Source organism: Caloenas nicobarica, chromosome 8, assembly GCF_036013445.1.
Source record: "Caloenas nicobarica isolate bCalNic1 chromosome 8, bCalNic1.hap1, whole genome shotgun sequence".
Lineage (NCBI taxonomy): Eukaryota > Metazoa > Chordata > Aves > Columbiformes > Columbidae > Caloenas > Caloenas nicobarica.
In genome coordinates this window covers 28,637,250-28,780,446 of record NC_088252.1, presented here as the reverse complement: position 1 = coordinate 28,780,446, position 143,197 = coordinate 28,637,250, and the positions used below count along the sequence as shown (strand labels likewise).

General features: G+C 44.6%; 3 protein-coding genes and 1 long non-coding RNA gene across 8 annotated transcripts; 1 reads left to right on the top strand and 3 right to left on the bottom strand.

Annotated features, from left to right (window-relative positions):
- Window positions 1-23,264: 23,264 nt before the first annotated feature.
- On the top strand, window positions 23,265-71,850 carry ARHGEF26 (Rho guanine nucleotide exchange factor 26). 2 transcript variants are annotated; one of them, XM_065639813.1, is made up of 14 exons: window positions 23,265-24,680; window positions 26,146-26,185; window positions 28,087-28,232; window positions 33,095-33,151; window positions 37,422-37,582; window positions 53,159-53,311; window positions 53,760-53,889; window positions 54,451-54,525; window positions 55,878-55,967; window positions 57,589-57,743; window positions 65,594-65,830; window positions 69,111-69,178; window positions 69,522-69,626; window positions 70,493-71,850. In XM_065639813.1, exons 1-14 carry the CDS (start codon window positions 23,604-23,606, stop codon window positions 70,633-70,635), a joined length of 2,637 nt encoding a protein of 878 aa, XP_065495885.1. In that variant the 5' UTR covers window positions 23,265-23,603; the 3' UTR covers window positions 70,636-71,850. The 2 variants fall into 2 exon arrangements, with proteins under 2 accessions (XP_065495885.1, XP_065495886.1); XM_065639814.1 differs by lacking the exon at window positions 33,095-33,151.
- A 4,828-nt stretch (window positions 71,851-76,678) lies between these two features.
- On the bottom strand, window positions 76,679-96,413 carry DHX36 (DEAH-box helicase 36). Of its 2 annotated transcripts, none has more exons than XM_065640196.1 (25): window positions 96,332-96,413; window positions 95,329-95,450; window positions 94,312-94,513; window positions 93,551-93,589; window positions 92,151-92,321; window positions 91,107-91,186; window positions 90,057-90,131; window positions 89,759-89,925; window positions 89,120-89,201; window positions 88,506-88,646; window positions 87,123-87,225; window positions 85,443-85,530; window positions 84,549-84,604; window positions 84,369-84,433; window positions 83,728-83,871; window positions 82,999-83,116; window positions 82,255-82,353; window positions 81,115-81,288; window positions 80,726-80,812; window positions 79,995-80,078; window positions 79,794-79,893; window positions 79,617-79,707; window positions 78,620-78,740; window positions 77,903-78,055; window positions 76,679-76,908 (listed from the first exon to the last, which is right to left on the bottom strand). In XM_065640196.1, the coding sequence occupies exons 2-25, from the start codon at window positions 95,433-95,435 to the stop codon at window positions 76,723-76,725; spliced, it is 2,733 nt and encodes a 910-aa protein (XP_065496268.1). In that variant the 5' UTR covers window positions 95,436-95,450; window positions 96,332-96,413; the 3' UTR covers window positions 76,679-76,722. The 2 variants fall into 2 exon arrangements, with proteins under 2 accessions (XP_065496268.1, XP_065496266.1); XM_065640194.1 differs by lacking the exon at window positions 96,332-96,413 and adding an exon at window positions 95,919-96,164.
- A 1,670-nt stretch (window positions 96,414-98,083) lies between these two features.
- Window positions 98,084-119,195, bottom strand: GPR149 (G protein-coupled receptor 149). Of its 3 annotated transcripts, XM_065640397.1 has the most exons (6): window positions 117,894-119,195; window positions 116,704-116,896; window positions 113,477-113,853; window positions 100,873-100,971; window positions 100,616-100,736; window positions 98,084-100,523 (listed from the first exon to the last, which is right to left on the bottom strand). In XM_065640397.1, exons 1-6 carry the CDS (start codon window positions 118,860-118,862, stop codon window positions 100,399-100,401), a joined length of 1,884 nt encoding a protein of 627 aa, XP_065496469.1. In that variant the 5' UTR covers window positions 118,863-119,195; the 3' UTR covers window positions 98,084-100,398. The 3 variants fall into 3 exon arrangements, with proteins under 3 accessions (XP_065496469.1, XP_065496466.1, XP_065496468.1); XM_065640396.1 differs by having other exon boundaries at window positions 100,402-100,523; window positions 100,616-100,971; XM_065640394.1 differs by having other exon boundaries at window positions 98,084-100,971.
- Window positions 119,196-122,532: 3,337 nt separating this feature from the next.
- LOC135991632 (uncharacterized) lies at window positions 122,533-138,661 on the bottom strand. The gene is made up of 3 exons (XR_010606532.1): window positions 138,585-138,661; window positions 125,199-125,371; window positions 122,533-122,588 (listed from the first exon to the last, which is right to left on the bottom strand). It is a non-coding gene; the product is annotated as an uncharacterized LOC135991632 (long non-coding RNA).
- Window positions 138,662-143,197: the final 4,536 nt, after the last annotated feature.

Below are 143,197 nucleotides of genomic sequence, written 5' to 3'. Positions count from 1 at the left end.
TGTGTGTTCCCTACCTGCAATTAAAACTTTCCTGTTTTTCAAAGGTACCGTTGTTTGCGCCTTTCCAGAATTCTGGCAAAATGTATTTGGCAGTAAATGGTCGGGGACTTGTCACAGCGCTTTTAGAGTTCCAGATGTTTCACTTATTTTCAGGTCCAACACACACTGTAGTTTAACCAAGGAAAAAACAGGGGTTTTTTTCATCTGTCATCTCTTTATCACTATCTCTTGGTGGATGACTAGAGAATTTATGAGACACAGATGCAGCTGCCGGCTCCAGTGACGAGATTATATTTAGTGTAGTGCAAAACCAACACCCTGGCTGCAAATGCCATGCAGTTGTTACAGACATGTGCCATTTTTCTGAAGGAGCCTATAACACAAACCCCTCTTGGATTTCTAGCACATCATTGGGCCTATAAATATTTCTGAGGTTAAAAATAAGATGAACAGCTCTGTCTAGTGGCAATTTCAATAACTGCATCAGAAGGTCATTATTTCTAACAGAATTCAGCCCATATGTGTTGAATCAAGTGAGTTTAAAAATAGCCGCTTGGTTTGCTTTTCACCACGGCAAACGTCCCGGTGCTGCTGGGGAAACGTGAGGCCACATTCTGCCACCAGCTTTCTGCTCGTTCTTTTAGATTCGCTGCCTTTGTTTAATGTTCCCCAGAAGCAATAAACCCCTGACCCGTGTCCATCCCCCGAGCTGTGGCTGTGATTGTGAGGCCTGGATGTTCAAACCCGTCTCACGCTCACACGCGCCTCGTGTGCACCAGATGTCAGCTCGGTTTGGGTTTTGTGCAAGTCCCATGATACTTCCCTACGTATTTCTCAACAAAACCACTTAAATGGGTGAATTATTCTGGACCCTGCCAGAAACTGGGGGCGGGGGATCCCCGACCCGAACAGCGTTAAGCTTTGGAGGGACCCGTTTCAGCCCAGTGCTGGAGAAAAATACCCAGTTTCAAACTGGACATGAATATGACCGGCTCTGCAGAGAGATATTAGCTGAGACATGTGCAGAGGTTGCGGCCAAAGGGTAAATTATCTCTGGGCTGTTTGTTTTATACAGTAATGCCCATATCTAATGATATTGTGTATTCTTCATGATAGCCCTTTGGATAGCTTGCTACCATCTGAAGGAAAGTCTAAAATGCTGTAAAAATTCTAGATCACATCTCCAAAATGTCACAAAAAGATGTTTTTTTCCTCTGAAATATCAAAATTATTTATAAAAAATGTTCTTAAAAGTATTTCATTTAACCTCATGATTTTTGGTACCATAAAATACGTTAAATGAGGTATGAAATGGGAACAAACCCATACAAATCAGCTGGTGGCTCTTCAGTTAACAATTTTGGTTTTTCTGCCTCCAAGGATGTTTCTGTGAATTCATACCAGGCTAATGAGACACATCCGTGGATACTGCTGCTTGTCATCTGTGCTAAGCCCCTGTTCTGTGTCAGAACACAGGAGTGCAAGCTGGTTCAGGTGAACCTTTGCAGAGACATTTGAAGCTGTCAGAGAACTAAGATCTTGCCTGTGGCAACTTCAAATGGCAAGAAAAGCAGAAATTCTTTATTCTGCAGCATGCTCACAGGGTATTCTCGGGTTTTCTGTAGCGTGCAAAGCCACCTTTCCTACAGTGCTGGGTTAGATTGTGCCTGTGTCCCAATTTTCGTAGATTTAGACTGTCTCATTTTTCACATTGGTATGTTGTAACAGAAGACTTTGAGAGCCTGCAAGCTTTAGATCAAAGATATTTTCATTAATAGATTCTTACACACAAGTTAGGGAAACAATGATCTTGTATAATAAGATCAGTCTTTGAACAAACTGTCTCTGTTCCAGCATAACTAGTTCAATGTGATAGGTGATTTTTTTTTTCTGGTGATCCATCCATTCCTTCACATGGATGATACTGTACTGGTATAAATGGCCGTAGGCAAACACAACTTACTTGTCAGTTGAAAGTGATTCTACAGATAGAAGCACTTTCACACCATTAGGTTGCAGAAATTTTCCCTGAGCTTTATAGTGCATGAAATATTCCAGCAGAGTCGAAGCAGAGAAACCTTTGGTGTGTGCAGAGCCAAGAACTGCACCTGAGGGGCAGCTGCTCCTCGGTGCCCCTGCCTTGCTGTGTGCAGGGTTTACCGGAGGTGTTACTGTGTCTGGTGTCCTGCTAATCACTGGGCTAATTCCGGCACAGTCAGGTAATTTAATCCATGGGTGCTGGGGACAGCCCGCTCCTTCGGTTCAGTGTGCACCTCGGGTTTGTGCGGGCTGGCACAAAGGCAGGTGGTGGCTGCTGTCCCACCTGCTGGAAGATGAAAGGGGACAGCAGACACTTGATTTGCCGATGACCTGGATATCCCAAGTTTTTGGATGCAAACAGTGTTGGCTCCGTGTCTTGATGTTCAGTTACTGAAGTGTGATGGGCCCGGCCGTCAGTTAAACCCATCTCTGCTGCAGCAGAGGTGATGGGGGCTGCGGGTTCCGCGGTGCAGGAACCACCTCTGAGCATTGCGCAGATACTCTTTGTGCTGGGGCCAGGTTCTGCAGTGCAGGAACCACCTCTGAGCATTGCGCAGATACTCTTTGTGCTGGGGCCGGGTTCCGCGGTGCAGGAACCACCTCTGAGCATTGCGCAGATACTCTTTGTGCTGGGGCCGGGTTCTGCAGTGCAGGAACCACCTCTGAGCATTGCGCAGATACTCTTTGTGCTGGGGCTGGATTCCGCGGTGCAGGAACCACCTCTGAGCGTTGCGCAGATACTCTTTGCGCTGGGGCCGGGTTCCGCGGTGCAGGAACCACCTCTGAGCATTGCGCAGATACTCTTTGTGCTGGGGCCAGGTTCTGCAGTGCAGGAACCACCTCTGAGCATTGCGCAGATACTCTTTGTGCTGGGGCTGGATTCCGCGGTGCAGGAACCACCTCTGAGCATTGCGCAGATACTCTTTGTGCTGGGGCCGGGTTCCGCGGTGCAGGAACCACCTCTGAGCATTGCGCAGATACTCTTTGTGCTGGGGCCGGGTTCCGCGGTGCAGGAACCACCTCTGAGCATTACGCAGATACTCTTTGTGCTGGGGCCGGGTTCCACAGTGCAGGAACCACCTCTGAGCATTGCGCAGATACTCCTTGCACTGGGACCGGCTTCTGCGGTGCAGGAGCCACCTCTAAGCATTGCACAGATGCTCTTTGCACTTGGGCTGTGGCAGTTCCCAGGTGCTCAGGCGTTATCTCTGCTCTGTGAAGTTCGGGCAGCCTGACACCCCCCTCCTCCGTCCTGCTTTTCCTGCTCTGTCCCATGGAGTTGCGTGCTCATCAAAGGAGAGGTTTTGAAAGCCAGAACCAGTCCCCCTCCCTCCCCCACACCCACCCCTCCTCATCTGCTTTAATTGCTTCCTAGAGACCGATTCAAAGCAGACCTGTGTGAAGGTGTTGATGGTACAGAAGTACCTTCCTATCAAAGGGGAAAATGGGTGGGAAAGGGGAGGTTAGTGAAGCTGTTGGAATTATAATGGAGCTGTAGATTCATGTTATGTGCATATGTGCATATGCATCTGTGCATAGTGCTGCCTACATCTGAGACAGCAGCTGCCTGTGTTCATTGTGGTGAATCAAAATAAGTAAGCACAAATAATAAAGAGATTTCATACAGCATTTCAGGGTCAAGGTTGAGCATGCTATTATATCCTCGTCTAATGACTTCAGTTTACAAGAGGACCAAAGGTCAGAGCCCAGAAGGTGGCAGATGAGCTCATTACAAGTTGCTCAAGGTTTCAGCTGAGCTCTACCCAGGAGCGGAGCAGGCGCGTCCGTGCTGCAGGAGGTTAGAGCTACAGACCAGATGCTGCAGAGATTGCAAAACAAGTGCCACAATCCTTCTATATTTAAAACTCTCTTGAAACAAGGACTCTCTTTTTCCAGGCAGGCAAGGCTTTAGCTCTTAATCATGGAGATCAGGTTAAGACAGAAATAAAGCCATGACTGGCTGAAAGAGTCATATGCAGCAGAACTTTAATGCAAAGTCTAAACTTGCACATTTGTCTGAAATCTCCAGGAAAACCAACAGAATTTTGTAAAAAGGAATGCATTCTTGTTAAATCTGTCTGCTCCCTTGCAAGGCCTCCACTCAGCGACACAGCCTGCAGCCCTGCCTGGCTTTCTGCATGAGCCAAGCCTAGAGATAAGGAGAGAGAAGATCACAGAAACCTGCAGTTTGCAAATTGCCCTGCCCAGAAGGCACCTGGACTCTGATTCAACGGCTTTCTCTGGACCGCCGCTTGATCCCAGGTCTCTGCAAGTCCTGGATCGTGTCTCCTTTTTCTCATTCTTCCCGTGTGCCGTGTTTTCTTTCTTCTATCTCCTTTGATAAGTTCTGCCTCATTTCTCCCTTTGTGTGCTGGTTGGCACCTCCCGCGCTGTCTGCCCGCCAGGTCGCTGCCGTCCCCGCTCGCCTGCTGCTCGCACGGTGGCTCTTGACTGCCTGCCAGTTCGCAGACTTTAAACTCCAGTGTTTCTAGGATCTGCTCTCCTGAGACTTTTTTCCTTTTTTATTTCCTCTCTTTTTTAATATTTCTAATCACTTGTCCTTTGGTCCTGTGTTGAACTCTCTCTAGGCACAAGGAAAATAAGAATTTTTTTTGCAACCTGACTTGGAGCATATTGGGTTCAGAAGAGTAGTACAGAGATTTGTTCAAATATGCTCCTGGAGGCTTTATTCAAATTGCAAGGGTCTCTCAGCTGCCTCTTCAAAGAGCGAGGTCTATAAATAACCCAAAATTCAAAGTTCTAATATGCTCCAATGATAGATACATGCTAAACACTTCCATTTGTTGTCAAGTTTCAGGAAGGCAAGAGATGACAGGCAGCGTTATTCTGGCAGTTTTCTCTTGTTCTTTCTGTTCGCTCTAAGGGCGTTTCCCACACACACTGTGTCCCACCGAGAGGAGCCAGCTCATTTACGGGGGAAGAAAGTCTGGGAGTTTTTCCATGCCAACACTTAGAGAAGTGTTGCAAATTTGAAACAGGTATTTCAGTTAAAATGTTCACATCTGTACCTCCCTACTAATGGCTCTTTTATTCTCTTTACAAACACATTTCTAAGCCTTCGTTTAAGTTTACTGCTGTTCCAGTGGTTCCAGTTTGTGTCAAATGGCTGTTTCACCTGCTTTTTTATATATAACAAAGAAATGACGTGTCAATAACATTGAAAACAAACTTGCAGGCACAGAAAGCCATTAAGACTGTGGGTCTAGAAATCCATCTGTGCTTGCAGAAGAGCTTGCAGGTCTGTCCGTGAACTGCTCCAGTCTGCGTGAGGCGTCTGGATCAGGCTTAGGAGCCAGACTAACATTTCTTGCAGGCTTGGTTTTTAACCTGTCATATTAAGGCAGTAACTTCTCAGGTCATATTTGCCAATTATAACTAACATCATAATCACATACTGACATGTACAAATAGAGGGAAAGACTCATCTCATTCTTAGGCTGGAATATTGTGTTATTCATTAATCTATTTATACATTTGTATAAATAGGCCATATGGACATGTGTTAATGAATGTTCTTTGCCAATTTAACCCCTGTTTCTCCATGTACTAAGTCAGTCTTGACTTCTGCAAAGTATTTGCACTATTGGAAGAAACTTATGTGCTGGACTAGAAAATTAAGTCAAGGAGAAGCCATTAGTCTTTCCACTGAGCTGAACTAGGTTGTGTTCATATACAGCATAGATTCATTTATAATCAAGTCTTTCTGTCCATGGACTTTCTGCATAATTTTGATCATATTGATCACTAATGATAAACGACTGATCATGGAAGTCAGACATTACTTTTTATTTTTTACTTGATTAGATATTGATAACTTCTTTTGTAGTAAAGTTACCCTCATCAAACTGCCTGGGTAAGGATGTCTGTGTATATATATATACACACACGCAAATATATGTGTGTGTATTTTTGAAAACACAGATTCCATTCTACGTACATGGTTTCTGTGTAGGCAGAAAAATACCATTCACAGATCATTGATCTTTGCCTTAGGGCTCACATAAACTAGCAGTCTAGCGATAAACTGTGCAGATTTCTCTGTTACAGACCCTTGAGTACTCTCTCTGATTTAGTGTTTTTATAAATAACTGTTTTCTGTTTACTTCCCCGAGTTCCAGTTGACAGCAGCGGGACTCTTGGTACAGCCTGTAATGTTTCTTATTAAAACCAGATGTGTTCATCACAGTGAAAATACTGCAGTGAATACCAAAGGAATTCTGCCTTAAGTGGAGTCTGAAATGCGAATCTCAGCGCACTGTTCTCCAGAGGTTCATGTAAACTGTCTTTCATTTGTTTGCTCCTTAAATTCTGGTATTAAAGACACCCTAATCTGTGAGTAGAACGGTCACTTAACAAGGCCGACGTTGAAAGCGCTCTGCTAAGGATCGCCGCTCGTTGCAGCCGCTGTCGTGAACAGGGCACAAAGGTCCTAGAACCAAACGCTGGGTTTTGCTGGGGGGGGAAATCCGAAGGCGCCGTAGATTTTGTCTGAGGGTTTGCAAGCGGAGTCAGTAACGGCACCAGAACCATAGAGACTGGGTGATCATTGCTGCGGTGTGCACGGTGACAGTCGGCAAAGAGACGGTTCCCCCGTGTCTGCTCCGCGGTCGCACTGACCAGAGGGTCGGCAGCAACGCGAGAGGGAGCCCAGAGCAGATACGGGAGGGGGGCAAGCGCGGGAGTCAGAGGCAGTGAGAGCAAAACCAGCGTCTGGCGCTTGGGGTCGGCTGATATGTTTCAAACAATACATGTGTTGCTCGTTGGATCTGCTTAAAGTAGTTTATCTCTTACAAGCCAATTTTTTGCAAGTGATTTAATTGCTGGTTGGATGAATGCTTGTAACTGCACATCGATCACTGTTTAAAGAGTTGTTTGCATTTTTCTCCCTCAAATATCTAGCATTAATTCTGGACCAGTATGATTGGCAAGCTAACATATATATTATTCTGATCTGTAAATGAAAATAGCTATTAATTAATGTCCAATAGTGATCATCACAGCTCTGTTTTATGTGGGCAGAATTTAAATGGGATTGGGTCAGCAGTAATTTAGCCCGATGAAGAATGTGGTTTTTGGACTCTCTGATGGGAGTCTCATTGCTGACCTGTATGCAGATTTGAAAAGAACATAGGGAACTTGTGTGATGTGGATGAGAACAAAACTTAATCCATAACTGGTTTCTTTAAGCATCTGCTGCTTCTTGCATACGTGCCAGGGAAAGGGACAGATAGGAAAACAAATACATGATTGCGTGATTTGTGAATTAATTGCATTGATAGACCTATAACCTTACCCTGTGGAGAGAAGCGAACAGAAATGTCTACTGGAGACGTTGCCACGTGGACAAATTTCGTAATACTGTGTGTTAATTGTTTTAGGAGAGGATTTTCTCAAAAACTTAGATTACTGGCTGAGCTCAGTTCTCAGGCAAGGATACAAATCTTGCCACTCACCTAATGAGAACAAAATTAAGCTAATGATGACAATTTTAGAAGGTTCTGGACCTAATACATATTTTGCACAACAGGAAAGAACAGAAGTTGTGTTCCTTTCACAATTGCGTGGGTCATTTTGTGTACAGCAGAATGCACTGTATCCCGGCACGTCACCTGCGTTGCCAAATGCCATCGGCTGCAGGTTTGCCTGGACGCTCCCTCGAGGTTTTTCCCCATTTAATGCCGGTCCCGGCCCTTCAGCACGTCGTGCCGAACCCAAGCCGCCCGCGGCGGCACGGACACCCCGGCCTGGGGAGCCCCCGCGCGGGTTCGCCCCAGGCAGTGGCACCGGGAGCCGGGATAACATGGGGATTACGTTCTCGAACAAACTGGCAAAGAAAAGCAGTAGATTTCAAGTTTCCCTGTACCTATGATCTTTTACTTGATCATCCGTCTCCAGGTGAGATCAGTCAGTTGTGGAAAAACCTCCATGAATTCAATTTAGGCAGTTTTTGGAAGCAGATGAAAAATGCTGTTAGGAGTGAGTCTGAAGTTTCGAGGGAGGCTTGGGGAGAAAGGTTCATCCATTTATAATGCACTAGTTTAATCAGGGTAACTTTTTAAAAATTTTTCCTGAATTTTATCTCCTCAAGGACAGGGAAATCCAGCTGCTGCTTCATTTGCTTTTCACATTTCTGCTGCTGCTAGGCTCTTTTTTTGGCCTAAAGGTGAACAAAGAGTGAATCTAGTTCTTCCATTGCTGCTGGCTGAAGCAGTAAGGAGGATCACACACTTCCATGCCTTTCCCACCTTCAGAGTTCAGTCATCCTCCATTTGCAGCTGGAGGCTTGCAAAGGTTGCTTGGGACCAAGCATCTCAGTCTGGGAATGGAACTTCTTTAGCTCTTTATCTAACATGAGAATTTGACTGCAGAAGAAACAAAGGATTAATAGGCCTCGGATTTTATGTCACAGAGGCTATAATGGTTTCTAGTGGTTCCTGGAGAAAGGTCTGGTGTTCCAGCTCAGGTCCTGGCTGGGACTCAGGAGACTCAATCGAAACTTGACTTGGATTTGCCTGGTGCACGAGCAGCACCCCTGGGGCTGGGGACGATGCTGCGGGGCTGGGGACGATGCTGCGGGGCTGGGGACGACGCCGCGGGGCTGGGGACGACGCTGCGGGGCTGGGGATGATGCTGCGGGGCTGGGGACGACGCTGCGGGGCTGGGGATGATGCTGCGGGGCTGGGGACGACGCTGCGGGGCTGGGGATGATGCTGCGGGGCTGGGGACGACGCTGCGGGGCTGGGGACGACGCTGCGGGGCTGGGGATGACGCTGCGGGGCTGGGGACGATGCTGCGGGGCTGGGGATGACGCTGCGGGGCTGGGGATGACGCTGCGGGGCTGGGGACGATGCTGCGGGGCTGGGGACGACGCTGCGGGGCTGGGGACGACGCTGCGGGGCTGGGGACGATGCTGCCGGGCTGGGGACGACGCTGCGGGGCTGGGGACGATGCTGTGGGGCTGGGGACGACGCTGCGGGGCTGGGGACGATGCTACGGGGCTGGGGACGATGCTGCGGGGCTGGGGATGATGCTGCGGGGCTGGGGACGATGCTGCGGGGCTGGGGATGACACTGTGGGGCTGGGGATGACGCTGCGGGGCTAGGGACCACACTGTGGGGCTGGGGACGACGCTGCAGGGCTGGGGACGACGACGCTGCAGGGCTGGGGACGGCGCTGCGGGGCTGGGGATGATGCTGCGGGGCTGGGGATGACGCTGCGGGGCTGGGGACGATGCTGCGGGGCTGGGGATGACCCTGCAGGGCTGGGGATGACGCTGCGGGGCTGGGGACGATGCTGCGGGGTTGGGGACGATGCTGCGGGGCTGGGGACGATGCTGCGGGGCTGGGGATGATGCTGCGGGGCTGGGGACGACGCTGCGGGGCTGGGGACGACGCTGCGGGGTTGGGGACGATGCTGCGGGGTTGGGGACGATGCTGCGGGGTTGGGGACGATGCTGCAGGGCTGGGGACGATGCTGCGGGGTTGGGGACGATGCTGCGGGGCTGAGGATGATGCTGCGGGGCTGGGGACGACGCTGCAGGGCTGGGGACCACGGCGAGCGGGCCGCGTGCAGCAGAGTGTGGCTGTGCGGGAGTTGACGGGCCACAAGGGTCCCTGTCACCGCTGCTGGAGCCGGTGGCCGCTGCCCTGCCCCGTCCTGCCCTGCACAGCATCCAGAGCGCACAGGAACCCTGCAGATCCAAACAGAGGCCTCATTTATTAAAATGATTAAGTCATGTATTCATGTTCACTGACTGGGTTGTTGGCCTGTGAATACAGAATTTGGAACGGCCTGTTCTTCACTTGTTTTTCCATGTCTTGGACATTCTCACTCCGGTCGTGTTTGTTCCGTCTACGTCCTTTTCCCTGTAAGAACACGGTGTCTGCCGAGCAGCGGCTTCAGAAATTAACCTCTAAGGTGGGACACTTGTGCTTTTTGTCTTCCCTTTAGTAGGTGTTGAAACGTACGAAATAATCCCTGAATTTTTTAAGAATCATAGCATCTATCCCTACTTTACATGTTATTATTTTTTAAAAGCACTCTTTTACTCATTTTACTCTTTATTAAGAGAACACTCTTTAATAGTCTTTATCACAAATGCACATTTAAATCTATTCTGTGCCATTCTGGGGTTTCAGGACAGTATTTTCACTTCTCCAAAGAAAACAAGAATGGACAAAATGTGAAGCATGTGTAAGTGAAATGATGGTGTATGGCCCGGTGGAGAAAGTGGATCTTTTTTTTTAAAAAAAAGAACTAGTCTTGAACTCTGTCTCTTAATGGATTCCGAGTTGCCTGCTTCCTTGCTTGTTAATGTGGGTCTATTATAGCTGCTGGCTCAGCCGCCTCTCTTTAGCTTTGAGAAGAGCTTTTCATACTGTATTTTTTAAATACAGAACTCAAAGCATGCTGAGCTTTTCTTCTGCCCTGACAAGAGCTTTTCTGTGTGCCGTGGCTGCCTTCCATTCGCTATGTTGTTCTTCCGCCCTGGGCACAGCTCGGTGCGGTGCAGACACAGCGCGGCCGCGCTGGCAGCGCCTCCTGCAAGAGCAGCCCAGCTTGGGGTCGGTACTGGCCTGTCCCTGTGCACAAATCAGAGCAATGTCTGTTCCCTTCGGGAGGGACAGGGACAGTGGAAAATAGTCCCGGCTGATAAGGAGACCTCCGAGTGTTTGTCAGCGAGGAGTCTGCTGGGAACATTGTGTACTGCCCGTGGCGGGGTGAGGGAAATAACCTGTGACGGGGATTTCTAAGGTACCTGTCTTGTTGAGAAAGGAATACATGAATATAGCAATACATACAGGGACAAGACTGACAAAATGAACACGCTAAAGGAGGAAAAGAACTTGCTTTAACCTTAACTTGCTCAGCAGCGTGGTTGGCAGCATTTTGTTATCACACGAATGAGATTCCCAGGAAAAGGATGGAGCTAAAGGCTCACGATTTATTAATAAAAGCCATTTAAAAAAAGAATTAAAAGAATAAAAATTGGATTTAATGTTTTTAATGGATTAAGGCCATACTTTTATTGTGCTTTCCTCCAAGGAAAAACAGGACTGGAATTGTACTATGTGAAAACACAGTGAATGAGAAGATTGGAGGTGGTTCAGGCTGATGTTTTTAAACAGACATCACCTAGTGCAAGGAGCAGAGTTGCTGCGATCTGTTGCTCCCCTTATCTGAAGACTGTGCAATTAACTGAAACGTGGCGGAAAAATATTCTTTGTATGGGCTTTACAAAAGCACAGTCTTGCGGGATCGAGATGCATGAAACTAGAAAGAAGGATTTTCCTTATTGTTACCTTCTCCCTTTCCATATCAATTTCCTACTTGTAGAGAACTTCACATAAGAAATGCAAATTTTTAAACTGAAGAGTTTATTTCCCCGCTATGTTTGAACTGTGTATATAGTGACGTAAAATAGAAGAAAACTGAGAAACCCTAGGTTTTAATTATTTTTTTCCCCACAAACTGTTTGGTTCAGAACACAAATAGTGTATATAATGCCAAATATGTGTATACTTAAAATCCCTCCAGGTGCAATAATGCAAGAAATTCATTAAAACGGGTATGGACTGTTGTTAAAATAGAGTTTTCGTTCTGAAATCCTAACCACGATTTAAATCAGTTGGGTAATTAACAATCAGAATTTGACTGTGCAAAGGGCAAAGAAAAGTTTCTAATTCTATTGTAATTTCAATAAATCTTTCACCGTAGGACTCTGTGAGAAAGGCTATTTTTAGACTTAAATTTTAGAGCAGACGTCTTTTGTTGTAATACAACGTACTACTGATAAAACTCCTGCGTTTCAAAGATGAGCTTTCAAAACCTCTTGTCACAGAATCTTGCTCTTTATATGTTTTTTCCCCTGTTGGAAGTCTCTCCGTGTTTGTAGCTTTAGTTGTGGATGGCCGGCTACAGTGAAGTAGTTTAGTCCAAGAATATCAGTGTGGTTTTTATCATTGTGACTGGACTGTTCTGCTAATGGTTTACTTAAAACGAAGATACGTATTTGCTGTGGAGTTTGCTGGCCAGTCATAACTATCTGGAGTATTTCAAGTATTTCTAAGTTTTCCCTGACAGGGATAAGAGCATCTGCAGCTGGCGGCCCTTCCTAGTGCCTCTTACTTCTGGCTCCAATATTTCTCTTGCAGTTCTCAGGGGATTTGGGAATGGCTTTTTGAACTCTAAATTAGTGATTAGCTGTGGCTCGGCACCTCGCAGGCTGTTCTGACTCATATTGTGCAGAACCGCCCCGCCGCAAAGCCCGGTAACGCGAGGGAAGGGGCTTCGGGTGCCTGGGCTGAACTCGGCCGCGCGACCGCCTCCGCTCACAGGTGGCAGAAAATAATTCATTTCCAGCTCCTCACAGAAGATTTTGCTTGTCATTACCAACGTGGCCACGTTAGAAAGGGGCCTCCGGGCTTTTTCCCTGTGCATTGTCGTGGATTACCGTGCAGGGATCGTGAACACGGCTGCCGTTTGCAAAGGGCTTTTGGGAGCGCGCCGGATCCTGCCCTCGGGTGTACGATTTGGGGCATTTACAGTTTGGGGCATTTACGATTTGAGGCATTTACGATTTGGGGCATTTACGATTTGGGGCAGCGCTTAATAACCTACAGGGCAGGGAGTAGTGTCGTGTGCCTGAGTGTTTCCAGCCCTGGTGCCTTGGTGGTGCTGAGGGTTATGGTGCTGCAGACGGCTGTTCAGAATGGGGTTCCGTGTGCTCTGAGGTACCACCGTGAATGTTTTCGTTAACAGAAATAGAGTTAAACATCAACGGCAGAACAAAGGGAATCAGGGAGCAAGGGGAAGGATCATGTGTCTGTTTCATTAAGGCACACGCATGTCTTCGTGTTCTGCAGAAAGCTTTCGTACATTTATGGTGGTTTAATTTTTCTTCAGATTGTTAGATCCTCTGAGAAGGTGTTTATTTTTATCCCACTAAAAATGAAATCTAAAAAAAAAGCTGTCATAGTGGCTGATAATTGATTTGCACTTTGCTGTTTCTCTAGATGGGTTAAATTCAGTGTTGACGCTACTGTGGGACTCCCCTCCACATCCCGGTTGTACACGGTGAACTGTAATTTTTATTGTATCCCCATGGGATGCACTTAAATCTGTATAAACCTGGCATGTATAAATTGAGCTTAAAAATTAATTCTAAATCAGTAAACTCATTTAGAGTGTTTACAAAGGAGTTAGGACAGGCTTAGCTGAACGAATCGTAACAAATTGTGAGTTACACAACGGCAGAGGTGTGGATCGTGCCGCGGCTCAGCTGGAACGTGAGAGCAAATTCCTTTGCTGTGAGCTTTGCTGTGCGGTTGTTGCCAAGTCCCAGGAGTCCATAAAGGCAGCGAAACCAGTGTACAGCACAGTCCCTGGAAGGTACTGCAAGGAGAAACATCTTGCTTGACAAAAATGAACATTTTGTGCCATTCAGCACATGAGAGTTCACCACTTGCAAGCATTTGTATCTGATATTTAACATCCCTGAGCTAGGTCTTAAAAACAATAGCTCTTACCAAAGAGCCTGTATAACTCAAAGTGAGATGAATAAGATAATTTCTTTTGGTTACTTTGCTACCTGAAGAATTAATTACGATACAGAACAAGGAGGAGTCAAGGCAGGTAAATGGGCTTGTAACATGTTCTTCTCTTTTCTCTTAGTGAGAAAAACATGTTCTCCATTTCCTTCTGGTTTCTGGCTTTTATCGTGGAAAGAAGCCAGAACATCAACTGCGTTGTAACTGCACCTGGGAGCATTGCCAGTGCTGCAGTGACCTCCCGTGAGGAGCAAACACCGACACGGACATGGACACACTGACATGGACACTGACACGGTCACTGACACGGACATGGACACGGACACACTGACATGGACACTGACACAGACACACTGACACGGACATGGACACACTGACATGGACACTGACACAGACACACGGACATGGACACGGACACACTGACATGGACACTGACACAGACACACGGACACGGACACGGACACACTGACATGGACACTGACACGGACACACTGACACGGACACGGACACACTGACATGGACACTGACACGGACACACTGACACGGACATGGACACGGACACACTGACATGGACACCGTGGCGGGTCGGTCGGAATGCCGGCCTGACCAGCGCCAGCTCAACCCAGCACTGTAGGACAGAAGACACCAGCAATTTAGTACCTCTTGTCTAATTTTCCAGTTTTTAAGGGAGAAAGGACATGCAGAAACAAGAACAGGAAGCACTTTACAGTATCACAGACAAACTGCTGCTTGCAGTTCTCTTTTTAGGTTTTCCAAGTAATCACACAAAGGCTAAAATTCTTTTATCTCGCTTTCAGGCTGCTTTTTGAAATATTTTCAGCCACTTTATTTGTCTTTCACCTCCTTAGAAGCTTTGAATAAACCTGTAAATAAGACTTTGACACCACACATGAATCCAGATGTGGATTTAGCAGCACAAAGCTTGCTAGGAAGGAGCCAGGCAGAACTTCCTGAGAGTTCTGCAGTGACATCCTTGCTCTGTGTGTGTACCTTAGTCTGCTCTTACCTTCTTTTTCTTCTATACTCCAGAAGAGCATAGTTCAGCGTTTGAAAAAATCCGTACAAAATACATAATATCAGCCTGTAAAACTAAAACCCCAACGCACACTAGGTAAGCCCATGCACAGATATCAGCAGCATTGTAACAGGAACCACAACCCACAGGCTCCTTCGGTTCACTCAGAAGCCCACAGGGCGTTGTCACTTCTGCTGGAAAACCATTGAGGAGCCTCAAATGACATTTTCCAGCTCCCTCAATCCGGCTGAAAACCAGCACTGCTCTAGCTGCTGCTCAGCTTACTGGGTCACGAACGTGTCCCAGGTGGAGTCCCAGCGCATTTGGGGCAGCTCGTGTTTTGTCTCCACAGCCATCAAGTGAGTGCAGGGTTCCTCTCCAGCTTCAGGTGCTTGTAAGGCCTTTACAAACTCCATAGAACTCAGCCGAGTAAGTCCTTGTCCTTTGAGAAGGGCTCTCACTTACTAAGGCTCTTCCCAACTAGGTAAAGTATGCGGACTTGGAGCTGCCTGGGCAGTCTGCTCTTTGTTAGGCCAGGCTTAGGCACGCTGGCCAGCTGATCTGCTGCAGTAAGTTTGTGTGACTTTCATGCTGCATTTTTTCAAAATAACTTGAAAAGTATTTAAACTCTTTATTAACGTTTGTAAAACAGCTTATTCTCCACGGCAGCCACGCTGGGCAAGGTTTCTGCTTATTTTGGGTCCAGCACTGCCTCTCTGGAAGAATGCCTTTTTCAAGGTCTTGATCACCTTCAGCTTGATTTATGGGATAAAATTAGTCTGTGACTAATTTTGAAACCAGCTGAAAAGCAATAAAAATGTTTTGTCTGTGGGGACTTGTTTCACAGATAAAATTAATAATCTCAGCCAGACTCACTGTTGGGCAGAGCGCACTGTTCTCCGTCAGAGCCCGGCCTTTGGCAAACGGCACCGTGTCTGTCCGTCCACTGCTTTTCGTCCTTCCCTTTGAATCCCGAGTTCTCTTTGGGATTCTGCTCTGTTCTTGGCTCAGTAAGTGTCTCTACCCCCATCTTCTCTCTCTCTCTTTAGTCTTGTTCAAATGTTGTACAAATTCTCAGACTTGTCACGCTGCTGCTGACTTGCTGTTGTTTCAGCTGATGGTCTGGCTTTTCTTTCCTGCAGTATTCGGTGTCACATATCCCCTCTCCTTTTGGTCTTCCTCATGACTGCACTTACCAGTTCTAGAATTTCAGTTGCCAGAACCACCATTTACAAACCGTGCAATAAATGTGCTTCGTAAATTATTCTTCTGTAGCTCTTTGTGGTGCTGAGACCTGTGCAAGCACATTATTGTCTGCGCTTTGCTGCTGCAGGACGTGCCTGTTACAACGGGAGACGCAGTGCTGGTGAAGTGGTGTTTGAAAATCACCCCAGATTCTCTGCTATTGCATTTGCTGATCTGCACTGAGCACAGGCCGCGGGAGGGCAGGTCTGGAGGGATCTGGAGATCTCCTGTGAACAGGAGACAGCAAGCTCTCGGCAGCTCTGGTGTTGCCAGTTGTGTGTTTCTGAGCGCAGCAGCGACGTGGCTGCACGGGGGCTGACGTGTACGACTCCCTGAGCAGTCCCGCTCCACACCGTGACTCCTGGCGGGTCAAGGAAATGTCACTTCTGTGTCCCTGACCTGGCAGCAGGCGTGGGGAATGGTCCAGTGACAGCGCTCGAGCTGACCAGGTACTGCCACAAGGAGTTTTAAGAGATACTTGAGTTGCTTAGTTAATGCTTGTGCTGTCAACATAGAAATGCTACATCTGAGTGCTGAGATGTGCTTTGGGGTTTTGTGTACTTGTTTTATATATACACATGGAGAGATATATATACACACACAAAGCATGTATAATTTAAGAAGAATTCTTTTGGTAGATCTATACAGGTTCTTGTGCATCGCGTATCTGCATTCACTATTATTAGTCTACTATCTTAATTAACATAAAGCTGAGAGAAATGAATTATGCAAATTATTTCAGAAGGGCTGAAGAAGAAAGATAATCAGTTCTGAAACGGATGGTGTAGGGGACAAGAAAATGAAAGGTTCACTCTAGGATGTGCCTTTTCATTATTCTGAGAAGCAGAGATATAAATTAACTTCAAAGTTCTCTGTGGCAGGTTAGGAAATAAGTCACAGTCAAGGTGAAGGATGAAAAAAGGACTGAGATAATACAACAGAAGGTGTTCCCAAATGAAAACACTTAAGTGACTGCTAGAAAATACGAGCATGAATCTGCCTGGAAAGGAGACAACTTTAGAAAACTTGAGCTTAGAGAAACCACATAGCTGAATTTTGGCACACACACCAGGCTAAATTCCACTAATTTAAAATGTATTTTATGTAATTAGTGGGTTCAGCGTTGAATTAGGAACACTTCTAATAGCTTGAAGAGGAAAGATAATAAAAGAAGTGCCAATTTTTCCAAATGTTTAGGAAAGGAACAATCTTACATATACTGCTATTGACCAAAAAACCTTATTACAGAAGGACTCCTTGCACATGGTCTGGCACTGTGGTGCATAGGACACGGCCATGTAGAAGGGCTGGGAAACGTGAGAGCGGCCTCTCACTAAGCAGATCGGGGAATTCTGTCAAACTCAGGGGTATTCAGGTCCAGTTAGTTCTGTTGCAGCCAAAATCACAGTCTTGTTGAAGTCAGCAATAAAACTCGCGCAGCCTTTCGCAGAGCCGGGATCTCACCCATCCTGCGTGCGCTGAGGCAGAGTTTCCACTGAAGGAGCTGCAGCCAAGCGAAGCGTGGAATCCCAGTGTGGAGAGGACAAAACTTGGATTTAAGGAGGAACAGCACACTGCGGAGCTTCAGCTCGCCAGACACAGACGCAAGCGCCCGTGCCTCACACTCCGGATTTCCTCATCTGCTGATTCTGTTGCTATGGCATTTGTAGAATTCCAGCATTTTAATGCAGCAACAGGGAAATCTGGTGCATAACTGTGGGTTAATCAGTTGTCCGGTTGTTTGAAACTAAACCAGGTTCAGTGTTTCACAAAGTCAGCCCAGCTTAGGTGAGCCATTAGGAACAGGTGACTGTCCTGCTCTGGCTGCCCAGAATGACAGCAGTGAGCCTAACCTGTCAATTATCAGCTGTCATTAAGGAAGCACATCAAAACCAGAGTGGTTCTCCAGATTTCTTTTCAATTTCTGCATGAGCAGAATGTTCATTCCTTAAAAAAACCAAAATAAATCCCTAGACTTAAAGAGTAAGAAGCAGCTCTTTGGAGGCATACCCACAGTGTCACTGGTTGAGGCATTTTCTGTGCCACATGCAGACAAAGAATAAAGAGCGAGCAGACGTGGAAAGTAGCATCCTTCAGCTGCTAAGACGTGGTTTTGCAGGCGCTCAAGCTTGCTTTAGTTTCCAGTAGCAACCACAAAATGTCTTCAGCTATGGCAAGCAATGCTTCAGTCCTTTGTTAGGAAATGTTTGAAGAACCTTATCTTCCTGCTAAACTGTTTGAATAGCAGCATTTTATGAACTATAGTAATCAGTCGAAAGAGTTTATACCTACATTTTTCAGAGACTTTTCCTTACCTGTTCTCCTATAGAAAGGATGTTCTTCAAATTATGGAGATGGAATTCAGTGTCAGAATTTTGAACGTGTAAGTGGAATCCTAAGACTGGACAAGCAATGTACATAAATAAACTGGAGATGAAGGGAGTCCATTTTCAGTTTCACAAGTCTCTTTTAAAATTCAAATTCATTACATATTTGCCAAACAAAAATTAGAAATAGATGTTACTTTTGGAAAGTTTTATAAACTTTTACAGAAATTACCTTCTTTAACAAAAGACAGGCCTAATCCTACTGGGCCTAATTATCTACATTGAAGCCCATGGGAGCTTTATTAGTGAAAGTATTGTAGGTATAAACTTTTTTGCAAAATAGAATGTAACAGCAAAGAAGGACGTATGATTCAAGCAAGACAGGCAATGATTTTCACGTCGAAATTTAAAATCCCACATACACACACAGTTTGGTTACAATGTCCGATCTCAGATCCCTCCTGTTGGGCAGCTGCCCAGCAGCTGTGCCGAGGCGGGGGCTGCGGGTTTCCCTGCCCAGAGCGGGCGTCTGGAGCCACTTGTGATGTGCGCGAATTGCCGCTCAGGAGGGGCTGCTGTCCAGGAACCGGGGTGCGCAGGAGTATCGGCTGCAGGGCCAGTGAACATAGGGTTACCTCTGTGATCTGTAGACGAGACATCCCTAACTTCCATCACAAGAATCAAGAGGCAGCGCTACCTCAGGTCTTGTTTCTCAGGGTGCTCTTCCCTCGGTTTGCAGTGACCTCTGTCACTCCCGTTGTTGGGGTTGGGTTTTTGTGAGACACTCAGAGTCTTATTCCTTTGGGCACACTAATTATGAGATTGAGACTTGCACTAATCTTCTGAGAACAGCTGGCTCTTTTTCAGCTGCCTGTAAACAGACCAGCCCAAGTCCTGACAAGAAAAGAGTTTAAAAAGAATGTTATTTATATTACTATTTCAGAGCTGCCAGTTAATACAGCTGGGATACACAGTCGATTTCTTTGCAGATTAAACAGCAGTGAGACACTTCCCTGAGAGCCTTCACCCCCTTCTCTGCCCATGGGGACTGATGGGGACAGATGTTACAGCAAACTGCAGGGGTTTCCTGAACATCTCAAGGTATTTAGCTATAGCCCAGCACACAGCATAGACACAGCCCGGAGCTTGATGATAGATTTAAACATTTTTGAAATGGAACATACGAAGTGTCCAAGTACTTTTGTTCCTCTTCTGTTGTTTGCCAGAAGGAACAGTCTCAACTCGTGAATTTTTAGACATCTCCCATAAATTACTGCATAAATGTTTTCATTTGATTTTTACATTAGGATCTTACAAAAAGCTGTCTATTAAAACCTGTAACGTTTCCAAGCTGTGTTCAGCCTCACTGACTGTCACTTGTTGGCTTGTTACCTTGAGACAGTCTCTCATTTGTATCTAAGTGAGAAGATGCAATTCTGCTGTACTGAGTTGCAGAGAAGAAAATGGTGTATTTAATATACCTAAAATATGTAGAGTACGATAGTGATTACACTGCCATCTATTAGAAGTTCTCCCACAGGACACATACAGTGGGCACGGCATTTGGGGCTGTGAAGAACAGGCATTTAGTTCACAAATAAAGCCACAATCTCACTAATGTGTTTTCTCTTTGATTTCACAAAGAGGAAATGTATGCTTTAGATTTGGATGTGTGGAAAAGGTGAATAATCTGCCATTTTCCTTGTTAGATTTTCAAGGAATAACCGCATTCCCTGCTGAAGATATCTGTGCGTGTCTTTTAATCTTTGTCTCCTGCTGGTTATGATAAACATAGTCTAGATATGAAGGAATGGTCAGCGGCAGGCAGGGACAGAGATGCTTTCTGCTTTGGTGCAAATTCATAACACTGGCTTTTAGATCCTTTGTACTAGATAGGAAATGGTGGATTGACTTAAACCTTTCACTAGTAAATGCTCAAGGTCACTAACTGGATTGGCCTGAGTGCAGTGGAGGCTCGGCTGAGAGCGTCACACATCTAGAAAATACCTCAGGGGCTTTATACTGAGACCTCGCTCTGTAGGAGGTATTAGTAACTACATTTAATTGTATTTCTTCTCTTAAAATATGTAGTTGGTTTTACTTTTCTTATGATGGCAATTTTATTGTAGTTATTTTTTAGTGTGTATGAAATCGAACACTGAGGTGGCTGTTCAGAAACAAAAATTGTTCTTATAATTGCATCATACTTAATAAGTATGTGGAAGGGAATAATCTTGTAAAAGCTGATTAGCTCAGTTATTAATAATTAGGATTTACGAGTTAATATGCTGCAACTATATCCAATTCCTTGGCAATTTCATGTGGAAAGCTGAGAGATAATTTGAGAAATAATCCTGTGTGTGACTTTTCTTTATGATTAATGCATAGGCTGTGAAATCCTAAGTGACAACTGAACTTGCATTTTAGGTTACGTCTGTGGCTTCTCCTTGTGTGCTTCGCCTGTTTGAGGCTGGTGTGGCAATTTGAAGTTTTGTCTCATTTGTGAGACATACTAATTTGTCAATTTTAATTTCATTGTACTTTGCTTAATTTTATTCTTAGTAAGACTTGTTTTGCCTGGATTCTTCCGGCAGAAGAATTAATGCATCTGAAGTTTATGTGTGCATACCCATGGTTGGCTGGGCCTTACATTTTTTTCTGTATTTTTTCTGATTGCTTACTACCTACTAAACAGGCTTAGTATAAATAAAGATTTTAGTATCTTTAAAAAGATAATAGAGCACTTTTAACCTACTCTGTTTTTTTATGATTCACTGATATATGAACTATTGCAAGTTTGGAGAGAACAATTAAAAATCTAACTATGTTTTTTCTGCCCCTTCTCCCTTTGAGTTTAGCCAGGAGCTTGAGTGGGTGCTCAGCCTCAAATAAGCAAGTTCTTTTGTTGAACGTGAGATGGACAATTTGCACTCTAGAAGTCGGGCTTGTGTTGATGCACCACAGTGAATTCTTGTCCATGAGGCTCACACGTCTGTTCGGGGGGATCGGTTCCACAGCCCTTGCAATAGTTGCCATCAAGTTTGATGACAGCCCTTGTCTTGGTTATAGTTCTCTCCTCTTTTCTGATTAAATTCCTTTCTTGCAACAAATACAATCGTCACCTCAGCTTTCAAACTTCCTAGTTATGACTTCAGGATTCGGCATCTGCCAAGTAGAAACCCAGTGGGGTTTTTGGTCGAACAATGAACTATCCCCCTCGCTCCTGCCAACCGTAGGGACTTGAGCAGTGTTACAAACCTCTGTGCTTTCCTGTCCAGAGGACAGAGCTCGTCGCCTGTTGAGGAGCCGCCTGTGTCAGAGCTGCTCAGTGCAGGGCTGGCTCTGCACCCCAAAATCTCCTGCAGCCCCCCAGCCGGTCTCCAGCGCTGGGTAAGGCCTGGGGGGCTGCCAGGGGGCACCTGCCCTGTGCTGTGGTGCTGGCGGTGCCCCAGGCCCATTCTCCACATCAAAGCTGTGTGTGTTCCTTCCTTTCAGTTAAAATCTGTGGTGAAATCAAGCTGGCATCTTGCAGGTAATGAAAGCAAAGTGCCCTCTCAGCCAGGGGGAGGAAGCAGCTCAGCCTGACAAAGCCGCGCTGCCCCAGCTGCTTCACCGCTGCCGGAAGCTCCGTTAGATGTAAATGACCTGGATGTTTCACCACTAATTTGGGCGGCACAAAACCGGAGAGCAAAGGCAGAGATTAACAGGAATAGGGCTGTCCTTTGGTGCTTTACTGTGCCGTCTCCAGGCCTCTGGATTGTATAGTGTCCCAGGCCACGAAGGCAGGGCCTGCACTGGAGCATCCTCAGGTATTCAAGGTATTTCTGTTGTGCCCATCAGATGCATTACACAGGAACAGAAATCACGCCTAGAGTTGATCTTTTATGCATTTGAGGGAAGCCTGACAAATAATTCAGTTTTGTGGTTCAGTACTAGGAAAGCATTCTAAATGATTTTTGATGTATCCAACGTGACAGAGCTGAATAATTACTCATGCTAAATTGTCCACAGAGTGCGACAAGATGGCTTTGAAAGCATAGGGATAATTATGTTTTTCCAACAGAGGTAGAGACAAATTTAACTGCAGAGAAGCAGATAGTGAAGTAAGCGCACGTTGTAATCATTACTAAATGTAATAGAACACAAGAAGTGTCTGTACGGCTGAATTCAGGGACTCTGCGGGTGCAGGGACCCGCGGTGTGGGCAGCGGTGGCCTTGGCCGGGCGGCAGGACGGGGCCTTGGCAGAAACGCCAAGCATGGCTTCTGTTTTGCTTTTTGAAACCTACTCTGTTCTCCTTTTATCTGTGTTTATATAATGTACACAAGTCACAGTTAAGTTTCAACATTTTTAGGGGCACAGGTTTTCAGGGTGATGTTATTAGTCAGAATTGCCAGCAGATTCAGGGTTTATGCCCTGTTTTCTTACCAAAAGCTGCTCCTTTTCCCAGCTGTGCCCCAGCGCTTCATTAGCAAACCATAAACAGCCCTAGCTGGCCAAGTCCAGCACCTCGTTAGACTAACGAGCAGGTGTGCGGGCGGCACACGGGATGGCACCGCTGGACACCGCTCCTGTTCACGGGCACGTGGCAGGTGTAAAAGCGAACCTTGTCCTTGCTCCTGCAGCGAAAAGCCCGGGGGGGTCATGATTCGGGATTGCAGGGGTCGGAAAAAGGCCTGGAGGCCGCTCTGCTTCCCTGCGCACCAGCACGGCTCCAGAGGTGGGTCCTGCCCACGGCAGCCCACGAGTGGACGTTGGCACCGAGGTGAGTTAGTTGAGCTCTTGCCGAGCTGACTCCAGCCGCCGCGCTTTGCCCGGGCTGCGTTTGGCGGGGGCCGGCGGGCCCAGCGCCGCCCCTGCCCGCCGGGCTGCGCCCGCGGCTCCTCCCGCCGCCCGCTACCTGCGCGCCCGGCGCTGCCCGCGCTCTGCGGGCGGCGGGGGCGGAGGGCCGGGGAGGGGCCGGCGGCGGGGCCGGGCCGCGCCGGGGCAGCACGGCGGTGGCCGCGGCCGCAGGGGCCGGTAGGGGCTGCGAGAGGGCTCGGCGCCGCAGGGGGCGCGGGGAGGCGGCCGTGCCCCCCACGCCGGGGAGCGCTGCCATGAGGTGAGGCCCTGGGCGCTGCGGGCGGGCCCGAGACCGGGAACGGGCCCTCCCCTCCCCGCCGCCGGGCGGCCCAGCGCGGGCTCCCGGCAGGTGGGAGCGGCGCCCGGCGGCAGCGGGAAGCGCGGGCCGGGGCTGTTGCTGCCTCTGCCCGGCCCGCCGCGGCCCTGCCGGGCGCTGCCGTTCGCTTCCCCCTCGCCCAACCGCAGGGAGCGGGCGGCGGAGAGCGGCGCCGGGCGGGAGCTGCTGCCGCCGCCCCGAGGTCGCGGCGGCCCCGAGCAGCGGGCGATGGATGCGGGCGGCGAGGCGGACCTCTCCCGGGACAGCGCGGCGCCGCGGTGGCAGCGGAGATCGACCCCGCGGCCGCAGCCCCGCGCCTGGAGCAAACCGCGGCCCCGCTCCTACCAGAGCCCCAGCGGAGTGCTCGTCACCGACTTCCCCGTGGAGGACAGGTGCGGCTTCCCCGTGCCTCGGCCCGCCGGCACCGCCAGCGCCTGCCCGGGCAGCGGAGCGCTCCGGAGCCGCCCCGCGTTTTTTGCTCCCAGCATGCGATCGGTGTCCAACGGGAACGTACGGCCGCCCGCCTGCAAAGCCGCGTCCCCAGAGCTGTCTCCTGAGCGGCCCTCCCAGGTGCTGGCTCTGGTTTCCAACAGTTCCGTGGGTTTTACTGCCAACGGCACCATTCCCTCAGCGGGCGGCCAGCCGGGCCATCCCCCGAGGATCTCCAGTCAGGCAGCGCTCGCACCGCAGCAGGAGCGGGTTGTTTGCACAGCCGGCCCGCAGCCCTCGCCCGCTGCCAGCGCACGTTCCCCCAGAAATAACGCCGCACCAGCGCTGCCCCTGCAACGCGACCGGGTTTCCAAAATACCAGAAAAAGTGTCGCTGGGACCCTCCACGGTTTCCCCGGCGATGTCCCCGGAGCAAGGCCTGGCTCCCCAGCGGCCGGTGTCCCCCCCGGAGCAGCCCGCCGAGCAGCCCGTGGTCCTGAGCACCCACAGCCCCGCTGCGCTCAAGGTGGGCACGCAGCAGATCATCCCCAAGAGTTTGGCTTCTGAAACAAAGGTGACGAGCAAAACCAACGGGCAGAATGCGTCGGCGAGCAAGAGGGTGCTGAAGGTGCGCAGCATGGTGGAGAGCCTGAGCCCCCCCTTGGTGGGCGAGGGCGAGGACGAGGCGGAGGGCGACACGGACGGCCCGGGGACCCTGAGGCGAGGCCTGAGGTCCACGTCCTACCGCAGAGCCGTGGTCAGCGGCGTGGACTTCGACGGCTCTTCGGATTTTAAGAAGAAAAACAGAATGTCCCAGCCTGTACTTAAAGTGGTTGTTGAAGATAAAGAGAAATTTTCGAGTCTGGGGAGGATAAAGGTGAGTTGTGCCGGTTGGTGACGTGCTGGTTTGAATGGTGTAGGCTACACAGGAGCATGATTTTTTCAGGTTTTTTTTCAATGTTTTCAGTTTGCTTTTTACTGCCGCAAAACTTCTTGTAGGTATTGATGGGTTGCACACATCACTTCCGAGTGTGGTTTTGGAAGTGAAGCGGCCGAGGCTTCAAAGGTGGGATTCTGCTGAAATCGGGGCAAGTCAAAAATGTGTTGATGGCAGCCTCGTGTTTGCATTTCCTGCTGGATTCCCCAGCACATGGAGGTTTTTCTTTCACAATCAAATTGACGTTTTAAAACTTGTTTCCCAGAAAGTCGTAAACAGGAAAAAAAAGAGGCGTTGGCTTAATGAATTCTGCCTGATAGAGTAAATAGGCCGACAAAACGATGAACTTCCTCCCTCATTCCTCTGTCTGAGACTTTACTATAGAAATATTTTCCAAAATCAGAGAGCGATTTTTAAATTATAGAGGCCACTGCAGATATCTTTTTGTAGCTTAATTTTAATGCCTGCAAGTGAAAGCAGAATGCCTGTTTTTATTCTTGATTGCAGTCCCTTAGGAGCAGTAGGTTTATACTGTTAACATATTAAAATTAAATTATAAAGACTTACTGAAAATATTCTTTTATCTGAACATATTGTAATCTTGTATTTCCGTTTTTTAAAATATAATTTGTTACTTTTGAAAAAGTATATTAGTAGATACTGCAGAGTATTTGGAATTGCGTAATAAAGTACTCCAGGCTGAGGGCTAATGCCATAGCTGTTAAAATAATGATCAGCTTTATTACCATTTTCTGCCAAACTAAAAATGATGGTTATGGAAGCTTTTGTGAAAATGCTCCAGGTGGTGAAATAGCAATAGCTGCGATGGTGAACTGCTGAGCAGGGAGGTGGTTTGTTTGGGTTTGTAGTAGACTTTAACAGTAAGCTATGTTTAAAATAGGAGGACATGACATTGTCCTGTCTTTACACACAAGGCTCTCTTTGCTACTAGCATTTTTTTCTAAATAGACTTCTTAGCTACTTGTTACACTAAACCAGCTGGTTTATTTCAGAGGTTTGTTTTGGTCTCAAAAGGGTGGTTTACAGAATCCTCAGTGCGGTTGTTCTGTGCAGAGGGCAGGGGAGAGGCAGCCGCTCGGTCCTGCGAATGGATTACGGCTTCCCGGGGCTCCGGGAAAGCTGGTGTGCTGTGCCCTTGGAACATAGGAAACGTGAGACACTTGGGACAAATGCACATGAACAATGCACGAGAGAAGACTAGAGTAACTTTTCACCTTCTGTGATGGAGCAATTGTTTTCGTGAATACTTGTCCAATATCAGAAGTTTATAGGTTAGGGACTGTTATTTGCTTCATAAATATCAAATAAATAGAAGTTCTTGTTACTGTTGGTTATTTTGCATTCTTCTAACGTGCATATATCTCTTTCCTGTTAAAATTGTCAGAAGAAAGTGCTGAAAGGACAAGGGACATTTGATGGGGAAGGTAAGACCTTTTCTGTGCAAACTTCTATGCTCAGTCACAAGAGAAATTGACTTCAGGATCATTTTACATACACCTTTCATATGTAGTCCAAGAATAAGTACCTTGATTTCAGAAAACTGACTAAAATAGGGAGCCATAACTTTGGCCCTAGACATACTTTAGGGAATATTTTAAAGACTACAGAATGTCAGGCTAAAAAGGCTTGAAGGGCTTCTTTTCAACTTAAACCCCTGTCCCTCCTAAAAGATGAACTGGTGGCTGTGTCCATCTCAGTTCTGCACAGTGACACAGCTGAGGCTGTTCCTGCTCTGGGGCCGCTTTCCTGCCTGGTCCCTGCACTGTCCCCAGGTGCAACTCGTGGCTTCTGTGGATCAGCTTACAGGTTTGGGCTCCTCACCTGCAGCAAACACCTGAATCGTTATTCTCCGAGTTCATGCAGCTATTTTTTCGTCACACATAAGTCAAGGGTGCTGGGGTGAATTCCATAACTTTGTAATCCTTTTCTGGGCTTCAGGTTTAAGTGTCAGAAAAACATTGTCCATGTGTCTGCTCTTGTATGTTGCTCGTTAATTGTGGGCTTTGCCAACTTTGCTTCTTTTCCCGATATTTCAACAAGAAAAAAATTCTTTCCTGGCTACAGGTCCGTGGAATTTTCATTATAATAGCTGCTACTCTCTTGGCTTTTTTCTGCTTAATGCCTCCTTAAGGTCATCTCAGCTGCTCTATTATCTTCCTTTCCTCTTGTTTCCATTTCTGAAACTTTCCACTTTGTTCTGTTTGCATCACCCCTATCTTACTCTTATTTTCATCTTTTCACACAGTCTCCTAATGACATTTTCTAGATTCTCTTCTAGTGGCTTCCCTTTATTTTGGACTCATCCCAACTAAAAACTTTCTCTGTAATGCCTCTCAGAATTCAGTTACTGTACACGATTTCCTGTCTTAAAAGTGTATAAAGATGCGTTCCAGAGAACAAACACAAAAGGCCAAACCTTGTGTAATTCTCAGCCAGGGCTGTAGGTCCGAGCAGGTGGAACAGACCCACCCAGCCCGGGTCAGAGCTCGGGAGCTGCAGCTGGACCTTCTGCTGCCTTCACTTGCTTTTCTAGCGGAAAACTGGGGACTGCCCAAAGCCTGGCCCGTCTCTAAAGTACCTTTTAGAGCTTGCTTTCTTAACAGCTTAATCCATCTGTAGGTTATTCTGGTCTTGAGTTTCTCTGTCCTTTCTGTCTGCTTTTGAAAAGGGTGTGTGGTCAGGGATGGTGGGAAATGGAAAGGGTGTGCTCTGCACCTGCGTTTCGTTGCCATTGATATTACTGAGTTAATAGTGGCAGTACTGAAATATCTAATGAGTGTATTTTGGTTTAAGGTTCATAGGCCTCATGCTTATTCTATTTGGAATAGTTCTGACCTCAAATTTCTGAAATTTGGATCATTTCCTTGTTTAGTGAAGTGTGAAGACAGTATTTAGAGCTGACAGAATAGAAGTTGGCATGGACAGTGGACTTAAAATGGTCTTGTAGATTAAAATAGCTAGACCTCCAAATTAGTGACTCTGCTCTACTGACACGCTTGTTCCATTTCTAAATTGCTGGCTAATTATGAAACACTGTACAGCAAACCAAGGAAGAAAAAATTGTTTTCTGTTTTTTCTTGACAAAGGACACAGCTGTTCTTTAATTCAGTCAGTGTGGATCTTTTTGGTAGTGGTACAGTGATCCATTGTTCCTGCACCGCACCATTGTCCATCCTAAATACGATACTATCTTTGTCTCTTGGAGTTTGTGAACGGCACAGTGACATTTTCGTTTCTTTCATTGTTTAAATGTTACTTATAATTTTTGTGAAAGCAACTAAGCTAACTTCCTAGCAATTAATGACATACTGTTGTTGTTTTATAGAAAACGCTGTATTATATCAGAACTATAAAGAAAAAGCTTTGGACATAGATTCTGATGAAGAGTCTGAGCCCCGAGAGCAGAAATTGGATGAAAAGGTTGTTTTTCACTATAAGCCCCTGAGATCAACATGGAGTCAACTGTCTGTTGTGAGTATTTGATCGCTGTATAGCCACACACAGACTGTCTATGAATGTACTGAAACAAGTCTTTTTACTTGCTACTGGAGATCTTGGCTGAAGTTTGTCATCTTCTTTGCCCTTACAAAGTGTGAGGTATCTCCAAATATTTTTTTTATTGACAAGTTTGCAACTATTCAGACGTTACTAATCCAAATCCAGAGGTCTCAATGTAGGTTTTTTTTTTAGGTTTTATGTGAAGTAACTTCAACAGCTTAAAGAAAGCATAAATCGTGGGGGTTTGGTCAATTTTAGTAGGTATAGGCTGATGGTCCTGCCAGAATCAGTTCCCCTGGTTACCTGACACCTCCCTTTTGCTAATGCAAGTGTTTGTAGGCTCGTGTGGCCCCATAACAGACCGGTGAGCCTATCTGACTTGAAATTACCAAGAAAAAGAATTGGGTGTAGTTTAAGATGAAATTAAATGCAGCTTTGATGTATGAAGGAATTACTATTTCATAATTTTACACAGTAAGGTGCATTTCAGATGCGGGTCCCTGGAAGAGCTACGGTCTGTGCCTAGTGTACGTTATTGTGTCTGTCTGCTCGGAACGGGGCACTATCAGAAAGCCCGAAAAGACAGGTTTAATTCCCAGCACCTCTTAAACTCAAGAGTGAAATCCGTACTTTCTAGTTCCTTTTGATAGATTGTAGTGGTTTGGACGAAATCTTAGATAGGATTTAATGCTGTTCATTTTTTTACTAAGCTTTGTTTTTCATTTGATAAGAGCAACATGGAAGTCCTGAACAATTGCTGGTCTTTTTTTTACATAAATACAGCGCAGTTGTGAAAGTTCATTTTAGGGTCCTGCTTAATTATACTAAGGAAAAGCTTCAGTTAGTTACAAACGAATTTCTGCTGAATTGTTTTAAATTGCTGCAAGCCAACCCGAAGTTGATTTGACTGCATATATTTAATCAAAACCATTTTTTAAAGCCAAGTCTTCAGATGGTGGTATTCTGTTACCCTGAGCACGGTCTGTGAAGCATCTGCAGGGGCTTTTTCATAGTAGCTTTGTTAAAGAAAGTAGAATTCAGCTGTTTTAATCAGTACTGTAATCTTGCTAGCATCCCTGCTAATAAGCTGACAAATTGGTGGTACTGGTTGGTATTTCTACAGGCTTTCCTAGTGCGCGTGCTTTTGAGACCAGAGGAACTGTGAAAGTTCTGTGTTTCTGGGGTGGGTTTCATCCTTTGATCATTTCTGTGGCTTCTGGAGGGATATCCCTACAATGAAAGGGTGGGGATTGTTTTGGTTTTTGTTGATGTGACTTGTACAATGTTGTAGAACCTCATCTCTACGTGTGGTGTAGGAAAGGATTAGTATTACATGACATGATCACGTGGAATATCTGGGGCCCTCGGCTGTGTATATCCCTGTCAGTGAGCCATTCAGCCTCAGCAAGATCTTCTAAGGCTATTCAGGTTGTCAGTTTGGAAGAGCTGTCTTACAGGTGTTGATGACCTTTTGCACCTTAAAGTATTGAAATATGAATCTCTCTGATTCAATAATTATAAAGAAGGCAAGACAATGTGGTTTTGAAAATATTTGCTTTAGATTTTCTTTCAACAAGTCAAGGACTTTAAATGTAATTAATTTGCTTCATATTGCAGAAGAGTTTTTTTCTAATGAAGTCAAATTGGTTTTTTTTCCTGCCTTCTAGGCAAACTAGCAGTTAAATGTTCAACCGCTGAGGTATTTTGGAAGGAATGCTATTCAGTAATAATAACAATAATTTCAATAACACTAATTTGTCAGGAGACCCAAATAGTATAAAGAACATCCCAGCAAGGGAACCATTCCTATGCCATACTTACAGATACATAAACCAACTTGGTTTTTATGATTTCTAGCACAGCAAACTTGTTCAGTGTCTTTACTTGATTTACAAGGTTGGAAGTGAGGAGTGTATCGGAAAAGGTAGTCAACTGTGAAAACAAAACATGAATCTCATAGTGTCTGTGTTTATAAGTCTGGAAAAATTACGTGCTGTCAACGTGTATTACAAAGTGAGTATGGAATTGTAACAGGAGGTCAGCTGGAAAATGTCGAAGTATTGAGTGTCAACATAAGTTAGGAAAGGAGAATAATATGTTAACGGCATTTATTAGCGGTGGCTATGGTAGGAAATGGAGGGAAAGGCAGCAGAACGAACCTGCTCTTTCTGCAGGATGATCCTTGGGCCGAACAGGCCTGACAGCTGATGCAGATCTGACCAGACTTTCTGTTTGAGGGAGGCAGTGAAACCTTCGTGTATGGAATCGTCAAATCCTTCACGATAAGGATAATTTGAAAAAGGGTGTTTCTGTCTTCTGCAGTGTCTGCACACGTGAAATAAAGACTGAGCTTTTCAGAGAACATTTAAAGACTCTGAAATAGGATGCTGTTGAAATCCAGTTCCTTTCAATCTCCTCTGCTCCTCTTTAGATTGCTCTTACAGATGAGATAGCAGTAGCTAAGCTGATGACCAGGTAAAGAGCTGGCTAATCTACTGCCTCTGTTCCTTCCAACCTTCAGCTGTTAAGTTAAAAATTTGATTTAGGGAGGATAACAAATTTTTCCAAGATGGAGTCCAAAAGCATCTTCTGGTATTTCTGAGGAATTTCCAGCAGATCACAGGCAGTGATACTAGCTTGTACACTATCTTAAATTAATTTACTTGCCAGCAAATGCAGGCTCCAGCATCGGTTAGGTTGGAAGGGACCTCTTGAGATGGTCTTGTCCAAGCCCTGCTCAAGGAGGGTCGGTCAGAGCAAGCCCCCCCAGACTGTGTCAGTGAGGCTCTGTCACATCTCCCAGCTCCCTGGGCAATCTGTGCCGGGCTTGACCACAGCATCTCACCGGTGGACTTTGAATGTTTATATTGATTTGGTTTATGGTGTAGCCACTCTACTGTATTTCTCAAACAAATCCTTCTGGTCAGTTCCCCCCTGCAGCACCTCCTTACTTTGGAGGAACTTCTTGTACGTAACCACAGAGTCAACCTGTTGTTCTTTCATTGTTTCCTCCTCATCTCCATGGTTGAATGAGTCAGAACTGAGTTGCTGGAGCAAAGCAGTCTGGTGTCACCATCGGACATTAGTAGCTTATATTAAGCTTATATTAAGTTTTTGGTTGCATGGTATCACAAGTGTGTTTTTTAGGCTATTTCAGCTAAAACATTTTGGACACCTCAAAAATAGGATGGATGCCAAAAATAGTCTCAATTTTTGAGCCTCTTTGGAAGTGTTGCCATTGATTAAGAATATAAGGTTGACCCATTTGCATATGTGAGGATTTTCTATGTGTACTTTGTATGTACACACCCATATATGACACAGTAATAATCACAAAACACAGCTATGGGTTTTTGAACGTGAATACAGCAGTTGCCACATGGACCTCACGGGGAATTTGCAGTTGCCATGTTAACAGGAAGCACAGAAATCTCTGGGATATGTTCAGAGGCATTTCCTGCGTCGGTGTATTTTTAGCAAAGGTCTCCACTGCCTCCAGAAAAAAGTGACATGTGCTTCCTAGTGCATACTCTAAAACTTCCAGGTTGTTGATTGAAAGGTACTTTAATAGTTTAGTAGAGAGGCATCTAGTTGGTTCTTGTGTGGTATTTTGAAGTGTGTGCTTGTGGTGATGTAGGAATCTGTTAACTTGTGTTCAAAAGAATAGCTGCTCAAACACTGGATTATTTTATTTTTATAGATGTATATACTTGGGTGTGCATGCAAACCAAAGCGCAGCACTCCTTACTGTTCTGCCATCTTTACTCTTGAGCCTGCTCTCTGGGTTTGTGGTGCCTGGTATGCAGGAATAAAATGAGGAATAATACAGCCTCTAAAATTCCAGGGAGCAAGTGGAGTACGAAGAGAAAGCTGTTGATGATAGTGTGTTAGGAGCTTTCGGAGAAGATGGGCAGAGGAACGGGAGGATGAAGCGCATCTGTTGGGTGTCGTGTCCCGTGCTGTGCGGGCAGAGCACAGCGGCGGTGCCCCGGGTGTTCCCCCCGGCTCCCGCACCGGGGGACCCTCCTCATCCCAGGTCCTGTGGTCAACACGCCTCTGGGAAAGGCAGGAAGTCAGACCCTCCTTGGTGCTTCGCTTTCTGCTTTTTAGCGGTCTTCTGTTAAATTACACAATGCGTGTGATTTGCAGCAGGAAAGAAGCAGCTTCAGGGGTCTCTGGCAGGAAGGGTGATGGCCGAGTGTGTGGCTTCAGGCTGTGGAAAACGTGGCATGGCTGGGGTTTGTGGTGGTTGTGTGTGGAGAGCTGGGGCAAGCTTGTCTTGCCTGGTTGGACTGGAGGGTGTGGAATGGGAAGAGACATTGTCGTAGGGCTGAGGGTTGAAATGTAGGGATATTTACTCAGGACTTTGCCCTGTCTGGGAAGGGCGAAGCTGGAGCTCCTCCAGAATAATTTCTTGGCCAGCAAACTGCCTGTCGAGGTTTTTTGTGCCTTTAGGTGTGTCTAACAAATGGAGATACTACGGTCCTTCATGCTGACTCAGAAGACAACCTTTGTGATGTAATTGTGTCAGTCAAGAAATTGAAATTAAATGGAGAAAGCAGTTTTCATGCTGCCGTGTGTTACAAAACCCAGGGAGGTTTGCTGCACTGGTTCTGTGTTTGTGTCTTGGGATAGTTTTTAATGAAATTGTTTAGTTCTTTTCGATAAGTCACAGATTATTATTGGCTTATTTTTTAAATTGCTGCTTGTTCGTTGCTGTCAGGTGGACAGATTCTTTAGCTAAATTCTTGGTGCAATGGTTTGATAGTCCTGTGGTGCTTTTTTTTAAAATCACTTTTTTTCTACAAAAGACACTAAAAATACTTATTTTTTAGGTAAAGAAGAATGGATTATCGGAAGCGATCAGCCAGGAAGAAAGAAAAAGACAGGAGGTACTCTTTAAAGTAACACATGATTTTTCGTTGTTTGTTTAGGGGTGCACTGCATGCCTGATTTAGTACTCTGTATTTGTTGGTAAGGAGATAAGTCATCACAGCGCTTCCCGTCCTGGAGTGAGGCGTCTTCTCTCCCCAGGGAGAATCAATAAACCAAACCTCTCTGTTGCTGGCGTGTGTGTCCTGTGGGTCCCGCTGGTTCCTGGGTGTCCTCTCCAGCCCCTCGCCGATGCCGCCTGCTTGGTGGCCACGGTAGCTGCAGACAGTCTCGGCTGTGTGCTCTATGGGGAAGGTGTAAAATTAACCTGACAGTTGGCACATACATTTTTAAAAGCAGCGAGGAGCAAAGAACAGCTTTGTACAATGCTGCTTAGTTGTAACTAATCCTTGGAACAATCCTGAAGGTGCGAGCGCTGTGGATCTGGTGTAACCTTTTTCCTTTCACGCTGAAATGGAGCAGGGGCATCCATACTGTCAACAGGACACACAACAGCAGCAATTTTTATCTCTCTGTCCCTTTCCCCTTTGCTCCTTTTGTCATCTTATCCACTTTACTCCTTCCTCCTTTTGTCCACTTGATCTGCTTTACCCTCCTTCTTACTTACAGGGCCTATATCAAAATGAATGAGAGGTGTTGAAAAGAATAGCCTGACCTAGCCAACTATATACCTGCAGTTCTTGAGGTATGTCCCTCAAAAGGAAAAAAAAATACCACAACCAAGTCTTTTTTTGAATAGAAACACCGCCATGGTAATTTGTTCCAATATCTTCATTTCAGTTCAGGACATACCTCAGTGAATGTACCCAAGTGAGTCCTGACTGGGGTTTTCTGGGAAGTTCACAGATGTGTGTAGCAAACCTCAAATGTTAATTTAGCTGCATGACCTACAGCTGTTGTGTTCACACATGAAATAGAGAATTGCATACGTGAGATTTGGACAACAGCTTGTTGGGTTTTTTTATAATGCTACCTTTCTTCAGCATTCTTCTTTTGCTTTTCGGGGAAGAGGCTGTGCAGCAGCTCAGGCCACGTGTTCTGCTTTTCTGTCTCCTGCTGGGAAGCTTTTGGGGCACAAGGCATTTATTTCAGCCGGATCCTTTAGGAGCCTTTAGTCATGTTTCCTGGAGTCATATTTACATCCCTTCAAAGAGAACAAGTTCTTTAGATGCCTCTTAAATGTAAAGGCTTTAATGTTACCCAAAATGTTTTCAAGCCTGTGGGGTTTTTAAGTTGAATATTAGAGGCCCATTCTTTCAGAGGGAGCCCAGGTAAATATTTTTAAGATGTAGTTGTACTACCAAGTCATGGTTTTGCCGTATTTCTTTTAAATTGCCTTTTATCAATTATTTTTAATCTATTCTTTAAATTGCTTTTTAGAGCACACGAGATTATTTTTGCCATAATAATATATTGTCGCTGCAGAAAAATGGATTTGTTAGCTTCCTACCTTGATGAAATGTTAATGCCATGCATTTGTACACATCCCATCTTTCAGAGCACATTAGTGAGATGGATCTATGTGCGTCTTTTGCCTAAAGAAAATGTGTCATATAGACAGACCGATTTGGACTAAAATAATTTTTGATAGGTCTTTTCTTGCAAACCGGAAACTGTCCCTATCTGTGTGTACAAACCGCAGCGTGCACCTGGGCTCTCGCAGGCGTTACTGCCCGGGGGATCCAGAGCTGCTCAACTCGGATCCTGCAGCCGTTACTGGCCATGGGGATCCAGAGCTGCTCAACTCGGATCCTGCAGCCGTTACTGGCCATGGGGATCCAGAGCTGCTCGGCTCGGATCCTGCAGCTGTTACTACCCATGGGGATCCAGAGCTGCTCAGCTCGGTTCCCGCCCATGGGGATCCAGAGCTGCTCGGCTCGGTTCCCGCCCATGGGGATCCAGAGCTGCTCGGCTCGGTTCCTGCCCATGGGGATCCAGAGCTGCTCGGCTCGGTTCCTGTAGGCGCAGCTCAGTCTGGGCTCAGCTGTCGCACAGAAACTGCCACAGGCACTGGGAAATGCCTCCCCAGCCCCTGAATGGGGGAGTTACTGTAGGTCAAAGTCAAGGTTGTTTCTTAGGTCCTTTTTTATTCTCCAAAATGTGTTTGGGTCATGGTAAAACGATATTCTCTCCCTTCTTTACACTTTAGAAGCAAAGTATCTGCCTTTGCCCCATTTATTTCTGACTGTGCTAATGACTTTGTTACCAAACTGGAAGAAGTCCATGAGGGTCCTCAGTAAAAGCATAACAAAACCCCTCTAAAACAATAATAATAGTAATGTCTGGGTAGAAACTAATCAGCCGTGGAACTGTGGAGCAGCCGTTGGGTAAGTCCTCCCTTTGTGCGCGCAGCTGGAGCAGCACAGCGAGCGGCAGCCCGGGCACGGAGCTGCTGGGCACAGCGCGGCACCCTTCTGCCTGTCCGTAGGACGTTGTGTTGCCACCGGTTTCCTGCCCTGTGTAAATGTTCTCTAGGTTCTCGCGGCTGATGGAGTTGGCAGGCAGGCAGTTGAACATGATTTTAAGCATCACCTCTGCACGTGTCCTTGCACAGCAGGGTTCATTCTTGCGAATCCCCTGCGTGGTGTAGCTGTTGCCTCGCTGCTGGATCTCACCAGATCCCTTCGGCTTTTTAGGCAGCTCGTGAGGTGGAGAGGCTGCTGATATGTAGATCAGGCTTCCTTTCCTTCTAAGTATAATGGCCCTGTAGGTTTTCTGTGGAGTTGATAAATTTTCTTTGCATGGTATAAACCTTTAAGGCTTCAGCTAAGTAGATGTTTTGTTTTGTTCTAAGAAACCCAAAACTTGCTATTTTGTTGTGAAAATCTCAGTTCTTTGAGGAAGCCTTTTTAGATGGGCAAGAATAATTCTGAAAGTACAGTTTGGGAACACCGAGATGCAGGGTACCCAAGAGAAACTCTGTTTGATCAAATGCTTATTACCTTAGTAGCACCAGCAGAATTCACTGGACTTGAACTCTCTAAGAAATCTTATGAACAAATGTCCCCAGCAGAATGTTTTGTGTTTTTTTCCTGGTATGGTTTCTCTCGGTGGTTGGAATATTGGGAAGGCTGGGCAGGGGAGAGCAGCGTTTCCCCGGAGATCTCGGCGCTCTGGCTGGAGACTGTCGGCTGCCAGACCCTGCCTCTGTCTCTGTTTTTTTAGAGCCATGGGCATTCATTAGCCTTTCTAAATACTCAGATCTGCACAGTAACATTTAAAGTCTGTATTTCTCCGTTGGTTTCAGAATGCTTAGAGAAGTTAGTTGCAAATAACTAATGCGACAACACATGCAAATATTGACATTAATTATATTGAGAACAAAGTTATGTTACCTCTGCTGATGGTGTTATTCTGTGGTAGTAATGCCTGGAACGTAGCGCTGATGACAGATGCGACTCGGAGCTCGTGACAAAAGAGTTCATGAACATGATTTAATTTTTTTCCATGTGTGTACGTACAGAACTCTATTAGATTGGTAACAGCTAAAGCCTAGAGAGATGAAAGGTGTCTAGAAGCTCAATAGGTTTCTACACGAGAGGTGAAAATTTCCAGTGGAACGAGTAATGTGGGTTTCCAAGTCCAGGAGTCCATTCAGAGTTTCGTTTGTGTGTCAGCGGCTGCTGGAAGTGACAGTGGCTGCTCTGGGGTGACGGTGACAATCGGGGCTGGTCGCTGCGCTGCCTCTGGGCCCGCTCCCACTGCGGGCTGTCCAGAGCAACTGCTGGCACTGCTCAGAGATTGCTAAACCCCAGTTTTGCCCAGGGTTTTGCTTTTCTGCAGGTGCTCGGCAAGCAGAGGTCTGTTGCCCAAGGAATCTTTCAAGTAAATAACTTAGCAGCTGCTGTTTGAAAAGAGCAGAAGCAAATACTGGCAGGTCAACAGTATGAGAATGATATGGGGCTTCCAGTCAGACCATAGAAACAGATGTGGTTTGGTTTTTTTAAATTTAAAAAAACCCAAATAAACCAAACCCCACTTCTCAGGACTATGAATGGGGAGTGATCACAGTTGGTGTTAAATTTTATGTCTTCAAACTGTTTGCAGTTGCATTGAAAAGGCTGAATATAGACTTTTTGAAAAGGTCTTTTTTTTCTACTATTAAACCACTTATTTCTAAGTAAATAAAGTAAGAAATGAGTATTTCTGTTATAATCTCTACCTTAAATCCAATAACTTTTCTTTGTACCCCTCCTCCACTTTTTAATTTTTTTCTTTTTTTAAAGCCTAGTCAATACTCAGTCTTTTCTTTCCCTCTCCACTTTACAGGCAATATTTGAGGTGATATCTTCTGAACATTCTTATTTGCTGAGCTTGGAGATTCTGATCCGGATGTTTAAAAATTCCAGGGAACTGAGCCTCACAATGACCAAAACAGAGAACCATCACCTTTTCTCCAATATCGCAGATGTTTATGAAGCAAGTAAAAAGTAAGTGTAACAATGCATTTCTAATTATTTTTAAAATACATTTTTTAAGTTATAAATTTTAAATTGAGTAATTATAGCTTCAAATTATTCACAGTACTTTTTAAAAATGATAAGTGAGGGCTGATTGCTAGTAGTCAAAATGTCTTTCAAACAAGTAATGAAATGCAGTGTACAAAATAGTGTCTTTAGTGTTGCCACAAAATGAAGGAACAGCTGCAAGGTGGCACATTCAGCAAAAATGTAGGCCTGACAGTTGGAGAATGAGAAGGCAAATGTTGCATATCTTAATATGTGGAGTCTTAGTGGTTTGTGTTTGTTTTTTTTTTTTTTTAATAAGCTGTAAATAGAGTGGAATTTGATCCTCTGTTCTGTGAGAGCACCAAAACATATGTGCCCTGCAGTGCTAGAGAATCATTTAATGTAATATAAACAGCTAAGGTTTTATTTTGCTAATCATAAATTCTGGTTTTGTAATCTGAGTAAGTCCCTGTTTGTTTGGATTCTATTTTCTTATATTCCTCTCAGGCAACTCGTTGAATCGTGATGCTTTGGTTGGTGCTATGATGTGTGGTGGTGTTTGCAGACATGGGTTCTGCCTTGCCTACACTCTGGTTCTCCGAGGCGTCTTGCTCTTATTTGGCAAAATCTTGGCTTTTCTTGCCAGAATACTCTCTATTTTTAAAGTTGAGAGTGGTTTACTTTTCTGGCTGTACTGGTTTAGTAAGGGGAGCCTGCAGGTAGGCTGAACTGGACATGTCTGGTTATTCTTTTAATACCTGTTTGAACATAAAAGCAGGTTCTTTATTGGAATCTGAAGTAACCATTTGAGAGTGGGAACCATTTCTTCCAGAACTGTCATACTAGTTTAAGGTGGGAAATACAAAGAACAGCGGACATGCATGTGAGTTTGGCTGACTCATCTTTCCGTTACGTTTGAGCTCATATTTAATGGGATAGGCATGGGGTTAGTTTCTATCTAAATCGGTAGGGAAGGAAAGAACATAGTGTATTTTAGTAGAATTAAGCGTCCTTCAAATCCAAACAGTTGGGAAGCTAAGTGTTGGTACATTAAACATTCATACCTAATCTTTACAGTCTATCAGTTAAGCTTATTCTGCCCTTACTAGACTGTTAAAAATTGCGCAGGAGTTTCATACTTGCCCTTGCGAGCTGCCTGTGGCCAGGGTTTGCCTCCAGCAGTCGAATCCCTGTTTACTGATGGGGCATTTTTGGAGTACACAGCACCGGCATTTACTGTGCACACCATGGCACCTCATGCCAGAGACTTGTACTTCTGTTAAAGAGGAGATCTGCTGTGCTTTTAAAGGTCAGGTTTCTTTTGTTTTTTAGTTTTTAATAAGTTTCTTCCATACAGATTCAATAAGAAAAAAACCAGACACGCTACAAATAGCGCCTAATGAAAAGGAAATGTTGGCAGACCTTACATGACACAAATGCTGAAGAGTCTGCTTTGCGATTGATGATAATTATTTAATATGGTACCTGCGTATGTATGTGCGCTGCCAGTGTGCTTCAGGGTTATGAATACTTCACACTCTATTTCAAAAAGTTGTTTAATGAGGCTTTGCTTTGTTATAATTTGTTCATTATCCTAGCCTGGTTAATAGCAAGGTCAGCAGGTGAATTACTGTGATCTACATAACTAAAAAATAGCGTCTGTGCTTCTTACACCTCATTTCTAGTTTGAGATCAAGCACAGTGGCTGAAGGATGTGCATGGCCTACTTAAGATACCAGTTGATCTTAACTGTAGCACTGTACAACTTTAAACAGATCTCTGTTTCCCTGGGGAACAGAATATTGGCCTCATTTCAGAAATGGGGCTATTGGTTGGGTAAGGGATCTGTCAGCCCAGGAATATTTCTGAAGCCAGTCCTTCCCACCATTGCAGCTTTTGTTGTTGTTCCCTTTTCTTTTGTCCCCTTCGTTTCCTCCTTGCAGAAACGGTGATGTTCTGAATTCTTTAGCATTAAACCTGCATTTACCTTTGTGGAACTCATCAAGTCTCATGTTCCCAGGCATGGTAATGTCATTTCTTGGCTTCTTTCTTTGAAGCCTCATGAAGCCTGTGGGGTTTTACACCTGGTGTGCAGCAGTTTGACTTTGTCTTCTGAAGTTTATGCGGGAATAAGATTTTGTTTCATGGACCATACATGTGAGAGAGTCTTGGTGCATTGCGTCGAGTGCAAATCTAATTGAGGAGCTGTATGACAGTTGCACATGGGACCTGTGCGGGTCATTTCTGCACCTCCCTGCTCCCTTTTGTTTCTCCCGTCCCCAGGGCCGCGGTCTGGCCCCAGAGCTGGACGTGGCCTGGATGCACCGCAGGGATGAGGGTTGTGCCTTATTCTCAACGTATAGTACATTTTAAAGGCTTCTCCTTGCCCGAAACATGACTTGTAAAGTATTATCCCCATTTTTTGCTAGACAGTTGTTGATGTCACAGAACCATCATGTACTGGAGATTAATCGCCATCTTTTTTGGAGAGCTGACTGGAAATGCAGGGCTTCATAGCTATTTGAGAGGTGGGTGCTTGGCCTCTCCCTCTTGAATAAACCTTCCAAATCGTTAAATCCACTTCTAAATTTCTCACTGAAAATATTTAAAGCAGAGATGGGGTTGGGGAGAGCAATAGTTTAGGGGAATTCTTACAATCCTTCTGATAATAGTCTTCAAAGGAAGTGGGGGGTGGGGGGGAGTAAGAAAGAACAGAAAAATACCACACTAACCTAAAATTATAATCTTTCCTCTCTGGAGAGTCTAATGGTTTAAGAACTTGGGTTTTTGTAACTTGGAGTAAAAACAAAAATTGAAACTAATTTTTAAACTTAAATGAAAACATATTTTGTTTCCTGCTATGCAATGCTGTTAAACTATAACAAGCTCTGTGCTGGCTTTCTACACCCTCATTTGTGTGAATAATGGTTTCAAACCAGAAACCTCTGCCTCGGTATCTGCTAACTATCGCTTCCCATTTTCAAGGTAGCAAAACCCATCCTTTTGTTATAAAATTGTAATTAAATACAGCATCTGTCCTATTATAGTATATTTTAAGCAGCCTTTCCTTAAAAATATACAATCTGAGTAGAAGTCTAGGAGTGTAGTTATCAGTGGGTTTGGGTGCTCAGAGAAAAGTTTGGCGAGTTAAGGAATATGAGCTGATAAAAATACTGTCTTTAGTCAAAATAGCTTGTATCGGGGAACTTTGAGTTGGACCATGTTTAATGACACTCTCCAGAACCCCCGGACAGGCTTCTCCTGCCCACCGAGGCCATTTCTGGGGAACAAAGCCGCCTTTGTTGGCAGCACAACACAGACAGCAAGGGCCGTCTCTGCTTTCGGGAGCTCGGTGGAATGTCTCTGGCAAAGAAGAGCGGATCTGAATAATTTGTGCAGCATACAATGTGTTTGCTTATGAAAACATCTTGTAAGGTGCCTTCAGAAAGCTTCAGTCTTTTATTTTGTGTTTGCCTGTGTGCGTAACATGGGAGTCGTAACTGAGAGAACACAAAATCGCACAAATTGCCGCTGGAGTCGGTGAGAGCTGTTCCTGCGACGGAGGCTCCTGGGGATGCCCTGGGCCAGCTCGTTCAGAAATCAAAGCCTGTGTAGCCTGGGAACGCTGCAGAATCAATGGTGCGAGTCAGAACAACCTCTGCAGCCTCTGTAAGTGTCAGTTTGCCCGGAGCCTGCCTGGGGAAAGACGAGTTCCAGGGAAATGGGGGAAATGTCTTCAGCAGTTGGTCTGACAGGTCACATCACCAGATTTATAGCAGAAAGGAAAGCCTGAGCATTTTGTTGCTCTCTGCCAGTAGGGCAGCAAAAGGCAAAAAGCTTGTGGAATATCAGAAGATAAGCATTAGCAGAAAAAGACACAAGCAAAAATATTTTGACGGGTTCTCGCTGGGTTTAAACTGGGTCTTGATTTTGGTAGAGAAGCCTGTGGGTTTGTGAAGGAGGTTAATGTCTTATCTGAGCATCTTAATTTAATTTTGTACGTGTGAGTATGTATTAGGAACCAGGTAAGCTTTCTCATAGCATTTCTTCATAAATTAGATTAATGTTCTGCCTCTTTCCAACATACTTTGAATGATGCAGCTTCATCTTTTTTCCATAGGAAAATACAGTCCTAGTGTTTGTTTAAGAGGTATGTGTATTGAATCAGTTAACTAGGCGTTAAAAACAATACCTGTAGAGAACGCACAGTTTGGTTGTTGAGTTTCTTTGGAAGATTGAACACACCACCCTCCCCCCAACCTGCATATAATAAAAAAAGTAAAAATAAAAATTTAAATACTGTGAGTAGACCCTGAGTGATTCGGTGAACTATAATGAAAAAGAACTATTTGCAAGTTACAGATCACTGATTTGATTTCCAGGTAAGACAGTGATATAAGTCATTAATATCCTTTTTCCCTATTTGGCCTAGACTGGTAGTCTTAGTCTGTGTATTTTATCCGTTCTTACTGTTAGCAGTTTTTGATGAAAGCTGAGTAATGTCCCGAGTGTGGCTACCCCGTTGGTGACACCGAGGTGTGAGCTGGGGAGAACTTGTGTGCTTTCAGAGAACGTCGTTCATACTGGACATTTCAAAGTCAGTGGACATTCCTTGTCAGTGAGGCTGAGTGATTATGTTGGAAATGGTGACGGAGGAATGGGAACAAGAGGGAGAAGAGCGTCCCAGATGCTCCGGAGCAGGACGTGAGGACTGGTGGCTCTGTGACCCGCAACAAGGGCTGGGAGCACTCAGACCATGCTCCGTGTTGCGTTTCCAGGTGTTGCAGAGCGCTGCTGAATTCACCTGTTGAGGGGTTTGGGTTTCCAGGTGTTACAGAGCGCTGCTGAATTCACCATTTCTGCCAGCCTTGCTGTGTAATGACCATCAGGCCTGTTTTGATTGTCAGGAGATTCCAGGGATTCTGGAGGACACACAGCACTGAGTCCAAAATATGCTGGGGATTTTTTTTTTTTTCCTTTAAATTTCAGGTTCCCACAGAACACACTTATGGATTTGCATCCTATTGATGACTTGGGACGATGCATTTATCCTCGTTTCCTCAGATTGCTTCCTCCATGGTTTTGTTCTGACATCAGTGTTCATTGCCGAACTCTTTGGCATTAATAACTAGCAATTATTTGTTTAGAGGGTTCTTCTGGCAGCTGAAGTAGCTCTCTGGGTTGACCTGCCCTGTTTCTTTGCACATGACTAGCGGCGTTGGTAAACAGTAACTTTGGAATAACCTGCAGTTGGTACTTGCATTCCTGACCTAGTGATTGTTCTTTTATAATTTACCTTCCTTATTGGAAACAAGATTAGATATATGACTTCAATACTTGGGAACAACAGCTCATTTTCTTGGGTGAACAGAACTTAAGAAAGCTTTTTATTTTTTTAACAAATTTTAGAAATTTTCATACACATATATGCATTGTATAGTACTTAATTTAGTAAATAGCTGGCAATTACCTATACAAAAAGTGGCCTTGAAGAAAATATCTGCTTTTGTAGAAAATACAATGAGCCTTTACCTTCAAATTATTCACTTAAACCTATTGAATACCCCAAACTTGAGATTTCCATCCATCATCTTATGGTGTGTTTTCATGCTGTGTAAATAGACTGAGCTGCTGCCAGCGCTTGCTACCTGTAGCAGGACACCAGGGGAAGATCTGGAACGGTGACAGTGTCCCAGCGGCTGGGGACAGGTGGCAGTGTCTGGGACGGTGACAGTGTCCCAGCGGCTGGGGACAGGTGGCAGTGTCTGGGACGGTGACAGTGCCCCAGCGGCTGGGGACAGGTGACAGTGTCTGGGACAGGTGACAGTGCCCCAGCGGCTGGGGACAGGTGACAGTGCCCCAGCGGCTGGGGACAGGTGGCAGTGTCTGGGACGGTGACAGTGTCCCAGCGGCTGGGGACAGGTGACAGTGTCCCAGCGGCTGGGGACAGGTGACAGTGTCTGGGACGGTGACAGTGCCCCAGCGGCTGGGGACAGGTGACAGTGTCCCAGCGGCTGGGGACAGGTGACAGTGTGCCTGCCTGTTCTGCCCTCCGTGGTGGCCGCACGCTGATCCCGGAGCTCTGACCTGCCACCTGCGGTCACAGTGTGACCAGAGCAGACAAGCGCTTTTTTGGCTGGTACCTGTGGAGAAATTTCTCAGGCCAAGGTATCTGCTGTTGCTAGTGAGCTGTGTGGGGATTGCCAGTGCGGGTGGGTTTAACTCGGAAAAGGTTTTCTGAGAGCAGTCAGTGCTTTAGTGCAACACGGGGTTACAGGAGTGAAGGGGTTTCAGTTTGTCCCTGCAGTCCTGTGTCAGGTCCCGTTCCAGCTGCCACTGCCTCTCCAGGTCAGACACCCCTCTGCAGGGACGCCAGCTCATCGTAAAGAAACTGGATCTGTTCAGTTTGCTTCTGTCTGACTTGTGCGATCCTCTGTGAAATTAAACATGGCTCGTGTTAGATTCCAGTGTCCCTGCTCAGGCGTCCTTATCCTCGCCCTCCCGCCTGCTCGGAGCTGGTGAAAAGGTCCCTTTTGGGGACGCTGCGGCTGGCACAGGCTGTGCAGGCGGAGAACATCTCACTGGTGTGTCCTGCCAGGGAACTGAGCCTGAGCCTGGAGTCAGGCCTTAAAACCAGGTGGGACTAGGAGCTGGAATAAACTCGCACTCGCTGTCGTGTCACCCTGACGGGTTGTACAGCATCCTCAAAAACCACCACCATAAACATAAAACTTAAACTGTCCTTATGGTTCTTTTTTTCTAGTGCCGAATATATGAAATTTAAATATTAGTTGCATAAAACTTGTATTTCTTCCGAAAACCTCTGTATCCCAGGGTCATTCACGGTGCCGTTCCAATGCCGCGGTTGCTTCTCCTGCCTCCGTGCTGTTTTACCCAGCAGATCTGCAACGCTTGTCGAGCTTTGCAGAGACACACTTTAATCCCTTTAAAATAGTACTAGCTGGCGTGATCTTTTTAAGGAGATGTCTGTATCGTGTTAATGATTGTGTTTACTTATTTTGCTAATTAAAATAGACACTGTGTAGCTGGATTTTATTTTTTGTAAAGAAAAACAAACAATCCCACAAGGTCACTGATTTGCCAATATTTTCTGTCTCATGTTTTACTCCGAGCAGACCCCTCGGGGCATTGTTTCAGAAAGATTACCTGATGAAGTAGGACATGAAGTATCTTGTTTGGGTTTTAGGGAGTTTTATTTGGTAGTGTAGAGGTACCCTGTCTATTTCAGCTCTTTTTACCAGGTAATTAAAACCTAAATGCCCACCATTTGCCAAGATCAGGGGTAGCAGATGAAGGTGCTCTCGTCACCCTTCAGTCAGTATTGCAGTTTGTAGAGAGAATACGTTCTTTTGATGAGTTTTACTCATGTTTTCTAGAGTAAAGCAGGGTGTTTTTAATGCATTCTTTTTCCCCTGACTTCCCTGAAATAATAGGATTGCAATATTCTCACATGCTTGCATGCCAGGGGAGGAAGGAGCTGAAGAACCGTCCCGCTCAAGCTCCTCTTGGTAGGGCTGATACAACCTTCGGTGGTTGAGTTCACCGGAGGAGACACAAGACACGGCCGCACCTTCGGCCGCTTGGCTGTTTGCTGTGTTAATCTCTGGTTTTTCTGTGCAATCTCCGCCATGTAGAACTGTCTCTGGTTCTTTTTTCTTCCCCACAAATCATGATTCTAATCCTTTATCTCAGTGAACAGGACTGACAGCAAATGTCAGGGAATAGTGAGGGGTAACGTGTGTATTTCTTGGGAAAAGGTTCAGTAAAAGGAACGGCAGAGCACCCAGGGCTGGGAGCTATCGGTTACAATTGCTGTGGCATCTCAACCGCATCACTGCACGTGTGCATGTGATTGATTTTAATTGAGCTTGCTGAAGCTTGACGGTCTTAACAGTGTAAGCTTGACAGTGTTAACAGTGTTTGTCAGATGAAAGGTAATTCAGTTTCTATTTTAAATTTACAAAAATGGTATTCTTGAATAGTGGCCATTAGACTCTTTCTTTGTTTTAACTTTCTCTCTATAGAGAATACTAGTTGGTGTTTTTTTGCCTATCTACACTTGTATTCAGAACTTCGTCTGCACGCTGTCCTCTCCGTATTCTTTGTGTTGTGTAACTGCCAAAATTATTTTGACGAATTAATTGTCTTTGTGTCCCTTTCTGAAAAATGTATGAGTCTGAATGTCTGTGCTGTCAATCTGTGTTCCTGTGGAAGTGCAGCACAGATGGTGTGTGAGGAGACACTCGCTGTCGGGTCCTCTTGGAACTTTTCCTCTTGTAATTAGATTACTTTTCAAAACTCTTCTGCCAGTTTTTGGTCTAGGACTTTCTGTTCAGTTTTCCATTTACTTCTGTCATTAAGTACTTTTGGAGATACTTTTTTTTTCCTTTTTTTCTACCTGGGGTCCTCAGCCTAGGAACTGCTCCTTCTCTACCTAATCGTTATTAAACTGACATCTCTCCTTTCAGTGTACAGGGACTGGTAAGGGACGAAGAAGCGACTTTCCTTAGCTGAGACCGAGTGCAAGTCTTCCAGAGCTCAGTCTGGTTTCAGAGAACTGCCATTGCCTTTCTTGCATAGGAAGAATGTGTAGCTTTGAAAAGGCACCAAGTTGTTAGTAAGCCTAGAAATATCTGTGTTTAGCAAGGCTGTCACAGCGGGAGGATATATGTATGTTCCCTTGGCTCCTCTCGTGAATCGCTAGGTCAATGTGCTTTGTTTAAATGCGGTTTTTGAAGCTCAGACTCCTGAGCTGAAGGCGTTCAGTGCAGAGAGATGGGGCGTGCTGCAGGGCTCCGCTGCGCCGGACAGACGGAGCTCGGGCTGGGCAGGGTTTGCGCCTGCAAGGCGTTCCTGCCCGGGCGTGCTGTTTGTGTCCTGCGTGTCGTGCTGTGACCTGCCGTGGATGTGGCTGGATCACTGTGACAATCATGAATACAGATGGATCTGTTGAGCCTGGAGAAGAGAAGCTGAGAGGGATCTGATCACTGGGCTCAGTATCTCAGGGTGGGTGTCAGAGGATGGAGCAGACTCTGTTCAGTGGTGCCCAACGCCAGGGTGAGGGGCAACGGGCACAGACTGGAACACGGGAGGCTCCATGTGAACAGGAGGAGAAACTTCTTTGCTGGGAGGTGCCGGAGCCTGGACCAGGCTGCCCAGAGCGGGTGTGGGGTCTCCTTGTCTGAGACATTCAAACCCCCTGGACCGACCTGCGTGATCTGCTCTGTGACCCTGCGTGATCTGCTCTGTGACCCTGCGTGATCTGCTCTGTGACCCTGCGTGAGCAGGGGGGCTGGGGATCTGCAGAGGGCACAACCCAGCCAGGCTGGAGTGCTGGGATTTTATAGGAAAAGCAGGCCTATGTGCAGCATATAAAAACCCGCAGCTTTCTCCCCACCGTTTGACACGTGTGACAGTTTGCTGCCCCGGATAACGTCACCTCGGTGTGCGGGGAAGGCCGAGGCGCCCGTGGCGGCACGACGAGCAGCGCGGGGTCTGCGCCGTGCCACCCCCGGGCCTTCCCTGTGCTCTGCTCTGAGCCGCCCCGCGCAGGGCCGTGGGACAGCCTGGCGTGCTGATAAGCCGCCCTTGCACTTTGGACTTGTTTTCCATCGGGTTTGACGTTATGCGGTTGCCAACTTGGCACCGGTGCCCGTGTGACAAAGATTAATCTGGGAGTGCCCGCGGTCTCCCCCCAGCGTTGGGCTCTGTGGCCGTACCTGCTGGGCTGTCAGAGGGAGGGGATGGAGCCCTGGGCTGGATTTTGTCATTTGAAATGAAATGACAACCTCCAGACTCTCTGTGGGGAGTTTCCTGGGCACTCTCTAAATCGCTGTTATTTCCAGGCTGTGGAGGACAGTTCTCTGGCACTTCCCTCAAGACTAAGCAATGCTTCATTTGCGGTTTCATGTGGTTCATATTTTTATATTAACAAAAACTTCTCCTCAGATATCAAGACTAGTTCATTCTCTTGCGTATAGTAACAAGATCAGTACTAACGTGCGGTAATTGCGAAGCTGGGGCTGGCAGGTGACAGCCCGGGTTTGTGGAGCGTGACACGAGTTACATGTCCGGTCGTTCTCCCTTCTCCGAGGTCTTTGTGTGCTGGGTTTGTTAGTTTGGCTGTTCTAGCAATCATGTAACATGGGAATAACCTCATCCCCATTGCTAGAAATGTTCACAGAATGATTTATAAATGTATGGTTTGTGACATGCGAGAGATTGTTTTGTCCTGTGAGAAATGAATGTGTAGGTAACGTTTCAGGCCCGGGGAGCCAGGCGGGAGCACCCGCTTCTCCTCAGGGCATCACACGCTTTCCTCTCCTCAGCATCTGGAAGGCTTGAAAACGAAGACTCCTGTTGTGATGTCTTCATAATTTATCAAAAAGATTTATGTTTCCAGTGCCACAGAATGTTCTTTGTTGGTTCATTTGTCGGTGGGTATTAATTGGTTGAATCAAGATCTGTTTTTCTGGACCGTGTACCATTGAGCTAGGTGCTATGAGCACTTACCCGCCGTCTCCAGAATCTCCCCGTACCAGAAGATACTGGCAGGGTGTCCGTGGCCGTTTGATTGCCCTGGAGTGCTGCCAGAGCACTGGACATGCTTGGGAAGGCGAGCGGTTCCCGGTAGGACAGTTCCAGTAGGATTGCTCCGAGCCGTTCAGTTTGCTGCACAATGAAGGAATAAGCTGTCAGAGGCGCTTTTTTTTTTTTTTCCCCCTTATTTGACTTAGTAGCTGCTCAGTGGGTATCACCTAATAAAAGGTATTTTTATGGGTTGTTAGCTTTGCAGTGTTTGGCTTTGTAAGTGCATGTGTATGTATGTATTGTTTCCATTATTTAGCTTGTGGTAACTGCTGTAACTGATGGATTTCAAACACCTGTGGATGCCGTCCATCACATCAGCCACCCTCTTTCCAGCCATTCTTCTGCTGAAAGCTCCGATTCTGATTCAGTGTAAAAATTCCATGGAAATAAGGCTGCAATTTTTCCCATTTTTACTATTTTAAGTTCCACCTCCTTCTTCCCCCCCAAAAAAGTGATGCAGGTATTAAGCTTCTGTTCCCGATGAGAAGATTCAGATTTGGAGAGGGTAATCAGAAGTTTTTATTACTTTTATCTGAAGTTATCTGAAATGGTAATTGTTTTTGCAGTTCCCTTATCGCTAGGAGGAGGAAGCGAAATTGTACCTGCTTCCGTTCCAGGGCTTTGTGCTGTTAGCGGATAGTAAAGTGTCAGCAGCAACATCTCTGGGAAGGCAAATCTGCGTTAGAATCTTCTTTATGCCAGACATATAGGTCATTATAACTCCTAAAACATTAAGCAATAGTAATAATGATGCACTTTGAAGTAAGTGACCTGCAAGGCAGCCTGCGGTTCACGGCCACGTCCGCAGGGCTCTGGCGATGGGCTGATCATCCAGCGCCTGCGGCATCGGGCTGAGAGGGACAGTCGCACCGGGCAGGAAGGTCAGCGAGGGAGAATTGCATCAGCCCGCGAGGAGATGAAGAATTAGTACCATAAGCAGGAGGAAAAAAGACAGATAAAGGTTTGAGAACCTTCATTGTCTGACTGTGATGAGACCTGTGTGCAAAACTGTAATGATACCGTAGCATCTGTCCCCCTCACCCACCTGGTAGTGCCATTGTGTGTATTCTGTCATTCTGCAAACACAATAAAATGATCTCATAGGAACTTCATCGGAACTTGTTTTTCCCATGGCTCTCATGGGTGCTGATCCCCTGGCTCTGGTGACTTCTGGTGTTCCACACGTACCTCGCTTTCAGGCAGATCTCCCACCGAGTCTGCTCTTCCCAGTCTCACCAGAAGGGCTTTTGTGGCATCATTTCCTTCTGTAGTCACTCTTGATGGAAATGAACTATTTGCATTTTTTGCAGTACCTCTGATCTTTCTGGATATTCCTTTTATGTACTGCCATTTGATTGTACATGCCTTTTGCTCCTGGATAATAACTGATTCTGTAAGATAATTCTTTTTCTAGCTCTAATTGGCCTGCCTAATTACAATCTCTTTTACCTGCCTAATTAGTATCTTTTTTTTTTAATCCAGTGCAATCTAATTTTGGAATATCAAGATAGCAAGATACAGTATTCATAAGAATGTAAGTCCTGCTCAGTTAATATCTTTATCTAGAGGTGAAGGGAGAGTAAATGTTGAGAAGAGACGTTGACCAAAACGATTCATGGCATCTGTTGAAGCAATACTCTGTGGTGGGAGTTTTGCAGTTGTAAATGAGACGTAACTTAGGCCTTATAAAGGTGGATTCTGTGGAATAGTTTGTAACATCGTGCATGTACCACCGCGCATTTTTGTTCATACAACTGGATTAACTAGAGTTTTTGAGAAAGTTGTGGACGTCAGTCATTGATTAAAGCAGTGCCAATGAGTGGGGGAAAATAGCTTAAGAAAAGGGCCTGAGCCAGTATTAGGGTGTTGTTCGACGGAGCCGCCAGGACTCTGAGGAGGGAACTCTTGCCATAGGACAAACTGCAGTGCTGGGGAGAGTCGGGGATTCTGCATCTTGTGCTGTGGAAAGAATCAGGACGTGAATGAAGCCTCTAGTTCTGCGGTTGGCAGGAGCCGTCAGGGGAGGCGCAGAGTGTCACAAATTGACATGGCTTTGAAACAACAGAAGGGCAAGATGAGGGAAATGAAATGCTGTCTTATGGTGCAGTTTGACTTGCACTTAATTAGATCTAACTTTAACCAGGAATGTTCTGGATTTAACAGACAAATGCTCTATAGAAATCTTTCTGATATTAAGCAAAAAAAGCCAGTCACACAGCACAACTTATTTGTAGTTGGTTAAATTGAATATAATCACTCAATCACTCAGTACTGATCTTTATGACAGAATCTGTCCTAAAATTTTAAGTAGAAGATTTTAATGATGTGTCTCGTTCACTGCTTGTATATAGTAATGAGCAGACTGGATGCAAAAAAAGACAACCTTTGATTTGAACTTCAGTGCCCATTGCCAGAGGTGATGTTCCTTACAGTCCGTGTTGTGCTGAGCTGCTTCTCTCTGCCCCTCTCTTTATTTCTTGTGGTTTTGAATCTACTATCCAAGATTTTTACTGGTCCTCACAACTACTGGGATGATGTCGTTGGTGAAGCACCAGACAAATTCTGACGTGGAAGCTGCAGCCCCGTGTGGTCACCCCCCTGGTGAGCTGCCGTACACGGCACACAAACGCGTTCCCCGTCACCCCCCGGTGAGCTGCCGTACAGAGCACACGAATGGTGCGTTCCCGGTCACCCCCCTGTGAGCTGCCGTGCACAGCACACCAACGGTGCGTTCCCAGTCACCCCCCGGTGAGCTGCCGTGCACAGCACACCAACGGTGCATTCCCGGTCACCCCCCCGGTGAGCTGCCGTGCACAGCACACCAACGGTGCGTTCCCGGTCACCCCCCTGTGAGCTGCCGTGCACAGCACACCAACGGTGCGTTCCCGGTCACCCCCCGGTGAGCTGCCGTGCACAGCACGCCAACGGTGCGTTCCCGGTCACCCCGCTGTGAGCTGCCGTGCACAGCACACCAACGGTGCGTTCCCGGTCACCCCCCGGTGAGCTGCCGTGCACAGCACACCAACGGTGCGTTCCCGGTCGCACCCCGGTGAGCTGCCGTGCACAGCACACCAACGGTGCGTTCCCGGTCGCACCCCGGTGAGCTGCCGTGCACAGCACACCAACGGTGCGTTCCCGGTTTCCTGAGCAAAGCGCCTCGGCAGCAGCTGCAAACACGACTGAGCAGGGACGAGTGGTGGGCAGCGGCTGAAATCCTGGGCGTTCAGCAGAAATGGTAGATTGTGCGGCTTGGAGACTTTTTTCACCTCTTCTTCTTGGACTCCAGTGAGATTTGAGGGCACTGTTGCTTTAGTGGTTGTCCGTGTGTTGTGTGAGACCATTGCAGCTCGGTGTGCTCTGCCCCTTAGTGCTGGTCTTGGTACTAAAGAAACCAAATGGCATAATACATGTCAGGGACAACTTGAAATACTTTGTGGAGGATGGAAGGATGCTGGAGGGCTCTGCCTCCGCGTGTGGCAGGACTGTTAAAACACGGTTGCACCACGGAAGGGGCAGAGCGAGGAGGACACTGCGCTGCTGGAGGCACCATCAGATCTGTTTGCAGGCAGTGGCCTGTTTGTCTTTAAATGATAACACTGATAAACATCGGTCAGTTCAATTTGCAGTCGATGTGTCAGACCTTTAACAGAACAAAAACAAAACCAAGAACAACAACCCAACCCAAACCAAAATAACAACAAACCAAACCACCCGACCAAACAAAAAACCACCAAAAAACCCTAAACCGCAACAACAACAAAACCGCAACCCTTGGTGGTTCTGACTGTGACTGACCGAGTGGGAGCCTGGCAACCACTCAATTCGGGCAGCTGCTTCTGAAAAAAAATGTCTTCATGTTAGTGAGCCCATGTTGTTAAACACTTGTATGCTAAGGTTCTGTTCATCCTGTTCTCTTCTTTTTACATGTTTGAGATCCGTTTGTAAAACAAACCGTGGAGAACATTGGTGGTGCATTAAAAAAATGAAACGCTGCAAGGTGATTGCTTTTGCAGAGCCAGTGTTAGTAATGAGAAAATGTAATAAAGGGCCAAAATAAAATGTGTTTCTAAATATTTTAGCTTGGTGTGAGATCATGTGTTCCAAGTATTTCCTGAATTTTTCAGTGCTATATTATTAGCTGGTTTGCTGTTGTACAAAGGCTGCAGGCAAGACTAGTACCAGACAGATGTTTCAGCAGCTTCCAGATGTGAGAGGGTCGCCCTGATGTGTCTTTGACCTGCAACAGCGGATCTGTGTGGGCGCTCACACCCCAGACAGGGAGAGATTTCTAATGAGCTTCATGGAAAGAAAGACTTGTTTTCTGGTGAAATCAGAAATGCAGAACGGAGCAGAAAGCTCTCAGAGGCCAAGGGGACTCACGTGGGGAACAGAGGACGAATAATAGGGGTGTTGTTGGAACAAGCATGTTTAGAGGAAAAAGCTCAGGATTTGGGTTTCTGTTCTGGTTTTCACTGTTTGCAGTCTGTGGTTTCAGCAGGAGACTGAAGCACCTGGTACACGAGCGCCTTGTCCAGCTCAGCCTGCTGTATCTTTTTGTTGTTCTTAGTTCAGCAGTTCACGCATAACTTGATTTCATTGAACTTTTCTCGTATTGTACTTGCTCTATTGCAAGAGGAAATGTGTTAATGAGTGCTTGAAGTTGTTTCTTTTTCAACTCTGTTTCTGGAAATTCCAGTGTAACCAGGTCAGTGATGTGGTTTGGTTTTGGCAGCTGGGCAGTGGCAGTAACTTTGCTCGTGCCGAGCTCTGCAGGTGAACTGGGACCTGTGTGCTGTGAACGTTTCCCTCGCCGCTCTGCCACAAACCATTCGAGTCGTCATCAGGCCATAAAAGTCATGGGGTGGGTCAGGTGAAGTGTAAAACGTTGCGAGGGAAAGTCTGCTATTTTTGTTGTAAAACCGAGTAATTTATTTTCTTTTTTCGCAGGTTCTTTAAGGAACTTGAAGCAAGACATCAGAACAACATCTTTATTGACGATATTAGCGACATAGTTGAGAAGCACGCTTCTTCAACGTTTGATCCCTATGTAAAATACTGCACCAACGAGGTCTATCAGCAGCGAACACTGCAGAAATTGCTGTAAGAATGAATTGAAAACAGGATTGCAAAATCAGCCCTTTTGTAGTGGCAGCGAGGAGCAGGCTGCGGTGCCTGGCGCAACCCTGGGGAAGCGCGTGGTGGCCGCTCCGCTTTCCTCCGCATCGGCCGGTCCCGCTGTGCTCACGTGCTGCGCTCCCTTTCCGCTCGTTATGCCAGTTTAATTAATCGCTGCCAGAGATACTTTCCCTGTGTGTTACGTATGGGTCTGTTTGCACTCACCTTCGTGTATCTGAGACAGAACTACAGGTTTCTAAATGTTAATACTGGTCTTGCACATCTAAATAAATAAAGCTGAAGGTTTAGTTGAGGTGACTCGTTCAAATCACACTTTGTTATTAATTAAATCAAGATTTGTTTAAAATATAGCAACTTCCACAATTCTTTAGTAAAACATACTGTTTCATTCTCTCCCCCCTTTTCCCACCAGAGCCACAAATCCAGCTTTTAAAGAGGTGTTATCACGGATCGAGTCCCATGAAGACTGCCGGAATTTACCGATGATCTCTTTCCTCATCCTTCCCATGCAGAGGGTTACTCGTCTGCCCTTACTGATGGATGTGAGAACAGAGTTATTTTTCTCTTTTTCCTTGATGCATGTTCTTTTAATGTTAACATTCTTTGGTAGTTGATTCGTAGTTCATTCCAGTTGCTTCATATCTTCTTGTACCAGGTACCGGGCTGTAGATACTGGTCTGTCGATTATGAAGTACTGTACAATTTGATTGCTGTGACTGATACCTCCCAATTCGCTATTCAAAAGTTAAATATTTAGACGTTCTAATAGAAAAATTGGACAGTAAATGGTCAAAATTATTCTGAAACCAAGGAGGAAGCTAGCACAGAAATTCTATATAGTGTTAGGATTGGAACTGAACCCTAGAGGATCACGTAGCTGAGGTGAGGGTGCTGCTGCGGGCGGTGGTTCGGGCCCCTGGGTCTGCGGGGTGCTGCTGTGACCCACAGAGCCCCCTGTGCTGATACACTCGGGCTCCCACCGGCGTGGGATGCTCCAAGATGCGACTTCACCCCTTTGATTTCAGTGAACGTGCCTGTAAAATTCTGTATTTGCTACAATCTGTACTGCTCAGTCCTCTGAAGTAACTGACGTTCTATTTCAGACTATTTGTCAGAAAACTCCGAAGGATTCATCCAAATATGAGAACTGTAAGCAAGCTCTGAAAGAAGTGAGCAAGGTATGTTCCTAAAAGCTTAATCTGGATACAGAATTTTTTCTGCTTTGACCGTTTTCCTTCCTAAATTACACTGCTTGCTTCCATCGTTGCAAAAATCCACTGGAAGAAGTGGCCGCTCCTGGTTTTTGTTAGTCACTTGAGAATTAATTTTCATGCTTATTACTCATTTTGTTCACCTGTCTGATGGTGTAGTTGGGCAAACTTACTGTTTGCTGCCAGTCATTCCAACAGAAAGCCATATGGTGAACCACACATACAAAAAAAGCCAAAACACTGTCCTGACAGTAAAGAAAGTCTGAGTATTCTAAGCAAACATAAGCATTCTTTCTGCTTTTATTGTAAGTTAACCAGATCACCTTCTGTCAGTTGTTTTCTTCTCATGATTTTTTTGCCAAAAATCAGTGGTGGAGGAAGAGCACAAATCCATTTCCGTGCAGAGATTATGAATCTCAACAGCACTTCCTTGTACAACAAATATTGGTTCCTTCTATTTGAACCTGAGTTATCAGATTACCATTTTTTTAACTGATAGAAAATTCCAATCTGTTTAATATTCTGGAAACAGAAAACTCTTTAAACAGAACATGATGGTGTGAAAAGAAAACCTAAGGATCTAAGGACTGTATTTTTTTTTGCCTCCAAGATCTCAGAATGTCAGAAACTATAGTGCATCCCAGACCATTGGGAAATGCACAGTACTGGGCATTCTTTATTGAAACAAAAAAAAGATTTCTCTGCACATTGGGACTAGACGTTACCTTGGGCCTTGAACGTACTTGTCTGCGTTAAGGGAAAAATGGATGTTTTCCCTGCATAAATAATGCAAACAAGAAGAGCACTGAAGCATAAGAACTCTAAAATGTTTTAGTTAAGAAAGGTCACTAGGGATTGTTTTTATGCCTAAATTACTGTGTGTTTATTACTTGGGAAAGGATCCTAAAGTTGGCAGCAGGGCAGCGCTGCCAGCGCGGGGGGTTTCTGTAGGGTCAGGGTGTTGTGCACAGTGTTTGGTTATCGAAGGGGCCCGTCGGTGGGTGGGTGATGCGGGCACGGTGGTGCAGGGTCAAGGCAAATGCATTTTCAAGCCTTTCTGCCTCTGTCCCCATTTTTATGTGCTCCCCAGCCCATGCACAGGTTCGGTAAAATGTAGTATGCTTGAAAATGGCATTTGAAAAGGGCACTCGGGGCCACGTTCAGTCTGGGCTTGAAAACATTGTGTGTGACCCAGCCTGAAAACATCAGTTCCTTTCTAAGTGTTGTGTTTCCCCAGAAGTGCGTTTTATAAACAAACTAAAGTTTGTATTACAAATCTCGAGTACATTAAATGTGTTAAATAAATGTCTGGTTTCCAGCTGGTGCGTTTATGCAATGAAGGTGCTCGGAAAATGGAAAGGACAGAAATGATGTACACAATTAACTCCCAACTGGAATTTAAAATCAAGGTATGATGATGATATTTCTGACCGTGAATCATGTAGCATTTCAATAGCTCTGACTGCATGTGAAGTTTTGGTGGGTTCGTTGCCAGCACAAACAAAGCGGATGATTGTGGGCTGTAAGGCTGACGTGACTTTTCCGTCAGCGAGGACAAGTCGATACTCTGGGGCAGCTGGAGCCCTGGGAACTCAGAGAGTAACTAAGGACAGGTACATCTCACCAAGCAGATTCAGCGTCAGCTCGAGGCTTTTCAGGGACAGAGACTGTTGGGATAGATATATTTTAAAGAGAAGAAATTAGTATTAATTACTGAAAAATGAGATATGTCCAGGCTCTGAGTTTATATTTGTGAATTCACCCCTGTCCCTCTTGGAGTGACAGCACCCCGGGATGTCACTCACAGAACAGTTTCATGCTGTTTTCCATAATTGACAGCGATGTGCATGCTGGCCCCGGCACAATTCACACGCAGAACCGCACAGTGCGCGAGCGTTTAACTGGTTGGTAGGTGCTTCCTTCCCTGCGGCCGAGGATGGATGCGCTGGTCCCTGCCCTGTGCTGCTCCGGCGGCTGCTCTGCTGCCCTGCGAGCAGCAGCAACTGAGCCTCTTTTGCTGTATTTTTATGTGGGTTTTTTTCCTTTGTGCATCTTGAAAGAAACCACTTAGAGGTTTAAACTTTATCTGTAGTTGGAGAGCTGGCCAGCTGGCATAGAAAAGGCTGCTTTGGCCACGCTTCAATACATTTTTAAGTTCTGACAGCTTGTCTTATATAGAAAGGAGATGGTATTACACATGATGTACTCTTGGCAATTAAGGAAAACTTAATATTGAAATAAAACCAAGCTGCCTCTGGAATACAGGCAATTAGGTAAATGTGGTGAACTTGCAGTACAGATTAGATGAAGTTTTAGTTCATAGTCAAACAGAAGTTTTTAAAGTACTTTTTGTCTGTAAAACCATCACCATGGTGCTATAATTGTGTTTTACATCCATTATAAATTAGGTGAACTATTTCTGTTCTTGCTCAACCTCACAGAGTGTTCTGGGGTTTTTGTTTAACTTTGTTCTTTTGTTCGATGTAACTGTAGGGTATTTCATGGGAATACAAGCGAAGCTACTCAAATATTGTGTCACTTTTCTACATGGCTAATCTGTAGAATTTGATTTTTAATTAAGATTCAGACGTTTTTGTTCTTAAATTTTTCATCTTTAGCACCAGAAAAGTTGTGATGGTGTTTTGGGGGTGTTAATGTTGGTTTGTTTGGGTTTTTTGTTGGTTTGGTTTGGTTTTTTGTTTTGGTTTGTTTTGGCTGTTTTTTCCAAAGATGCTTTTGTGTTTGTGAATCAACCTGCTCTGTGACTGGTGTGTTCTAGGGCCATCCCGCCCCGTGTCTCTCGGTTTAGTGAAGTCACAAACAGCAGGATGGTGTCACCGTTAGGGCCTGTGAATGATAAACACGCCTTAAACCTCAATAACCTCTGTTTTGTGCTTGTGCTCTTCATGTCTGAGCTTCGAGTGTTTAGTCCACCATTTTTCCCAAAATAGATAGAACTCTGTTATCTGATTTTTTTTTTTTTTAATTTCTGCTTTTGAAGGATTAAAATGTTATTTTTTTGCTTTGTAGCCATTTCCCCTGGTTTCCTCTTCACGGTGGTTGGTGAAAAGGGGTGAATTAACAGCGTATGTAGAAGACACTGGACTTTTTTCTAAAAGAACTTCTAAGCAGCAGGTGTACTTCTTCCTCTTTAACGATGTCCTCATTATCACCAAGAAGAAGAGGTAAGAGCGTACCCAATACCAAATGGCCTTTACCAGCATCCAGCTCCTTGAAGCACAGAGGGACCGTGCTCCGTGTCTGTCGGAATGTCCGTGTGTGTCCGTCGGAATGTCCGTGTCCGTTGCGTTCCTCACCCCGGGAAAGCAAAACCCGGCTTCTGGCTTTGGAGTGACAAAGTTGGTCGCATCCACAGCATTTTTATGTATTTTCTAGATACTTGTGTTTTTGACAGATTGAAGGAGATTAGGAGAGAAGTAAGTGGACCTGGTACCTTTGCAGCATAAAACAAGAGGAAACATGGACTAAACATGTTTTCAGTCCAGTAAACATTCGCAAAGCCATTTCTATGTTCTAATGTGCTGTGTCTGAGAGAGAGTAGCTGAATTCTGAAGTTGTTTGAGTTTCTCCTATTGCTCTATCAGACTGCATTTAGAAATGGGAAATTACTCCTTGTCAAACAGGTTTTATTTTTGGCAAATGCAATTGAAATTCTGAATTGTTAAAACAAATTTGAAAGTTCATCCTTAATGCCTTAGCAAAGGGAGAAGTTTTGGAAGGATCAAGGAGGAGTAATTTTCATTCTCCTCCACGCTTTCCACAGTGGGCTGGTTTTTACAATGAGGTATGGGATACAACTTCTAGCAGTGTCCATTTAAAGTTTTATCACTACATTGGAGGGTAAGTTTAGAATAATCAAATTCAATGGAATTTACATCCTCTGCTGTTAGATAATACTTGATAGATAAACCTTATTCTCGTGGCTAAAAACTGTTTTGAAGAACAATTATTTTGCATATGGGTTGGCCACTTTAAAACATGCCCATCTGTGAAACTTCAAATCCGTAACTGAAATAAATTTTGAGGAATGAGGTATGGTACAAAATCTGGGAAGAAAATGCTAATATTTAAGCAAAGAGAAACCTAAATGAAAATGGAGGGGGAAAATACTGAAGTGAAAGAGTGTTTTTTAATAAAGATGGGAAGAGAAGTGAATAGATTTCTCCCCAGCCACGTTGCTGATGCGAGTGCGTTTCCGAGATTCAGTGTTTGCGAAAGCTTGTGCTGAACTGTCGCTGTGACGGTCCCGAGAAGTCACTGGCAGAGCGTCCCAGTTGTGTCGCCCTTTTTAAACAGCGCCTTTCTTTTCTCATGAGACTGCTCTTAACAGCCTGGCGCTGGTAGCTAAGTAAATGTTTAAGTTGGGAAAACAGTGAAAAAATCTATTATCTGTGTTGTTACATTGTTTATTGGTTTCCTATGTGATGGCTTGTCCAGATTATAAAACACATTTTTATAACAACATATCTTATCCAAACTTTGGGGTTTGATTTATAACAGCTTCCAGCTCTTGGAAGTGGATGTTCCCAGCGGGCCCAGGAGCCCCTGGGTGCCGGTGGCTCTGGGTGTCGCGCTCCCAGGACCCCCAGACGAGTGGATGTGGGTGAGAAGGGCCGACTCCTGCCAGCTCTTACAGAATATTGCAGCTTCTGGTGATCTGTGCTCTCACCCGCCGTGTTCCCATGGACACCACGGCGCTGCACAGAAATATTTGTTGCTAGCTGAGTTTAAATGTTTGTATTTTTACTTGAGCAGTTGCATTTCAGAAGATTCTTAACATTGCACAGAAAAAAATCACTCCTTGCTGCTGTGCTAAAAATACTAATTACTTAGCGCTCCAGTCATGCTGTTTAATCTTCACCCAAAAGTGAATCTCCAGCTCTCCCGTCTGAGCAGTTTGCCATGTGTGCAGAGCCTCAGGCACGCAGCTGGGGGCGGCTCAGTCCTGCCTCAGTAAAGCCCGGCTTGGCGGTGCCTGTCAGGGGAGCCACTGGTCCCGGTAATTCCCGCAGTGCAGCCGGGCCCGGTGTGCGGTGCCGCTCGCGTCCGTGTCGCCGCAACCGTTCCAAACGTCACAATCGTCACTGAAAAACCGCATTTTAAATACGGAGTGAGCACATGTTCCAGGAACCTTTTCCTAATGAGAACTGTTACATTTTAGCTGTAAAAAGATAAAGGGAGCTCTTGTGTTAGTGTATACCCAGGCATGCTCCAGAGTTCTTATGTTGTAATTTTAATGAGACTTCATTAATCATCATAATCTTCGTCAGCTACAATTTCACCTCTTGATAGGAAATTGCAAGGTTTAACTGCTTTCTCTTGCTCATTAAGTAGGTTAAATGGAATTTAGATACCAAAATATCTTCCTTTTTAACGGACACTGTGTGGCTGTATCTCATGCCACTACAAAATGTTTCAGGGGCTTCTGGTTTCCACGTCAGCTCCTGGACAGTCCATTTTTGTGTGGTAATCATGCCGGCTCTGATGGATGTGATGCAGGGTGCAGTTGTTTCATCGCCCTTTGAAGATTTAAGGCAAATGGATACTGAATAATACTCCAGACTGGCCACTGGGATCAGGCCAGGAAGGGATGGGAACTTGTGATGTGTGGCATTTATTCTGAACGAGATTTTGGAGAAGGCTAAAACTCTGTATTTCCTCACTGCTCAACTTTTATTGGGAACCTCCTTCCTGCTCCGTAGTCCTTGCTTGTAGCCCCTTCTGCTGTGTAGACACAATCTGATTTTTTCAGTTTTTTCAAAATAGACTATTTTAATAGCCGTAAAATTTTAATGCGTTACCTTGAAAAGAACAGTCGGTGCAAGTGTGTGTCAGGGCGCCCGAACGCTGCTGGCAAGGCCGGTTGTGCAGCGCGGTGCCCGGGAAGGTGTCGGTTCTCCCCCGCACACGGGCGTACGTGTGGCCCGGGGCGAAGCGCTGGGTGACGCTGCGCTGCCCCACGGCCTCCAGCGCCACCCGGGCCGGTCCCTTGGCGAGAGCTCCAGGGCTCGTCCAGCTCCACAAGAGCATCTGTCTGTTCGGACTCTCTCGGTGGCTTTGGTATGTTAACTTAAAAATGTGTGACTCCTCTGCAAAGACCCGAGTGTAGCCTGACTCTAAGGAACCTAAACATTCATGCATTATTCTTTCAGCTTTGTGGTAGTTTTTTACCCTTCTGTTTCATTCTCTTTGCTCCTTTTTTGGCCTCTTTTCTTTTTTCACCATTCTGGCCGTGGCATCCAGCACAGGAGCCTGTGCTGACGCTGCTGTTTGAAGGCAGCATTCTCACATAAGGAGTAACACGCAACATAAGTTCCACAAAGTATGATGAAATTAGTGCTTAATTAAACGCAGAATACTTAGTGTAAGTACACATACCACTTTTATGTTCACACGTATGTCCTTGTGCTGAGTTTGCAGGTTTGTCCCTGTTGGAGCCGCAGCGCTGGGTGTATCGGAGCTCCCTGCCCCGCTGATGCGCGGTGGGGCCGCAGCTCCCGCTGGACACACTTTCCAGCTGCCCCAGGCCGGGACAGGCTCCAGAGGAGCTGGTTTCTCTGGTGCCTTCTGCAGGCTGCAATCATACACTGTGGCGATATTCTGCTAAAACCAGAACACAGCTAGCTTTGGACTCTGCCAAAGGCAAATGCTTCCTTCTGTTCCACATGCCCGCCTGGGACCACAGAGATCTGGTTACATATTTTAGTTATTAATGCTCAAAGCTGCTGTGAGCGAGCTCTGTGTTCTGCAGAGCTCAGGGGAACTCCAGAATTAATGAAGTTTTGTCATATACAGCTAAGAAGCTGCTTTATCCAGATATTCAGAAAATCCACCAGGTTACATCCAGAGTGCTTTTAGAGGATCGCAGGTGAACTCCAGAGAGGCTTTTATTTTTGAATGAGTGTACATTTATTGAATATTCTGTTGTCCATAATCCCCTAAGGATACCACTGGGACCCTGTCTGTTTTAATGGCTCTGAGCCCCGTCAGGCGGTGGAATGCAGCTGGAGTTCGTACCCTGAAGTGGCCCTGAGGGTCAGCGCTGCTCGGAATGTTCCCTGTTCACCTGCCCGCAGAGCCGGGGCTGTTCTGCAGGTGCGGGGGGGTTGTAACTGAAGGCACGCACATGTGCGAAGGAACTTCTGTGCGACACTGAGGATGTCAGAGCAGCACGGCTGGAAAGAGAAAAGCAAACAGGGAGACTGACCGTGTGCTTTCTGTTCAAGTGCAGGTGGCCTGGAACAGCTGATATTGCACCAGTAGATACTTGGTCTTCATCAAAGTGCCTCTAAAATCTGCAGGCGTTCCCTGCAAAGCGTTCTAAAATAGTCCTGTTGTTTCATGTTCCAAACCTGAAAAAAACTTCAGCAAAGGAGATCAATTCTAAATTGAAAATGAATGTTGCCTTGTTGGATTACCTGAGCGCAGTAATTTTAAAGGAGGTGTTAAATCCTTCCCGTTACTCGGCTGCCCGAGGTTTCCCGGCCGTCCCTCTGCTCAGCACGTTCGTGTCTGGGAAGGGCAGAGCTGTGGGCATCACCGTGGCGCGGGGCCGAAACCTTGAGAGCCGTGCGGGAGCTTCGCATCGGACTGTTCTGTTGAATGGAGAGAAGAAACAGGAAGGATTTGTAGAGGTTTTTCTCCATTGATTAATTAGTAAGGAGTGCCTTTATTATTAGTTATGCAAATGTATAGACTGCAGTATGTGTAGACTACTCTTCAGATGCAGGATTCCCGGAGAACTCCAGCAGCCCCCTCGCTGCCTTTGCCGGTTCTGCCCCTGGCCAAGCGCAGGGATTGCTCAGACTAAACTACTGACCTGACTTCTTTAAAAAAACAAACCGAAACCAACCAAAGACCCCTCAAACCACAGCAGAACAAAAACCACCACCTACCCCACACCAAACAAACCTTTTTTGTTTTGTATTATTTATTTTAAGAGGGAGAGTCAGATAACTATTAGACATGAAAGTTTTTTCTTTTTCCATAGGAACCCTCAACTGCTACAGCTGTCACTTGAAAGAGCTGTCCTCAAGTGGCCAGTAGCATCTTTTTGTAGATCAGTGAATTCGTTTGAATCTAGAGCTGGATTCAGGGGCCTCTGCTCCCTCCCGTCTTCAGGCACCTCCACTTTTCTGCAGCAGGACACTCACAATAAGCCGCAGTTCGTTATGTTTCGGGGAAGAGCTGTGTGCACCCTTCCCAAAAGATAAGGACGTACAGAACACATCTGAATTGAGATGCTTTTTAGCGTCCATGTGTTATTCGTGCAGAAATTAAAACTTAGCTTTCCATATGCTGAAATATTGAAGATTCTCCCAGCTTCTCAGTGTGCTCATGTTACATTCCTTTAATTAGAACAAAACCTATTTGTAATCTGTATTTTTTCTACTTTGGGACCCAAGAAGTCATGTGTAATAGCATCATTAACCTGGCTTCATTTTTACAGATGCTTTGCTGCTTCCATCTTGTTTCACATATTTTTTTAATTTTTTTTTTTTTTTTTTTTTACTCTAAACATGGAAACAACAGCCTGCTCAAAAGCGAGGTTAATCAAAACTGTGGAGAGTTTTTAAGGCTATTTTAAGTTCTTGCAGCAGTGCTCTGGCAAGTTCTGGTACGTTTGTGCCTTTGTCAGTGGTACCTGAATGGGGAGCTGTGATTTCACCCCTCCGAGCGGAAACCAGCAGCAGATTGTGGGGGATTGTTGGTGCCATTTTGAGACTTGGAGAAAAAGAAACAGGGAAGTGTTCTGTCTGCTGAGGAAATACAGTGATTTCAATCCTCCCAAGGCTGTTTGTCATTGCCTCTGCTTCCCTTTAAAGCGCCCGAGCTCCTCACCAGCAGATGAGAAGAAAAGTGCTTGGGAGAAGGGAGGAGGATGATCAGTTCCATCAGGGTCATGTTCCGTGGGGATTGTTTCAGAATGTACAAAGCTGTACTGCAAAAAAACCCATTGCAAGTATTTAATTCACAGAACGAAAGTAAAAACATACCCCACTGTTGAAACAAGAACGTTGTTTTTACACTAGACATACAGGCAGAAACTATTAATGCCCAAAAATCCACAGATACAGTATGATCTGTAAACCTGTTGTCACTTGAATAGAGAAATTCTTGCAATGCTGTATGAGTCACGGCGATCAGCAAGTTGTGTTTCAGCAATTCTTTTTCTGTAGGATTAAACCCAAGAATTATAAAGACCATTCTATCAGCTACTGAGGTGTCTGCAGGTGTTTTCCTGACGGTTCACGAAATGGGTACAATATATCCCAACAGACTGAAGTCATCAGCTCCATTTTCTTACACCAGTTGATGAACCACAATTGCACCTGCCAGAAAGGGGAATGTCCCCGCCGGGGGTTCAGGGGCTTCAGCTCCAGGTGGTTGGGATTTGATTTCTCGGTTCAGTGCTCGGGTTTCTGTGTGTCTCTGGCAGGAAAATTAATCTTCTCAAGTATTTTTTCAATGTAAAGTATTTTCATGAACCATAGCAGTGTGAAGCTTTCGCATAGCTTTTCATTGCTTGAGACTGGGGTATAAATAGATTTTACTTTAAGGTGGAGTATGTGTAGTTGCACCTTAGAATTGGATGTATTTGATGTACTGCAAAATGTGACAAATGCAGCAGGATTTGGGCAAGGAGGGAGAACTGCCTTTGTGCCCACACAAGCAGGTTTCTTCTAGCTTGTTGTACCAGTGTAGGACCCTAAATCTGAAAAACTCTACAAGCGTACATGAAATCGTGGGGGAATTAGTTTATCGGTGTTCTGGGTTGCTGCTATAACCTGGTAAACTTGGGAGTGCATGTAAGACAATTCTGGGAAATACGCTCACAAGCTTCAGTGGAATCAAAAGGCCTTTTCAGCTGGCTGCTGGTTCCTTGTCATCAGCTGCTAGTTCTTGATTAAGCGATGTAGATTCTTGTAACTGTTTCTTTGGTGATGTCTCATGACTTTAAGAATTTGGAAGTGCACCATTATTTTCCCTTGAACAGAAGATGTTTTCAGCGTTGCCCGGGTACGCCCGAGTGGCAGAGCCGGTACTTGCGCTGTCTGAGCGGGGACGCGGCTGCGGGGCGGCTGTTGCAGCCCGTGCCGTCGGTGCAGCGGGCTGGAGCGGGGCTGCGGCAGCTGCTCCTGCCGCTGTACGGGACAGCAGAAGCGCTTCGGAGGTTTTCTGTTGTCGGTCTCAAACGTGGTGTTGTCGTGTCAGCGGAGTTTTATCCACCTCTCCCCCCACATCCCAACCGTAAGGGAAGCAAAGCTTCTGACTTGCTTGATTTCTTAGAATTCTTTGTAGTCACACGTGGGAAGTTATTAAACACATGCAGCAATCTGTGTTGATATTACTTAGAGCTGGTGTATTTGTTTACAAAGTACTTTCTGAAAGGTAAGTTGTGCAGTGCATTTCGCCAGACCCATTGTGTTTGACGAGCCTTTGCCCATTTTTGAAATTCACAGTTAATTCAGGTTATGTTTCAGAATATTGTAAAGTAGTTTTTGGACTAGACTGTCTACACGCAGATGGACAGGGAGTACAGGTGATTATCCTGCATTTAAAATAACAATCAAGAGTGTTTATCTGGAAGCAGTATACATCCCTGTAGTTTACAGGCACAGGGAAAGGAAGCTACTTCCTTTTCCCTATAAAATTCTAAAATTAAGATCTGTTGTTCATTTGAAGCTACAGAAGAAAAAAAACAGCACAATTCTACACAACTACTGTGCCTGTTTTCAAATTTCATGGAGTTAAGTTGAATTTACACCCTCTCAAGGACACCAAAGTAATTTAACTGGGTCACTAAATGAAATTCCACAGGCTTTAAAAACTGACATAATTTACATTTCGGAAAATCGGTAGTCATGAAAACAAATGGAAAATATTAAGATCTGAGGCGTAAGAAGAATTGTGCTATACTGCATAGTAAAAAGTGGATTCTGTGACTTGAGTTTGCCTCCACTTAGTGGAAAATCAAGCATTAACCTTTTTTCCTCTTGTCTTTGTTGCGCAGCGAGGAGAGTTACAACGTCACGGACTACGCCCTGCGGGAGCAGCTGGCGGTGCAGCCGTGCGCCGAGGACGCGGCGCTGGCGCCGGCACGCAACGCGGCGGCGCTGGCCCCGGCGGCGCTGGCCCCCGCGGCGCTGTCCTCGGCGGCGCGGCAGAGCGTGGCCCAGCTCTTCAGGCTGCTGGTGCGCAGCAACCACGCCGGGGACAGCGTGGAGCTGCTCCTGGGCGCCGACACGCAGTGAGTGCACCCTGACCGCTTCTCTGTCCTTGAGCTCGTGGTGCAGGAATAATGGAAAATGGAACTCGTGTGCTGGAATTCTATAAACTTGGGTATCTGTTATTACATGCTATTTTGGCTATTAAGGCCAAGAATTGCAATGCCATAGAGATGGCCAGGCCCCCGGTCAGGGGTTACTGGATCCTCTCTAGTCCTTATTGGTGAGGCAAACGAGGGCTTCAGGACAGATACTTAAGCAGTTTGGATTTCTTGGGGTTTAGAGGGGTTCTGGAAGGAATTTCCGTGGCAAACCTGGGGCCGGACTTCAGTTCTCAGAGGTGTCTTAGAGGAGTATTTAAAAGACATGGTACTCCTGCTACAACAAACCCAGGGATGACTCAGGTACTCAGAACCTTCCATCTGGCAATATGTCATCATTAGATTGTGTTTATTTAACACTTGCATTATGTGGCAGAACTTCCATTTCTTTTTTTTTTTTTTTTTTTTTTTTTTTTTTTTACACCGCAATATCACTTAGGTTGTAAATGACTTAAATGCAATGGAAGTTCTGTGCTGGTTTGTTCTTTGTTGGTTTGAAGTATCTTGTTCTAACTGTCAGTTCTTTGAGCAGTTTGTGCTTATAGCCTGTAGTCTGTAGAGCACGGTATTAGGAGGAAGCGGGCACAGGCAGAACGGTGGTAGCAGGCAAACGTTGTTGGGGTCTGAATGCAGAATGCTCCTGTCCCGGAGCAGCCATTAGTGAGTTATTAATTAGAATACAACGGCTGGCTGGTGCAGAAGTGAGAACAGCCCTGCTGAGCTGCGCGGGACAGACGCGCGCCTTGTTCTGGCGCCGCTTGGAGCGTTCTGCTTTAGAAACAGCAACAACAAGCGTCTTGTTCTTGCGGCGCGCGTCCCCGAGCCGTCGGGTGCCCGCACACAAGCGAAGGGTTTTATCTGTTGGGGTGGAAGCTGGAGGCGGGTACAGGACATGGAACAGAGTCCTCCAGACTTCCCAGCCTGGAAAACTTCACAGTTTTAGGTTTGCTTTCAAAGTTTAGAATAACCCTGAAAGAAACTACAGATCATGAATGATTTCTATTAAAGATCTCATTATAAAGTGAGATGATTCAGACTTGTTTGGAAAGGCATTTTTATTGGGAAAAAATGCAATGCATTTGTAGTCGTCTGGGCTTCTTATCAAAAGACAGTTTGTTCTGCAGATTTATTATTGATTTGCTATATACTGTTTGTAATATAAATAGCAGTCTAGCAGATTATCACTCAAAGGAACAGATCTGGAAAATAATGACTTCATTTGAAACTTACCTATATTTATGGAGTATTATCATGTATCCCAAAGGGACAGAAAACTTGTCACTTCACCTCGGGCGGGATGGGAAGGGATGTGCAGTTGGAAGCCCAAGCTGGATGGTTTGAAGTGCTTATTGAGGAGAATTTTGCACACGGAAAACCTCAGTGTTCTCACTGACGCAGATTTCCAGCACAGTTTGCTGATGTTTTGTCGCTTTATGTGGTGTGTGGTTCCCGAGTACAAAAGTATCTGTGTTAGGAACTTTATATTGTCCTGTGAATAAGGCACAAAACACACGGTATAAACAGATTATGAAGAAATATATATTTAAATGTGGAGATGGTCTGGCGTTATCCCATTTTTCTCAGAGTTGTCTGAAAGAAATGTAGTTTTCCTGTTAAGAACGGGTTGCAAGGAAAGGAAAATAACACCAGTTTCTAAAAAAAGGCCAGAAAGTTAAGCTCATGCAAAATTGTGTATAAACTTTCTTGTTTTGGTGGAAACACAAGTTTAGTACCACCTGCTTTTAATGACTGAAATGTCTAAAGTAGCCCGTGTGGTAGTTTTGGCCACTGGTAGGAGATCAACAGGTATCAGATGTCAGGAGGATGTGCAGTAGTTTCATCTTTGAGAAAGAATAGATGTCAGGGATTTTTTTTTCTTTAAATCACATTTTCTTATTAAATGCCAATAAACCAGTACCTATATTTCTATTCAAGATAATCAGCGGGATATCTTCCCCGTTCTGAATGCTCAGACTTCATTTCGATGCGTTGCGGCCGGGCCCCCGCGCTGACCCCCGGCGCGCGCTCCGCAGGAACGTCGCGCTCGGACGCCGCCGGAGGCACCGCAGGGCTGTTTCCAAACTGCATCTTCTGCTTTCAGGTGGTTCTGATTTTTGACAAAATCAGGTCTTGGCAGAATGCAGATGTTTCCCATTATTTTTAGTTAAAACCCGAAGTTATCCAAAGATAGCAACAAACCTTTATCTTAGGGGAAGGGGAATAAGAAAATTCCACCCTGCGACTCCCTCGGTGTTATTCTAATGGTTCTGATAGCAAAGCCCTTCAACAAATGTGAGATAAAATCTGTTTTCATTGAAATGTTGGGTTTGGGAATCAAGTTCAAATTTTTATTTGCAAAAATTCTAAGTTACAATCATTAAGTTGTTATAGCTCAGCCATTAACAGGTGATTTAGGATTAGTTTTCTTTCCCTTTACTGCCCAACATCACTTTAGCTTGTTCCACTCCCTTCCAAAATCAGTTGTCAGTAATTTGCACTTCTGTGATTTATTGTGTAGCACTTAGAACCTCGATAATTTGTTTGCTCTCCTCTGAAATACCAACACATGTAATCTGAGATGGATTCTGTATTTCCTAGTTTATAGAAGGTGAGATTCACTGACTAGTTGAGGCCTCCAGCGGGTCCCTGGTTATTTGTGCTGGCTCTCGGGTTCTTTGAGTCCCACAGCTGCAAACGGGACTGCGTGGTGGGGTGGTGCTTCCGTTTGCTTGGTGCTTTTTGGTTTGTTTTTTTCATGCTAAGTGCATGTTACAGCTAGTTCTTACAGGCAACCTGTGGTACTGTATATTAAAATTGTTGTATTACATTTATCAGATGCTTTGTACATTAGATAGATTTTGGTTTTAATAAGGTTACTAAGAAGTACTAGTTACAGACACTAGTGGAGAAGTTTATCTGCATTACTTAAAAATAATTAAAGGTATACGAGACATCAAGCTGGTAGCATGTAAGCTTTTTTTTTCTAATCGAACATGTTTAAAATAGTTTAATATGTTTGAATAATATATTACTAGAAGTCGTATCAAACTTCTGGCCATATTTCGAGAGAGGAGAAAGGAAGTTTTGGGTTGTCTTCTTTATCCAAACGAGGAAAAACTTAAATAATCTTGAAAGGGGGAGTAGCCTCGACCCTGATCAAGAGCTCGAGTTGCGAAGCTGAGTTTTGTGTTTGGATTTGCAGGAGCGACAGAGCGCGGTGGATCACGGCGCTGGGGCAGGACCGGCCCGGGCAGGACACGGACCGGACCAGTAAGTGCCGCCTGACCCGTGTGCGAGCGGACAGGGGCCGGGCGGCGCGCCGCCTCGTTCCGCACTCTGATGCCCTTGGCAGCCATTACCACTCGTTTCTCGGTTGTCTCAGGCTGTTAAGCAGAACTGCAAAGCCCCTTCCCTTGTATGTTTATCCCATGTTTTTGTGTAATTACTCAGGTATGAAGCCATCTGCATAATTTGCTGCTTCCTTTGGGTTTTTCTTTTTTGAGGGGTGTATAGTCTAGAATGGAATTTTTTAGAATAAATTACATACATATTTTAATAAAAGATACGCTGTTATGTGAATTGTTTAATTCAGCCTGGCTTGTTTCTTCCCCAGCTTTGACTCAGGTAGAGATCATCAGAACTTACACAGCGAAGCAGTCAGATGAACTCTCTCTTCAAGTTGCGGACGTCGTTTTGGTTTATCAAAAAGTAAATGACGGTGAGTGAGAATTTTGCTGTTAGTAACCATCTGTCAGCACTGCAGGTGAATCCAGCTAGAAAAATGTGTTTCTTAATAGCACTGGCCATACAATGAATAAAGGTTGAGCTTCCAAGAAAAACCTGAGCACTTGTGTTGGGGTTTCTGAAGGGCAGCCCATGTGCAGTCACTCATCGCCTCTCAGATGATATCATCGATACAGGTAAAGAGCTGCAGCAGCTGTGTGCTGGCTGGTTTTGACATGAGACGTGTCGACAAATAGGAAACTGAATTCTACCTAAAAACACAGAGCTCAGAGGTTTTAATTAGTAAGTTTGTCCGAGTAAGAGAAACAGACATTATTACCCGTGCCGCGAAGTGTGTCACTGCCCGCTGAGTACGGCGGCTGGCGCAGTGGGTTTGCTCGAGTTTTCTACAGCATCAAGTACCCTGAGATTAAAATCGGTTCTTGCCTGGACACGCATGTGATTTGACCAGTATCTCCAGACTCAGGGATGCTTGAAGCACTAAGTCCTCACGATGTTATTCTACATTAGAAATGAAATCCAAGATCCTATCAACTGTGCTGCATTGCTTCCTTCAGACTGCAATTATAGTATATTCTTTATATTATTCCAAACAATATATTTGAATTACATTATAAATATCTATCACACTTGTTTCATATAATATTTATTTTTACATACTATTTTGTTCTGCCCATACAAAAAACCAATCTGCTGAGCCTATCTTAATCTGGTGCTTTGTTCACTACACAGGCAAAATATCACATATGTGAGGACTAAGTGCACCACACACAGTTCTGACAAAGTATCTTTATCATGACTTGAAAAGGTTCGTTATTCCTTGTCTGTTCCCTCCTGCAGGTTGGTACGAAGGGGAACGGCTGCGGGATGGCGAAAGAGGTTGGTTTCCCATGGAGTGCGCTAAAGAAATCACGTGTCGTGCCACGCTCGACAAGAACATGGAACGGATGGGACGTTTACTGGGACTTGAAACCAACGTGTAGCCTGGTTTTGCTCCTCCATCCTGCACTACAGGATTTGCACTAACTGCTGGCAGCGGGCACGGCTGCACGCCCACGGCGCTCGCATGGAGGTGTGGGGGCACCAGCACAAAGAATCTCGTGACAGAGCACTGATATTTCACATACTGATCTGGCTCAATCAGCAGCAGATTTTAACTAGTTTCTTAGGCACTGTGTCAAAATCTGTGTGTTACCTGAGTGAGAATAGCCAAGCCTGTAATGGATAAAGGTCTCCTTGTCCAGCGCAAACCCAGGGTCAGCCCAGGCTTTGTAAGAAGTAATCGGCTCTCTAATCCATGCCAGCCAAGCTGGCAGCGGCTCCAGAGCAGGATGCAGAGCGGTGCCTCCCGTGGTGCTCCAAGACCGCACAATTCGCATTCACGCGGCTCAGACTTTTTCTCCTTCTCGTGCTGCCGTGGTGAAAGGGTTTCTGAAGGTGAGAAAGAGGTACCCAACTCTGCGAAACAGGCGATGTCGATTAGCCCACTCTCAGATCAATAGGTAACAGCCCCCAGAGGCTCTGACAGCGCTGGGCCCTCGCTTGGAGCAGCTGGCGCTGCTGCAGAGACTCCTCACACTCGCACCATGCACAGCGCTGCAAGCTCCGTGCAGCTGCAGTTTAGCTTTGGAATTGCACAGGAAAAAAACAACCACTTAATGTTGTGTGAACACAATGCACTCAACACAAAGTAAATTTCAGTGCATCTTTTCTGTATATAGCTGTGACAGTTTGTATTATAAAAACCTTCACCTTCTTAAGGACCAGCTGACACCTCAGCGGGTAGAACACGTGTTCAATAAAAATGAGGGAAAAACGTGTAGTACAAGGCTCTGCTTTGTTCATTCCCTGTCTTTTTAAAAGGGGCTGTATGTTTTATATACTGTAATATGTTGATTTGTGAATGAATTGGATGTTTATAAAGATGTAGCTCTGTAACAATTTCAAATATATTAGGATGGCAATAATTTTGTACAAAAATACTTACCTTGGCAGTCTTGACATTGGTTATACAGCCTTGTAAATTAATTTATAAGTGGACTGATAAAATAGTAATGAGAGAAACTGTAAATTGAACAAAATACTTATTTAACATAGTGAAAATACTGCTAATAAATTTTAACCAATTTTATTGTACACAGGCAGATGTTTAACACATAACTGAATGTATAAATCCAGAGATTAATGTTATTCAGATTTTTTTAATACATTGTATGTATTTTTCATACCTAGTTTTTCCAAAAATGCTGTAATGGTTTTTTAAAGACATTTTTCACTTTTCCTATTGTTAGACACAGTTCTTCAGGAATTAAAGACTTCTATGATTTTATAGGACAACAATCAATAAAATACTTTTAAATCTTTACTAAAAAAAAGCTTTAGTTTTTCTTTAAGAAATACTGTTAAACTGCAAGTTGTTCATGTCATTCTTGTCAAAGAAATCACATCTGTAACCTGCGGCATTTTAAATTTTCTGTTCTGTAAAGATAAATAGCATCATCCTGTGTCCTACCTCATCTGTCACAGATCCAGTTTACAGCAATGCCCATGAAGTTGGAGCAATTGCATCAAATACAGGCCTAGGAGAGCAGCTCGTGTCTCAGTTAGAGACTAAACCAGCCAAGGATAAAAGGTTCTTCAAGGATCTGCGCTTTGTGTAGTGGAGTCGGAAGGGACCCGCAACAGCCACCTGGTCCAAGCCGTACAGGGCTTGTCCAAGCCCATTGTCCAAGCCCATTGTCCACATCCAACACTGATGGGCTTGTGGTATCTGGGGAGTCTGTCTGTCTGCCCCCCCGCACCACACCCGAACAGAGAATCAAAATTTAAAAGAAAGGGGGCTTTTTGGTGAGCTCCTCAAACAGCACTTCCGAAGGGCAGTGAGCTTTCCAGGGAAGCAGCTGATGCCACCTGTTTTCTAAGCTACACACTTCATTCTGTGCTACATAATTCCCCCATGCACAGAAATAAATATTTTACACCTTGTTCTGTTTAGTGTAGCGCCAGCATGCACCAAGCAGGCACAAGACACCCGTAACTGGTGTGACCTAAAATACTCTACTCCCACTCTAAATTCTGTCATAGCTCCAAGAGGTCTTGGACATTTAAGACAGCATGACATGCAATTGATCCAAAAAAATTTGTATAAACAACTTCCCAAAACCTAAGGGTTTGCATGGTGTGGTTTGGTTTTGTTTTGTAGCAACTCCACCATATTTTCATTACTAAAAATTTTTCAACTCTGAGTTGCTCCAAGACAAGCACTTCTTCAGTGGGAATGATCTGAAAAACCCCTTCATTGCTTTCACTGTGCAGCGCACTCTGTCTCTGCCACCTGACGCCAACGAGCTGACACTAGTACCTCCTTTTTAATTAAACAGCCCAGCAGTGACAGAACAGAGCTGGGAGTTTGTTACTGGAAAATCAACTTCCATTTTTGCACGGCTTGGAATCTGTACCACTTCCTTACATAACTTCTCTAATCAGGTTTTAACAAGCTGACTAAAAGGCTCTCAGTTCCCTGAACCAAAGTTTAATTTTACATGCTGCAATTAAATACAGATTATTTAAGGTGTGCAGAAACCATGCAAAGTTCAACGTGTATGTCTGGCAGCTAAACCTGTGCAGATGAGAACGAGGAGCCCACCAAGAACCCAGTGCCCCCGGACCAACCTGTCTCAGCAGTGCCAAATGCTCACGCAACACAACTAAAGAACAGTTATTAACACCATATTTTCTACTTCTTTATATCATCCCTGCAACATAATAAATAGTACACTTTTCTCTGCTGAACTTCTTCAAAAGTTACGTGATAATGCAGTGTTGTTCTTGACTTTCACATCAAAGAATAAATTTGTTCTCCATTATGCAAAGCTAATTGGCTGAAAACAAAATAGCAAAAGTAGGATCACTTTAAACAACCTACACACCATGAAACGCAGTCTCTGTGCAGCACCATACTTACATGCACATACCTTAAACCGTATCTATAGAATATATTCACACAAGATTTCTTTTCTTGTGTATCCTGTTTCTACAGTAACACAGTCAAAACAAGCAGAGGGAACACAAGCGTTAGGAACAAGCCTAGAGTAAACTTTGATGCCAAGACTGAGGAAGTCTTGTTTCCTCAAATGACAGAGACCGTTCTCCAGTGGTGCTCTTAGCTCTGCTGTAGTCTGCAAAACATTTTCAACAGCTGTATCATAACAACTACATCATTTAGGCAAACTAGAGATAACACGATGGTCAGGAAAAATTAATTACCACCAATAATTTCTGTTTTATTCCATAACCTGGAGCTCCAGAAGATGCTAGAAACTAACACACAGGCAGAACCAGCCTTCATTAGGTGCACTACGAACTGCGAAGAGAAACATCCATGATCTCTGGCCGGCCGCACGAAAAGGAAAGTTTAAAGACCTTACACCAGCATTACCCCGTGGATTGAGCCGCTCACACATGCCCTCATCCCATGGGAGGGGGAAGAGAATTGGAAGGGTAGAAGCGAGAAAACTTGGGGGTTGAGATAAAGACAGTTTAACAGGTAAAGCAAAAGCCATGCACACAAGCAAAGCAAAATCAGGGATCGGTGTTTGGCCGTCTCCAGGAAAACGGGCTACATCGCGCACAAGGCTGACTTGGGAAGACCCACACCTCCAAACATCCCCCACACCTCCGAACGTCCCCCGCACCTCCGAACGTCCCCCACACCTCCGAACGTCCCCCGCACCTCCGAACGTCCCCCGCACCTCCGAACGTCCCCCGCACCTCCGAACGTCCCCCGCACCTCCGAACGTCCCCCGCACCTCCGAACGTCCCCCGCACCTCCAAACGTCCCCCGCACCTCCAAACGTCCCCGCCTTGTGCTGCAGCTCTTGCTGCCGAGCCGCACGGCCCCACGGCTGGCGGGGACAACCCCTCTGGGCGGCCGGGGTCCCCCTCACGACAGCCCAACGGCCCTGTTATCAACTCCGCACCACACGCTGCGGTGAGATAACTGCCCAGCCACACCAGGACACCCAGAGCGGGAAAAGGCTCATTTTCCAACTCAAAAACATGGAGGTTTTCGATACATTTATGCTTAAAAGGGTATGTTGAGCACAGCTGGGAAAGTGTAACTAATACCACTTTTTTTACACAACAGCCACATTATAAGTAACGATGAGACCATACCAGCCTGTGACCTTTTCTTCTGGTGGAGGCCCCAATACCACAGCCTGACCCTCCACATTCGGAGAGGTGGGGGTTTGAAAGAACTGCCATCCACGTTTAATTTGTTCAACCTATGCTGCTATTGTTACCATTTCTTTCCGCCCTTAGTTCCCTTAAGTAGAAATCTAGCCATAACTTAAGTACTGCAAAAAGCCAAGAACAAAGAGAGCATAACTGGTACCGCTTGCTAGTCTTAACTTTCTTCATGACTTCTAATCCAACCCTGTAATTTTCATGACTTCTAATCCAACCCTGTAATTTTCATGATTTCCAATCCAACCCTGTAGTCTTCACGACTTCGAATCCAACCACCCTTCCTCACAAACCCAGGATTTTGTGACGCGGAGCAGCCGCCCCCGCCGGGCCCAACGTCCCCTCCAGCACCGCAGCGCCGGCGCCGTCTTGCGTCCTCCCGCCCCGCCTGCACCTGTCCCGGCGCGACGCCCTCCGTTCCAACAGCGCCACCACAAGCGATATCATTTCCATTTCCACACAAACCATCACTAATTTATTTCCCCCTGCGCTTTGATCCCGGGCTTACCTTCAGCTCCCGCCGGTCGCTCACCGCCGGCCGTGCGGCGCGGCCCGCGGGGCCCTGAGGTGGATGGAACGGCCGCGTCCCCGCGCGCGGCCCCCGGGGGTCCCGCAGCCCCCGGTGCGGCCTCACGGCCCTGCTCCTTCCCGCACAACCACGGGCAGCGGCAGGGACGTGGGAGCCGGGCCGGGGCAGCGGCCGGGAGCGATCGCTGGCGGGCCCGTTCCCCCCGGCCTCACCGCCCGAGGCTTTTGTTCTCTCTCCCCTTCCTTGACCCTGTTCTAATCAGCAGCACACCTGGGGTAAAGTAATTAACTGATTGGGGGAGGGAGGTTGAACTACATATACTTTTTGCAGCTGTGTTGTGCAAATAATGAGCCTGGCGTCCTTGTTGACCCATGGAAAGCACAGCACAGTCACACTTATAAAATAGTTTCAACGGACCGGTTCACAGTATTTCTCAAACTAGTCACCCTACTTGAAACCCTAAACAACGTTCTTACAGAGCTGGAAGCATTCAAAACATTAAGAACTAAGAACAGATGAAATAACACTGTAAATAAAAGACCTTTAATGTAATACTATAACCCATACACGGACTGCTTTAAAAAACCTCAGAAAGCAGTGAAAGCTGAAGGTGTATTGCACCACGACATTTAACTGACCATGGTTCCTCCAGTCTGAATTTTTTGTCAGTGGTGATGATGGATGGGTGAAGAAAATGAAGAAAAATTAATTGAATGGGATGAAAGGCAGAAGAGGAGAATATTTCTGAAGATTGTTTCCTCCCACAGCACAAATTGGAAAAGTGTTTTTAAGTTTAGTTTAATTAAGCTGTAATTACTTGCTGTGGAAGTGTTGGTGAGAAGACTGTGGCACAGCTGGAATAACACACTAAGTATAATTATTCACCACTCCCAATTAAAAAAAAAATTATTTTGAGATGTTTCTACCAATAGCAAGAGCAGTTCAAGTATTATTAAGCAGTATTTTAGCAGGTTTCTTTAATATCTGTTACCTGGTGGGTAAAAAAAAAAAAAAAAAAAAAAAGAGCTACAGCAGGACAAGAACTGTACATCAACTAACATTGCTAGCATTGCATCTTCTCTTACTTAGAAAGCTACACTGAACACAGAATACCATGCATATACAGATATTACCGACTATTTCAAAATAACTGGTCTTCAGTTTGAGGGCATTAGCAGCTTACCCTAAAAAAGTTTTTCCTTTAGCTAAATAAATGCTATTAAAAAAAAAAAACAGAAACAAACAAAACAAAAGAGGTGAAGATGTTGGTTTTATCGATACAGAAGGAACTGTGTCAACTATAGCGTTCGCTCTGGAATCGCGGAGCATAGTTCCTGGCACTTTCGTTCTCCTGTGTTGTGATTAAGTCTATAATAGCTGTCAGTACTGCTGTATCCCTGGATTTAGTATCATTCCAGTCCACGGGATGTGGGTTTTCTATTTTTTCCTGCAGAAGATCATCAAGCTCTTTTCTTAAATTCTGTAAAGAGTTTGTTGGAATGAAGAAAAAACAACAGAGACAGGCAATTAGAGCAACACACACATTACCACAATACGTTCAAATCCCTTGGGCCCTCTGTTCTCCTCATTTTTACACCTGCTCTTCTATCAATTCATTTCAGCGTTGCTACCTTCAGGATCAAAAGCTGCTTCTCAAAAATTATCAGTTTTATCTTTTATGACAGATGACAATCTCTGGATGTGATGGCCTTTCACAGGCTACAGGTCCACTAGCTGACTATTTCAGGATTAAGAATATTTGACTTAGAAGAATCAGATATGATTTCTAGGATCCAATATTACACAAAGCTCTAGTCAGCTCCTCCTTCACTGGAACTCATCACTGCTGGCTGAAAAGCCCCAGCCTCCCGTTTCCATACCCATGTGGACATCTCATGGGCCGATCAGGTCATCCTACAGCTTTTGCTATGGAAAACTAGAGGTAAGCTCTTCAAATCTCCCACTGTAAGACATGTTTATAAATCCTTTAAATCCACCCTATGACTCTTCCCTGAAGCTTCTACAGTTTTTCAATATCCCCATGAATTTTTCAGCAGAGGCTGCACCAACTGAAGAACATCGCAGCCAGATTTCTGATGCCTCAACAGGGACACAGCCTCATTAAATCAATTACATCAGAAACAAACAAACAAAAAAAAATAAACCTGCCTGCTCCTAAGGGCAAACATAAGAGAGTACATTGCTGTTTGCTCCTGCCCAGTTTACCGTGTGATACAGACTGTTCAGAATGTTATTTTTACTACTGTGTGTTAACTTGTGTTCATCTCCACACCTTCAGTAGGTCTCGTTTGCTTTACGCATTCCCAGTAAGCATTTCAAGTACACTTAACACACTATTATCTTCCTACAGTGATAAATCGGTAGGTAGAGAGTAATTTCAATATGTAGATATCTCTAAGAAGAATCAGTGTTACGCTAAGCCTTCCATATACTTTATTACCATACACACTCACCTTGACTAAGTTGGCTATTCTTGCTGGAGACTGGAAAACAATCCATTCATCCACAGCAATGGTGTCCTGATCTTTATCCTTCTGAATGGATATATCTCCTCCGAAGAACAAGAGACAGTATGGAGACACCTCTGTACAGTCATACAAGTAAATCTGCAAGACAACAAAATTGCCCAGTCACCCTTCAAAACATCTTAAATGATTTCAGTAACCCTTAATGAAACTCATAACAGAATTCCAGAAGGTCATTATTCAGAGTCATTTATAAATTTGCAAGACATATCTGAAGCAGTTCCTAAGTTACATGAAATCACATTAAACAGGAGGAAAAATGGCCTTAGATACAGTCCTCCACACAAGTGGTGAAATTAAACCAACTATTCTCTAACAGAGAGGAAAAAAAAGTTTCAGCGTATTCAAAAGTAATACACTGGATCGAATAACATAATAATAATGAAAAAATTACACCTGTCATTGCCAGAACCTTTCAAACAAACATAAAACCCCACCCAACCAAAAATCCCGTAAGTTAGTATAAATTATTTATGGAACAATTCCACCAGTATCACAAAGAACAAAATCTGATGGCGTGTAAAAGAAATGACCCAAGACAGGAAGGCTTCAAACAAAGGCACTGCTCACATCCCCTTTGAACCTTGATCCAACCTTCTTGAAGAGCTACAAAAATAAATTACACAAATATAAACATCCACATACGCTGCTAGTTCTCATCTTCAAATGGTACACAAGCCAGTTATAATGGAACTCTGTTTCTTCCACATTAACTGATTTAGGATGAATATTAACTGTTCCATCTGTCTTGGTGCAAACTTTCACCCTTAAGAGAAAAAAAGTTTGTATTTTAGGATTAAGATCTTGGAAGTTTAGCACAATCATGCTCCAAGTTAAAAAACACTCCAATTATCCACTAGTGTTCTAAACTCTGAAAGTACAAGGATATTCAAAGAAACTTTAACTCCTTTCCCAAAAGATTACAACTGAATCTACAGTATGAAGTTTTAGACATCTCTTTCTGCATTGAAGAAGTTTGAATTCTTTGCCAGATTTACCCCCTTAATAAACCCTGTCGTTCTCTCAAGTAGAAAAAATGAGTGGCATTCTTCTTCCAAATGACTGACTCTGACTTACTGAATCTGGTGACATACACCAAGTTTCAAGCAATTTCTTGGAAACACCACGTAAGGAACCTGCATATCTGAATTCTTTGCTGAGCGTGGAGCAGTGTCAGTGTGGAACAAGGGAGCAGTTCCACCCCGTCACCAGTCTGGATGGGGGTATCTCTACTGTACCACGTGCCTTGGAACAAATTTGACTCGCGGGATAACATTCAACCGCTTTGGTTATATCAATACTTCCTACCCAAAATCACATTTCCCTTCTAACATTATAGTGTTGTCAGACAATAAAAAGCAGAAACTAAGCACAACTGCATGAAGCACAACTGTCCTTCTCCTTCCCACATTTCAGAGATGTAATTCTTTCGGTGTGGATCACTGAGTTACTGCTCCCTGTGTGCAGAAGTATGCGTTCTGAGACACACAGCGGGTGGGAGAGCCCCTCCAGCAAAGTGCTCAGCATAACTAATCTCTTGCGTAGTGGATCATAAAATGGAGCCTTCCTGGGCAGCTTCACCTCAAACTACCTAATGTGAAAAACATCTCAAATACAAACCAACATTATACCAAATCCTTACATTTTTCTCTTTTTGCTAAAGCTTGGACGGATCTTTGCAACTTTTGGATATAAACCAGCACAGATGACCGCTTTGAGCAACTTCTCGTTATCTGTAGAAGACAGCAAAGTAAATAACGCAGTTCTGCAAACTCAGATTTCAGCTATCAGAGATTTTCCATTTCCTTCCACCGCTTGCCTGAGTTGGTATTAGATTTGGGATCCTTGGGGTCTCTGCTGTTCACAAATCCAGCCACAAGGAGATGCTCAGCAAACTGTCCTTTCATGTTATGCAGCATCTAGGAAACAACAGAAGTTGTCCCAGAATGTCGCTATGCCGAAAGGTTCCCCGCCTCTTCCCCACAGACACGATCCTCTTTTTGAAACTGTCAGATCTCACCTGGAGGGTATTTGAAGACAGGAAATATTCCCAGCAATAGTCTTTCTCAGTTCGGAAACCACGACGCCGAGTCTCTTCCCAGCCCTAAAAATTAAAACCATAAAGACATTTTTAAATGAACGCTTACTAAAAAATTAAGGACAGCAAAAACTGGAGGCCAACAAACAATATAGTTTGGGTTTTTTTTCTGTAAGCGAGAAAGCAAATCCTTCGACCTCTTTATATTATACATACATAGCACAGAGCAGCAAAAGGCAACTTTACATTTTGAATCAAAACTTCCTTTTCTTTGGTGAGGAGTGAAATCCAGCTAAGTTTTCCAGAACTTCATTTGTTGCTATTAAGAGACCTGGGCAGAAACTGCATTCCAGGCCATTTATTTCTTCCTCTTCTCACCCCAACACTGCCCAGCATCTGCAATACTTCTGAAGTCAGCTTCAACCTCTTGGAGAGGCCAGGACAAGAATTAATGACTTCAGCAAAGGAACTATAACATTATGTTTTCTTGGTCTCCTCTTATAGGCCTACCCTCAAGAAATTAGGTTATTGAGCCTGAAGACCAGAAACCTCAACACTAGAAAAGTAAAAATTTATTTCGTTTTATGTTTCTGGAGAAGACAAGGAAAAAATATTTCCAAGCATAAACTCAGTTTTTCCTTAGAATAAACCATATTACTCAAATTAAAATTCTAGAAGAAAAAAAAATTAAAACAAAATTAAACCATGCCTACCGTGAAAGCATTCACCACAGTTAGATGATCACTTTTAGTATTCTTTGACAGTTCCTTTCTTCTTGCATCTGCTACTTTCTCTTTGCCCTAAGAATAATTAGAATCTATAAAATAGTCATGTCTGACACGTCAGTTCTCTTTTCCTAATTCAGGTACATATATAGAGCGATACTTCGTATGCTACATGCAGAAAAATTAAAGCTACATGCGCTATTCTGTAGGCAAAGACAATACCTTCATAGTATGCGAAAGCAACCTTTTACTAATAAAAATGTAATTCACATGAAAATAAGACTAAAATGCTTCTGAACTACAACATCTCAATAAGTGCAAATATCCTTCTGAGATTCTTAAAATCTTATGCGTAATTCTCCTCTCGGAAACTTTACCAGAGGAATGACGAAGGGGTCCTTGAAGCTGAGGCTGGCTGCAATGGTCAGCACTGGGTCCAAGCAGCAGAATAAAGCTCCGAACAGGATCATTTTTCCAATGTGCGGTTCAACTGGCAATCGCGCTAAATGGACACCCAGTGGAGTCAGTTCTTCTTGTCTGTCCAAAGCATTCTGTCAGGAGAGGAAATTAAAAAAAAAAAAAAATGAAAAAAAAGAAAAGCAGTATTTGGAATTCCTTGAAACAGGCACTATGCCTAGAGAACGAAGGACAGCCTAGAGCGGGAGAGCACAGCCAGCTGTAATGACGTGTGGTAGGAAAACGACCAAGCAAGTGACAGAGAAAAAGAAACATTTAATTAGAGCCAAGAAAATGGCAATAATCTTCAATCGTGTTTCAAGTGGTTTACTAGGGCTCAGTGTCTTTCTGGACGACAGAAATACTTGAGTGTTTAACACTTGAGTGTCGTCTTATTCTCCTGATCAAGACTATTTTTAGATTTACATCTTACCCTCAATGTCACTTCTGTTTTTATTTACTCTACCCTTTGCTACTATACAGCATTGTCACAGAACACCACTGTATGGCTGAACTTTAGTTTTATCTAAACTTTTACAGAATCAGGCCAGTCTAAATATTACTCTTCATCTAAATCAGATGTTTCAATTCATTGCTACAATTGATTTGTACAAATAGTACCAGGGCAAGAAGTCAGCAGTACAAAGTGTCATCAGTCTCTTCCCTAGCATCCAAAGGGGCGATGACATCCAAGATCCTTCTCCTTTATACCTGATTTTTCCACAGAAAAGGCATCTCAACTCTTCACTGATCTGACTGCGATAGGAAGGCTCGGTGGATGCAGCCAGGAGCAGGAGAGTACAGAAGTAGTGAGGTAAATATCTGTAGGGAACTTAACTGCAAGCTGCAGGAACTACTCTATGCTGCTCATAAACATCATCTGTTATGCGAAATTATTTTCTCTGTTCAGTGAAGACACGTATCTATATATATAAAGGGTCTGCCACAATACGGCAAGGGGTTGTCAGACCTGGACAGTCAGAACTGTCAAATACCAAAAAAGGACAGTAACATGGTTCTAAACAGATTCTTCCTCCCGTGTACATTAAGCAATACTTTACCAGCTCCATTAGATGATTGATGGCCAACATTACAGCATCACGAGATGGGGGATCCATTAGTTTGCTCAGAAAATAAGCAATTCCGCCAAGCTTTAGAATCTGAAAGAAAAAACAAAAACCTACAGCAAGTGGAGAAAGACGGCCACCTAAAATTCATACGCAGTGACCACACTAACTTTAAAAAGTGTGAGTAATTCACAGCTTGAGTTAGATTTTCATTAATTAAGAACTAAGGGCAAAAATTAAAAAAACGTATTAAAGCTGAAATTTGAAACGTTAAGGGCCTACTCTTCATTTGGCAGGCATACCCATGGTATTCCTTACGTGTATGTAAGGAATTCAATACAAACTGCCAAAAAGGAAACTCAAGTCAGTTCTAAACCTACTTTTTAGTAAAATTATTTTAAGACATCCTGTCCCTCAACTCACTGGCATCCTCACTGACGCTCCTCTGATTGAATGATATGTGGAGGGAGAGGGGAGGAAGCACGGTCTGAATTGTTGTTAATAGACTTCAGCTTTTACTGCTACCAGACAATCCTGTTTTTCCTGGGTTTGTTGCATCTAGATACAAGTATGCATCTTGCCAAAGTTGCGGCAATTAGCTAAATATATTGTACTTCTGGTGTAACAGTTTTAACTCTAAGACAGCCCTAGGCTCACAGTTGCATTAACCTAATCTCTCAGTCTCTTATTGCAACGGAAAAGTAGATAACAAATCCGTTTGAAGGTTCATATGTTTACCTTGATTTGTAAACAGAGTTCTTCCAAAGGCGTCCTCAAGATCTCCGGTAACTGATAGTCGTCCAGAAGGCTCGCGCGCAGTCCATTGTAGAGATGGTAACAGTGGCCTGGTTGAACTCTGGAATTATTTAAAGAAACAATTGTATTCTTTTTTCCCCTGTGAATTTATGATTGTGTTTGTTTATAAACAGCTTTCCAAAACACCTCAAGGAATCAGAAATGAAGTGTATTCAATTGTTAAAGCCATTTCAGCTTTCTGAAACACAGACCCGTCAACAGGAGAAAAGGCATGCGGAACACAGAAACCTCTTATCAACTGCTCAAAAGGAGTCATGAAGAGACCAGAGAAGAACTGAAAGTCTGAACAAGAGAAAAAAATTCCACAAGGTATTTTGAGAAGAGGGAGAGAAATTTAAAAAAAATTTGGTATATAGCTAAGGGATATTAATTTGTAGGCACTTTTCACTTTAATGTACCATAGCCTCATAAATCAGGTGTGAAGGCAAGCACCATCGACAGAAATTTTTAAAAATATGGGACGACTTCTTCTATAAAAAAGCAGGAAACTCAAGAGTTAAACACAGCACAAGTTAAGTTGGTTTCCTAGAAAGACAAAGTAACCATTCTTTCCCTAAGGCAAGAGGAGGCTGTGTCAGCATCTGCTTCTGGACATAAGAATAACAAAGTAGTATCTCTAGTATCTTTTCTAACTATCCCCATTATTCTTACCTTCCTGCTCGGCCTTTCCTCTGCTTGGCATTAGCTTTACTAACCCACTCTGCTGCCATTGTGCTAATGTTGTTCTGGGTGTCAAAGTGAGTTTCCTTTATTTTTCCACCGTCTATAACAAACACGACGTCATCTATCGTAATGCTGTTTAAAAAAAGAGAGAAAAAAAAATTGCAACTCTCTATCTTCACAAGCTTGACCTAGGATTTCAAAGAGGTTTAGCCCCTCTTTAACCCCCACCCAAATTGTGAGCCAGCAATTAAAAAAAAAAGTTTGTAATTTCATTAAGAATTACGTTACTATGCAGTTCAAAAAAGAGCTTGATTTATCCTGCTAAGTCTGGCAAAAGTCAGCCTACGGGTTCCAAAGCCTGCAGAGGAGACAGGCAGCTCACATTCATCATGGACAACAAAGGCCAGTCTTTGTAGGAACATCCACCATGTTTTAATTGTTTAAAACAATTAAAGGAAAACTCCTGTTTAGTCTACAAAGATTTCTAAAGATAAAGTGTTACAAATGAATGGTACAAATACAAAACCAGATATTTTGGAAATACTAAACGGGTTTATACTTTAGATTACCACTTTCGTTTACTTGGTTAAACATACAGCTTTTTTCGGTCCGTACAGCTAGCTATTTACCTAGTCTCTGCAATGTTGGTAGCAATCACGATTTTCCTTACTCCTGGCGGGGTCTTCTTAAAAACCTGTAATTATCCATGGCCCATTTATATGTTTGCCAAAACCAAACACATGCTTAATTAATTTTTTTTGTAGTTGCAAAATGTTACTTTATTGCATAACAACAAAAAAAAAGCATACCTGAGTCTGGTTAACAGTAGGCATCAATGAATGTAAAGGTATGATAATAAACCTATCTGAAAATTAAAAATCAGTAAAAGATACGGTGTAAGCACAGAAAATTTAATTTTACAGGAAAATCAAGTATGCAACTAAGTCTACTGTCTTACTCTGAATTCACATGTGTATGTATTGTAATGGCAAATTCTAAAGTAAAAAGCTATAAAGGGTTTTAAAAAAAAATTACGCTATGATGACTTGACAAGAAGTTATGGATTTACGTACAGTTATGTACAGTAATTTACATTTCATTTTAAATTTCTCAAATTTTTTAATTGCTGAGGTTTAACAAATAAACTGACACTCTCAATTTTTCAATAAATTGAAATTCTTTCTGGAATTTACACAACATGAAGTAGAAGATGACTATCTGAGTAGCCAAGAGCTCAGTCAGACAAGTTAGATGAAACTATCAGTTATGCAAACAGGACAGAATAAAGTGTATTGTATAGGCATAGAGTGGTTTAGGGTCCAATTAAAAAAGCTACTAGAAATATACAGGCTTTAAAAGAACTGTCAGCAAAGCAGTAGAGAGTTCTTGAAGAATCAGGAAAAGAGGAACACAGAATGAAGAAAGATATTAATTTGGGGTGGAAGTCATAGCTACAGGAAAGGACAAGGAAAAAGATGCAGGTCAGATTCTTTTTCAGTTGTTCACTCCTACACTGAGGAAAATGAGTGATCATCATTAGCAGATGAAAGACACCACAGAAATACAAAAAGTGCTGAACATACGACAATCATTTTGAGAAACAAACAAAAAAAATCCAGTGTAAGACCAGCAGTCACATGCAAATATTAAGAGTTTGTCACTAACGCTACTGACAGAATTTCCACGTAAAATTTTGGTTTTACCTGACTTAAACATGACTTGTGACATCAAGAGATCATGCAGAGTGCTAATATTGTCCCAGCCTGGAAGAAACACTAGAATTGCACCCTCCTATACATAAAAGAAGCAGCGAAAGGAAAAGAGGTTAGAATAAATTATATGCTACGAAAAGAACCAGCTACTTGCACACTAGTACAGGTGTGTTGGATAGGTGGTATTTGAAACCACGTTGACTCAAATTTGGAACAAAGTTTGTAAGATTGCTTTTTATAAGAGTTAGCTACTTATATTTATCTGAACATAATAGATAAAAATTTGACTTTAACATTTTTCCCCTGCGGTGTTTTAAACATCGCCATGTCAACACTAGAAGAATTGGAGCTGCAAGTAAAACAGAGAGAAACTAATGTATAATTTTCAACACAGGAAGGACAAAATATCAAACAGCAACTCATGCTTGTTATCCACAGCTTAAATGATCTATCAACCAAAATATTATTTAGTATTTTCAATAGTAAAAATTCTCTTTAAGGAATCAGCCAACGTGTCAGCTTTTCCACAGATGTTTTTGAGCTCAGAAACAAATATATAGCTTCAGATTATGACAATCTACATATGTTATGCCTATGGTAACAGATTGCTCTTCCTTCCTCTTTGTCACTGCTTGGGGTACAGGACTCTTCTGATATTAGTATTCTGGTAATGTTATTAGTAACTAACAAGGTAAGGCACATTTGGGGATAACTATTACCGCAGCTGTAATTAACTACTCATCTTGACAAGCTGAAAGCAGGAAGAGTCTCCAAGCTGCGTGCTTGGTAAATGGGACTAGATTTTGCTAGGCTGGACAAAACCCCAGGCTCCACAGCATCCCAGTCGTGTTTAGATCACCCGGGCACAAAACCCGTGAAAGCCAAGTGCACAGTGCAGATATGAGGCAGTGAACATCAACTCTAACAACTGCTCTTGCCCCCTCCCTCCCATTGCTGAGGAATTAAGAACAGACGTTTAGTTGTCCACTAAAGAGGTTTTCAGACAGTTTCTACAGCAATTTCACAAAACATTAACTTTTACTGGACGCTACAAAGAGTACCACCTTTGACAAACGTGCCATTACAGAAAGAACTACAAGTTAAAATTTAATTTGTAATTATAATACTTTCCATCAAATAACTAAGGTGTATAATTAACTTCAAAGCTTCTTTAAAAGCTTATTCAAAAAGAAAAAAAAAAACCACCAGCAATCTGAATCCAAACAGCATCCAAATCTTCAGATATCTATCCTGTTTTATTCAGGAGACAATCCCTACTGCCAGTGAAAGAATTCAGGCTCTTTTTTCCCCTTGCTCAGAAGGAACCACAAATGAGCATATGGAATATATTTGTAAGTTTTCCAAGTTTCTTCTGCACACAGCTCTCCTCAATACCCACAGCCCCTCTTCCAGAAAACGCTTAGATGTGTGCTCCCCTTTAAACGTGGATTCTATCCGACCACTTCAATGTAGCTAACTACATTCTAAATTCAGGGCTTAAAGAGTAATTAGATATTTAAAGCTGTTAATGACTTCTCAAAAGAGCAAAAGAAAACACTCTTCTTCTTTGTATCATAAGCCGAAATAACTATCAGCTCTGATGTTCCCAACAGCCACAGACTACAATTCAGTCACGTCATTAGAATATGACGATAGGAGACAGAAACGCACCTCTTCTTCCAAAACGATGTGTCTGATAAGTGCTGCTATAAGATCAAGGTCAACCTTGTCATCATCCATCATTTCCAAGGCATCTATAGTACTTGCTGAATACCTACAGCATTGAAAGCAAACATGTCGGTAAGTTATTAACACAAAGTCATGCACCCCTGTTTCTGTTACAAGGCTCTGCAATCATGCACCTACATAACCCACTGCTGCTCAACTTACTTCTTTGTTCAGTTACACCTCCAATGTACTCTTGAGATTTAGTTTAGAATGATTATCATCAGTTTAGAACAGTAAGTTTAAGAATCAACATGTTATGACTGAACTGCATTTAAAGCATTTACATCATCTCTCTCCCTCTCATGAGTTATCTGGGACCTGAGCAATCTCAGTTTACCCTTCAATTTATCCCTCACAGCAAGTACAGGAGGCATCTCATCTATTTGGCCTTTTGCTTTCACAGAAGCCAACACTATGGAAAGAATTGCCAATTGATTCAAAGGACATGGTGGGAGAGGGCAGGAGGAGTACAAGTGGGGGAGACAGAGCACAGGCCAGGCCAGACAGACACAGCGTCGAGGACTTTGCCCTTGGAAAAGGGAGATAGAACTGAGCCACCTGCGTTCACTATTGTTGCCAAGCTGGATATAGAGACAGTCCCAAAATGTAGAGGACAAATAAGGCAAGAGAAAAACAGGAAGATGCTGTTCCTGAAATGAATCAGCCAGGCTATTTAATTAATCATCTCATCCAGATTACCAAACTAGTCAAATGCTGGCAATCAAAAGAATGTTTCAAGTGGAAAATCTCTACTGGGTACCGAAAGGGCAAAATTATTTAGCTTGGTTTTAAATTACTACAGAGGAATATGAAACCATTCTGAGGAAAAGGCTGTGGTGGGGTTTTTTGTTTTGTTGGTTTTTGTTTGGTTTTGGTTTGAGTTTGTTGTTTTGTTGGGGTTTTGTTTGTTCTTTTAAAAACAAGCACATTTTAGACTACATTGACTATGAGACTAAAACACTGTGTGATCTCTCTCAAAGAAAAAGATTGAAGAGGAGGAGAATTCATCAGAAGAGAACTAATGACCAGAGGTCCCAAGGCCTACCGTGATGTTGGCAGACTGTACCAGACACCACCAACACCAGCGGCGAGGAGCCGACAGCTGCAAGTCCTCTGACGTGCAGCAGAAGCTCATTCGCTGTGATAACTCCAAAGCACTTCAACCGCTGCCAGCCCACTGTGCTGGCAATTCCAGCACTATCACCTTCCACAGCAGCAACTATCACATTGTTAATAAAAACACAGTAATATAATACAGCACTAACTTATGTTTCTCAGTTAAGAAGTGTCTAAAAACTTAATGCAAAAGAGTAAGTTGAGAACAACCTGCCCCGTAGCTGCCGTAAGTACTCTGGCCACCGCTCCCTGTACATTTCCTCTTTTTCTTCTTTTTCTGGTCTGCTTACATGTCCTTGCATGAAGCCTTTCTTCCACCGTGGGCGGCGATCTGTGTTCTCTGGGGTGTACCTTTAAATTTAAATAACAAACATAACCACATTTCGAAACTAAACTCAATTAAAGCCAGCTGCATAGTAGTTTTCAGAACTCTGGAAAATATGCAGCGCTTTAGCTATATGATGTAAGTAAAATCCTTAAATTTCTTTTCTGTAAGAAATCTTACTTATAAAAATAGGTACCATTTCTAGCAAACATGAGAATGCGTAGGAAAAAAGTGACTAGCTTGATTGAATAGCCTGAAAATTCACCACACCAAAAGAAAAAAAAGACAAGTTTTCTTCCTCCTCAAGCCAACATTTCCAGTTCGCTATGTGCCATTTTTAATTACTGTAAAAGCTACTAAACGTCCCTTGAGAGGTTTTCTGTTGAAAATGACAATTTTTCCACAGGTTATTTATACCAAGATAATATTTGAAAAGGCAGTCTGTCCAAAACAAACAAACAAAAAACTATCTCTAATGGCGTTCAGAACATACACTTACCTCAACTTCTCAATTACATCTTCAAGAAGATATTCTACCACAGGGAATGTGAACCCAGGTATGTGAATCATGGGACAATTATCTGTTAAGGAAGGCATAACTCAGTTTTTAAACAGCAAATAAAACACCGAACTGAAATAACAGAGGCAATAAGAATTCTTCACTATTTTTGCAATATAGTTGCCAAGTCCATAGGGTTTTTCTGTTTATTTTGAAATTATCATGGAAGATGCCAAATTCAATTCCAAATAAAGTTGCTGAATAAAAAAATACAAAGGTAGCAAGCAGTATATTGTTCTCCAGCATGTTCACCTGGTTTCAGCTACAGGATAAAGCTGGAAGACTGAACAACTAAAGGCTTCAATCTCGTTGCGCACTCACACCAAGACTTCTAAAACCGGGTAAATATTAGTAAATATTTCATATGAAAACACTCTCCGAAAAGCAAAGACAGAAGCAACATATGCTTGTGATGAGATAAAACTAAGAGAATAAGCATCTCCAGCAGCTAGCAACTATTTGTAAAATTGAAGTCATTACCTCTTTTGGTGAAAATCAATCCTAAAATTTGAATACTGCATTATACTGTAGAAGCCTAAATTACTTAAGAGGAACATTCATAGAAAGCATTTCACCTACCAAAATACTCCGAAAACTTCTCTGCATTTAAAGTAGCACTCATTAGTATTACTTTCAGATCCAAACGAATATTCAAAAGATCTTTAATAATGCTCATTAGAACATCTGACTGAAGATTCCTCTCGTGAATTTCATCAAGGACTACATGACTAATGCTGGACAAGTGCCTAAAATAGAAGGGCAGGAAGTTAAGTATTGGTTTTTAGCAAAATTAAAAAAACAGAGCCAAGACTGTTAGAAACAACTCAGTAATCATTTCATAATTGTATTCAGTCTCTTATTAAATAGGAAAACTTACTTATCTGACTGGAGCCACTGCAGGACAATTCCTGTGGTACAGTATAAAATGGAACCTTGTTTCCTCGGTAACCGACTGAAAGAGATGCATTAAGAATGCCTCAGTTGTCTCCTGCATTTTACAAGTACTTTAAAAACTTAAACTGCAGATAGTCATTACAGACATTGTGAAGTGCCTCATGCTCCAACCTGCTCACAGTTCAACAGGAGGAACAAGGAACCAGGCACAGCTGCGGCATTTCTGCTGATGGGGAATGAACCACTTGTACTGACAGGAGCCCTGACTTCCCAGACATCATTTTTCATCATCTGTACATTGATCTGCTGACCCCGAATTCTTGCAGCTACCTAAGCTCAGCACAGATGACAGCTAAATATACAGCAGTATAACATTATTGATTAAATAGTATAGAAGAATACAGCTGAGACTCTATAAACTCAAATTAAAATGCTGAAATTACTAAGCTGTCATCTCTCACCAGCATTTTTACTTCAACGATAATTGAGACTCCATTATTTGCTGGTAACATCTCAGTTGGTTTTTTTTAAATTACAGATGACTCCAAATGTAATAGCTTTTGTTCTGCAGCTCTAGGTCTACAAATTCTTGTCAGTGCCCCTAACTTTATTACCTGATCCCAGCAGGATTACTCAATACCTAAGTAGTAACAAATACATAGTTTTCCACAGAAATACATCTTATAGCATTCTTTCCTTTAGCATTTCAATTTTTCCTTCAAATTCATGGATCAGGGACACCAGTTTTATCTCTATCTATAGAAGAACCTTTTAGAACTGCTGAAAAAAGGACTTACCAGACAAAGGACATTTTGGTGCCAGCCATTGCTACATAAAATACAATAACTGCGCATAAACTGTTTCGTAAATTCCAAAAACCTCCTTCCCTACACCAGTTATTCACAGGAATTCCTTTTGGAGAAATTATCACAACGAAAGCAGTCACCTATGTTAAGAACTACTTTTCAAGTTTTCTTGCTTGAATAACAATAGATGTTACTCTACATGAACACATAAAACCTGCCTCTCTTACCTCTGCAGCCGAATTTGGTATCCTGTGCTCTTGCCATTACCACAAGCTTCTGCCCTTTCTGCAGCAACTCTCTCAGCCACCTTAGAAAAATAAATAAAAATCAAAACAGTGCAATAAAGAAAAATTCTTTTAAAATCCCACAAGGCTGATCTATGATTTAGATATCAGCAAGGAATACCTAGAACCAAGATGTTATGTCAACAACAAAGAACACCCTGAAAAATCACTTTCTCCTCCACTAAGAACAGTGTTTCCTGTCAGCAACCCAAGCAGAGGTTTGCGACCCAGGATGTGTTTTAAAGGAACACAACCACCTAGGCATTAGCAACACACTTGCCCTTCGAGCAGGGTGAGCTTTTCCTCATGGGAAGGAAGGCTCTATAATAATTTGATATTTAACTATCAAGAAGAGTGATTATGGTGCACTTAAAAGCCGACTTCTTTCTTGCTCATTAACGTATCTCTAAAGGGCCTGACACAACATTAATTCACATTTGCACTGCCCAAATCCATTAAAATCACAACATTAGTGTCTACCTTAATTCACATTTGCAGTGCCCAAACCCATTAAAATCACAGACATAAGCCATGATTAAATTCAGGGAAGAATAAGACTTGCAGTGCTGGTATTCAATTAACGACCAAAACTTATGAAATATCACATTAGTGTATATTAACAATATTGTTATTTGCAATAGAATCCAAGACGACTGAAAACAAACACACAAAAAACCATCTTCACTGTCCACTACAGGCTGAATGCTCATCTTGAGCCTCCCATTTTGTGTGGGTACACGTGAGGGCAGAGCAGCTGAGAGATGTACAGCACCCATCTGCTCATTTGGTATTTTTCCAGATCTTAATTTCATATAATCTAGCAGATTGTCGACTCGGTTCATAAGCTCGCCCGTGGATCCCAGGCCCAGTAAGACGTACATTTTTATTCCATTTTTTTAAGTAATGCAGTAATTTTTCCTCAGACTTGCTGGGGAAAAAAAATAATCCCGAGAAATAAGTTACTGGGTTTGTCAAAACAGCACTTACGGAGATAGCGCTGATCCTCCTGGGCTGCGTACAAACGATCCTGCACGTCGACCCCTTCCCTCGCTCGATGTAATCGTCCAAGATGAACTGTGTGACTTGGGTTGTCTTTCCACAACCGGTTTCACCACTTATCACAGTTACCCTGTTGTTGTTTATAAGGTTTACAAGTTCCTGTTTCCAAACAAAGAGAAAACATTTATTGTATTATTATTCAACACAGATTTTAGAAGGATTTTGACAATTCTCTGCTACTGTGCTGTAAACTTAGAAGAAAATGTCATAGCAACTAAAGAAACAGATACTTATCTGTTTCTCATAATACTAAAAGTTTAGCTTAAACCACAGAGAAGTAATTTCTGCACATTTACATTTACAACCTGTAAGGTTTAAAGCACATAAAACCTGAATGCTAGTTTTAAATACTTAAGATCCTATATGAAAACACAAAATAACTAAAATGAAAGCCTGAAATACACTTTTTAACTTTCCTCCCTCCCACTTGCCTTCTGTGTATCTTTGGTGACTGAAAGCAAGCGTTTTCTGTTGGATTGCACAACTGTAATAACTGAAGATTTTCAATGCAACATTGTAATGTTTCTTATACCAACAGTAACAAATTTTTTACACTCCAGCCTCTACTCCCAACCCAAAGGATTGTGAAGGGGACCACAACTGTTTTAAGAAACAAACACTAACAGGAAAGACCATGTTATGACAAATGTATTAACTTCAGAAAGGAAGCTCACTAATCCTTCCTTGAGCCTACAAAAAACCCCAAACCAGAATACTCATATCATCTATTTCATACAAGTGGCATCAAATGAACAATTAACATCAATTTATAATAACCTATACTGTCACTGATTTGATATTCTGACTGGGAAATTAACGGCAGTAACAGCCAGCAGTACAGCCATAAAGTCTGTGATTAAAGAGGTTTAACCTGCATTATATCCAATCCTAAATTGGGCAAACATTCAACAAATGGCCACAATTTTATATATATAAGAAAAAGAAAGCCTGACAACTACTCTATATAAACCCCAACAACTAGGAACATTCTATAAGTTTAACGGACAGAGAAAGAAAAAAGGACCTACACTTTAAAAAAAAAAAAAGTACTTAAACATGCATAGCATCCAACACCATTTCCATCACTAATGCTGCCCCTATTGCTAAACTGCATGCAGCTCCAGAAGAACTTGGTGCACATCACGAAGCAGCAAACCTGAGCTACTTTCTGGAGAGAAGTCAAAGCCAGTGTCAGAACCTGGGAAGCTTCAGAACCTTCATAAAAGGCAACAAGGGTTTCCTGTCAGGCCCAGTGACCCAGCTGTTTTATCCTATTTTACAACAGGGCAACAGTAACACATATTCTTTCCAACTAAATACATATTTACCTGTCTCATCCCATATGAAGGAAGCTTCTCTCGGAATCTCTGGGGAAAAAGAAAGTAACAGTATATAACTTTAAACACCTTTACAACAATGAAGTAACATACCTGGTTTAATCTACGACCTAAACTAAACCAAGAAATAACATGACAAACTGTCAGGTTAACACAAACACGGGCCCACTAGAAATAAGTTTAATTCCATGCATGTTTTCAGTTTCATTTAATTTAGCAGAATTATTCCAAACCAACAGTTCAGTACATGAACAGGTACGTATGTACAGTTGCAAGACCAGGGCCTTGGACCAAAGGGAGAACAGTAAGACTGTTTTATTTTACAACTTTACATATGGCTATTAGAACAACATAAACTACATTTTTTTAGAGGCAATTCTTTCAGAGCCCATTTTTGGGCTGTTTTAGACACAAATGCAGGCAGATGATCCGTTTAAAAACAAAACAAAACAAAACAGAACACCACAACCAAAAAACAAACAAAAAACCCCCACAGAAACGAAACTATGTGTAAGCTTAAAATGTTAGATTTTATGCAATCAGAAGTTGTCACTGAAAGCCTGTTTTTTAATCACTGTCTTATTGACAGGTATGTATTTTGCAAATTCTGAACATAATTTTTAGCCAAAGTAGCATGACAACTTCCCAATATATAAACTGCAAGAAGTTATGTTTTCTGGTTAGTTCAATTGAAACAAACCTAAACAAAACTGAGAATCAAAAAGCTTTCTACTTAGCACATGAAAAAGTACCTGCATTTCAATGTATCTTGGATCAGATTTCTTCTTTCTTAAGTCTTCTTTAAGTTGCTCGTCTAAATCAGTATCTTGCTCATTTTTTTCAAAGAGATATTCCACATCCCGATCAAGGAATGTTTTTTCTAAGACTGGTCTCTGTCTCACAGGAGCTTTTTCGGCATCTGGTTTCGCTTTTGCAGGCTCTTCTGGAGCGGGTCTGAAATAAGTGCAGAGAACAGAAACTTCAGAGATTATCCAAGATGTGCTTGGCCACACTGACCCGTTCACGGCAAACCTGAAATCTGTTTTTGAGACATGACATCCCCAAGTTGCTTGACCATCAGCTGATGGGAATATGGAGTATGTCATTAAATATGGAGTATGTCATTAAAACAGTCTGGAAACTACCAGCCACCATGAATTTTTCATCGGTATCTAGAAACGTACCATGTTTTGTTAGCTTCGTTTAATACAAAAGAACATCTCGAGACAATGATCACTTAACTCACAGGCAGAACCGCTGCCCTGTAACGGAATCACTCAGCAGAACAGAGATCCGAACACCTCATTTTAGTGGCCCCAGAGTAACAACCTGACTGCCCATTTCACTGCTATTTAAAATCCGTTACGTGTTCAGAATGGACCATAAATCACAGAGGCTGAGAAAACATTCCAAGACTGCACAGCACCTGTAAAATGGAATCAAATGCCACCTCTGGAAGAATAATTCCACTTGCCAGGGGAGCTTAAAAATTCCGTACATCTGCTTTAGTAGGCTTGGAGATCAGTTACAGGATTGTACGATTTTACGTAAAAATATAACACCCAAACTCAACAATAATCTGGAATGGGATTTTACAGCAACAGTTGTAACAATTTCAGTACGACAATATATGGGAGGAAAACTGACTATATTTGTTAACTTAAATCACTCACTAAACGTTAATATTCCCTGATGTATCTTTCTGCCAGTTTGTGGGAAGTTTGTTCACCCCAAAGTAAATAAAAGCATTAGTCATTCTTTCTCCTTACCCTTCTTCATCCCCAGACCACCAGGACATGGCTTCTTGCTCTTTTTCATTTTTGGTTTGGACAGTATTCAACAGCTGCACAATTTGCTCTTCCCTGCGTTCATCCATGCGCACGACAGCTCTCTAGTTAAAATAAAAAAATAGTTTTTATCAACATGTTCTCAGCATAACTACAGATATTATGTTATTAACGCTTAAATATCAAACTAGTGAGATTCTTTGGTATGATCAGGAACTTTTAAAGTTTTGCTTTACAAGGAACTTTGACGTGCAGAAACAAACACATGGAAATTTTTCATCACGTCAGGCAAATCACTTAATAAAGGTGCCCATTTCTCAGCCCCGGGCAGCCCGTTCGAGGCGGCTCTTCCCCACAACCGCTGCTCAATTAACGGGATCAATTAGGCCGCAGACGTTCCCCGCCGGCCCCGGGCACCCCCCCTTCCCCTCCCCGCTGTCCCGGGACGGAACGTCCCCGTGGGGAGCGGCCCGGGGGGCGCAGCAAGGCCGGCCCGGGGGGCGCAGCAAGGCCGGCCCGGGGGGCGCAGCAAGGCCGGCCCGGGGGGCGCAGCAAGGCCGGCCGCCCCTCACCTGCTGCCGGTCCGTCTCCTTGCTCTTCTGGCCCTGCTTCCGCGCGTACCACATCCCGATCTCGCGGCCCTTGAGGTGGCTGGGGTGGCGCCCCCGGCCGCCGCCGCGGCCCCCGTGTCCCCCCGCGGCCGAGGAGGAGGCGGAGGAGCCGCCATCGCCGCCGCGGCCGCGGCCCCAGTCCCGGCGGTGCTCGTAGCTCATGGCCGCCCGGCAGCCGGCTCCCAGCGCCGCCGCCACCCGCCTCATCCGCCGCCTCACTTCCGCCCGCCGCCCCGCCCTCCCCTCTCGCTCCAGGGGTTCGAGTCCCGCCCGGACCACCGGCGCGACACCGCCCAGCATCGGGATACCGGCACTATCGCGACATACACCCAGGAGTGAAGCGCAATAGCCATTAAATAAGGAAATATATTCACCGCAATATGTCACTGAAGTTCATCCCGCACGAACCTCTCTCCTTGTTTCAATTTACAGAGCTAAGGTTTGACGTCCCTTCCTGAGGCTGTGGATAAGATTTTGAGAACACATTAAAAGTTGGTCTCCAACACTACGTATAGCGTTATTACCCATATTTCTGCGTACCAGATGGCTATTCCTATTGTTTCTTTTTAAAATAGAATATACATCTTTAAATACCTGCCAGTCTGGGTCTGCCCACTGCTGCATGCGGCATTTACTTTGTCCAACTTCTCTCGAGTGTTAAATGAAACCTTTTACATTAGATAAAATCATTCACAGAATTGTTACTTTTTCAACAGTTAATTAATATTCTTTTTGTTTCTTCACCATTGTGCACCTAAAAATGCTTCTTCAATATCATTTCTTTACATATTCTTTTGCCTTTTCTTCTTCGCTGGTATGATCTATACAAGGTTAAAAATTCTTGGCATTGAGATCTCTGAAATACAACGTTACACAGTGATTTTCAAACTTTTTTCAGGCAAAGGACTGCTTCTTTCAAAGGAAACCATTTTCTCTTTTTTCCTCTGCCGACAGTTCACCCAGTTACCCCAACACCTCCCAGCAATGGGCTATGTAAGGAAATAAGAACTAGGTATTCAAGTCCAAGATCTGTATATTTTTTTTCCTTTCCCCTCACAAAATGCTTTATGCACCTAAGTAGCCACTTGTTTTGCTGCTGGGCTTATCCTTTTCCAGGCTATCTCAGAAAAACTCGGATTCTAATTTGCACGAAAAGGAATAGAGAGCAAGATCCGAGACATCCGCAGGGCGAGCAGCTGAGCGCTGGGGGAGGTGACCAGGGAAAAGAGGGAAACGAGGGGACCAAGAACAGAGAGAGCAAGGACCGGAGGATGCGGGGAATCACGTGAAAGGCAAATGACGGGAAGGAGCGCGGCAGAGAAATGAGAAATCTAACAGGCAACACCCTTCTGCCTCGCGTCTCCCCATCCTGCACCTGCAATCCACGCAGCCTCGGGAAGGACACGCCAGGGCTGCGGTGAGATACATTTGCTAGCAAGATTAGTACAGAAAATTTACACTTCAGCACCTGGCCGTATATTTTATTTCAAGAAGCACAATCCTTGAAGGCATCTGGGATTCCTGGGCCTGGCCCTGTGTATTACAGATTTAATTTCTTATAACTCTGTTAATGTAACGTTATTCTCAGTGAACGCAAGTGCCACTGGAAGGAAGCTCTGACCTGCTGGATATACTGCTTACCAAACACGATCTCAAAAATTATTTCCCAGTTCTTTGTTTTCTATCCTTGGCATTATTCAACAACCCATGTCCTAAGAGCAGGGGAAGCCTAGGCGCTGATCCAAGTCACCTCTTCCAAGGGACTTTTTCAGTCGGTCGCTGTGGTGTCTGAACACAGATGAGGTCTCTTTCAAGTCACCTTCAAACACTTTGCTCTCAAATGTCAAGCTGTTGCTGAAATACATTAAAAGATCAGATGGGGAAAAACAACAGAAGCAGAATAAATTTTTTTTCCTTAAAAACTACTATAAAGGAATTGTTTTAAAAATCAAGTCCAAATACACTTCATAAAATGATAAATGAAGACAGCTTAATGCATGAATAAGCAAACCAGGAGCAAATTTTCTCAAACAGCAAGTTTTCTTGTACTTTGTGGAAGGAGCTGAAGTCTAGTCAATAATTACAACTTGGGTTTTCACACACTTTAAATTGTTTAATGATGTGAGTCATTTAGAGCAAAAAATAAAATGATCAGACATTTGTACATTATCAAATTTACAGATTCATTAAAGAAAATGTATGTTTTACTACAGCAGCAAGACAATGCTCTACAATCAGGTCAAGCTCTGGGTCACAGCTATGCAGAATTTTAGTGCCTCCAAACATTAACTCTTTGTAAATATATCCATTGGAGATTGAACACATCAGCACGTAATCCTGTTAACACAGTCCAAATCATTTCCAGGAAAACAGAGCAGCGACCAAACTGCAGTTGTGACGGACGATATCCTACCCCACAACTTCGCCACCCTGGACTGTGTCCGTTGCTATAAAGACACTTTCTGCGTTCCTTCTACAGAACATGAAAAAAAGCAAGATATTCAGAGCAGAATGTGTCTCTGCTCTCTGTGTATGGCTATAGATTTATTCGATCTACTTACCACTGATGGTTCCTTCTACTGTAGGTTCTTGTTAAATCTGAAATATAACAGCGTCTTAGTGGAACTAAGAGCCTTGAGGTGATCCTAGGAGAGCCCTTGCTTCCACCTTGGCAAGGCGGCCCGTGGAAAGCACATCTTGCAGAGCGATCCACCTCCATCTCAGCACCCTCCAGCCTTCATCCCCCATGTTCTTCAGCGCTACATCAGCGTCCCGCAGCACAGCCCCGCTGCTCGCGACGCCAGGCTTGTTTCTGCCGCTCAAGTCAGCAGGCAGCTCGCCTGCTTGTTTTCATGACTCCATCTCGAGTGCTGCCTTCAAATGGACACGAGATTTGGCCCTTTTGCTCTGTCGGTTCATAACCCATAACGGAATCCTGAACATGGTTGTGCTTATTTTCCCCTGCACCCTCCCACCGAGGGGAAAACTGCAGACACCTAAATGATGATGTTGTCACGCATACCACTGGAAATTAAATCTATCCAGTAAAGCAGCAGAATCATTTTAATTAAACTGCTGCAAGTCCTGGGGGTATATTTACCTCTGTTTAACTGAATGACAAAACCTCAGAAAAAAAAGCTCTCAGTCAAAATGCACAATCATTTCAAGCACATGCAGCATATTTAATGTAAGGCTTGAGGACTCCATTGTTTCCACCTTGGCTTGTGTGAATTTGTCACAAAATAAGAGTATTCACTGGTTTAAGGTTGGTTTTAGACTTAGTTCTAGGTTCCTTGTCAGTAGGGAGCTGGGCTCCTCCTGAGGGTGGCACAGGGCAGAGCTTCAGTAACCAGCCTGACCCCCCAGGCTGGTGTCTGGGCTCAGGCTCTGACCACCCAGAGCAGCTCCTTCCCCCTCTCCTAAGGGTCACAAAGCAGCCGTGACCTCCAGCTCCTCACTCACGCCTAAAGCATGCAGGTCCATCCAAAGAGGAGTGATGACAAGTTTACTCACAGAATATAGAAGGCAGAAAAAATATCAGTGTTTTTGCTGTGAGCCACTGGGACTTCGGCAACTATCTGCAAGATACAGCCCTTCTCGGGTTGTGTTGATAAAAGTACCAGCTTCTAATGGGCCTTGAGGAGGAGATAAAACTCAAGAATTATTCAAATCACTTTTGACTCTTCAAACATTTCAAATGCTGCCTTTATCTGGATTGAGTGCAAATATTCTGTAAGGTTGGGAAACTCCTTAACTTGGTAAGAGGCAACAAAGGGAACTCTTCCCAGTAACTGGCATAAAAGTAATCAACATTTGTCACATTTGATCAAAGAAATGTCAAACCATGAGCACATTTAAGTTTCACAATGTCGCATGTATACAATGTGCACACTTATATTTCAGCCACCCATGTTCAAATGTCTATACAATGGTATTACATACGAATGATGTACATAGTAGAAAAATTAAACCATTTACATCTCTTTTAATCCTCTAGTCAACTAAATGAACTAGTCTTAGGTTTGGGCTACAGTGTTTCAGACAGAAGTTCCAAGTGCGGCACGTCAGTAAGAGCAGAACTCAAGTCAGCCAAAGCTGTTCCAACTTCCCTCGTCGTCCACAGGTTCCCACTGACAGACCCCCCGGGGCCAACAACCAACCAAAGCTGGTTTTTAAGACTCTGGTTAGGATTCCTTTTAGATACAAGTGTTTCTCAAATAAAGAGATCTATAAATAACTTGAAATAAACAACAGAAAGCTGTAAAGCGCTGAAGTATTTGTTATCCCATCCATATATCATTAAAAGTTTTAATCTATTTAACAGGGTACCGAAATAAAATTAATTTATGTTGGGAAAAAACAGTTAGCATTGTATTTGCCAGAGTACCTTGAGTCAAGAGGAGCGATGTCAATCAGTTTAAATGCCTAGATTAAATGCCTTCTAATTGCTGTTACCATCTTCTTCCCGTTTTCTGTATGCTTTATTCAACATCTGAATTTCTTCCTGATAACCACCTCTTTCCTTTTGCTGTTTTTTACTGTTCTGTCGATGAGCTTCGACAGTGTCTGGAATCGATATGTTAATATCACTGTCAGGATTGTTTGACGGTATGAAGAGGGAGTAGGAGGCAGTTTCCCCTAGATCACACGAGACAAACCTGTTTTCTTTGCGTGAATACCGCAAGGATGGAGACCTGACCTGCGCGGAGGACTGGCTGATATTGCTGATGATCGACACAGTGTCCAGGGCCTCTTCATTGTCACAAATTTCAAGAACCTCTAAATGAATTTTAACACTCGTGTCAGCAAATCTATTAGGAGACTCCTCTGGGTTTGGCTCATGACCAACACTTTTAGATCGATATACTTCAATTTTCTTTGATGCGGGTGTTATTTTTTGCCCTTCAGTGCTTACCTCGTATGTAGACAAAGAGAGCGTTTTTCCTGTGGGTGCCTGAAGAGATACAGTTCCTTGGAATGCACACAGAGGGATGGCTAAGGCCCCACCCGACCGCTGGAAAAAGAAAGAATGACCATTATTTAATGCTAATTTTTGAAGTTAGAATAATTTTAAACAAGCCAATTATGCTTAATTTATTAACTTATTTTACTCTTGCAGATTTTTCCTTGCAGCATTTTACAAACCTGGTATTTATGACTTTAAAGACTAAAAAGAAGTGGGGTTTAATTCTACACTTTAGTCTAAAAAGTGAAGTCCCAAGGGACTGGGACTCAGCTACAGCTTATGGGCAGACACGGTGTATTGGAACAGTCTACACTGGCCGTCCCATTGCGGCTCACGGGCATCTCTGCAGGGATTTCCCTCTGCTTACACCAGACTAAGACAATGATCCCCAAAGCTTCTCATACAGTGACCAAGAGGAGAGAAACAGCACCAGACGACTGTTCCAAACCAGGACCCCTACACTGACACCATCTGTCTCCCTTGGGCACCCTGTCTTAATTAGTCTTAACTAATTTTTATGGTGGAAATAATGCTTATTCAACAGTATCAGCTGGAAATCTATACATGATATATATAACAATACTTATATAATAAGGATTTACAGCACCACTACTCTGATGGCCAGAGAGTCCATCCAGAACCTTGCTCCCAAACACATTTCATAGTGGTTCTAGAAGCCAATATGGGATTTTTTTCCTACAACAAAGCTAAATTTACCAGTAGAGAAATTTCCACACACTTGAAGGCAGAAGAAGAAAATTCCAGTTACAGCTCTGCAGTACTAAAGGTCATGATCAAACCAAGAATTTTTAGCAGTTGCAATGAAATCTGTTTCAGAGGCTGCAAATAAATAAAGGCATCACACACCGAAATGACTGCGCGTGTCTGTGTGGAGGACAGAGGACGTGGATTGCTCCTGTGCCGATGGTGGTAGGGGTAGGTTGTTACGTGTTACGTGTTCCCTTCCCTAGTGCTGCAGGACAGCCTGATGTTCTCTCCCACTACCAAGACTCCGATTTTTAGCTGTGGAGGTTGTCCATTCAGTGACTCGCGTTGGACGGAACCCAAGCGAAGGCAGAACAGACACACACAGCAAAGAAACATCGGACTCAGGTTTTGGAGAACCTCACTGAGGACTCATCTATTGCTCCATCCTCATCTGCTTTGCTGCAGTTGGGCTTTGCGTGCTCACTGAGAAGGGCAGCGATTACCATGTGAAAACTTGCTCTTATTCAGTTAAAAATACTATTGAAATGAGCCACAGCTTTGCCGCAAGCAGACGGCTCGGCCGGTGGGAAGTGCTGACTCTAGGACAGGCAGCTCCAGCGAGCAGTGCCCTCCAGCTCCCCCACCCCGGCCCTGTGTCTCACCCCGTCGCTGCAGGGTGAACAGGACACCTGCAGCTGCACACGGGTTGCGATTCATCGGCACTTCGGTGAGAACAGACCCAGCGCCACCGTGCTGCTCCTGCACGGCTGCCAGCCCGCGCTCCACAGCCCGGCACACGCTGCCGTTCCAAAGGTCACTGCCCCACCGGCCTCTTTCCACACGCTCCTGCCCAAATGCTTTGTACTCCTGTACCGAACCGAAAACCCGCTTTCTAAAAAAATACACATACTAACTCCTCCCACACAATTTGTGCTATGTGTTCTCCTTTTAAAGCACTTCTACAAAGATGTTTTTAAGAAGGTACAGAAACTTAGTGTCACTTTTTTCTCGGATCATCTTCAGAAAGACCACGTTCTGATGCTGTCTGGACAACACATGCAGGAATCAAGCACTGGCATAAAGGGGAAGAGCTTTGTGAAATTAAAAATAAATCCGAGCATTTCAACCAAAGTGCCATTTTGCTGCTCTTGTGTCTCAGCAATTTTGCAGCATATTAGATACACATATGTAATTATCATTATTCCTGAATAAAATGTAGGGATTTTTCTACACCTCCAGTATTGTGTTTCATCGGAATTACTTCCACTGGGGTTTGTGGTACTATCACAAAGACATGCCAGAGCTGAAGTGCATCCTCTCTAACTCTTACGCATCCCGTACCAGTTCGGCATCCATGGTAACTACCCAGGACAAGGCAGCGTCGCTGGCAACACCTCTGATCCTGCGAGTGACGACTGGGCTTGGTGAGACCTTCCTCACTCTCAACCAGGGGAGGTGAAGGAAGGATCAGACACCTGCTTGAACACAGCAGGCTTAAAACTAAGTCTCTTCTGGTTCTTATATCCACTCACGCTTTTTCTCTGCGTGCACACATGCACACATACATACAAGTATCCATTTATTCATTGTACACACGCATATATGTATATAAAATATTTATCTTTTTACAATCAATTTCTTAATTTCTGGTAGGACTCAAGGAAAGGTGTCAATTTGGAAATGCTCAAATGCTTCAATTAAAAAACCCATGGCATTCCCCACTCAAATCATTCTGAAAGCCAAAATCACTATCTTTATGCTGAGACCAGCTTTAACTGAATCTCACAAAATATCTGCCAGGTCTCACAAAAGCTGCAGACTGGCACTAAATCTGAGCTGCCCCTCTGGAGGACTGGACTGGTTTCTGCAGGTTTGCATCATAGAAACAGCAAGTTGGTAAATTCAAAGTTGCTCAGTATATATCCACGCTTTAGCACCCGAGCCCGCTGCAGCATCCCCAATGCTGCCAAGTTTCCCTGCGTCCCTGGCCGTGTTTCAGTGTTTGCGGCGATTGTTCTTTCCCTCCCGCCCCAGCGCAGGGCCCGCCCGGGGGGCTGGAGGCTGTTCTGGCTGTTCGAATCTGGGACAGGGATTTCGCTGGAGAACCGCATGTACCGGCACATGCATTTTTAACAAGCACAGACAAATATTACAATGAAATACATCACAAATGTACTTGGTTCCTTAAGGAGCGCTGATGCATTCTGAACGGAGAAATCTGTGCATAATTGATAACGCAAATTCTTTCTTTATTGAACTAAATTATCCACCTTCCAGATTTCAGAGAAGAGAGAAGGCAGCTGTTGTTGCTATGAGGCAAACCCTCCTCACAACCACTGCAGTCCAGGACCGGGCTCCCCTGCCCTGTCCCCTCCTCACTTCCAGTTTTTAAATGGTCCTACTAAGGCCGTTTATGGAACCCAGTAACCTCACGGCCTTCCCTGAACAGGAAATCAGTCTCTGATCCCTATGGCTTTTTTGGAAGGGAAGGGGAACGTACCTTCACAGAATCTGTTATTGCAAACTGGCAGAAACCAAACAGAAACACCCTTTTCTATCTGGTTTGCCATGCAATAGTTATACTTACGTGAAATATTAATAAATGCATATTAAGCTGCAAGTACACTTGAAGCACGTGTTCATTTCATGCCCTGCCAAAGCAGAGCCCTGCAGCGCAGGCTGTGAGGGCTCCTGGGGCACGCGTTCCCTCTGCCGCCCCCAGCGTCGGCACCAGCTGAGCAGCAATTTCCTGAGCTGGGCGCTTAGAGAGAAGTCAGCAACCAGCTTTCAGTACTGTTTCTGATGTATTTACACATGACGTTCAAAATAACTTAAAACTCTAGTTTACAAGTGATCAAGAATTTATTCTGCTAGAGGAAGCCTAGAAAATTCTGTAAGGCTAACATATGAATAATTCAAGTACCAAACATTTCTACGTACTTTCTGCATTTTATATTGATTGTAACTGGATTCATCCTGTTACAAGGATCTTAAACTCAGCGGTCCCAGTTCTCCAGTGCTCAGAATCTGCAGAGACCACCGTCCAGTCTGGATAAGCCCAAACTTCCCAGAATTTCCTGGTAATTTTTTGTTTCAGAGAGCGGATGACTGCACGGTAGGGAAAGGAAAGCATGAACAGCTTTGTTCTCCAAACATGGTTATCAATTAATACTTCATCTCCTGAGAACAAAGCTGAGACCCTTAGCGAGACCCTTAGCTAACACTTGTTAGCAGCTGAAATCAAACAGAAACTGTTTGGAGCCACAGGACCTGAATGGTGGCTCACGTAGCTCACACCTCACTTCAAGGACAACAAATCGCTGTTGCAACATGGTAAAGGCCAGTGGAGAAAAAAAAGGTTAAATAGAGGAAGAAAGGAAACACCTAAGAGCCTGGGGAAGAAAAAAAATTATTTGGAGGATACTCCAGAGCTCCCCTCCCTGACTGTGCACGAAGGCTGAGTACTCAGACACTCCAAGTCTGAACCTGTTGCCTAGACATGGTGGCCTAGCACCATCGGAGATGCCAGAGGATTCAAGATATCTTCAAAAAACCTTCAAATATAGCAGAGGACTACTGGGAGACCTCCAGAAGCGGCGGCTGGAGGCCAAAGGGGACAGACACCCTCTCTACTGGTTCCACATGCCCGTGTCTGGGCAGATGGACTCCAGCACAAGGTAGTTTGTAGACTCTCCCTCGCGACTCCTAATTTTCAAATGTCAGGAGTCTCAGGCCCTGGAATAATAAGACAGGTGTAACATTAGTGTTACAGCAAAGCAGAGATCATACCAGAGTGTGCATCGTGTCCCTGGGAAAGGCAGGAGGTCCCAGAATGGAGAGCGACTCGCGCCCGGCGCGGGGACAGAGCCGCACACAGACGCAGGTTCTGCTGCATCCCGTTGGGCCACACCGCCTTGCCAAACACAAATATCAGCCATCTAAATAAAGCTCTAATGAGTTTGCATTCCTAATTACTTGAGTGGAATACAGCTCTAGCTGAAAAGTTCTATTTTTAGAATGTTTCCAGGAAGGATCCCGACGTTTCTTTCCAGAGACAATGTGTTTTCTGTTTGTTTTAAAATAGATGCTAAATCTTCCACTTCCCTAAAAATAAAAATTAGCTGCAGTAAATTAATAACTGCAATGATTTGCCCTTTGAGAAGCTGACTGCAGTAAATTTAGAGCTAATATGGTATGACAAGAATAGCCAAGCTCACCCCAGGCAACCTTAAAAACCAGTATTTGTCTTCGGCCTGCCTGATGTGGACAGACCTTTATTTGGAGCAAATTAGTAACGGAACGTGCCACCGAGGCATCCAAGGTAAGAACACTCGCATCTACATGCCAGAACTGCTGTACTCAGTTGTTGGGGCTGAAGTGAACGACCCCAACAGAAATCCCTTGAATATTCCCCAAATAATGTGTGTGGCAGCTCCAGTGACCGCCCGCCGCGCAGGTGCAAATCTATTGCATTTCCATCATCTTCCTCACACACAGAATAGCTGGTTTTAGGAGAAACAACCCTCTTCAATACAGAAAGAGGCTTGCCTGACGGATTTGCTGAAATGTCTGGGTTTCACCAAACTTCTTGCCTTGCAGACACCTGTCCCACATCCTACACTGACCTTTCAAAAGTAACTGTGAAAGCAGGAGTGCCCATTTTGATTAATATGTTTGTTATTTTTAATAAGATTTTTAGAACAAGTACAGACTTGGTCCTTACGTAATTTTGTGCATTTTGTGCACAGCAGCGTGTGAGATAGAAGACAATTTCTAATAATTTATTTGCACTTTCAGGTAAAAAAGAATGCTCAGAATTAAAATTTCAGTGTTAGTTTTCATTATTTGCATGAAGATAAATATTTGGGGTGTGTGCAAGAAACACAGCTATTACTCAAAATCTACACTAGAGGAACATTCAAATTGTGAAGTCATGCACCTGCAAGTGTAACGATGCCAGTGCCGTGGCTACCTGACAAATGAACTGTGGCTCTTGCACTTCTGTCTCGTGTGGTTTCCTCCCGTGGCACGGTGAACGCGGGCAACCACTGACCATGCGATCGACGGCCAAGCTGATGGTCGGTGTGTCCATCTCTGTTCACAGAGGCAGGCGGAGAAGCTGCCTGAGGTTTACAAGCAGAACACGGGGGCAACCACCTCTCTCCAAGCCACGGGGACGGCTCCACCTCTGCAGCTCCACTGCGCAGCACCACGGGGACCAAGTAACAAGGGTTCTGTCCACTGGGCCGCAATTAAAGCAGTGTTGGCATCCACAGAACTGACGTGTCCTCCTTTAGAAAGGTGCAACTCTGCACTCTACTCATGACAGTCTAAAGAACATTGCTTTTGCATAGTTATATATATCTGCCAAAGCCTTCCAGCCACGAATGCTTGAAAATGAGTTCCTAGGGTCCTGAGTGACAGGGCTAATTGCACCATTAAGTGGCCACAGGTCGGCACTGCCGAAAAGAGGTGAACTGGGCAGCATGTGGTGGGTACAGAAATCAGAGCCTGGGATGTCTGGTCCAGCTCCTTCATCACCCCACTACCAAGAAGGTCACACTTTGCACAGATGATCTGCTGACATCCATTCTCTTATTTGTAATAACTGCAAAACTGGGCCTCGCCCTTTCACCAGACTCAGTGAAGCTTATTTGACATGTACTGCCAGTCCTGGAAAAAAATATCTGAGTTCATTTGCAAGTGTCATACTAACAGGCTTTCTGCTGAGCTGCAGGTATTGTAAATTTAAACTGAAATGGTGCTTTTGCTGGCTAGGAAAACATAATGTTGTTCAATATGTTGAAGAACAGCACAAGCCTTTAAAAAATGGAGAACATATCAGGCTGGAGTGTAATGGCTTTATTAGAAGGTGTCTAAATTGCACTGCTTTTGTAACTCGTATTCCATTAAGTGGCATTAGGGCCAATGTACAAGGATCCCTTGGTCAGTGTGATATTGATTGTTTGCGGCATTGTCTATTCTCTCAGAAAAGGAACATTGATATCAATCAGTGGCGGCTCTTTGCAGGATTCATTCCTGTAAGAGTCTCTGACACAGTGTCACGGTCAGCTCCACAAGGCTTATTTATCCTCATTACTTCTCCTCAGCCCAGTTTTTGTTTCTTTTCTCTAGTTCCACGCGTGCATGTATACTTGTATCTAGCATTCACAAAAACCTGCTAAGCAACAGGTCTGGAAGCTGTTGCTTATTTACGTGAAGCAGCCAGAACACGCGGCAGGTATAGGAAGCAAACTGCTGCCACGGGGAGCTGGTCTGTGTCCGACCCTCACCTGCCGGGCAAATGCTTCTGCTCTCAATATTTCTCCTGTCTGTGGAAATCAATAGAGTGCCAGCTGAAGTTTAAGCACAAGCAGAGAGTCAGCGAACATCGCATGGACCACACTGCTTTGTCCGCTTGGAGCAAAGTCAGAAGACGGTGGTGAAATGCTACATTGATTTTTAACCAAGGGAAAACTACCCGCGGGCAGAGACCAGCCGCGACCATCACAGCAGATACGCATGGGATGGTTGTAGAGGCCACTGGAAAGCAAGTATCTTCAAGTCCAGTTGTAACCTGGCCTCTATGCCATGCCTGGCGTTTACTGGAATGTTTAAAGCTTTCCTGGATGAGAAAGATCCTGTGCATTTATCACTGCTGAAAAAACTTCAAGCAAACTGCAGACACACAGAGATACAGCACTGGCTCCTCCTAAATGAAATGATTTACACCACCTCCCCCTCTTTCTCTTCGCAGGGCACACAAATAGGTTCTACAGAGACCGTCTCTTGAAAGAGTTTGCTGGAGGCAACTCACAGATATCAAGGCAGAGAAAAAAAATAATCAGAAAGCCTACAACATATTGCAAGCCTGGGAGATTTCTGTTGCCTGAAGGCACTTAACGACAGGCAAAAAAATACATGACGTATTTACAACCAGTCTCTTCTGGAAAGGCAGATACACTGGTATCTTATGAGATGTTACATGTATCTTTCAAAAATGCAGCTGAGCAAGAGTTAAAAATGACAAGTACCATTTTTTCTCTCCCTCTCTATTATAGCAAGCCAATATAGGTATTAAATGAAACCCGCTGCCTCATTCTCCTTTCATGCCACTTTTATTCCAGAGAAATCACTTTGATGGAGTAACTCTACTCACAGAACAGACGATGAGGAGACGCCCAGCTCCAGCATCATTCCTATCACTCCAAGGCAGCGTCGTTTTCCGAGCAGTACACAGCTTCAACAGAAAATCAAAGGCATCGCATATGTTGTCTGGCACCCTGCTCTCGAAAACCTAAATCCAAGTGATCAATACCTTTCTCACTGCTTCTTTAAGGTCTGAAAATAACGGAATAAAAAAATACTGCTTGCACGATACAAATTAAAATGGGCAGGGCAGCCTTCTGCAAGGATCACTTGTCGCTCAGAGGATGAAAAGCAGTAATGTAGGCAGAGAGTTGTTACCCCGGCACGTGCTGTCCCTGCTCTCAGCACCCGGCGCTGGGAAACATCCCGTCCCACCAAGAGTTCCCTTCCCCTGACGTGCTGCAGTGGATGCTGGCAGCAGACACACAAAACAACAGCGGTTCTTCAAATTAAAGCTGTAAGCACACTAAATATAATGGAATATTTACCTGACTAAAAGCTGGGATGTTTGGACCTGGGGTGCTTTGGATCAGACCCAGGGTTGACTAACCCTGCTAATTACAAACGTTAGTAAAACACGGTTGGATTTGTTTCCCCGGTTGGATAAAGTTTGAGTTGCTACAGGTAACTGACCGACATGTTCTTCTGACCTTTCAACTCCCAAAGCCATCGCCAGCTTACGACCTGAGGGAAGTTGGTTTCCTGGGCAGAGCTGTACCTGTTAACGCTGTCCCAACGTCAGGCCCTGCTACAGCGACCCGCCACTACAGCGACTGCGGGATCGTGTGTGCGCTGGGGAACCCTTGTGCCTTTATCTCACTATGTGAATCACATCACTTTAAAATCAGCAAAGTCATATTCACAAGGATCCAGTTGCAGGTGTTCTTGGCAGGGTTTAAACTCAGAGAGTTTAAACTCTGAACCCCAGAGTCCTCAATGCTGGCCAATTTCCATTCACCTGAAACTAATTATTTTTTGTCAAGGTGGTTGACCGAGTTTTGGCCAAGCACACAGGTTTTCACATTTTAATTCCTAATCACAGTGCAACTGCATGGTTGGGTCACCCCAGAACGGCAGACAGCGGTTCCACCAGCACCTGACCTAACAGACAGACCAGCAGCCCTCCGTCCTTGCCCCGGTCATTTTTCATCAGAGATGCAAAGCCTGCCACTGGATCCTTGCCCTTACCCAGCAGTGCAAACCACCGTTGAATGACACAGAAATCATCACCCAAGATTCAGCAAGATTTCAGCAAGTCCTTTGCCTCAGAGGGATTTTTTGACTGTGAAGAAGTGGGATACACGCTGGGCCAATCTGCCCAATATACGCTGCAAGTTCAGGGGTAGCAAAATAGGAAATTTAACATTCCTTTGTAACTGACAGAATAGCACATATGACCATCAGCGCGACGACTACAACCATTTAGCACCTCAGAACAGCTCCTGCTAGAGGAAAGGCACGAGCTGGCTTGGTGGGACAGACGCATTTCCAGGGCACGGCGTGTGGTTCAGCCTCTTGACCTCTATCAGTGTTAATGGGAGAGACACAGCCATGTCCGCACCCTCGGGATGACCCGAGAGGACAGTTTTACCTGGGCACACTGTGCTTCAGCACTGCACCCAGTATTCCCAGCTCTGCCTTCGCCTCACCGGCACAGCCACTGCCATGTGCTATACAGCCACGCAGGATTTACGGAAGCTTTATTTTTCTGCTAATTTTTGCTGGGTTGAAACAGAGGCAAACCCACAGCTTTTAGCTGAAAGAGCTGAGTAAATCTACTAGAAAGTGCAAAAAAAAGAAAGAAAAAAAAAGTGGACAAGACACGGTAGGAAGGAGTTTGGGGAAGAGGTGGAGTAAGTGACATTTTTCACCTCTTCATATAATGACATGCAAGAAGGTACATCAATTGAAAGTCTTATTATATGTAAACCCCTATTAAAAAAATACATGTCCTCAGTGATGTGCTTTACACTTATTAGGCCACGATGCTCCTTCCACTTGCTTCTCGGCCAGAGGGAGCCCCGTTGTGATGTCCACTTCAGCTGCCACCAGGTTTTGTTCTGCTGAAGTGAAGGTACTGCCACTTGCGGTACTTCCACAGTGGAGCAATGTATCAGCCATGAAAATCCAAGAAACTACAAGAAAGGCCAAACACAAGCCAAGGAAATTGCTGCATTTCCTTAGGACCGTGATCTAGTCTGGATAAAAGCATTTATAAAAGGAGTTCCAAGGCTGGATTTAGTGCAGTAGCCTAAGAGAGCAGCTGTATCTTCCCTTTCCTTCCCAGCTCCCCCTCCTGTCCGTGTCCTCTCTCCTCCGGCACAGAAAGGCTCTACCAGCCACCACCCATCCCCATCCCCGCTCAGCTCCAGGGAAATCCCACCGTCTGCCCCAGGCTCAGCCCTGTCTCATCAGACGCTTCTTCCTACTCCAGCCTGTATGACAGAAAAAGCCACAAGCAAACACTGCATCTCTACGGGCTTTTTGTGGCACTCTGTTGGGCTCCTTCCAGACAGCAAAGACAAAACTGTCTCTAGCCAGGCAAAGGATCTGCTGTCATTCAGAGCTGCAGCAAACTTTGGTTTTGCCGAATATTCTGCTGTGAGCGGAGATGGCAGCAGGAGCTCCTCGTACCGCTGGGTTATATCTGTATTTTGCCCCAACATGACTTGTGAGGAGCTCAGTAGAGTTTATCCAGATGATGTGCAAGACAGAGCTAAACTCCACTTTCCCTCTGTATTCTCAAGAGGATTTGGCACTGGGTGACCAAGCAGACTGGTGCTTATTGAAAAGAAAGCTGGAAGTACTCTAATGAGAACATCTGTATTTATTTCTGTGATCAAGCATTTATAGTCTGAAAGTATTGAGGATGAAAAACTTTTGTCCTATTAGGATAATAATCCGTTTCTTTATAAGGTTTGGTATTTTCTCCCCAGCTGGATAGCTTCATCAACAAATTAAGCAGAAGTACATGGCCAATAAATACTAGGGGAAGACTCCTTTTTTAATAAAGGTGAGAACTGGACAGTGATGAGGAGAAAGTGACTTTTCTTAGATACTTAGGGACTTCCAGACAGGACAAGTAAAAGGGGTGGTTTTCAACTTATTTAGTGTTTGGCCCAAATCGATCTTTCATCCAACATACATCTGAGAGATGCATTAAAGTTATTTTTACAATGCTTGCTGGAGTTTCATATTCTGCCCTTTTTCAGCAGCAAAGCAAATGTCAGCGCTGTGGAGCTCTGGAAGCTCGTGCTGAATGTCAGAAACACCGAGATCTGTAACTGAGAAGCCTTGAACTTTTAGATCATAGGAGCCTTAATGCCTGGCAACTGCACCGGGGTTATAGCTTGGAAAATGTCAGAGAAGGATGAATTGAGATTCCTTGTAATGCAAGTAGTGAAGAAGTATGTCCAAAAGTGACATATAAAGCCCCAAGGCAAATAAAGCCACCGACATGAAGTCATTGCCAGCTGCTTCCCAGAGAGATGCTGGTACCTGCTGGAATGGAAGTCACAGGTCTCGCCATTTCAAATGGCAGCCACGGGAAATGGGAAAAGGGATTTTTAATGGTTTTTTTTTAAACACCATCTGGAAACTACTGCAAGGAGAGCCACAGTTAATGATGAACCTAGTGATATACGGACTTTATTAACCAAACTATACATGGCACACAAGGGGTTAGCAAGAAATAGTAGATTAAAACCAGGCTGAGTCATCATTTACTTTTGCCCACAAACACAGTAGTTCACCACTGCACACCGCACCAGAGCCAACATTTGCTTTTTCATGAAAGCGACGATCAGATCTGAAATATCAATCAGATCTGAAATATCAAACAAATTCCTACTCTGACTCAATTTATCAAATTGTCTTGTTCAGAGGGAGAAGGGATTCCTTTATTTAGATATAAAATACATCTTACACATCTCACCTATGTATGTGCCAAAGGTCCCAGCAAGTCGCTGTAGCTTTGCAGTCAGCCCTGCCTGGAGCAGGAGCTTGGCCGAGGGGACTTTAAAATTCAACTTCTTTAATGCAAGTTTCCCCTTCCGAACACTGGCAGGATAGCCAGGGAAAAACTAAGGCTTCCAGGAAAATTATTGACCATTTTCTGTTGTCCTTAAATCGGGCATAAACATGCAGCTACATCACCTGGAAATGTGTTTCCCAGATTTAGAGACTTCTACTTATTTCAATGGAGACACTTAAACCCCTTTGATGGACAACTGATACTTCAGTTTGGGTGGCCAATGTTTTGCAGTTCTCTTTTTTCCCCTACCCATGAGATAAGCTCATGATACCCATGAGCATAAGAGTCACCAGATGCTTGGAAATACTCTTGAAAACATCATCTTTTGCGAGTTTTTTGAGAGAAAATTCCTATTCATTAAGATGACTTAATGTAATTCATAGTGAATTGTTACCATATACAGATCATGCAGGTGCACACAAAATAATAATAATTAAAACCCCATGATTAAGATGACACATGAGAAATCACTGTAGGAACAGAATCTGCAAATAGGTGTGTGGTTACTAAAATACAGAATGCTAAGTATGGTTTTTACTAAAAGTAACTACACTACCAATAGGACTAATAGCAATTTCAATGTAAGCAGAAACTGTTCTTATTTTTTTGTAAGGTAATTCTTGCGATTAGGGGAAAAAAAAAAAAGGCAAACTCATATTTTACCTGCCGAGGGGTCCTCTCCGATTTGCTCCTGCACCACTCCCAGTCGGTGAGCTCGGGTTTGTGGCTTTCCTCATGAGACAACCTCCTCTCGGCTCCCTCGGCCGCCGCCGCTGTGTGGCCGTGTCCCCCCATGTCCCCTCGGGGGGGTCCCACCGTGGGGCCGCCCGGGGCGCTGTCCGACGGGGCTGTGGTGCCAAGTGTCACCGTCCCCCCCGCAGCCACCGTCCCGTCACCGTCACCGTCACCGCAGCCATGGCTGCCCAGGGTGTCACAGGACGTGGATTTGCCGTCCCCGTCGTGGTGGTTCCCGTGGGAGATTTTGTAGATTCCGTAACCTTGCTGGAAGGACAGGTTGAATTCAAACCCCCGACGTTTGGCTGAGCAGAAAGGAAAGAAACGTCATATTAAAAAGAGTCAAAACCAGGAAGAAAAATGAGATTACATACACAATGAAAATGACATGGAATAAATTATTTAACTGCTGCTAGAAACAGGCAATTTTCTATCCACAGAAAGAATGAACTGCTGAGAAGAAAGACTTCTCAGGTAGTATGTTATTACACTGCCTTCTTCATGGATTCAGAAATGACACACTCCGAAGTTAATGTATTCCCAGAAACCAGCAGATTATCTGCCATTTTCAAAAACACATGATATATGATGTTTTATGGGATACACACAAGAACAAAATGCCCACATTTTTTAATGCTCTCTTTTTCAGAGACTGTTTCAGCTATATCCCTAAAGGTGAAAAATTCTACAAAATGATAAAACATTTCTCAGAATATATATAACTAACCTTCAATATCAATAGTCAAGCAAGAAAAACAAAATTCTACAACAAAAAAAAATATTTGAAGTATTTACACAACAAAATTTTTGTATATTGTCCATTCAAAATTCAGTGCTCCAACTAATCTTACACAGTAATTGAACAACCAAATAAAAATCCTCAATCATTATTTATACCCTTTCATTCTTCCTCTTTTCTAACACAAATCACCTGCGATTCTTTATCTTCCTCCTTTTCATCTTACATTTGTAGTAACTAAAGAAGTGTCTTTTATTTAACTAATGAAATCATCTTCCCACCAGGCCTTTCATGCTAAATTACGAAATAAAAGGTAAGGGGATATATTTAAGAACCTCTATTTCTAGTCAACAATTCGTGTGCTGATAGATCAAATATAATTGTGGATGAAATTCTGACCTTAGCAGCCATGGCATTAGTACTTGAGAACAGTCTTTAGTACAAATATCTAAAAGTCACATTTTAAAAAATAATTTTCTAATTGCTACTTTTCTATCTGTTGTACATTTATCTCCCTAAAAATGGTTATTAAATGTATCTGAACTAACGTGCCTTCTTGATGAACTGCAGTCATCCTCTCTGCGCAAGGGGCTCGATCGTCACGAGCTGCAGCACAGGCCGCTCTGCACGTGGAGAACGTGCTCGGAGAAGCGAAGCCATGACTGAGAACGGCTTCGCCCTGGGATTCAGGGGCTTCATTTCCCCCCCACGGCGCAGTGAGCGTCAGGAACTCACCCACAGATGTCAGACACTTGCTCCAGAGCACGGGAAACTGCACCCAGACCCTCAGAAGTATTTGGCTCCTAACTTTTGCGGTTGGACTAGATGATCCTTGGAGGTCCCTACCAAATTCTATTATTCTATGCTATTCTATTCTATTCCATTCCATTCTAAACTTTCTAAATAAAACTTGCCAGCGCTTTCAATTCCCGTTGGGCCAGGCCTCAAGGGACAACTGTATCAAACATTAGCACTGCAACGCTCACTTCTGAATGATTAATGCATAAATCTATCATTTTTATACAAGAATACAACTGCAGCCTTATAAATCGGAAATATTAATTGTTTTTCTGTTAAGTTATTCTTGATAATAATTACGAACGTAAATTTAAAAGATGAACTATTGCTCCACCTTCCCTCCTTACAGTTTTCTTCACTGGTATTTTTACCAGAACGTATTTATTTTATGTTAACAGAGACCTAACAGATACGGATGTATGTAATATCCTGTGGCAGATTTCTATCCTTCAAACTTTTCACAATTACCTACTGTTGAATATTTTTAAGTAATATATTTTTGCTTGTCCCAGAAAGCAAACGTACAGACACATATGTATACACTTAAGTGTAATTAATGTAAATTAATCACTAATAAAAATACTGAACTTATATTACCAGGTATAATAAGCTTCAATAAAACACTTTAATAACAAACACATGCCTCAGAATAACACTGGAAATGCATCTGCATTTGTAATTCAAAGTGCAATCCCTCTGTGTAGACACGTGAACACTGGAGGATCGAGGTATTTCGTAAGTAACCGTGGCCACGACGATGACAACACTCTTCACGTTCACAGAAGCCTAAATGTGTGTTTCACGAGGGATAAGCTGATGGAAGGAGAGCTGTATTTCTTTGTCTCCTGTTGCTCTGAGTGTCAGCGCACGGTCACGTTCTTACGAGCAGAACACGGGGGTGTCAGTGCGGAGCCAGGCTGGTGGTCGGTGTGCACACGGGTCTCTCCACACGGCTTGACGCAGGAGCCCAGAGGGGAACGGGCCTTTCCGACATTCCGAGAAGGTTGCCAGCCAAGGTCTGGCACCCCCAGCTACACCAAGGTGAACTTCATAAACATGCAGGGAAGTAGTTTTAGGCAGAAGCTGTGCAGGAGTTCCTCAGCTTCCAAGGAGCTGCACCACTGCGCTGAGACACAGGCCCTCCCATAAACCACGTCCTTTGCTTTTCACTTATTGGTGTCACTGGGATTTCTGGTTAGCAGCTACAGCGCAGGGGTACAAACAATAGCTTCTCTCCTTAGAATTTGCTCTCAGTTATCATGTTCTGTTTCCCCCAAGACATTAAACATGTTCAGCATGGTCCATGTATTTGATCAATACAAGGCATATTTTGGGAGATCCATTTTTCCCAGGGTAGGAGAGTGAAACCAGGACTCGGAGTCCTTTGGACTCTGCTAAAAGATCTGACAGTGACCTGGGAAAATCAGCCAAGCTTCTGTGCCTCAGCATCCACTATTTCCACCCAGCTGCCTCACAAGAATGTTGTGAGTCTCACATATTGTTCTGAATAATGTCTATATAATTCAAGTAAAGGATTTCAAGGAGTACAAAGTACTGTTACTAACTTCCTATCCTGTTCAAGATACATTCCAGCTTTGCATCACCCTTCCATACTTACTTTGGAGATCTTCTGAAGACACCGCATACGAATTCCTCCTGCAATTAATGACGCAGCCGCAGGGCAGGTGGATCCAGTGCTCTGACAGGACAAACACGGGGGTGACGGTGGCAGCCAGCAAAGTCAGCAGGAAGCTCAGCGTCTCAAACGAAAGGCTCTGAAAGCCAGTGATGTGCTGGACAACCATTTGTATCTGAAAGGCAGAGCATTTTGAAATCTAAATTGCTTCAGGCACACGAGATACTTCCAGGGATAAACAGAACGCCTCACTATGAATAAAGACACAGGTTGTCATTACTGTTTGCTGAGCCTTACAATTTTGTGTCTAACAGAGAGTGGAGAAAACACAGTGGCAGAGGCTCTCCTCCTCATTCTGCATTCCTCAGACAAACCCTGGCTTAAGGTAAATATAGATGGCTGAACACTACTAAAAGAAGCAACTCTCAGTCCAAGCAACTTAGCAGAGACTGCCAGCTCCGTCTGTGCTGCGCGGACTGAGGAACCCCGACTCCTGACGGGGCAGAGGGAGACCCTGGCCGCAGCCGGGGCTGCCCACGGATGCTCTGTGATGCTCTTCCCATGGAGAGCAGCTCAGTGCTGAGTCCACACGCACCTGGGGACAGGGTAACACTGCCCCAGACCCACGTTCCATGTTCTCTACAGAATCCTTTCTAATTATACATGAATGCACCTGTTCCCAGATATGCCAGTGCACGCACATAGACAGCCCCCCCTCCACCCCCCTGCTGCTACAGAGATTACAAAGATGCAAGCAAGCCTCATTTTTCTAACAAACTCCTATTTTTTTAACCAGTCTGGCAAAGGACGGGACTCACAGCTGTGGGGAGGGGTAGAGGAGCTTGCTTAGTACAATTCACATACCCCATCATGAAGAAAAAATGTTTATCAGACAGCTGGCAGCACCAAAGGGTGGACCTTATTCATCCCTGTATTCAGGTGATACAAACGATGTGATGATAGAGTAACACACTGAGGAATCAGGCTCTGCTGACAGCCCGCTAAATAAACATAGTGACACAGACCTGCTTAAAAGGACTTTTGCCGGCACGAACTATAGTATAAGGAACAATTGGAATGGCGACCATTCATCTTTCAATTCATGGCACACCAACTCACACGCCATTTAAATGTCAGAAAACATGAGAAAGTAAAGCAGTCTGACAATTTACCATCATCGGAAGCCAGAGAATGACTTTTGTCAATGCGAGAATCAGCGAGAAGCGTTTCTGGGCGAAGGCCACCGTGAAATTCCTGCTCTGGACGCTGCTCACGCCACGGGGCTCGACTGCACCGCTCTCAGCCACATCTGTCCTAAAAACTGCCTCCGAGCTTGGGCACACGGTTTGGAAATGCTTCGGGGTTTTATCCACAGGGTCTGGCGGTGACAGCGAGCGGGTGGCAGTGCTGCAGCCCACAGGTGTCCCAGGGGTGACACAGCCTCCAGAGATCTCCTGGTAATCAATGTGCAATAGCTGCTGCTCATCTGAGCACAGCAGCTGGTAAGTTAGAGGAACAGACAGCACTGTGAGAAGGCAAAAGCACAGCGAGTAGACAACAAATAAAAACAAGACGTAGGAACTGGCGCAGTCAGTGAAGCAGCCCCAGGAGGTGGGGATGTACTTGCCCCAGTCACAAAGAGGCAAAATGCAGATCAGCAAACAGACAATCCAAATGGTAAGAATGGCCCACACCACGTTCGCTCGTTGCTTGGAAGTGCTGCAGCTCACTGTCTCAGTTTTGTTGATGGTGTAGAAGTTGTAAGAAACTATAAGAGATCCTTTCAGGTTGCTAGAAATGCCCTGGAATAAATACATAAGTGCTGAGGTGGTGCACAGAGGCTGGGGGAGGACATCACTTGACCACTGGGCGAGCATGAAAATAATCACTGGCACAATGCTGATCAAATCATCTATTGACAAAGAGGTCACAATCATCGAAACCGTGGTTTTGTTTTGCATTTTCAGCAGGGAAACTAGTGAATAAATGCTGCCCAGAAGTGCTGTGAATGCAAAGATAAAAGTCAGGCAGAACAGAAAGACATTCCAAGTTCTCTGCTCACTAGGCTTACCCGTGATGCCATGATTTTCAGCAAAGAAGCTTGTCCCATTGAGTGACAAATTATTAGGCGTTACCGACATCGTCCCTGGCAAGTTTTTTTTCTAAGCCTTCTCACTGACTCTGCAAGTTTTCACTAGCTGAAACCAAAACTGTTAGCTCCACATCACAAGTTTGTTTTCCTAGAGTCTCTTTTGTGACATCTGATGAAGAAATATTCAGGTGAAAGCGCCCTTGATAACCAGAACAACTCAGGCTCTCAAAAAATCAGGCAACAATGAAATATCAAAGGTGCTGAAAAAAATGCAGTTCTTCATAATCCTTTCAGTACTGGAAGCTGGTTCATTCAGGCTCTTCAGGTAATAACATGCCATTCACTTTTGACAGATATCAGGCAACGTGCCTTACTCACGAGTTCAGTTGGAATGAAGGCAGAGTATCACGGATGTTCAAGCTCTAGTAGCTCAGGTAGAAACATAGTAGGAAAGAGAAGCTGTGGATTCACCCTGCGCTGTTCGGAGCTGCAGGAGGGAGGAGTTGGATGCAAGCAGGATAGCAGAGCCAGGGGAGCGAGTGTCTTCTCAGAGGGAGCTGCCTCTTGGCTGGATGAGAAGCCTGAAAGAGTGTCCCTGCGAAGCCACACCTCCGATGCCGACACTGAAATCCAATGCAAATACTCACATCTGATGTCAGCCGTAAGTGTCATTCCCGTAAAGCCCACGGCTGCTCCCGGGCTGTGCATCACGAGCCAGAGTGCTGCTTTTATTCTTCAGCACTTCTGCACTCCCAGCTTAGCGAGGGGAAAAGCCGCAGCAGCCTGTTCTGAAGATGGAACAGAAGGGGAGTGTCTGCTCTGCCTCTGCATTCCTGCTCCCGCTGCGAGCGCCCGTGCACGCGCACACGCCGGTGCCAACCCCGTGTGACTTGGTGACAACCTGCCCTTCCTGACGGTAACTGCCGTGCATGTTAACCAGGTGTCGTCTGCCTGTGCGGGATCTCAACTCAGTTTGGGGTTTATAAAACTTTCATTCCCCACAGGATTCAAATCTGAGCCGCATCAGATGTTGTCTGCACCAGCTGAACACACGGATGGAATCACAGCCAAATGCATTTTGGCATGTTATGAATGTTTTCTCTAGAGAAAGTGAAACTTATAAGCTGACAAAATTTCCAACGCTCAGATGTTAAGTGGACAGGCAGCTTCAATGCAACCTTCTTGGAGCACTCTGCCTCTCTTCTCTTTTTGGCACCACTTTTGAGTTCAAATACATGATGGGGATGCAGGACAAATATCTTCTGATTAAATATTTTAAGGCTGCTGCAATTACTCACTAGTCTGGGTAACATTACAAATGCATTCGGTTAGAAATCTGTGTTATTAACCACGCGGTCCTTGCTCAGTCCTTTGAACAGCACCAGCTGTGTGAAGCCCCAGCCCGGTGTTGTCCCGCTGCGGGCAGGGCAGGGCTGGCGGCTGCGATTCTGGTGCTGGAGCCCGGATGGGACAGGGAGCAGAACAGAACGCACGGCTGCAGCTGTGTCGCGGGGCGAGAGTCCACAGCACAAGGATCGGAGCTAAGGGCAATGGCAACTTGCCTGAATAAGCTGTCACTTCCCATCTCCACGCTGCCCTGCCATGGCTCTGGAAGGGTTATGCCCCAAACCAGGCTCTGTCTTCCAGTCAGCCCCACGTGCCCTGTGCAGCTGCAGAACTGTCCTCGTGGCAGGACCTGCCGTAAAGCCTTTCTCTCTCTGTTCTCCCCTTCACACTGTAGCTGCCTCTGGTTGAAGGATTCTGTGTTATTTATCAGGACCATCAACCCTCATGTCAGAAATGTGACAAAGAGAGGAGCATCCATCCTGCCTGCACACGAGGCACAACTCTGGAGCTGGACCATCCATCTGGCCTTTAACCATACAGGATTTGACTTGGCTTTTGTGATTTATCTGTCCTGCTGGACTATTGATTGTTAATCTGTGCTGTGCCAGCTAAAGGCCAGGGCTCATTTCCTTCTATTTACAAATCACAGTCACCTCTGCCCCCACAAGTCAACTTTAAATTAAGGACAGTGCTCTAAATCTTAACAGTGTGAGCTGGTCAGAAGTACAGTCAAGAAATAAGAAGAGAAAGATGCACCATTCATCCTTGCTTGGCCCATTATTTTTGGCTTCCTCAGGAAACACACGACCACGCTGCCTGAGTGTGGATATGTGCCTGCACATGTCTCTCTCTTCCACTCCCCATCCCTCAATTCCTTTTGACAAAATGATCATTTTCTTCTTAATCTGGAGGTGTCAAAGCTATTAAGTTCCCACAAGTTGTATGAAAATGAGCAGCTGATCAGCGGAGACGGATCGCAGCAGCTCCCCAGGCAGAGCCAGCCTGCAGCAGAGCTCCCTCTTCACTAGAAACCACCCAACACAAATCAGAGGCTTTACAAATATTCCGACCGTAAAGAAAGCTTCAGCTGAAATTTCAGTTAACCTGGATCTAAGCTGTGGGAAACCAGCGTCATCCACTCTGGCATGTCCTAGTGCTTCCTGACATGTCATCAGTTACTTTTGTTCTTACATTCGTTGTTTCCACCACCTGTGTCACCTTCATTTGCCCTTGCCATATTACTGTTGGGTGTCTAGAAACAGAATCGATGATGCTTGGGAAATTTATTTTCCCTGCTTTGGAAAGTTTTTTCTCCTGTATCCTCAGTCACTATACCTACACTGGGTGTCCAACAGCCCTGGCTGCAGATATCAGCCACGAATTTCCTGAAAGTTCCCTCCATACAATCCTCTTCACGTCTTTGGCCTGGCTTTGCTGGCTGTGCCTGTACAGCCTCTGTGCCTCTCTGTAGGTTTTTGGACACTTTGGTCAGAGCAGTTCATTCTGTGCCTTCCCTTTGTATTCGAAATGAAATGCTCATCGGTGTCTATAAAAGCAAAGTCACTTCTATTTACCATCATGCCCATTCAAGGCAGATGATGTATTACTCACTTCAGTTTCTCTCCCCTCAGAATGTATTTTATTGCACGAACCGCACCTTGCCATTCCCTGTGTCAGCTCTACCATCACTCACAAGACGGTGCAATGTTCTTTCCTGTGGTCATCTGATAGTTATAAGCCAAAGGTTTATGTTCCTTTAACATGACTGAAAAATTCGGATAAAACATGTACAGAAAGATCAGTTTCATCTTAAAACTAAAGAGATAAAGCAACCGCAGTAAGAAACAAGCAAAGAGACGTAGGATTCTCCAGAGCTGTGTCTCCGGCTATTTGACTTGCACACCCAGCAAGGTCTAAGCTCTGAAACTTCTCTTGTGGCTGGGCAAAATGAACCTGAACTAGATTCTCTGAGCTCTTCTAAAGGATGAGTTTATATTGCAGTCTTTCAAAATGTACAGGAACATTATCTTTGCAGTTGTAATTTCAGTCTGAAATTCGTGAACAGACTCAACCAGAGCAGGGGGTGGCAAGGCCAAGCAGAGAGAGAGAGACAGAGTCAGCACAACCCCCTTCTCCAAATTTTCTAAAGAAACCGTGCTAGAATGGAATAATACTGCACTGCCACAAAGCCACGGGTAACAATCTTGCAGAAACCAAGAGAAAGAAGAAGAAGAAGACACCTCTATCTGCTGCTGTGTCCTGGGGCTGGACTGTGCCAAGGCAGGCAGGGATGTGGGGCTGAACGTCCTCACTCCTCAGTCCTCTTCTCCTCTGCTCTGCGCCGCCTGAACCATGGGAGCTTCCTAACACAAGCGCTGTTCCTTCCAATGTAGGTATATATTCTTTATCCTGGTGTGACTTCTCTTTGCTAAGGAATGATCACAAACAGAAAACACATTAAGCGTGGAAATCTCTCTGGGCTCTTTTCCAACACACAGCACAACCATTTCTCGTCAGAGGAAGAGTCAGCCCTACTCAACAGCCTGTGAAAGGATTTCTAAGAGACACGCTGCATGTAACAATTCAGAAATCCTTGTAAAGAGAATGAAATATTCAGCATTCATGAAATACAGTCAACAAATAGGGTATTAAAAATGGATCCTATTTAGTGTGTGAGTCACATTTTATTTTCATACCTTGCACTAAGCTAAGCTTTGACTTACGGTTTTGCTTCCTTTTGTCACTCAAGAGAGACAAGGTTATTACAGCAGCTGTACAAATACTCCATTTCAGAAGGTGATATAACCTCTGTGCTGGGCATACATGTATATCTATAAAATCCCATAAATGTCTTTGGAATTTATTCCTCAATAGTATGTGAAAGAAAAGGTTTTACTTTTTCTTTTTTGTTTTGTTTGTTTTTTAACAGACTTTTAAAAATATGTCAAAATAAATGATCATTTTTGGTCTATCGGATTCAGACATCACTCTCAGATACAAGATGGTTAAACTGTAGCTAATTATTTCATCTAGTTATTTGCCTCAGATGAATTAAATCTATGGTGGCTTCTAATAAAAGGCGGATACTCTTGTACTTAATCCACGTCCGCTGCAGCTGTATTGCTGCGCTGTAGGAAAGGGTGCTTACTGATTAGGAGCAATCAGAGCAACGTAAATCAGGAGTAATTCCATTAAACCTAAAAATATGATTTAACGTATGTGCTCATCATGGGCAGGACTGCGCCAGCTCTAACTCGAGCCAAACAGCCCCTTGCTGTGCAGATGCTCCCCTGGGAAGCACCGGCTGCCGTCACCCGCACAGCGTGTCACAGCCTGTCCCCCCGCCAGGTCCTCGTCCTCTCGGAGCAGATGGGCCAGGACTGAGCAGCGCCCACTGCACAGCTCCCGAACTTCGGGGTCTGCTTCTGTTCTGTAAATAGGAACAGTAGACTGAGACTGCAATGAAATGAACGTTTTTGGAGAATTACAGGATTAGTAAAAGACAAATGGAGCTAAAGGTGAGCAAGCCTCAAGTGTGCGCCGGGCCAGGTGTAATCACGGTGTGTGCCGTTCCCCAAGGCTGTCACAAGTCTACAAACTGTGTGCGAATGAAAAACGAAGAGAGTGCCTGCACTTCAGTGAGTTTGGCAATAAACAAGATGGCTGAGAGACGAGAATGAATCCGTCTGGGTTGCGCTGTACACACACTGCCAGAGATGATTACGTGCTGTTACTCAGGAAATGTCCAAAGTGGGACCAGCTAGAAGAAAAACAAACAACTATAAAATAATAACTCCAAGATGGCAATGCTGAAAGGCAAGAGGTTTTAAGTATGCAGCGTACACAAGAAGGAGAAAGGGACGGTTCATCAGGAAGCTGCTGTTTCTCTGGTGGATGGCAAGACAGAGATGGCAGCAAGACCTGCAGGCACCAAAGTGGAGAGCAGCTCCGTTCTAGATAGCATGGAGAGGAAGACGTTCTGCTGGGTGCGGCGTAATCCTTCTCTTGAGACAAGACACTTCAAAACGTCACCTCTATTGAGCAGGCGCTGGCTCACGGAATTGCTCGGAGGGGCCGGACAGCTGGCAGTTCTCCAGTCCACCTCCCATCACTGTTTGCTTTCTAATAGAGAGCGCAGCAGGCTATGAATATAATTCATGGAACAGCATGATACGAACGCTTTTAATTTTGCTGCACAGCTCTACTAGCAGGAGAACACCCGTAATGCAGCTGTATTAGCGCGATCGTACCCAATCTCAGAACAAATCCAGTAAATGTAACATTGTGCTCGGTAATCACTGTTATTTTAGACGCTGCAAAATGTATGTAGCATATTGGAGAAAAAGCAAAAGCTGTGCAATCTAGCAGGAGCTGGGCAGCAGTAACACCACACTGCTGGGGAAAACTGCACTGAGAGAGTTAACTGGAGAATCCAAACAGCTGGGAAGAAATAATTATCCCTTTCTGAAGGGAGGGAGGGGAAAAAAAAAAAAGGAAGAAGGCATACGCCTTTGAGTGACCCAGCTATGACCCCATCTGGAAGCAGCAGGAAAATTAGCTGTACATGTAGAACCTTCGCCAATAGTAATGAAATTAATGACCACAAGAGCCATTTGTAATTCCGGGTGCACATTTCACTGCCTGCCGTACCGTCTCAAGAGCTCTACCATGGGTTGTCTTAGCCCTTCAGTTCTCTTTCCATCGTTACTTCCTCAGCATCTTCTCTGCCACTGACCTCCAAGCAAAGCTGACTGAGCAGACCAGGAATTTCAGCCCCAGGAGTCAGGATGAAACCAAGTTTTAATGAGTGAAGATTGAAAGCTGTGGAACAAAACTCTGCCTCAAGAGGACAAAGAACTTGCATTTGCTGGTTATCACTGCTTTTAGCTACACCAACAAAACTAACACCTTTCTAGCACTGACCTGTTTCCTGAAAAGATACTACTATTCAAGGAAACCAATATTTTAAGAGTTGCTTTACCCTGAAACCACAAATATAAATGCTGTCATAAATGACAGCCAGAGAATGTGGACAAACCTGGGACACAGCTGCGTGCAGAGCAGCAGCAGCGTGCAGAGGGGCAGCAGGATGACCACGGCTGCAGGGCCACGGCTGGAGCTCGCTCGCTCGAGAAGGCTGCTTAGGGTACCGAGGTTTTTCTGGGACTTCCTTAGGAAGACTTCTGGTCTGACTTGAAGCTTTGGAAAGGTCTGAAAAAATTGCGGCGGAAAAAAAAAAGTGTCTGAGGTAAAACTGAAAAAACCTACAACTGACATTGTAAACGAAATACAGGATATAAGGCAAATCGGGTGGATTCTATAAGACTGCTGGAAAAAACAACACCACACACACACACAAACCAACAAAAAACCCCGCAAATAACCAGAACCAAACCCTCATTTTCTTTTCCACAGCGTTAATAAATTTGAAAAGATAAGATGTCATATGGGCTGAGAACGCACGTGCCAGGTCCAGCCACTGCTTTCTGCAATAGCTGGGTTCTGGTGTTCCTAAAAATCACACTTTATAACATAACCATATTCTGTAACTTCTTCCCCAAAGAGTAACCAAATGTGCAGGTGTTTTTGAAGTGTTTTTAGAGTGCTGAACAAAGAAAGGGCTCCTAATTAATTCTGAGTGACAGTAAGGAGGTCTGCTAGCTTTGCTGATGTAAAGCATGACTAAGTTTGCATTGGAAAGAGTGAAACAGGTAGTAAAAGATGATACTGGAATACAAAACGAGATATTTCCTCTTATGGAAGAATTTCAGTTGTTTTAATGGAAAGGTTTAATTGAAGTATGTGCTTATCAAAAGGACGGTGTTATCATCAAATCTGAAGCGTGGCAAGGCAGGAATACTGCAGACTACGACAGGAATCACCTGGACTTTACAACTGTCTCTCACTAGGTGGTACGTGCGTGAGAGAGAAGATATTCACTCCAGATGATAATATTTCTTTTTTTCAGATTCTTCTAAATGAATGCCACTTTTCAGTAATAGGATTTTGCAAATGCTGATAAGGCAGCGTGGCATGTGGAGCCATGGGTGCCTGACGGCACTGTGCTGGTTTGTGCTCTGCCCGGACTAGTGTTCCCCAGCTCCAGCTGTTCCCCAGCTCCAGCTGTTCCAAGCTCCAGCTGTTCCCCCGCTCCAGCTGTTCCCAGCTCCAGCTGTTCCCCCGCTCCAGCTGTTCTGCAGCTCCAGCTGTTCCCCGCTCCAGCTGTTCCCCAGCTCCAGCTGTTCCCCGCTCCAGCTGTTCCCCAGCTCCAGCCGTTCCCCAGCTCCAGCTGTTCCCCGCTCCAGCTGTTCCCCAGCTCCAGCCGTTCCCTGCTCCAGCTGTTCCCCACTCCAGCTGTTCCCCAGCTCCAGCTCCCACGTCTCTGCATAGCGTTAACATTGCGGGTCACGGAATGGTCCTCCCCCGTGAGGTCCACAAAACCTTTGCCAACAGACAAACAGTTAAATCCCAAAGCGATCCTGGGTTCCTTTCACTCCTCTGGAATATTCCCCTACGCCTATCAAAGCTCCCAGCAATTTTAATATTCCACCGGTGGGCTGATGCAACCCCCAGAGCAGCAGCAGCACAACCAGTTTGCTGTGGAGATGCTGGGAATTGCCTGAGTGCCTTTACCTGTAACTATCAGCTCAAAATTCAGGTCACATAGAAGACCTTCCCTTTAAAAACATGCAGTATAATCTGATGCTTGCTATCATCTCAGATATTCACACAAATTAAGCAAACTAAGATGGGCACTGACAACAAATCTTTACTAGCTGAGCTTAAGATAATGCATTATTTAAGAAAAAAACATACATTCCTTCCAAAACCCGCTTCCCTCTCCAGTCAGTTCAGTGTCATTTGTGAGCATTTATGTAACAGGGACCTAGTGATTCTCAATAAGGATATTTTTCACATAAGTAAGGGCTGATCTGGTAGCGCAACAGCCTGTGTTACACCAACAAGAGGCAAAACAAACACACTGGTCTCCTGTAAATACATTCATCATTACTCGGTTTTCAGAACAAACTCTTTTTTTTTTGTCAACTGCTCACCAGTTCGGAGGCTGGTTCTAGCTAGAGGATGAGTTTCAGAGAAAAGGAAATGTATAGAAAAGGACAAGATGACCAATTCTGAGATCGTGAGGCACTTTGCCACCAACTTCAGAGATGCCCTCTGTGTACAGACCGGATGAAAGCGGAATGTCATTCAGAACTCTTTCCCCTATACACAATGGTTACTGAACCTCAAAATTTTCTAAGAGTCTGGATTCCAGAAACTCCATTAGTCATTTAACGTCAGACAAAGTTAAGCATAAATATGGGAGCTGAAAAATAACGTGAGGGTTACCACAAAAATCCATCTCTCTTGTGAGATGTCTGATATTTTCTGTGTTCAGTCTTGGAACAGAGTAAGAAAAATGTTCCTTTTTTATTGCATGTTACAAGAGGGGAAAAAAACCAAATCCTCATGAACCTCAAAATAATTTCAAAGAAGATTACGGCAAATTAATACAATACTGGCAAAGGATGGATATGGGCTCATGTCCTTTATACAGCCAGCTTTCTGCAGGCCTAAAAGCAAAACCCAGGAATGACAAGTGACTTTAAAGGCTCTGACGGGTAACAAAAATGACTAGTCAATGCTGCAAAGGCAGGACGTTGTGGAGCCTGCTGTCCCCCGGGCTGGCCAGGTGTCAGCAGGCGTCACCAGGGATCTCCAGCAGATGCAGCGTGAATTCCATCAAACAAGCAGGTGGGTGCTTGGAGCAGGAGCGGCTGCGGCAGCGCTCCTGTCGCTGTCCTTACGGAGGGAAGGCGGCCGCAGGACAAGCAAACAAGGGCAGCCCAGGAGATGCAGAACAGGTGCTAGAACCCTTGCACAGGCAGTGTGCCTCCCTATATTGTGCATTATGGGATGGAGGTTAAGGATGTTCTTACACACTGAGCAAACCCCGGGAGCCGAGCCTCCTCCAGGCCAGGTGCTGCTCCTCCCTGACTGCCCTGGCCCTGGGAAGCACATGGACGCTCATCTAATAGAGTTTTATTTTCACTTGCATTAACAAAACCTAAAGGACTTGAATTGTATTTCAACAACAACTCCCATAGGAACTATTTTATTCTCTTTTAATCAACCTGTCATGCGATGTCCTCTGTCCGCCCAACGTGAAGAGCTGCTTGGTGTAAACTCTCTTTTGACACTTGGTGAGAGAAAAGCGCACTTAAGAAAACTGATGACCTGAGAGGGCACAAACCGGAACCGTTAAAACAATTCGAATTGATTATTCTTTCCAATTCTGGATGCAAACTAACAGAGTTAGTCAATAGATCTCCGCCTTCCTGTTCTTTCTTCAAGGAGAAAAAGGTTTTTTACTCTGAGGGCAGTCAATCAGTCAACCAGCACCTCCACTCTGCCACAGCCAGCGCCTCCATTCTGCCATAACGGAGTAATTCCACACCTCTTCCACAAAGCAGCTCATCTCTCGTTTTAAAAGCAGTAATACTGAATAATTTAAATAAATCGATCACCAGCAAAGCAACTCAACATATTATGCAAACCAGCTGCGACTTTCAAAACAAGTGAGTTGTCAGTGCGTGTTCCCAGGTGACCTGTGCGGCTTCCGGTGACAGGCGGTGGTGACAGCGGTGGGTCACAGCAGAGCTGAGCGCACGGGAACGTGTCCCCAGGCCGGCAGAGCTGCGAGCGACACGTGGGGACGGGCCCAGCGCTCGCTCCTGCCCAGCGGAGCCAGCGCTGCCCTTGTGCTCCGAGGTGATTTCAACGAGAACTCATCACAGGTTCCACCTAAAGCTGTTTCCATTCTTAGGGATATGACTTGTATTTCTTCTTCTTTATTGTTTTCCGTTTTAAATGTTGTGATGTTATTTATGTTGTGTGATTTAAAAAAAGGGAGCTCGCTATATCACAACTATTTCCCTCTCTTTTCTTTCTTGCAAGCAATAGCTTGCAAAAGTTTTAACCGACAACTCTATAATACAGACTTAAATAGTCACCTATGATAGCTCCAGTCAAATCCATACAGTGAAGTCAGAAATGAATTTGGACCGCATATCAATTCCTACCAAAGGGAGGATGTGGCTAACGCCTGTTAAATTCCAGCTGATTTCAGTGAGCTTTGGATGAAGGTCTATCAGATGTTTTCCTGCAGGCAGAGTTTCTAGACAGAGAACTTTCATACCACATTTTCTTGAAGCAATTTATTGCTTTTCATAATCTATTTGAAAACTTTCCCAGCAGTTTTAACAAGGGTGCCGACCCTTCAAGCCAGCCTTTCCGACCACATTTCCAACAAGGGATCTGGGTCTCAGCTGAGAAATCAGCTCCTCGCCGAGTGTTGTAACCTCCTCACCGAGTGTTGTAACCTCCTCGTGCTGCTCCCACACCAGGGGCCCTCCGGAATATAGCACTCGGTTCTCAGCCTTGCTCAAAGCAAAATACTTTCGTTTATTCAAGTTAGAAAGCTAATAAATGAAAATAAATTCAATCTCAGGTTTGGGAATTCCATCTCCTTTTCATAATTCCTTTTTTGGCTCGATTCTGCACATGCAGAAACAGGGAGGGTTCGTTTATCAGCCTTGGTGAAATGTGAGCCAAGGAAGCCCAGCAGGCTTTTAAAACTCCGTGTTTACTAACAAATTACAGATATCGGAATTCCAAGAAAAACAAGACAACAGAGGTATAAATATTTCCTAGAATTTTTAGCACACTTATAACGAAGCTTTCTTCTTTGATATTGCAGTTCGATTTTTCCCAGTAATGGTACTTAAAACTGCTAATTTACAAACTAAAAAAAATTACTATATCAGGAACACGTGCAATAATAAAAGATCCAGCAAGAAGGAAACTGCAGAGCTACACCATTGGGCATCAAGCATTTTCTTAATTATTCCAGTCAAGAAAAAGAACTCATTAATATTTTAATGAGATTATGAATGAAAACCTCCCACACAAGACAAAATCACACTTACAAAACAGCCTTTCAAATGCAGTCCAGCCTCTCTGATCTGCAATTTCTAAGACTCAAATGGTGATAAAGAGACTGCAGGATCCAGGCTTAGTGCCAACACAAACTGGACATAGTACGTCACAAAGATACTAAGATATTATGGAAAGCCTTGCCATAAAAATCTTACATCATCAGGCTAGATGGAAACCATGCGTCGCTCCTCTCGGAGACTGAGGTTTCAGAGAAAGAGAAAAGAAGAAATGCATGAGAAGAATGGTAGATTATTTTCAAACACTGAATGTTTTCAATTCATATGTTTATCTTATGCCCTGGCACTGATGAAAAACTTAACTACGTATTCACAGGGCAAGGCCTTCCTTGGTGTCACTATTGTACAACCACCTTAGCTGGGAACGCGACCGTCCCCGCGCTGGTTGGAGGCCAGTACAGCGGATTTCAGTGCCGCTGGCCTGGCAATGCGGGGGAACGCTGCGGGGGGCTGGGCGGGGGCCAGCTCCACTGCCCGAACCACGCACAGAGGGGCTGGGGAGAACAGACCGAAACCCAGCCCAGGAGCCCCAGCCGGGCCCTTTCAAACCACAGTAGAAACCTGAAATATCTCCTGTATGGTACTGCAAAACCTGGGCGCTGCGCTCTGTTCCCCTGGCTCACTGGGGAAGGATCAGCCAAAAGAATCCAAAGTCTGCATTTACACACCAAAAGTGACCAAGTTCTCAAAACATCTGTGCGTGCTCTCACGCAACTGGCCAGCACAGGAATTTAAATGCAGGCGTCCCATTTCGGTGCCAAATGCCGTCACTTTGCCGCGGTGCCCGGGCACAGAAGGACACAAGCCGCAGCCCTGCGAGCCCAGGGCGCCGCGGTAGCGCCCCGCGTGCTCTCGGCGCTGGCAGCCTGCAGGAGCAGCGCGCCAGCTTCTGGGGTTCACAGCACAACCCGCGTGCTGTGAAACCAGCACAGCTCGCTATTCTGCCGATGGCAGAAAAACCCCTGACTTTTCACTTGTACTTTCCTGCCCCTACAGAGTGATGAAGATCTCGGTTCCGAGGAGATAAGGAGAGGGGACTGCTGGCAGGTCAGCAGTTATCGTTAGCATTCATTTCTATCTTTGCTTTTTCTCCTGAAGCCACCACCAGTACTGACAGTACTTTTCATAACAGCGATACCAAGCTATCTACCAGGTATCACATTAGGCCTTTCATTTCCTACTAAATTTTATATAGGTAATAAATGAACATGCACCAGAAGATAACAGTGTGACCACCTGTATTATCAGTGCTATCAGTATTACCTTCAGCCTAAAAGACCCTTGAACCATCTCGACTCGCAAGACTGATTTTCACTCAATCATGCCATAACACTTACATCAGCTGATATTACAGAAACAGGATTTCTTACGCATTCAGCAACCTAAGCTGTTATAGTCTCTCATTTCTTCCCTTGTGTTAAACGATCATCAAGAGTTTTCAGATGTCACATCTAATCTCTGGAGAATTGTCCATTTCTTTTCAAAGTGTTTTTCATACCTTGTTCACTCGTCCTCTGACTCACATCACGAACTCCCAGATCAACATCCCTATTTATGGCCGACGTCTGGAGTTCAGGTTGTTTCTGGAATGTATGTATTATGTATGAACCTAAAATTCTGCTGCTTCCTTTCATACCTGACACAAAATGCAGTAGGTTCCTGCACGTTATCTCCAGACGTGAGAGGAAGAACATCCGCTCCTCCATGGGAGCTCAATGTCCAGTGTGGTCTCGTGTTACCTGGTTGAGGAAGATGGACCCAAGTGCTTGCGCTCTGCAGATACCAGAAAAGCATCGACCACCACTCATGTCAGGAAGGGAATGACTCTTGATCTCTCACCACTGGATGTTTGCTACTCTTACTGATTAAATATCAATCCATAAATCTACAATTTTTAACTATTTGACTACTACATTTTGCTTTGAAGGAAGTGTAATTTTGATCACAGATTTTTCCAGTCTGTAGGCAGAAAGACTATTATTCTACTCCAACGAGCACTCATTTGACACTACTGAAAATCTGGCAGAGAGGAATAAGCTCTAAGCAGTCCCGTTCTTACGGCTCGGTAGCCAGTGGCTTTGTAGCAGTTTGCCTACTTTATACGGTAATTCACAGTTCTGAGATGAAAGAAATCAGTGTGTCTTCTGTACTTGTTTGCAAATACACAGCACAGCCTCACACCATCAGAGATTCAGCAAAGCATTACCGTAACACTCCAGTGCTAAATGCATACTAAGGTTTTTTTTAAGTTATTTTACATAAACCATTATTTGGTGAAATCATTTACCAAAGGCCTGTGAATTAGATCAGAACAAATATTTAGAAACAGTAATAATAGAGGAAAAATAATTCAAGATAAAGGCATAATATTGACTGTAAGGCAGTAGCAATCTGGGAAAACTCTCCTGCAAATACATGGACTTTAATACATGGATATAACCATCTAAAAAGTCCCTTGGGCCATGCAGTATCTCACAGATTGATTTTCAGTCAATTATGCCTTAAATGTTGAGGTTTGGTTGATTTATTATAAATATTCCAATCTGAGGGTTAGCAGCATGCAAGAAATTGCTTAAAGACTCCTCTTACATATTGACGGCAGTTTGCTTTTCTCATATGCATTTTGTTAATTTTGGTTTGCTAAAATAATTCTGAAGGAATATTTAAAAATCCCTCCAATTCAGTTGTCTATGTCCAAACACTTTCAGATCTAATGAGGAGTAAAAATGACTTTCACTGCCACCATGTGTGTCTCCGGCAAGTACACAACAGGGTTTTTTGGACTGCGACAGGAAGAAAATACACTGTAATTAAGATAAGAACTGACTCAAGGTCAGGCTCATCATCCGTTTCTTAATGAAGTTATAATGTGAATGCCGTTTTACCGAAGGTGCTGCAGAGGCCCCGTTCATCCCCAGAACCCTGAGCGGGGTCTGTCTGCTCCACCCCCACCAGGGACCATCAATTCCCCTCATACGCATTTGCAGTTAAAACCTTTTCTGTTTATAGGGAGTTTGCAACATAAAGAGTAAAATGTACGTTAACATTTTTTCCAGTGAAAAGACCGAGGATTCTGTTCCTTCACGATCTGCCTGGCAGACAACGCCAGCTGCTTCTGTTTGTTACGAATATAAACAGTATTCAAACTACAATAAAAAAGGTTTAAAAATCAGCTGTTTCCCAGCTCAACCATACAGTGAAAAAGCTGCTGCCAACTGTTGTCTTGATCAAACACGGCCCTGGGTGCTCATCAAAGACACTATACAAGGATAGAGAAAAAAGAAACGGAAGACGTAACATAGGAAGAGGAACCTTGAGAAGACTGGGAAGATAACAGGAAATGGGAAGAAGAAGAAAAAATCCTATTCTCAGCGTTATATACTAGTGGACTTCTTCCCTCCCACTTTCTTACTTTGATCTTTTTACAGTGGTTTCTCAGAGGTTTTTCCATTACTCACTTCTGAACGACTTTTGGTCTCACTCCTCCATTTCATTTTCCCACATATCTAGTTATTTTCTTCTGGTTTTTGTTGTTTCCTGTTACTTTTTTACCTTTTCACCGTTTCTGTTCTTTCTCTGCCTCTGTATTCTGTTCATCTCTTCTTCTCTTTCTCTGTTTTCCACACTCCAATTCACAAGGTTTACTTCATGGCACTGAGCAACTTGACAATAATTTAAACACACTACAGTTCAACATCGAGCACCACATACAATTCTAGAATGAGAAATTGGATAAAATGATTTATAGCCTTATTCTGCAGCCCTAGATCCAGGGACCATGCTGCCATCCCTACTGAATTCTTATTTTTAAATAAACAAGGTTACTAATTTCCATACAGATTGCAAGGTTGAGACTATCACACGTGTATCAGGGAGGAGGAATACAGTTCTCTCCTACTGATGAAATTAAACCGTATGACAACTGTACCAAAAATGAACCATTCTACACAAGGAAACAGTTTTTTTCCTACTCTTCATACCTCTTTAAAGAAACCGCAAGAAAAGGTACAAGAACTCTATTAGTAAAGATGATTTTCTATTGTTGATAAACAAGAAAAATATTCGAGATAGCCAGGTTTCACAAAAGCATGATTAAGAGGATAAAACCAGAAAAATGCAAGCTTACTGCAGAGCCTGACAACTTCAGATTTGAAGCTTACTCAGACATTTCTCTGATTTAGAGTGTTCTTACGATGCCAAATTGGCAAAAGGACGTGAATACATCATTAGTTTAACTCAAGACAATTCTTGTAGTCTTATTTAATGACAATGCTTTCATGCAGAACTTGAAAGAAAATCACAGGAGTTGTTCTTAAAAAGCCCAGGAACTAGTGGAGAGTCCTGCTGTGTCGTGGGGTGAACCCCAAGTGCCCTGAAACCAAGTGCACGAACCCCGAGAGCCGTGAACCCCACGTGTGGTGAACCCCGAGCGCCGTGAACCCCACGTGTGGCGAACCCCGAGCGCCGTGAACCCCACGTGTGGCGAACCCCGAGAGCCGTGAACCCCACGTGTGGCGAACCCCGAGCGCCGTGAACCCCACGTGTAGCGAACCCCGAGAGCCGTGAACCCCACGTGTGGCGAACCCCGAGCGCTGTGAACCCCACGTGTGGCGAACCCCGAGCGCCGTGAACCCCACGTGTGGTGAACCCCGAGAGCCGTGAACCCCACGTGTGGTGAACCCCGAGCGCCGTGAACCCCACGTGTGGTGAACTCCAAGAGCCGTGAACCCCATGTGTGGTGAACTCCAAGAGCCGTGAACCCCACGTGTGGTGAACTCCAAGAGCCGTGAACCCCATGTGTGGCGAACCCCGAGAGCCGTGAACCCCACGTGTGGCGAACCCCGAGCGCTGTGAACCCCAAGAGCCCAGCGCCCTTTGTAAATGCCCCTTCCCCAGGCTGGGCAGCGCGTTGCCCACACGGAGCAGGGTGCCAGTCCCCAGCTCTGAAATAGCCCAGCCCTCTCAGCTACAGCACTCTAATGCTTTTTTGTGAGAAAGGTAAATCAATGAGGGGCAAATGCTCTTTAATCACAGTCAACAGGAAATCACCAAAAAATCAAAGGAACATGAAGCAACAACAGCGTTAGCTGGAATTTAGAGCTTCCCACTTTTGATCAAAATAAACTATTTTTTCATCCATGAAGTGTCTAAAGGGGAAAAAAACCTGTCAGCAGCGTGGGTGACAACTGGAGAATCCTTTCAAGGAAAACCACTGAGGGCAGGTGAGAGAAACACCATTGCAATCACCCGTTCCCTGCTGGAGCCAGAACCGGGGCTGAGGCTTCCAGCAGACACAGGAAGCACCCGCAGTGCATACGGCCTTTCCAAGACGAGTGCAGCGCATCTCAGGTGCCTGACGTTGCGCTGCAGCAGGTACCCTCTGGCTGAACTTTCTTCATGCAGCAATGGGGTGATGTCTCAGTCAGTTTTAAGAATGAAACAGCACCTTACCTCCAGGGAAAGAAAGCTGGTAAAGCCCGAGTTTGTAGAGAAAGTTTTGGACAAATCCATTCACATAACAAAGAGAACACAAACCTCAGCGAGAGAGCAACGCGAGACGAGAGCAAAGGAATGCACAACTGCGTTACTACAAGGAAAACAAGCTCATTACTATAGCTTCTGGTTCCACTTTGGTGTTTTGGTCAGAATCGTTTTACTTTTTGCATTTATTATAATACAGTCTAGTGAGACTTAAGACATTGAGAAAGCTCTAGATCATCTTCCGAATGTGAGACTGCAGCGTGCCAGCAAAGCTTCCTGGCTTTCTCAGAGCACAGTATTGCACACTCCAACCCACACCAGGTAACTCACAGCTTCCCAGCTCAAGGACTTACTTCCTGGAAGTCTTTTTTTCTTTTCTTTTTTCTTCTTTTTTTTTTTCAGAGAAAGTGGCAGAATCATATTAAGGTAATTAATTTGTTGGAGTCAAAATGCGAAGTCAGGTATTCTGCAATAAAAACGGCAGACAAAGCTCCTTCTGGGAGCTTGGTAGAAAACCAAGGTTTTCTCTAGTCTGATAAATGGTGGGATTTGGCCTTGTGTCAATCCAATTATAGAAGGTATTTGATTTGCCCATTTCAAGTGGACTTCATTCATCACATACGACTTCAAACTCCATAGTATACAGAAGGTTGATTAGTTTATCAGTCACTTATTAGAAACCACTAAACTAATGTAGGAAAGAGTCAATAAATGCAAGATTCCTATTGTTTTCACTGTGTTTTGTGGTCCACTCAGCAACTTTTATTGAGTGGTTGGGAAACTGGAATCTTCTTGTCTCTGGTAGCTAATTTAGAATGAAATAATGTTCCAAGGTAATTGAACCTGTAACTGCAAATTTCAGGACACCAAGAACAGTATAAAGTGCTTCCCTTTGCACGCAAAGAAATATTATCAAACATGCAGGGAAAAAGAAATGGAATTTAAAAAATAACTTACTTGGGAAAATGACAACTAAATCAGAATCAACTCAATCAACAGAATCAACTGCACCGTGAACTGACCTGGCTTCAATAACCTGAGAGGGCCCAGCTTCATTTTTAGGAAATCTGTTATTCTCTCAAAAATCTAGCTGGCCGTTAAGTAATGAACATCAGACCTCAAGCAAATATACACTGACTCTCCTCAGGATCTCATACAGGTTTCTTGAAGTGTTTTAGTAACCCCGTGTGTGGTGTGTTCTGGTCCACCAATAAAATAGATGAAAATACTTAATTTATCTTAGAAATACTAAATAAGCATCTACTCACAGCAAACATTTTCAGAAGGCTTCAGGCAGAAACAAATAGTGATGGCTAAATTTCAGTTGGAAAGAGCAGACAAACAACCGCAACATTGAGAGACTGGTAGCAAGAGCATCCGTTTCTTAGCGCTGCTAAGAAAACCACACTGCCTGGAAGATGTTACTCGGAAATAAAACCACCTCAGGTGTGTGGATTCCAAACAACCCTACGCACAAGGGGAACTCTTGAAAAATGACGAGAAAGTAATACCAAAAATGCAAAATGTTTTATTTTACTAGACTATTTTCCACATAAATTAAAAAATATGGATCACGTTATAATGTGATTATAATAGATGCAGTGACAGTCTGGTTTGTGATGAAGCAAAGGAGATCAGAACCAGCGTACCAGGAATCCCTTAGACGATATTTGCTTTGCAGAAAATGCACTTATGAAATATACATGTGCTGAGATGTGATTAGGATGTAGTTCTGCATTTTGATTAAAATGCGGCTTCCTCTGTGTTTACTGAGCTTCAAAACCAGCCTGATTTGTAGGCTTATGTAGTATTTTCTATCTTCTTTTTTTAAAGCAGGACTACATTTAACTTCATTGCTACATATACAAAAATGAATGCACATCTGAAACCTTCTTTAGCTTACAATTATTAACCTGAGAGCTAAACCAGAAGGCCATTAAGTGCAAGCCCCAGATGACGAGTCCAGCAGCCTGCACGGAGCTCCGGACCTGCTGCAGCGAGCACCGAACAAACCCCCGCGGGGGCTGCCGGGGCCAACCCGGCCAGGGGAAGAGCGAGACACCCCCAGGCACCGAGCAAGGGGGGATCGTGCTGCAGAGCTCCATTCATCTGCCAGCAAAAAACTGGTTTTTCTCTTATATTTACTTATTTGTGAGATCCATTTAAGCACTTTTTGCTCCTTTTATCCCTATGCTGTGGGCAGTTTCCACTATGGCATTCAAAATGTCTATTCAAAATGTGTGTACAGTTCTTTATCATCAAAGGTTCTCAGCCTTGACCAGTCACCAACTATGTGCTGTGCAACATTACTTCAACTCTCGTACCAAGTGAGTGCAGCTCCACGAATCAATGCTGCTTTGATTCTCTACTGTGGAGAAAGGACTTGACATTTTTGGGGGTATTATTTTTAATCACTTGGAACCTTTCTTGCCCAGAACTACATGCACAGATGCTGCCAGATGCATTGGTCCTGGAAAATCAGGTTACTGTCAGACCTACTGGCCAGATGTAGAGTCTTAATTTTAGGTTCTTCTCACCGTGTTCTTATAGCCTCTGATCCAAAGGCTTTCAGGTGAGCTCAGAGTTCAAATAAGGAGACTGGAAAGGAGACGTCGGAGCCCAAGTAATCTATTTAAGACTCTTCTCTCATTTCCATCTCTCAGCCGCGGGTCTGTGGGTGCCAGACACCCTCCCCTCCCCAGCAACGCGGCGTGTCCCTTCCTCCTGGCCAGAGCTCCCACGACACAGCGCTGAAGTGGTTTAACATGATTCATCAGTCATTAACTTTAATTACGAGCAGATGATTTATATGATGAAAAAGATAACTAATGGGAACTTCTACAGTTAGTAGAGAAATAAAAAGACCTAGAAATCTATCTGAAGAGGCAGCATCCATGCAGGGAGTGGATGTGGCGATGTACACTTACCCCATGCAGGGAGGGCTGGCGTCCCCCGGTCCCTGACGTGCGGATGGGCTGTTAGGGCAATGCACACTCATCTGTGCTGAGAGCTCCACAAAGGGTACTGCATCTTGTAGGTTCTGCAAATAGAAAAGAAAAGCCCCCTTATACAATCTGTGAGAGATGTTCAAGGCAAATATTTAAACCGGTCAAGGCAGATGCAAGTTTCAAGGGCTCATTTGCGCAGCAGTCGCCACAGCGGGTGTGTGCCCAGCCCTGCTTCGCTCCAAGGGGATCAACAGCACGTGGCAGGAGCGGCCCCAAAACTCCGCTGGTTTCGCACATTCGCCATCCTTCTAAAGAAAAAGTCTCTTCTGATGTGAAACTACTGCATCAAGACCAAAGATAGAGATGTAAAAAATACCTCAGAATGTACCCGAAATACATTCAGAAAAAATTAAGTAGGTGAACTAGCAAAATCCTGCTCCCTTTCCACAAAAACCTCCCTCCATCCCAAAAGCTTAGCTTTGATAGCGATTAATAAAGAGAATTTCAAAGGCTCATATATACTCACTAAGAACTAATTAGCTGAATGATATAGCACACTCCAAAATAATGAACTGATCAATAAGTCAGTTTAACCATAACTAGTAAAGAGTTCCTTTAGGATTTAGTCCTAACTGCATCGTTAGCTTAATGCGATGTTTTCAGGGAGCTTAAGTCACGAATAGAGCCAGCGAGCTCTGCTGCGTCCAGCTGGGTTAAGCGAATATCGGCGTAAGACACAAGGCCAGAGCTGTGCTGCTGGGACAGCGGCGAGGCCGGGGATGGCAGAGCAGCGGAGGGGCGCCCACGGGGACGCGGCGTCCTGCAAAAGCTGAGGAAATTACATCCATTTCAATGTCAACTCCAATTCTTGGCCCTCGGCCTTGGGAATCCAGCGGGGTTTGGCTTTTTGTTGTTGTTGCTTGCTTGTTTGGTTTTTAATTATTATTTTATAACAGTGATCATGCCTTGGTAGATGGATTTTCCCAAATTGTTCTACTGCATCTGCAAAGAAATGCTTCACTTTCAGCTCACTAAAACAGAGCATTCAGTTATAGTGTTTTGCACAGCATTGAAGGATTGAAGCCAAATTTGCTGCTGGCAATTTAATTTGCAGGAAAAACCATAAAAGAATAAATCAAGAGTCTGTTACAGGATAGCTGCAGTACAAAACATATTACATTATGTCCTGGAGATGAACAAATTCTGGTTAAAATTTTCAACCCTTTAACGTAAAGACAATCACTTGCTTTATATTCACCGCCCTTGTGAAGTGCCAATAATCACAAAACAGTAATTAATATAAACCTCCTTTGGGCCACATGAATGTATCTGTCAATACTGAAGTCTTGTGGTGTCTCTAATGAATAAGGAAGACAAGACACTTCACATGTCATGTATCCTAAAGAAATGAACATGTAATGTTAGCCTGTAACGTTACCATGTAGCGTAGCCTGGCATTGACATCGCCACTCAAGTGGAAATCTCATCTATGAAAATGTAAGTGCCAGAGGCAGATGTGTTGAGTTTAGGCTGTGTGTGTGGAGAGAAGAGAACATCCACGAATTACAATTATCTTGGAGATGTGACTGAGCACAGAGGAAGCCCTTCCAAGGCCACTGACATTGAAGTGGATATTAAACCAAGAGCTTTACTCCAATGGACAATGTGATCCTTGGGGATACACGGAGCTCATGACTATGCCGATGCAAAAACAATTAACAATAATACATGAGTGGAAAAGCATCTGGGGTGGCTCTTAGAGACTTTGCAAGTGAATATGGGCAGGTGGCTGTTTGAACAATTTGCTGTTTCAATCTGAGTAGGAAATGTTAGAAAAAAACGTATCTTTACAGTGCATGTTTAAACTTGTGGCAGTCTACAGGTGACAATAAACAGTATAAAAAACAAACATTCATCTTTCCTCCTGAGTCTGTAGCTCTCTGTCCAGTGACACATTGTGACACCAGATGAGTGACGCCAGCTCACGCTCACCGATCGTGTGTGCACATCCACGCTCGCGTGGTGTGACACTACAACCTCGCCCAGCACCATTGCAACTTTCAGCAACAAATAACATCAGCCAGTGCTACCCATCTGCGTAGAACTGCCCCTGGGTTCACTTCGGGTAGGGGTAATGATGGCCGGAACACAATCAGGCCAAGGAATCTTTCCACTCCCCAATGGAAATGAACTCCTTAAGTTCAGCCCAGGGAAGCCGCTGCCCAGCTCGGCATGTGGGGCTGTGGGACACAGGCTGTGGGATGTGGAGCTGTGCGACGCGGGCTGTGGGATGCGGGCTGTGGGACGCGGGCTGTGGGACGTGGGCTGTGGGACGTGGGGCTGTGGGACACAGGCTGTGGGATGTGGGCTGTGGGACGTGGGCTGTGGGATGCGGGCTGTGGGACGTGGGCTGTGGGACGTGGGGCTGTGGGACGTGGGGCTGTGGGACGTGGGGCTGTGGGATGTGGGCTGTGGGATGTGGGCTGTGGGACGTGGGCTGTGGGACGTGGGCTGTGGGACGTGGGGCTGTGGGACGTGGGCTGTGGGACGTGGGGCTGTGGGACGTGGGGCTGTGGGATGTGGGCTGTGGGACGTGGGCTGTGGGACGTGGGGCTGTGGGACACAGGCTGTGGGATGTGGGGCTGTGGGACACAGGCTGTGGGATGTGGGGCTGTGGGACGTGGGGCTGTGGGATGCGGGCTGTGGGATGCGGGCTGTGGGACGTGGGGCTGTGGGACGTGGGCTGTGGGACGCGGGCTGTGGGACGTGGGCTGTGGGATGCGGGCTGTGGGATGCGGGCTGTGGGACGTGGGCTGTGGGACGCGGGCTGTGGGACATGGGCTGTGGGACGTGGGCTGTGGGATGCGGGCTGTGGGATGCGGGCTGTGGGACGTGGGCTGTGGGACGTGGGGCTGTGGGACGTGGGGCTGTGGGACGTGGGGCTGTGGGACGTGGGACACGGGCTGTAGCAAAGACACAGGGGCTGCACTGCTCTCTGTGCCCCAACCGTTAACACAAGCAGCCTAGATCCTGAACAATTACAGCTTTACCTCTAAATTTTGGCAGGAATAGCTCAGAGGACAGCGAGTTCTCAGCATAACGAGCTCTGCAGGGTCCCCGCCGTGTTAGTCACAGCCGAGGATGCGGACGCGGGCTGATGCCAGGCTCAGCACACAGACCCAGCTCTGGCAAACTTGCTCTCAAGCCTTGTTTTCGCTCCTAATCTCACAGCGCTTCCCGCTCCCCACGGGGTCCTTCCTCCACAACAGCAGGGCACAGATGCACATTACCAATTCTACACAGTGTTTACAAATGCTGCTCTCGCAGAACCTCACTCCTGGTGTCGATAACCATCAGCAAGCAGCACAAGCAGCGCGCTCGCGGGCAGACAGAGGAGCTGGCAGGTGTGAGGGACGAGGAGAGGGGAAAACAGCACTGACGCTTGTGAGATGTGTCTGCTCCAGGATGCCGTTCCGCATCCCACCCCAGGTACACAGCGGAGACCCATGGACAAGGTTATGTATGAAGATCACTGTTGTATATAAACTAAATTTCTGTTGGCAATTTATTATTTATTCCAGTACAATGCACTTCACCAGCAGGGAATCTGTCCATTATGAATTTATAAAATACACTGCTTTATCAAAGTAATTCAGACATTTGCTTGGGAAACTATTTATCGTGTTCATGCTCCTCATCAAATACTATTTCTACAGAAATAGTCGGACCAGAAGACGTCATTTGTGATTCATATGCAGATCTTCACAACGAAACAAAGATGGTAATTTATTCATTTCCATTGACACCATCCTGCATTCTTGTACCAGGAAAGTCAAACTGAAATAAATATTCTGACATAAAATCACAAAGTAATCATACATTTAATCCCCCTTAAATATGCAGACTAATGAAACAGTGGTAAGAACATGCCACAAAATAGTGTTTTTTAAAACTGATTTGCAATGCTTATTTCTGTAACTTCTGAGTTACACAGGAATGTGGCATTAAAGAAAAAAAAAATTAAAAGTTAGACCTAGAGGTGATTGTACTGGAGCAGCTGTGACACATCATTGCTGTGCATTACAAGCAATATTACAGTGAATATTCAGCAGTAGGCAACGTAATTTGACATTCTAATAGTTGCTATGCTGATTTTAGCAAAGATTCAATCCATGTGGAATGTTAACTGCAGATCAGAGAAAATTTATCTTGTAAAGCTGAGGTTAACCAGAGATGGGCCTCAGCAAGAGCCCAGAGAGCCTGGGAGGGAATGCGATGGTGTCAGTGCTCTGGCACCAGCAGGATGTGCCGAAGGCCCAGGATGGACGGAGGAGGAGTCTGAATGGCCCTTGCATCAGGCTGCAGAGGCATCTTCCACCCTTAATCCTAAAAGCACTACCATTTTCACCTAAGTTGCTGAATTCCCTCCTGCTAAGAGGGCAAGCAGCTTTGGCTGAGCAGGCCCCTGGGAGCCGCAGTGAGCGGCAGGCGGTCAGTGCTCAGGGCTTGTCAATAGTCCTAAAGGTCTACTGACATCGTATGACTGGTACTGGCAGCCACTGAGTAAACCGTCCCTGCCTTGGGATGCTGCG

Bases quoted from the DNA above. Each gene is read 5' to 3' on its own strand.
- ARHGEF26 (XM_065639813.1), top strand. From the start codon at position 23,604: ATGGATGCGGGCGGCGAGGCGGACCTCTCCCGGGACAGCGCGGCGCCG. The intron at 28,233-33,094 runs GTGAGTATTTGA...CTTATTTTTTAG, and splicing joins CATGGAGTCAACTGTCTGTT to GTAAAGAAGAATGGATTATC. The intron at 55,968-57,588 runs GTATGATGATGA...TTTGCTTTGTAG, and splicing joins AACTGGAATTTAAAATCAAG to CCATTTCCCCTGGTTTCCTC.
- DHX36 (XM_065640194.1), bottom strand. From the start codon at position 96,164: ATGAGGCGGGTGGCGGCGGCGCTGGGAGCCGGCTGCCGGGCGGCCATG. The intron at 91,187-92,150 runs GTAAGTGCTGTT...TATTTTTCTAAG, and splicing joins GGAGGATCAGCGCTATCTCC to GTGGCTGAGAGAGTTGCTGC. The intron at 89,926-90,056 runs GTAAGTTTTCCT...CTTCTATTTTAG, and splicing joins CAGTGGCTCCAGTCAGATAA to GCACTTGTCCAGCATTAGTC.
- GPR149 (XM_065640394.1), bottom strand. From the start codon at position 118,862: ATGTCGGTAACGCCTAATAATTTGTCACTCAATGGGACAAGCTTCTTT. The intron at 116,897-117,893 runs GTAAATTGTCAG...TCTGCCTTTCAG, and splicing joins TTCTCTGGCTTCCGATGATG to ATACAAATGGTTGTCCAGCA. The intron at 100,972-113,476 runs GTAAAATATGAG...TTCTTTTTCCAG, and splicing joins CGGAGAGGACCCCTCGGCAG to CGGTCGGGTGGGGCCTTAGC.